This window comes from Leucoraja erinacea, chromosome 22 (genome assembly GCF_028641065.1).
Source record: "Leucoraja erinacea ecotype New England chromosome 22, Leri_hhj_1, whole genome shotgun sequence".
NCBI lineage: Eukaryota > Metazoa > Chordata > Chondrichthyes > Rajiformes > Rajidae > Leucoraja > Leucoraja erinaceus.
Window position 1 is genome coordinate 31205069 of NC_073398.1, and position 121896 is coordinate 31326964.

At 47.1% G+C, this 121896-nt stretch overlaps 1 protein-coding gene across 2 annotated transcripts; it reads left to right on the forward strand.

Moving 5' to 3' along the window:
- Nucleotides 1-42835: 42835 nt before the first annotated feature.
- Nucleotides 42836-121199, forward strand: podxl (podocalyxin-like). 2 transcript variants are annotated; one of them, XM_055653392.1, is made up of 9 exons: nt 42836-43156; nt 91241-91534; nt 93035-93187; nt 94763-95190; nt 96275-96340; nt 109523-109679; nt 111073-111128; nt 112134-112292; nt 116709-121199. In XM_055653392.1, the coding sequence occupies exons 1-9, from the start codon at nt 43126-43128 to the stop codon at nt 116901-116903; spliced, it is 1539 nt and encodes a 512-aa protein (XP_055509367.1). In that variant the 5' UTR covers nt 42836-43125; the 3' UTR covers nt 116904-121199. The 2 variants fall into 2 exon arrangements, with proteins under 2 accessions (XP_055509367.1, XP_055509366.1); XM_055653391.1 differs by having other exon boundaries at nt 91238-91534; nt 116709-121198.
- Nucleotides 121200-121896: the final 697 nt, after the last annotated feature.

The window sequence follows — 121896 nt, forward strand, 5'->3', positions numbered from 1 at the left end:
ACAGTGATATTTTTGTATAATGTCTTTCACACAGAAAGCATCCTGAAGCACTTTGCAAGAGCATTATCAAAGAATGTTTGACACTGAGATGTATCCAGATGATGGCCTGAACCTTGGAGAAATACCACAATGAAAAGGCACTGTTTAAAAGGGGAGTGAGGGGGCTGAGATTTAGTTTAATTTAGAGATACAGCGTGGAAACAGGCCCTTCGGCCCACCGAGTCTGCACCGACCAGCGATCCCCAAACATTGACAATATCCTACACACACTAGGGACAATTTACACTTATACCAAGCCAATTAACCTACAAACCGAAGATAGACACAAAAAGCTGGAGTAACTCAGCGGGTCAGGCAGCATCTCTGGGGAAAAGGGAAGAACAAATGAATGAAAGGTACACAAACGGCCAAATCAAAGTCAGCAACGATGATCATGGAAAAGTAGAGCCCACAATGGTCTATTGTTGGCTGTGGGGCAGGTGATAACCAGTGATATAAACGGTGAAACTCAGCAGGGTGACAGTGAAACTAGCAGGACGACTAGGGTGGGGAGGAGCAGGGAGAGAGGGGATGCAAGCGTTACTAGAGGCGTTACTAGAGGTTAGAGAAATCAAATTCATTCTGCTGTGTTGTAGACCGCCCAAGCAAAATATGAGGTGATGTTCCTCCAAATTTGCGCTGGGCCTCACTCTGACAGTGGAGGAGGCCCAAGACAGAAAGGCCCGTGTGGGAATGGAAGGGGGAGTTAAAGTGTTTAGTTTACTATTGTCACGTGTACCGAGGTACAGTGAAAAGCATTTTGGTTGCATGCTATCCAGTCAGTGAAAAGACTAGACATGATTACAATCAAGCCTTACACAGTGTACAGATACAGGATAAAGGGAATAACATTTAATACCGGGGTACATTGGAAAACATTTGTTGCGTGCTAGCCAGTCAGCGGAAAGACAATACATGATACATGAATACATGATGGTTTGTAAGTATCGGACATCTGCATGAAAATGACTCACATCTTATTAATTCAATCTTGATGCGTTAACAACAGTGATATTTTTGTATAATGTCTTTCACACAGACAGCATCCTGAAGCACTTTGCAAGAGCATTATCAAACAATATTTGACACTGAGATGTATCCAGATGACCTGAACCTTGGGGCAATAATGCAATGATAAGGCACTGTTTAAAAGGGGAGTGAGGGGGGTGAGATTTAGTTTAATTTAGAGATACAGCATGGAAACAGGCCCGTCTGCCCACCGAGTCTGCACCGACCAGCGATCCCCACACATTCACACTATCCGACACACACTAAGTTAATTGGTTTCAGTAAAATTGCCAATGATCTCTAGTGTGTAGGATAGTGTTAGTGTGTGATTGTTGGTCGAAGAGCCTGTTTCCACACTGTATCTCTAAAGTCTAAAGTGGTTTAAAGGGCCTGTCCCACTGGTGATTTTTTCGGCGACTGCCGGAGTCATTGACTGCCGTATCAGAACATTTCAAAATCCAGCGGCCACAAAATAAATGCAGAAACACCGCTCGTTAGTACGTCGATATGCCAAGTTACACCACATCACGCCGCGACCTTTTCAGTGACCAGATACATCAGTCAATGATGCTGGCAGTCGCCGAAAAAAATCACCAGTGGGACAGCCCCTTAACAATTTCACTGACAGCAGAAGACTCCAGGCTGGATATCGTGCAGCTGCTGCTTGTCAGGACAGGCACGGAGGGATCGCACAAAGCCACATTCTGAACCAGAATGAAACACCACCTGGGTGCGGCTAGACTCATTCTCTCAATGTCTGGCTCACTTGTCTGCCTGACCTCCCACCTAGACTTCACGAACTTGCGCGGGCACCACCAGCATATCAAGGAAGCGGGTGCGTTTGTTCACTGGAATGGTTTTAGTTTGTTCCATTCACTTCAAACTCTGACCTTGCCTGCAATGAAGAAAGCTGCCTCATAACCATTCACGGTGTCACCAAGTTTATGCTACTTGCAAAGACACTCACAGTGGTTTTTGCTGTGTGCTTTGCCCTTGACCAGGTGACAACCCTTGCTAAATATTAACACACGCTGCCATACTTATTCTCCAGGGCTACACTCTTGCAGCAAAGGCCAGTCTAATGGCTGTCGTCTGACTGGCCAATGTCACACACAGTAAGGAGTGGGTTCACTGTGTCTCCTGGGCTCTTGAATTGTTACCTCTCCACACCTCATAATCCACGCTCCAGTGCCTTACAGAGGGAATGCTGCAGCATCACGATCAACACTGACGCTCTGCAAGCAGAAACCACCAGCCCGAACCCCTGAACCCCAACTTTAATAACACTCCATACATGGCAGCAGAGTGGTGCAGCTGGTAAAACCAAAGATCCTATTGCAGAGCAAGATAAACCACTCCTTCTAAATGCAATGGGCTGATGTGTAGTACGCAACGATCCATTTCAGTAACCCGACCCGACCCGACCCGACTCGCAGTGTAATCAACGTTGCGGGGGAACAGTTTGTGTTAATAAATTATAATTCTGAAAATGAGGAGAAGATATTTCCCAAATAACTTTTATTTTTACGAGGATGTTTCCGTAACCGGCTTCCATCTCCGCACTAGTTATCTGCTAACCCACTAGTTATTTATAGGCCATTTGGCCTTTAAGTTCATGACAATGAGATTTAAAAATCATGTTTTCGGCCCCATTTCCGTAACCAGCTTCCGTCTCCGCACCAAAGATCCCATAGCGACAGAACTGCAGCGCCGCTGAAGGTAAGTTTTGGAACATACCTGCATTCTACCCAGATGCAAACAGTGGGAGTGCTATGGCTCGGGTGGGGAGAAGGCTGAAGTGATGTCCGGCAGACTCAGGAAGCTGAACCTAATGAGAAAGCGATTGGGTCCATATTCATACAGTCTCTTGCATGTCTTTGACGATATTCCAAAGTTCTTCACAGAAAAATAATTGCATCCAATTAAAAGTATTAGGGCCTTTTTTTAAAAAGTAAATATGACAGAAAATTGATGGCTGGCAAGTGCCCTTAAACAATAAGGATACAAATAGACTGAGTTACTGACTGAGAGCAAATTTGGATCCAGCGTGGGCCTGGCCCTTTCAAATTGCCCGAACCTGTAATCGAATAGAGGCCGGCTTGTAATTATCAAAATGGCGGACACTGTGAGCACCTGCTTCCATTGTGGCGATAATTATGTTCTTGGATGGCCTGAAAGATGCGGAGACGTTACAGATGGGATCTGTGAGAGAGGGACTGCTGAATTAATGTCAGACCGAGCCAAATATTGGTTCTTTCTTATTGTGTCAGATATCACTATTACAGTGACAATGGCAGTGACAAAAACTGGGCCATCACACATCCCCACCGATTGGCATCATCGCACTTAACTCGCTCAAAGGCTTATAAAATTGGATGTGAATGAATTGCTTTTTTTTTCTAAGCAGTCACCGCATGGAGGCTGTCATCCACTTTCCAAAGGGCGCCCAAGAGGAGGGGCAGGAATCCATCAGAGGGTTCTTGATGCTGTCGAAGAAATCCAGGCCCATTAATTATCAACAGTTTGGATTGAGTCCAGGGTGGATGATTGAAAGACTGCCGCCATTTGATGCTGAAAACTGAGGCCTAATTACAGTAATTTACCAGCTGAAAGGGTCCTTGTCCGTGGACATTCATTGAGTTCAGCTGTGTGGCTTCGCCCTCAGCCAAAAGCAATGAGGGGGGAACGTGTACTGTTGGCACAGCGTCACGCCAATGTTGTCCTTTGCATGCGGAGGTCAAAGTTCAGTGAAGAGCTTTCTTTGTCTCCAATACTTTTGTTTGGTGTCGTTTGGAGATGCAGCAAGGAAACAGGCCCTTCGGCCCACCGAGTCTGTTCCGACCCGTGATCCCCGCACACTGGCAGTAACCGACACACACCAGCCACAATTTACAATTATAGCGAGCAAATTGACCGACAAACCTGCATGTCTTTGGAGTGTGGAAGGGAACAGGAGATCCAGGAGAAAAACCACGCAGGTGACGGTGAAAACGTACAAACTCCGTACAGACAGCACCCATAGTCAGGATCGAACCCAGGTCTCTGGCGCTGTAAGGCAGCAACTCAACCGCTGCACCACCATGCCGTGATAGCTTCCCTTGAATATTTGGATCTGGACATCATTGTTAATATGTATCGCGGACCAGATGTATTGCGGACCAGATGTATCGAGGGAATGTACTTGCCAGAGAGGAATCTCTTGAACTTCTACAGGTGTACAGTAGAGAGCATATTGACTGGTTACACCACGGCCTGGTTCAGCAACTCGAACGTCCAGGAGCGAAGAAGACTGCTAAAGGAGGTCAACACGTCTCAATGCATCATGAGTACTGACTCCCCGCTATCAAAGGGATCAACAGGAGGCAGCCAGCATCAGCAGGGGCCCACACCATCCTGGCCACACACTGATTTCACTCTTGCCATCAGGAAGAAGATGTAGGAGAAATAGGACCCTAAAAACTGTAACATCCAGGTGCCCGAAAACCATCAGGCTATTAAACACTACAACCTCCAAATAGGATCTGAACCACACAGATTTGGGGACATTTGTTTTGTCTTTTGCATAACTATATAATATAGATTTGTTTTTATTATATAGTTATGCAAAAGACAAACAAACACATATATCTATATAAATATGTGTGTGCATGTGCATATATATGTGTGTGTATATATGTGTGTGTGTGTGTGTGTGTGTGTGTGTGTGTGTGTGTGTGTGTGTGTGTGTGTGTGTGTGTGTGTGTGTGTGTGTGTGTGTGTGTGTGTGTGTGTGTGTGTGTGTGTGTGTGTGCCTGTGTGTGTGTGTGTGTGTGTGTGTGTGTGTGTGTGTGTGTGTGTGTGTGTGTGTGGGTGTGTGTGTGTGTGTGTGTGTGTGTGTGTGTGTGTGTGTGTGTGTGTGTGTGTGTGTGTGTGTGTGTGTGTGTGTGTGTGTGTGTGTGATTTTGTGTGTGTCCATGTGTGTGTGTGTGTCTTTCTCTGTCTCTGACTCATTCTCTCTCCCTCTCTCTCCCCTTCTCCACTCCATCTCTTACTCAAAATCACCCTTCCCCCCTCCCAGTCCCCCTCACTCCTTCCTCCTCTCCATCTCCTAAGATAAGATAAGATAAGATAAGAAGATACAAATTTATTGTCATTTGGACCCCTTGAGGTCCAAACGAAATGCCGTTTCTGCAGCCATACATACAAACACATAGACCAAGACACAACATTATTTACATAAACATCCTCCCCTCTACCCTCTCCCTCGTGCCTCTCTCTTTCCACGCCACCCCTCCTACCCTCTCCCCATCCATTCCTCCACCCTAACCCCCTCTTTCCCTGCCCCACCTTCAAACCTCAAACGTCCCTCTCCCTTCCTCTCCATGTGTGTGTGTGTGTGTGTGTGTGTGTGTGTGGTGTGTGTGTGTGTGTGTGTGTGTGTGTGTGTGTGTGTGTGTGTACATGTGTGTGTGTGTGTACATATATATGTGTGTTTATATAAATGTATGTGTATATTTATATATGTGTGTGTGTGTTCAAGAGTTCGAGAGTTAAAGAGAGTTTATTGTTATGTATCCCTGAGAGGACAATGAAATTCTTGCTTTGCTTCAGCACATAGAACATAATAGGCATTGACTACAAAACACATGAATAAATAAACTGATAAAGTACAGATAATGGGCTATTAATGTTCAGAGTTTTGTCCGAGCCGGGTTTAATAGCCTGATGGCTGTGGGGAAGTAGCTATTCCTGAACCTGGTCGTTGCAGTCGTCAGGCTCCTGTACCTTCTACCTGAAGGTAGCAGGGAGATGAGTGTGTGGCCAGGATGGTGTGGGTCTTGGATGATACCGCCAGCCTCTTTGAGGCAGCGACTGCGATAAATCCCCTCGATGGAAGGAAGGTCAGAGCCGATGATGGCTCTGTGTATGATGGCTCATATGTGTATGCATATATATATATTGAGGTCAACTGGGCATTTTCTATACCATTTCTCCATTCCTATCATTTGCACTATCCTTTTCCCTTGAGTAGAATTGATAATTCCTCCTAGATAGACACAAAGTGCTGGAGTAACTCAGCGGGACAGGCAGCATCTCTGGAGAGAAGGAATGGGTGACGTTTCGGGTCGAGACCCTTCTTCAGACTGATTACTCCTCCTGTTTTGGTGACTTCTTGCCTCTCTCTCCTCGGGGATTTTGTTATCCAAACCATTGATACCCTCGGTGACCAAGTCAAGTCAAGTCAAGTCTATTCGTCACGTACACATCCGAGATGTGCAGTGAAATGAAAAGTGGCAATGCTCGCGGATTGTGCAAAAAAACTACGAAACAGATTGGAACAGAATCACATTCTACATTTTTGTGGGAGGAAAAAAAGAAAAAAAAGAACAAAAAAAACCCCAAGGTATTTTAAAAAGACACCACACAACAGTAGACTGGTAAAGCAAAGTTAGTCCCTGGTGAGATAGGAGTTTACAGTCCTAATGGCCTCCTTCTCATCCTCTTCAGAAGTGGGCTTTGAAATGATTCCTGGGGTGCCATTATCTCATAGTTGCCATACACAGGTAACAGGAAAGAACATTGTTGAGGACATAGCCTCTTGTCTCTTGTTTGCATTTGCATGGAGAGTCCACCATGAAAATGGACAGAACAACGTTAAAATTTATTAAAAGTTGTGGGGGGGGAGAAAATCAGGCTGTTTTGTTAAAAAAAAACTTGGACGTATCGCTGTAATTTGCATAAATCCTATTTGCATATAATTAGAGTTGGATGTATAATTTGGATTTAAAATTATATACTGTGAGCGCTGTGTTAAAGAGCGGAACGTTCGATGGAGTGAGTGGAGTGAATCTAGATTCACAGCTGAAGCCAAGGCTGCAGAGATCCCACCGAGACTGTTGCCGTATCAGGGAATGTTTATGGTCAGCGCCACATTACAATGGATCACCACTGCCATCTTGAGATGAGATTGGGTTTGGGTTTGGTTTGTGGGGGTCATCGGCAGTGCCTGGCTGCCCCCTACTGAGCACCGGGCAGCACTGCAAGTCTGGAGCGGTACAGTGGTACTCCGGGTTTAACTCCCCTCTCCCAATGAGGTGCACTAAGCATGTTAGGCTTGCTCCAGCCCCTTCTCTCACCCAGCTTTATCCCCCCTCCCCTCCACCACAATCAGTCTGAAGAAGGGTACTGACCCGAAATGTTATCTATCCATGATCTCCAGGGCTACCACCCCGCTGGTACACAAAAAATCTGAGGCCCGAAACGTTGCCTATTTCCTTCGCTCCATAGATGCTGCTGCACCCGCTGAGTTTCTCCAGCATTTTTGTGTACCTTCGATTTTCCAGCATCTGCAGTTCCTCCTTAAACACTACTGTCCCGTTGAGTCACTCCATCACATGCATTTTTTTGTAATCCAGCATCTTCTGCCCAAGGTTGAAATGTCAAAGACTAGAGGACATAGCATTAAGATAAGTGGGTCAAAGTTTAAAGGATATGTGTGGGGCTAGTTTCTTCCATAGAGAGTGGTGGGTGCCTAGATGTGCTGCCAGGGATGGTGGGGGAGGCAGATACAATAGTGGTGTTTAAGAGGCTTTCACACTGGCACATGGATATGCAGGGAACGGTGGGATATGGATTCCGTGCATTATGTGCAGGCAGATAAGATTAGTCTTGGCTTCATGTCCAGCCCAGACATTGTGAACCAAAAGGACCTGTACCTGCTCTGTACCACTTCCTCCATTTCACGGTGGCGCAGCGCTAGAGTTGCTGCCTTACGGCGCCAGAGACCCGAGTTCCATCCTGACTACGGGTGCTGACTGTACGGAGTGTGCACGTTCTCCCCGGGTGACCGGGTTTTCTCTGAGATCTTCGGTTTCCTCCCACACTCCGAAGACGTACAGATTTGCAGGTTAACTGGCTCGGTATAAATGTGCGTAGGATAGTGTTAATGTGCGGGGATCGCTGGCTGGCTTGGACTCGGTGGGCCGAAGGGCCTGTTTCTAAACTAAACTAAACTAAAGTCTAGCAACCGGGCCACAGCAAACAAAGCAAGTTAATCATCCCTCTTCACTGTCGTAACCTGTCAACTTCATCACAGGGAGGGAGAGAACAAATATCCAGTATTTTAAACTCCTCGTCCTGCTCAGAGTGGAAATAAAATGAAGAATAACTTGGTTTGAATGCATCCTGGATTATCAGGCATATAAATATCGTCTGTCTTCGTTCATTTATTCCACTCTTTGTTGTCTGTCTTCACAGGATTGTATTCAGAGCAATATGATATGCGCTTCCATGCACAGCGAGCGTGAGTTATGATCTTGTGATGATAACTATATTCACTGTCCTCCACCGTTTGTATAATTCATTCTCCCTTTATTATTTCATTTTATTCCCTAAGAGCTGAATGTAAAGATAAAATTAACTTGGGGGGTTTGGGGGGGGGGAAGTGGGTCAGAGTAACAGTCTCGGCTGCTCGTTCTCCCGTGGTGAACGCACCACGACGGCTGACCTGGGAAAGGTTGGTGCTGGCAACCAGGGGAAAACCCCGGAGAGAAAAGACGGGCAGCGTTTCGGATCGGAATTCCTGACCCGATCCGACCCGACCCGAAACGCCACCCATCCTTTTCCCCCAGAGATGCTGCCTGGCCCTTTAAGGCGGCACAGTGGCGCAGCGGCAGAGCTGCTGCCTCAAGGGCCTGTCCCACTTACGTGGCCGTTACAGGCGACTGCTGGCACTCGTGATAGGTCGGCAAAATGTTCAACGTGTTGAAAATTCAGCGGCGACCAGAAAGACGCTATTAGAGACCTCTCATGACCGTAGGAGACATGTCGCGGGTGACCATTCACGGCCACAGGAGATATCTCATGACTATACAGCCTGTATGGTCGTGAGAGGCCTCCTGTGGTTTTGTGAGGTCTTCAAAGAGTCGTAGCGTCTTTCCGCTGAATTTTCAACATGTTGAAAATTTCGGCGACCTATCACGGGTGCCTGTAAAGGTTTGCGTAAGTGGGTCAGGCCCTTTACAGCACCAGAGATCACTCTGACTAAAACATCTCACGTGAGTTCCCCCTACTGCAAGTGTCGGTGTGGTCACTGCCGAACCCACCAACATTGGCAATGATACAATAGGCATGTGAATACACAGGGAGCAGACTATTATGGATTACAGAGGTAAGAAGAGGGGTCTTCTGCATCATGTTTGGTTTGGACAATTCTTGCAGAAGGCCCTTTTTTTTAGACTTTAGATTTCAGAGATACAGCGTGGAAACAGGCCCTTCGGCCCACCGAGTCCGTGCCAACTGGCGATCACCCCCCGCACACTAACACACTAGGGACAATTTTCCAACTTACTGAAGCCAAATAAACCCCTGTGCCTCTTTGGAATGTGGGAGGCAACCCGAGTAAAAGCATGCAGTCACAGGGAGAACGTGCAAACTCCTCACAGACAGCACCCCTAGTCAGGATCGAACCCGGGACTCTGGCTCTGTAAGGCAGCAACTCTACCGCTGCACCACCGTGCCACCCCCCGTTCTTGTGCCGTGCTGTTCTATGTTTTGGTGTGCTATTAGCAGGTGACCCTGTGCCCATCGGATGATGGTCTGCTTAGCCCTGGATCCTCTGGTGGGCAGCAGCAACAAGGATATCTAACCACCGAACTGTAGAATCACAAACATTTTGCCATCTCAACATGGCGGAGACCACGATCTCGGGACTGGGCAGTACTGACCATTCAGAGGATGTGGACAATGATTTGTGAAAACATGTTCGCATTGTCTCACGTCAACAGGGGAAATTTAAATTGAGTTAATTAAATGACAATTAATCAACTCTGGAGCAAGAAGCTACCGTGCGTAATGTTGACCATGAAACAACCAGATTGTCGTAGGAACCCATCTGCTTCACTAATTTCCTTTTGGGAGGGAGATTTGTCATCCTTACTTGGTTTGGCACGTACATACGTGACTCCTGGCCACACTGAGGTGGTCACCTCTCAATCCCATGTCTGAAGCGTGCAACCAGCCAGTTTAACGACATTTGGCAGCGGGCAATTCAAGATAGCCCATGGCTGATGAACCCTCTCTAGTTGGAGGTGACCTGCGATCGTTCAGTCAGTCGATACGACAATGAAGATGCAGCCGAGAGAATCACGAAAAGTAGCGTCTAGTTCAGGGGTCGCGCACCTTCACTGTCGGGATCGGGGTTGTCAATAGGCTGGGGACGCGTGAGTGTGAGTATTTGACCCACCGATTTCAGGACAGAGCCAAGACAATGTGCCGTAAGTGCGCCATGTTGGTGAGCACCCGTAACTAGGGACGCCATGTTGGTGAGCGCCCGTGACTAGGGGCCGGTGCTCTGGGTGGCGTCCTCGAATGTGCGGGATCCATGTGTACACGTGATGGATGTGGCCCGCCATCCACTCACCATCATGTGTCCCGGCCCCTGTGCAGAACAAGGTTGCCGACCCCTGGTCTAGTTTGTCCTCAGCACACGTTTTAGTTTAGTTTAGTTTAGTTTAGAGATACAGCGAGACAACAGGCCCTTCGGCCCACCGAGTCCACACGGACCAGCGATCCCTGCACACTGACACAATCCTACACACACCAGGAGCAGTTTACAATTATACCAAGCCAATTAACCTTGCAATGAAGGGCGGCATGGTGGCGCAGTGGTAGAGTTGCTGTCTCAGCGTGCCAGAGACCCGGGTTCAATCCTTATGGCCCTGTCCCACTTAGGAAACCTGAACGCAATCGCCTGGAGACTTTGCGCCCCACCCAAGGTTTCCGTGCGGTTCCCGGAGGTTTTTTGCCAGTCTCCCTACCTGCTTCTACTACCTGCAACCACCTGCAACCTCCGGGAACTGCACGGAAACCTTGGGTGGGGCGCAAAGTCTCCAGAGGTTTCCGTTCAGGTTTCCTAAGTGGGACAGGGGCATAACTCTGTGCGGAGTTTGTGTGTTCTCCACGTGACCATGTGGGTTTTCTCCAGGTGCTCCGGTTTCGTCACACATCCTAAAGAAGTACATGGTTGTAGGTTAATTGGCTTTGGTAAAAATTGTAAATTGCCCCTACTGTGTGGGATTGTGCAAGTACACGGGGTGATCGCTGGTCGGCACGGACTCGGTGGGCCGAAGGGCCTGTTTCTGCGCTGTATCTCTGAAGTCTAAAGTATCTCTACATCTTAAAGACGTGCATGTTTGCAGGTGAACTGGCTTCTGTAAATTGTTCCCGGTGTGTAGGATTGAACTAATGCACGGGTGATCGCTGGTCAGTGTGGACTCAGTGGGCCGAAGGGCCTGTTTCCGTGCTGGATCTCCTAACTAAACTAAAACACAAAACTTAAATGAGGGAGGGGAGCTGCTCGAAGCTGAGGATCAGTCTCAGAGCACAGTAAACGGTTAAAAAACATTTAGACAGGACAAGGATAGGACCGGTTTAGAGGGATATGGGCCAAACGCGGGCAGGTGGGACTAGTGTAGATGGGACATGTGTGGGCAAGTTGGAGCCTGTCTCCATGTTGTACGACTCTATGACCTCTTGTCAGTTTCCCCAAACCTCTCTCTTTTCATGAAACACAGGCCTCAATCATTCTCTACCAGATTGCAGCTTCCAGAAGAACCATGTGGAGCTGGGGCTGGTAGCCTGGTGCTAATAGCATTAGATTGGCAGACCAGAGGTTAAGAGTTCAGATCCCACCGTGCCAAATAATGGGGTTAATGTCAAAGCCGTCAGGGATCGAAACGGCATCCATCCCTCTGTTGCGATCTGACCTACGTGTGACCCCCACCCCAATTTCAACTCGTCCCCCAACACGTTCACAATTCAACATGAAAATGGAGCTGGACCATTGGACATGCTTTACTGATGCGGGTTGTGTTATAGACACAAGACAATAGACAATAGGTGCAGGAGTTGGCCATTCGGCCCTTCGAGCCAACACCGCCATTCACAGTGATCATGGCTGATCATTCACAATCAGTACCCCGTTCCTAACCTCCCTTTATCCCCTGACTCTGCTATCTTCAAGAGCTCTATCTAACTCTCTCTTGGAAGCATCCAGAGAATTGGCCTCCACTGCCTTCTGAGGCAGAGAATTCCACAGTACTCCAGTAGCAATACCGGAATAGTGGAGAGAATGGAAAGATAAGGGGGAACTGATAGGAGTAAAGGGAAGAGGGGGAGGGGGAGGAGTGGGGGGTGTGAGAGAGACAGAAAGAAAGAAAAACAAACAAACAGAGAGAAAATGACACAGAGATAGAAAGAGGGGAAAGAAGGGAAAAGGGTAGTGGCATGGCTGGTGGCGAGACGCTACCTCACAGTTCCAGTGATCTAGGTTCGATCCTGACCTCGGATGCTGTCTGTATGGAACCTGTATTTTCTCCATGAGACTGTATAGGCTTCCACCAGCTGCTCCAATTTCTCCCACATCCCAAAGATATTTCCGCATTGTAGGTCAATTGGCCTCTAATTTGGCCCCTGGTGTGCAATGGAGTTGCGGACAAAGTGAGATAACATAGAACTAGTGTGAACTGGTGATCGAGGCTTGGTGTGGACATGTTGGGTGGAAGGGCCTGTTTCCATGTTGAATCTTTCAATCAATGATGGTGGCATAACGGTAGAGTTGCTGCCTCACAGTGCCAGAGACCCAGGTTCGATCCTGAGCACGGGTGCTGTCTGTACGGAGTTTGTGCTTTCTCCTCGTGATTTCTCCAAGATCTTCAGTTTCCTCCCACACTCCAAAGGCATACAGGTTTATAGAACGATTGGCTTGGTATAAATGTAAAAAAAATGGCCCCAGTGTGAGTAGGATAGTGTTAGTGTGCAGGGATCGCTGGTCGGTTTTCGCAGCGGCCTGTTTTTGCGCTGTATCTCGGAACTAAGCTAAACTAAAGAGAAGAGAGCAAGAGAGAAAAACTTAATTGCACTCATCTTTCCTGTACTTTCCAGCTCAAGTCCTTCCCACCCGTACCTACTTCACACCATCCCCAATCTACCCTGCTGCTGATAGCTTCTTCTCAATGTCAGCATGTAGTCATTGCACTAACACAGTAATAGGTCACACAGTTTGTTAGCAAGCCTCCATGCTGACCAGATTAAATGTATCACGCCAACGCACAACACCATTAGATGAAGTACACACTGAGAACACTGGGGGGACTCAGCAAGTCAAGCAGCATCTATGGGGAGAGAAGCAGAGTTAATATTCCAGATTGGCGGTCTTTCGTCAGAAATTGACCAGATGCTGGTTAACTATGATCCTCTCAGCAAAGATGCCGCCCGACCTGCTGAGCATTCCCATCACCTTCTCTTTTTATTTCAGATTTCCAACATCTGCAGGATTTTGCTTTCAGCTTAACCTGTAAGAATGGTGGTGTGTTGGGAAGTAAATATCGTTGGAATCCTGTGGCCATGTGTACATTGGAGGATCAGCACCCCATACTTCGCTTGAGCATCTTGCAACCCAGTGGTATGAATACTGATTGCTCTAATTACAAGTAAAGGGCCTGTCCCACTTGGCCGTCATTTGCGCCTCATTTATGCGTTATATATAAATTAGGTTGACGCGTGACGCGTGGGGTGTGCATGCGTTGTGCATGGTGAGGCGTGGAATCGTATGCGGTGGCGGGCGGTATCGCGCGGCGCTGCAGGATTTAGTACAGGAACTAAATCCTCGCGCGCCACATGCGTGACGTATCGCGTACGCACGCTGACGCATTGGGTATGAACGCTGATGCATTGGCGTCGTACGCTGGCGCCGTACGCTGGCGTCCTGATGTCTCACGGGTATCGCGTGGTGACGCATGGTTACATCACCGTGCGTCAACATCCTTACATCCTTGCGTCAACGTCCTGCCGCGCGCCGCAGGGTATTCTAATGACGTCACGTGCATCAGACGGCTGTGCTGACACGTGATGATGCGTGATCTGCGCACAACGTCGCGCATCACGACGCGTCGACCTATTTTACATATGACGCGTAAATGAGGCGCAAATGACGGCCAAGTGGGACAGGCCCTTAACCCTTGCGTTGCGCTCTCCCCTCCCACCCTACCACTCTCTCCTCCCTCCCCCACCCCAGTATTCCTACTAGTTCCTACTATCTGCATCCCTGTATACCTTCATTATCATCTCTTTCCCCGCCAACAATAGGCCAGTGTGGGCTCCACCCTTCTTTGGTCATTTGCTGACGGTCCTGCCTTGTTCTCGCATTTTCCTCTCTCCAGTTCCCTCCCCTCTACTTTCAGTCTGAAGAAGGGTCCCGACCCAAAACGTCACCCCATCCTTTTTCTCCAGAGACGCTGCCTGACCTGTTGAGTTTGTGTCCAGCACTTTGTGCCAATCCTATGGAGTTTTGTTCAGTTTGTGTATAACATCTAGTAGTATCCTTTAGTTTAGTTTACAGATACAGTGTGCAAACAGGCACTTCGGCCCATCGAGTCCACACCGACCTGCGGCCCCCGTACACTAACGCTATCCTGCACACTAGGGACGATTTACAGTTTTTCTACCAAGCTGATTAACCTGCAATCCAGTACGCCTTTGGAGTGTGGGAGGAAACCTGAGCACCCGGAGAAAACTCACGCAGTCCCAGGGAGAACGTGCAAACTCCGTACAGACAGGATGGAACCCGGGTCTCTGGCGCTGTAAGGCAGCAACTCTCCCGCTGAGGCACCGTGCACTCTGGATAGATTTCTCACCCATGGATTTCACTGGGATCTTAGAGGTTTAGGGAGTTAAATTAAGAGCACTTTGGCTACTTGTTTGGACATTGCTTGGCAATACCAAAATTTATAGTCCACCCCTAATCTCTGAACTGATGAGGTAGCTCAGACCCAATGAATAACATTGGTGAGTGTGGAGTTATTAACAGTCTAGACTGGGTAAGGATGGCACTCTTCCTTCTCTTAAGTGTATCAGTAAATCACATGGGATTTTGCAACAGTAAAACAGTTAATAAATTTTACTGGTCTCTAGAACGCATATATCTCATGGCTAGTCCGCATTTATCTAGCTACAGTTCCTTGTGCACACAAGACTGAGTGTTGGTTATAGTCTTTAGTTTTAGCTTTTGTTTTGATAGCCCACCAAATCCGCGCCGACCAGCAATCTCCGCACATTAACACTATCCCACACACACTAGGGCCAATTTACATGTGTACCAAGCCAACTAACCCACAAACCTGTACGTCCTTGGAGTGTGGGAGGAAACCGAAGATCTCGGGGAAAACCCACGGGAAGAACGTACAAACTCCGTGCAGACAAGCACCCGCAGTGGGGATTGAACCCGGGCCTCTGGCGCTGTAAGCGATGTAAGGCAGCAACTCTACCACTGCGCCACCGTGACGCCCAAATAATGATTATAAAAAAAAAAAATTGTTGTAGTCGAAACTATAGAATCTGGGCCTGTTTTTTTCATTCAATGGAAATAAATATTTATTATGTTATTATGTTAAAAGGATTTATCTGGGCTGATCCATAGCAACTATCGTGAACCAAGGATGAATTCTAAATTCTAAAATTAGGTCAAACCATTCAGGAGTGAAATTGAAGAAGTTTTTCGTACAAAGCATGGTTAGACATAGAATTCAATGATCTAAAAGACAGAAGGCCATGAAATACTGGGGCTTTCAAAAGTCAAGTGGATTTTATTTTGCAAGGGAAGGAAAAGGGATACATTATTTGAGGAATAACCATCTAAGATTGTATTAAAGTATATTATATATTTACTTTAGTTTAGTTTAGTTTAGAGATACAGCGCGGAAACAGGCCCTTCGGACCAGCGAGTCCGCATTAACCAGCGATCCCTGCACATTAACAATATCCTACACACGCTAGGGACAATTTACACATACACCAAGCAATTAACCTACAAACCTGTACGTCTTTGGAGTGTGGGAGGAAACCGAAGGTCTCGGAGAAAACCCACGCGGCCACGGGGAGAGCGTGCAAACTCCATACAGGCAGTACCCGTAGTCGGGATCGAACCCGGCTCTCTGGCACTGCAAGCGCTGTAAGGCAGCAACTCTACCACTGCGCCACCATGGCCTCCCCTTTGAGAGGGGGAAAATTGCCAGGCTCCTCAGGGGTGACATTTTCACTCAGAGGATAGTCCGTATCAGGAACAAGCTCCCTGAGGAACAATTGTGACCTTGAAAAGTCATTTGGACAGATATATGACTGTCTTAAGGTCAACAGGTCATAAGTGATGGGATCAGAATTAGGCCATTCGGCCCATCAAGTCCACTCCGCCATTCAATCATGGCTGACCTATCCCTCCCTCCCAACCCCATTCTCCTGCCTTCTCCCCATAACCCAACACCCTTACTAATCAAGAATCTATCTATCTCCGCCTTAAATATATCCATTGACTTGGGCCTTCACAGCTGTGTGTGGCAAATAATCCCACAGATTCAGCATTGAAAGGATTTGGAGGGAAATTAGCAAAATTAGGCAAATGGGCCCAATTGGGTTGGCACGGACATGACTGGCCAAAGGGCCTGTTCTAGAAACATTGAAACATAGAAAATAGGTGCAGGAGTAGGCCATTCACCCCTTGGAGCCAGCACCGCCATTCAATATGATGAAGGTTGATCATCCAGGGTCAGTGCCCTTTTCCTGGTTTCTCCCCATATCCCTTGATTCTGCTGCATTGCTCTATGATCCTGACACGTTGTACTTCCCTCAACTGCAACTGTCTCCACTAATCCCATCCGGCACCATATTAGCATTCCTGGGGGAATCCTGAAGAAGAAGAAAGACACAAAAAGTTGGAGTAACTCCGCGAGTCAGGCAGCATCCCTGGAGAACATAGATGGGTGACGTTTCGGGCTGGGACCCTTCATACCGATCCATGTTTTCCAGATGTGCTTCCTGACCCCTTTAGACAATAGACAATAGGTGCAGAAGTAGGCCATTCGGCCCTTCGAGCCAGCACCGCCATTCAATGTGATCATGGCTGATCATTCACAATCAGTACCCCATTCCTGCCTTCTCCCCATATCCCTTGATTCCACTAGCCCCAAGAGCTCTATCTAACTCTCTTTTTGAATGCATCCAGTGAATCGGCCTCTATTGCCTTCTGAGGCAGAGAATTCCGCAGATTCACAACTCTGTTCAAAATGGCCTACCCCTTATTCTTAAACTGTGGCCCCTGGTTCTGGACTCCCCCAACATTGGGAACATGTTTCCTGCATCTAGTGCATCCGATCCCTTAATAATTTTATATGTTTCTATAAGATACCCTCTCATCCTTCTGAATTCCAGTGAATACAAGCCCAGTCGCTCCTTCCATCATCATATGTCAGTCCCGCCATCCCGGGAATTAACCTGGTCAACCTACGCTGCACTCCCTCAATAGCAAGAATGTCCTTCCTCAAGAATGCCTGTTCCGGTGCTGAATGACTCTGTGACTCTGTGATAATCCATACCGACTCAGAGATACACAGGGCAGTCTGCACTGCCATGTCTTCCAGTTCTGCCCATGACATAGTCGACAATCTGTTTCACCATTCAAGCAGAAAATGTAAGCATTCAGTGTTTAAAATAGCAAAAATACCAAATACCCAGACACACAGAAAGACGTGCAGATCAATATTGTCCGTACGTTCAATAATGCCAGTGGAAAATAAAATTCTGTGTCGGGCAAACTTGTAATTTGGAACTAATCAATTGGTAAATGTTTAGCCATTGTTTGAGACAGAAGCATTTCATTTTCACAATAAGACCGGATCCCATTTGAAATATTAATGAGTTTAATTATAGACTTCACGCCGGAGATGTAACAGGGCTTTGAGTTGCATGTCGGTTCTCTATGCAGGGCGCTAGCTAATGGCCCTCATGTGAAGACGCTCATCTCTCAGGAGGAGAAGAAGATCTCCGCTGAGGATTGAGGGCTGCTTCTGGGATTGGCAGCAAGGATCGGGCATGTACAAGACATTGGCGTGACCACATAGAGTCATAGAGTGATACAGCGTGGAAACAGGCACTTCGACCCAACTTGCCCACACCGACCAACATGTCCCATCTACACTAGTCCCACCTGTGTGCGTTTGGCCCATAGACCTCCAAACCTGTCCTATCCCTGTACCTGTCTAAATATTTCTTGAATGTTGCGATAGTCCCTGCCTCAACCATCTCCTCCAGCAGCTCGTTCCATACACCCACCACCCTTTGTGTGAAAAAGGTACTCCTCAGGTTCCTATTAAATCTCTCCCCTTCCCCTCACCTTAAACCCACGTCCTATAGTTCTCAATTCCCCTTCTCTGCGCAGAAGATTCCCTGCATCTACCTGAGCGATTCCTCTCATCATTATGTACACCTCTATGAGATCACCCCTCATCCTCCTGCGCTCCAAGGAATAGAGTCCTAGCCTGCTCAAACTCACCATATAGCTCAGGTCCTTGAACACTGCCGACATCCTCATAACCATTTAGTGCTCAGTTTTGCTCAGCGTGCTAAAGGAAACAGGTTTGTAAGAAGAAACTGCAGATGCTGATTTAAACCGGATATAGACAAAACAAAAATCTGGACAGTAACTGGGTGACGTTTCTGGTCGAGGGGACCCTTCGGGAAGCAATAACCAAGCTCTGACCTCCCCAGAAACATCAGCACTTCAAGAGATCCCCTTCCCACTCAGTCTCTATCCGACCTGGAAAGGGTGCGGAGAGGAATCTGTCCTGGGTCTCCTCCCATGCTGTAAGATTCTATGACTCTATCGACGCAGCACCGGAAATTGTGGATACAACATGCACCTCATATTCCGTTTGGGGGAGTCTGCATCCCGGGGGCATGAACATCGAATTCTCCCAATTTTGTTAGTCCTTGCTGTCTCCTCCCCTTCCTCAGTCCCCCTGCTGTCTCCTCCCATCCCCCAGCCTTCGGGCTCCTCCTCCTTTTTCCTTTCTTGTCCCCGTCCACCCCCGCCCCCGATCAGTCTGAAGAAGGGTTTCGGCCCGAAACGTTGCCTATTTATTTCCTTCGCTCCATAGATGCTGCTGCACCCGCTGAGTTTCTCCAGCATTTTTGTGTACCTAGGATTAGTTTAGTTTAGTTTAGATTTTAGTTTTTAACTTAGTTCAGTGGTTTTTAAAACAGGCTTGGTTCGCGCTGGCCAGTTTAGTTTTGTAGTTAACAGTACGTTTTGATGAAACAGGAAAAAAACCCACGTGCAAACTAGGTCCACCGTGGTCAAGTTCTGGCGCTGGCCAGTGCGTTGTTCCCAGCACAGCCTCCCTGCAATATAGAGATCTCTAGTCAAATCTGTGGTGGGCAGAGTCATGAAAATGATGTTCTGAAAAAATCAATGTCTTATTTCACAATGGGTTACGTCTCACCATGTTGAAAGAAGTGGCAATATACTGCAGCCTTTGTTATTTCCTATCCCTTGAAATGGAAAGGCCATTCACTGCATTCATCACCTGACGTAGTCTATGGTGCATTGTTGCCACCTGGTGGCAGAGCGATGATAATGCAATGTAAAAAAAACATTGGCTTCCTATTTATCTCAATTGAGAATCTTCAATTAAAGTCTGGTGGAAGAGAATCAAAAATTAGCTACAATTCTTGGTAGTTCCAGTTTTTTCTCAGTGCTCGGTGCTGTTCTGATTTTATACACCTTCATAAGAACACCCCTCGGCCACTTGCTCTCCAATGAATAGAGTCCCAGCCTGCTCAAGCTCTCCCTGTAGCTCAGGCCCTCGTGCTGGCAACATCCTTGTAAATCTTCTCTCTACTCTTTCCTTCCTGTAACAAAATACTCGAAACCCAGTGTCACCAACATCTTGTGCAACTGAAACAGGTGATGTAATAAATGTTAAAAATGCTCATCAGGTCAAGAAAATACTTTCAATTTATGTTTAGTTTCGCTTAGTTTAGATTACTTTAGAGATACGGCGCGGAAACAGGCCCTTCAGCCCACCGAGACCCCGCCGACCAGCGATCCCCGCGCACTAACACTATCCTACACACACTAGGGACAATTTTTACATTTACCAAGCCAATTAACCCTACAAACCTGTACGTCTTTGGAGTGTGGGAGGAAACCGAAGATCTCGGAGAAAAACCCACGCAGGTCACGGGGAGAACGTACAAACTCCATACAGACAGCACCCATAGTCGGGAGAAAGTACTGTGGCCAAATTTGCTGGTAATACCACAATGGATGACTTAACAAGTTATACAGAGGCTTCAGAGTGTGTGTAAACAAATATTAAAAGCTCAGTTGAATTGCTAAATGAAATATAGTTTGTGTGAGATTGACCACCAATGCCTGTAAAATTGTATCAGAACCACCTTTCTTTGATACTCTATCCATCTTGCATTAAAGGTTGATGTTCTATCAACTTCTGAATGACGTGCTAACTTTTCTTGTTTCATGTGCCAACATCCTTTGTCACGTTGAAAGGTCATTTGAATCTTTCTCCATTTGTAAGTTAATTGGCCTGGTAAAATTGTAAGTTGTCCCTACGGCATGTAGGATTGTGCTAGTGTGCGGGGATCGTTAATCGACACAGACTCGATGGGCCGATGGGCCTGTTGCAGTGCTGTATCTCTAAACGAAACTAATAAATATATATCTTAATCAATGAAAGCTAAGCAGCAGTTCCGAGCTTCAGTGTTGCTGTTCTCCAGAGCAAGATGTGGGCCAATGTGAATGGGCCAATCAGTCTGAAGAAGGGTTTCGGCCTGAAACGTTGCCTATTTCCTTCGCTCCATAGATGCTGCTGCACCCGCTGAGTTTCTCCAGCATCTGCAGTTCCTTCTTGAACATGTGGGCCAATGAACCAGGTAATGGGTTCAGTCTGAAGAAGGGTCCCGACCCGAAACGTCACCTACCCACAGATCCTGCCTGACCTGCTGAGTTATAGTCACAGTCATAGAGTCATACAACGGGGAGACAGACCCTTCATTCCAACTTGCCCACACCAGCCAACATGCCCCAACTACACTAGTCCCACCTGCCTGCATTTGGCCCATATCCCTCCAAGCCTGCCCTATCCATGTACCTGTCTAAATGTTTCTTCAACGTTGCGATAGTACCTGCCTCAACTACCACCTCCAGCAGCTCGTTCCATACACCACGCCTGTCTGTAAAAAAGTTACCCCACAGATACCTACTAAGTCTTTTCCCCTTCACCTAAAACCTGCGTCCTCTGGTCCTCGATTCCCCTACTCTGGGCAAGAGAATCTGTGCATCTCCCCGATCTATTCCTCTCATGATTTTGGACACCTCTATAAGATCACCCCTCATCCTCCTGCGCTCCAAGGAGTAGAGACCTAACCTGCTCAATCTCTCCCTGTGGCTCAGTCCTGGCAACGTCCTCGTAAATCCTCTCTGCACCCTTTACAGCTTGATCCAGTTACTCCATCATCTTTGCGTCTTTCTCTCTTGCAAACCAGCATCTGCAGCTCCTTGGATCTACAACGGGCCCTTAACGTTGTATCACTGCATGCAGTGACGCGGCATATAGCTGATCAACCTCCAAGAGTTGGCACTGGAGTTCCCGAGATGTTTGTTGGCTCTGAAAGAGAATGTAATTACTGGATCTCTGGTTCATAAATATGCTCATTGCTGTAATTAAGGAAGTGCCAATTAACACTGCACTGATCCAAGGTCTTGAGAAACTTAAAACACGAGGTTTCAACAACAATAAAGGCAAGAATAAGTGCGGGGGATGTGTAGGTCATCGTATAAACTGCAATTACAACTGTAAGTGCTTTCAACCATCACACATTTTACATAACTGGCAATTGTAAGGCTTAAAAAATTCCCATGTAGGCAGGTTAAACTACAAATCCTACCACAACTTCAACACTGGGAGAAAATGATAAGATGATTTATTTTTTTATGAATTGAATTGCTTCCAACCTAGATGAAGGAACATTTACATTTCAAAGGACATATCTGCTGCTTTCGAGAATCTGAAGACCAAAGATTTGTTTTGTTTGGTTTAGTTTCGAGATGCAGTGTGGAAACAGGCCCTTCGGCCCGTCGAGTCTGCACCAACCAGCGATGCCCACACACTAAACACTATCCTACACACACATACACTAGGGACAATTTACGTTTGTACCAAGCCAATTAACCTACAAACTTGTATGTATTTGGAGTGTGGGAGGAAACTGAGAAAACCCACGCAGGTCACGGGGAGAACTCCGTACAGACAGCACCCGTAGCCGGGATCGAACCCGGGTCTCTCGCGCTGTAAGCGCTGTAAGGCAGCAACTCCACCACCGCGCCACCGTGCGGCCCATCCGTTGCTGTCTTCACCCGTGTTGGATTCACAATTGCATCACCAAACGTCAACTCATTCATGACGTCCGAATATTCAACTGGGGCGACGACTGCCTTGATTGCGTGCAGGTATCTATAACTATGTCTCGAGTCGGACTTGAACCCAAAACCCATCAGCTGAGAGACAAACGTATTGGTGCTGGGTGGCACCGTGGCGCAGCTGATGGAGCTGCTGCCTCACCGCACCAGGGACCCAGGTTCGATCCTGACCTTGGCTGCTCTCTGTGTGGAGTTTGCACGTTCTCCCTGCGATCCTGTGGATTCTCTGCAGGTGATCCTGTTTCCTCCCACATCCCAAAGTTTATAGGTTTACAGGTACATTTGCCCTGTGCAAAATTGCCCCCGGTGTGGGGGGGAACAGATGAGAAAGTTGGATAAAAGAGCAGGTGAGGACACGGTGGACTGAATGGACTGTTGCCACACTGCATCAGTAAATTACATTAAACTACACGAGACATAGCTATAGATACCTGCACACTTCCCTTTATGCCCAGCACAAGACCATAAACTATCTGCTACAGTATATTATATTAACACACAAAGTGCTGGAGTAACTGAAGTGGTCAGGCAGCATCTCTAGAGAACATGGGAAAGTGATGTTTGTGGCCAGGACTCTTTTTCAAGTGAAGGGCACCAACCCAACAAAGGGTTCCAGCCCAAAACGTCATCTATCCATGTTCTCCTGAGATGCTGCCTGACCCTGTGTCAGGGGTTATGGGGAGAAGACAGGAGCATGGGGTTGAGAGGGAAAGATAGATCAGCCATGATTGAATGGTGGAGTAGACTTGAAGGGCCGAATGGACTAATTCTGCTCCTATCACTAATGACCCGCTGATTTACTCCAGTACTTTGTGCCATCTTTTTTTTAAACTCATCAGTTTCGATTGAAACCCATTGATTAGAAGGGTTATGGGGAGAAGGCAGGAAGATGGGATGAAGAGGCAGAGATCATAGAAACATAGAAACATAGAAAATAGGTGCAGGAGTAGGCCATTCGGCCCTTCGAGCCTGCACCGCCATTCAATATGATCATGGCTGATCATCCAACTCAGTATCCTGTACCTGCCTTCTCTCCATACCCCCTGATCCCTTTAGCCACAAGGGCCACATCTAATCCCTCTTAAATATAGCCAATGAACAGACCTCAACTACCTTCTGTGGCAGAGAATTCCACAGACTCACCACTCTCTGTGTGAAAAATATCTCTATCATCGCTATATCTCGAAACTAAACTAAACTAAAGGAAGATAGACACCAAATGCTGGAGTAACTCAGCGGGAAAGGCAGCATCACTGGAGAGAAGGAATGGGTGACGTTTCGGGTCGAGACCCTTCTTCAGACCGACTAACTCCAGCATTTTGTGTCTATCTTCGACTTAAACCACAAGGGCCACATCTTACTCCCTCTTAAATATAGCCAATGAACTGGCCTCAACTACCTTCTGAGGCAGAGAATTCCAGAGATTCACCACTCTCTGTGTGAAAAGATCAGCCATAATTGAATGGCAGAGGGGACCTGATGGGCCGAATGGCCTAATTTTACTCCAATAACTTGTGAACTTGTGAACCGGCATCTGCTTTTCCTCGTGTCGGCTTTATTGTTTTGCCTCCAGTCTTCCAGCGAACGTGACCTCAGATGACGGCCTATTCAATGCACAGATACATTGTGGGGGGGAGCTACAAGGCCTCATTGTGGCATCGTGACAGCATCATTGTCAGCCACTCACGCTGTTAAAAATCAATCAAGAAATATGACGGTGCAGCGAGATAATGGCATTGCCGACTGTGTCCCACTTGAGAATTCAGCATGGAGTGTCGATCATGCCTGGCGGCTTCATATCAGTTTATCAAGGGCCCGCATCCTCCGCTTCCCAGTGTGGTGTAGACAGGGCAAGTGGTGAACTTTGAACGCCAATACTTCCTCCATTTAATTCCACAGATGTTTTCAGAAGTTGCTACGATGAGCTGCTGCTAAATCGGGATTTCACGTCCGACGTGAATGATTCACTGATTTGTTTTGTCACATGTACCTAGCTACAGTGACATACATGCCTTGTTTTGTGTACAGCCCGGTAGAATCACCCAGTAGACCACAACTCGGCAGTACACAAGTGTTACTCGGCAACGTTATGAAAGTTCACCAAACCGCAGTAGCCCTTGCAGTCTCCTCCCTTTCTCAGCCCTCCCTCAGCCCTCGGGCTCCTCCTCTTCCTTTCTCAGAGAAATCAAACTCATACCTTTACCCTTTCAGATCCTCGTGGATTTGAATATACCTTCTAGAGAACACAGTCCAAGTTTGTTTCACCTCCCATTGTTAGTTAATTCTTGCTCCCATCTTGGTAAATCCATGTTGGTCATGGAGTCAATATTTCCTTCCTTCGATCCAGTGTTCTGAACTGCTCTTGGCCAATGTTTAGTTCAGAGATACAGCATAGAAATAGGCCCTTCGGCACCGAACAGTGATCACCTGTACATTAGTTCTAATAATGAGTCTGATGAAGGGTCTCGGCCCAAAACGCCCCCCTATTCCTTTTCTCCAGAGATGCTGCCTGACCCGTTGAGTTACTTCAGAATTTTGTGTCAGCATTAGTTCCACCCTACACACTAGGGCTAATTAACTGACTAACCTGCATGTCATAGATAATAGGTGCAGGAGTAGGCCATTTGGTCCTTCAAGTCAGCACCGCCATTCAATGTGATCATAGCTGATCATCCCCAATCAGTACCCCGTTCCTAATAGACTAATAGGAAACCGGAGCACCCGGAGAAAACTCACACAGTCACAGGGAGAACATACAAACACCGTACAGACAGTGCCCATCGTCAGGATCGAACCCGGGACCCTGGCGTTGTGAGGCAGAAACTCTACCGCTGCGCTGCCGTGCCTCCCTGGTAAGGTTTTAGCTATAAGATTAAATCTCTCTTCATCTCCTCAGGTCGACAAGTGGAGGTAGGAATCAATCAAAGCCACTGGATGTAAACACACCTAAACCAATGCAATGACTCCCGGATATTTATTGACAAAATGTTCATTTTATATGCTTAGTAATGTTCCATGCTATCAAACAGTACAATATCCTTCAGTACTGCAAATACCACAGAAGTTGTTTAGTAACTGATCAGTCAAGGTGGCAAATGGAACACTTTGCTAGTGCACATTTTGGAAGTGTGTGTGTTCAATTGCATGGGTGTAGTCTATCAGTGGAATTAATCTTGACATTAAAACGTATTGGGTGTACCTATTATATAACAACACTTCAACACTAGGTAACACAAGTCAGTCACATACGTTTGGCTTTTCCAGGTTGTGAGCCTCTGGATGTGGGCATGGTGAATGAAGAAGCAAGGCAGCTTTATCTGGTGAGTGGTGGACATGATTGATTATGGGACGTCGATAACATCGAGCAGTGGACTTGGTTTAGTTTGGAGATACAGCGCAGAAACAGGCCCATCGGCCCACCAAGCACGCACTGACCAGCGATCACCCCGTTTACACCAACACTATCCTGCGCACAATTGGGACAATCTATGATTACACCAAGCCAATTAGCTGCCACACCTGGACGTCTGTGGAGTGTGGGAGGAAGTCGGTGGAAGAAAACCCACGCAGGTCACGGTCCCGTACAGACAAGCACCCGTAGTCAGGATCGAACCCGGGTCTCTGGCGCTGTCAGGCAGCAACTCTACCGCTGCGCCAATGTCACCTATCCATGTTCTCCAGCGATGCCACCTGACCCGCTGCGTTCCTCCAGCACGTTGTGTTTTTCACTCAGGATTGCAGGATGGATGGTGCATGCCCATTATCTCCAGCGACCCAACTTGGAAGGATGACATACAAGTTGGAAGCAGTGATCAGATGGGTGCAGTCCCAGAGAGCAGGCACAGGTCATCCTCCCATATTGGCATCAGACTCAGTCTCATTGTCCTAGGCTTTGTTGGCCTGGGATACCCGTTCCTCTTTGCCCAGCTTGCACATCTTCTGCTGGATTTTTGATTCTGAAAGAAGGCACAAAACACACAGCAAAAAATGCTGGAGTAACTCAGCGGGGCAGGCAGCATCTCTGGAGAGAAGGAATGGGTGACGTTTCGGGGTCCGGTAGGCGGCGCGGCTCTGGCCAGCAGCGGCCTCTGCAGCCTGTCCGCGTTTTATTATTTTTTGTCTGTGTTTTTATGTAGTTTTTGTTATTTTATGTTGGGGTGTGTGTGTGGGGGGATGGGGGTGGGGTGGGAGGTGGGGGGAAACTTTTGAATCTCTCCCTGCACTGGAGACCCGACCTTTTCTCGTCGGGTCTCAGTTGTCGTTGGGGCCGCAACGAGGAGCGGCCTCCAACGGGAAGAAGCCGGGGACTCTGGTGCCGACTCACCGTTGCCGTCGCGGAGCTGGCCGAGACCGGAGCGGGTGGAGCGGTGGAGGAGCGCTGCCGCTGCTGCTGCTGCTGCTGCTGCTACCGATGCCGCTGCTGCTGCTGATGCGGAGGCTGCTACTGCGGGTCTGCGGACGGCGGCACCGGGAGCCCACGGCTCCCTGGAGGGAGACCGCTTTTCGGGGCTCCTGCAACGGCGAATTCTCCCGCCCGTGTTGCGGGGTTGAAGAGCTCCTGGAGCGGGGCCTAACATCACTGCCCCGCGCGGCTGGAATGGCCGCGGGACTCTGCGAGCGCACACCGGGGGCTCTAACACCAAGACCCGGTGTGCGACCTTGCACCACCCGGCGTGGCTTCAATGGCCGCGGGACAATCGCCATCGCCAGCCGGGGGCTTTGACTTTGACTCTGACATCAGGGGGGGGGGGAGAGTGCAGTGGAGAGATAAGTTTTTTTGGCCTTCCATCACAGCTATGTGATGGATGTTTATGTAAAATGTAATTATGTTGTGTCTGGGGTCTATTTGTGTGTAATGTATGGCTGCAGAAACGGCATTTCGTTTGGACCTCCAGGGGTCCAAATGACAATTAAATTGACTCTTGACTCTTGACCTTTTGGGTTGGGAGTCTTCTTTCGACTGATTGTCCAGTGATGGGTGGATACTGATGAGTGGGGCTTTGGATAGGTATAGATAATGGTTGAAAGACCAAAGATGAAAGGACAGAAGGCTGTGAGATCTTCATCCTCGTGTCCGGCCATCATCTATAGCACGTCTTTCCGGTCGGTCAGTGACGGTCAGTGGTTGCAGAATTGGCTACTGCAGTCAGTCACTGTGGTACAGTTTCTGCCGACAGCCATGAGGAGGCTTCTGCTTGTAACCCGGCAGTGAGATAAGGAGGTAAGGTGAGAAGAGGCGTAAAAATGTGAAGCCGGAGGAGGGAATATAGGTGAAAGGTTGCCACGAGAAGAGGGCAGGGAGAAATAGGACCCAGGGAAGAGAGGGGGGGGGAGGTGGGGGGGAGAGATTGTTTGTATGTAATGCCTCTGTCCGACTTAGGAAACCTGAACGGAAACCTCGGCCGACTTTGCGCCCTACCCAAGGTTTCCGTGCGGTTCCCGGAGGTTGCAGGTGGTTGCCGGAGGTTGCAGGTAGTGGAAGCAGGTAGGGAGACTGACAAAAACCTCCGGGAACCGCACGGAAACCTTGGGTGGGGCTCAAAGTCTCCAGAGGTTTCCGTTCAGGTTTCCTAAGTCGGACAGGGGCATTAGTTACCTAGAATTGAGGAATTCAATGTTCGTAGCTTTGGGTTGCAAGCTTCACAAGCAGAATAAAAAACAGCTTCTCGTCATAAATATTCCCTGATCCGCCATTTGCTTTCTTCCTGCCTTGTCTCCCATCACTGTCTGTAACTAAAGTTGTGCCAAACATTCAAGTGTACCTTAAGTCACACTGTGCCAATATTGATAGAACTCCATCTGCCACTGGAATCTAAGTATTGGCCCTGCCGAACACCCTCTGCAGAGAGAATATTTGACATAAAGAACTCTACAAGGTCGTAGCAAACATATGCTACCAATATTTGTACAGCATCATTTCACGGTCAGAAAATCAGCCAGTCTCCACTTTAGACGTTAGAGGTATAGCGCGGAAACAGGCCCTTCGGCCCACCGAGTCTACGCCATCCAGCCATCACCCCGTACACCAGCACTATCACACACACTGGAGACAACTTACAACTTACAATCAACAACCCTGCATTTCTTTGGCGGTGGGTGGAAACCGGAGCTCCTGGAGCAAACCCACGCTGTCAACAGGAGATTACCGGAAATTGGAGGAACAGCACCTCATATTCCGCTTGGGGCGTCTGCATCCTGGGGGCATGAACATTGAATTCTCCCAATTTTGTTAGTCCTTGCTGTCTCCTCCCCTTCCTCAGCCCTCCTGCTGTCTCCTCCCATCCCCCAGCCTTCGGGCTCCTCCTCTTTCCTTTCTTCTCCCCGCCCCCCCACCCCCCATCAGTCTGAAGAAGGGTTTTGGCCCGAAACGTTGCCTATTTCCTTCGCTCCATAGATGCTGCTGCACCCGCTGAGTTTCTCCAGCACTTTTGTCTACCTGTCACAGGGAGAGTTTTTTACACGCAAGGGACAAATTTACATTTATACATTTATACCAAGCCCATTAACCTACAAAATTGTATTTCTTTGGCGCTTGGGATGAAACCGAAGATCTTGGAGAAAACCCACACAGGTCACAGGGGGAACGTACAAACTCCGTACAGACAGCTCCCGTGCCTAGGATTGAACCTGGGTCTCTGGCGCTGTGAGGCAGCACCTCTACCGCTGCGCCACCGTGCCGCCCACTATGCAGCTGATATGTACCAAGTGAAACCTTGAAACAAAACTCGCTTATTTTAATTGATGTTCTGGCTTGGGATGGATTGGGTCAAAGTGTTGAGGAGTCAGATCCTGGACAACGCTCTAAACGCTCACAGAGAATTGGCTGAAGTCTCAAGAATGACTACAGGACCTTGATCGGCGGGATAAAGAATAGCAAATGGAGAACGTACAAACTTCTTATCATCAGCCATCATGCTCTTGAACCACCCTCCACCAACCTATCCACAGCCCTACATAGAAACATAGAAACATAGAAACATAGAAATTAGGTGCAGGAGTAGGCCATTCGTCCCTTCGAGCCTGCACCGCCATTCAATATGATCATGGCTGATCATCCAACTCAGTATCCCGGACCTGCCTTCTCTCCATACCCCCTGATCCCCTTAGCCACAAGGGCCACATCTAACTCCCTCTGAAATATAGCCAATGAACTGGCCTCAACTACCCTCTGTGGCAGAGAGTTCCAGAGATTCACCACTCTCTGTGTGAAAAAAGTTCTTCTCATCTCGGTTTTAAAGGATTTCCCCCCTGATCCTGAAGCTGTGACCCCTTGTCCTGGAATCTACCTCAGCATCAAACTACTAAAATTCTTGTATGTATATATGGATTGCACTGTATACTTGGACTTCTACTGTTATGGTCTGGTTATTCAGTATGATTCATAATTTATTGTACATTGTTATTGATCGTATATTTACATGTTGAGTGGTTGTGTTTAATATGCCTATAGAGTTGTAGCAAGTAAGAATTTCATTGTTCCATTCTGGTACATTGGAGTGCGGTTGGGCTATCCAGTGCAGTACTGTGGGGCCGCAGTCAATGCCACACTGGTAAAGGTGTCATGCTTTAGCTATCAGGTGAAACACTATAATGCCCCTGTCCCACTTAGGAAACCTGAGCGGAAACCTCTGGAGACTTTGCGCCCCACCCAAGGTTTCCTTACGGTTGCCAGAGGTTTTTGTCAGTCTCCCTGCCTGCTTCCACTACCTGCAACCTCCGGCAACCACCTGCAACCTCCGGGAACCACACGGAAACCTTGGATGGGGCGCAAAGTCTCCAGACGGTTCCGTTCAGGTTTCTAAGTGGGACAGGGGTTTAAAGCCTCGACTGCCTTCTCAGCTGGACACAAACAATCTCATGGCATAGAGTCATAGAGTTATAGAGTCATAGAGTGATACAGTGTAGAAACAGGCCCTTCAGCCCAACTTTCCCACACAGGCCAACATGTCCCAGCTTCACTAGTCCCACCTGCCTCCGTTTGATCCATATACCGTCACGGTGGCGCAGCGGTAGAGTTGCTGCTTTACAGCGAATGCAGCGCCAGAGACCCGGGTTCGATCCCGACTGCGGGTCTGTAGGTTTGTAGGTTAATTGGCTTGGTAAATGTAAACAATTGTCCCTAGTGGGAGTAGGATGATGTAAATGTGCGATCCTGGTCGGCGCATACCCGGTGGGCCGAAGGGCCTGTTTCCGTGCTGTATCTCTAAACTAAACCTCCAAACCTGTCCTATCCATGTACCTGTCGAACTATATCCCATTGGATTCCTATTCCATCTTTTCCCCTTCACCTTAAACCAATGTCTTCTGGTCCTTGATTCACCTACTTTGGGATAGAAACTGTGCATCTACTGTTCCTCGCATGTTCTTATACACCTCTATAAGATCACCCCTCATCCTCCTGCACTCCAAGGAATAGAGTCCCAGCCTACTCAACCTCTCAGGCATAGGTTTGAAGAAGTGTCAAGGTACTCTCCCCAGTGTCCTCATCATGAAATACCAGGGGACATAGCTTTAAGTGGAGATTAAAGAGTCAATGGCACTATTTCAACGCTGAGCAAGAACATTCTAATTGTTCTGGTTAATATTTACCCTTCAATCTGCTGCTTGTTTGGTCAATATCATATTGCTCTGTGTAGGTGTTTGCTGTTTACAAATTGGCTGGCATGTTTTCTACATTTCAAACAATGGCCAAACTCTAAAGTTTAATTTAGTTCAGTTTAGTCACTGTCACGTTGGGAGGAATATACTTTTATCTCTATACAGACAAAAGTTTGGTCTTGAATGTATGTATGTATGTATGTATGTATGTATGTATGTATGTATGTATGTATGTATGTATGTATGTATGTATGTATGTATGTATGTATGTGTATGTATGTATGTATGTATGTATGTATGTATGTATGTATATGTATGTATGTATGTATGTATGTATGTATGTATGTATGTATGTATGTATGTGTGTATGTATGTATGTATGTATGTATGTGTGTATGTATGTATGTGTGTGTATGTATGTATGTATGTGTGTATGTATGTATGTATGTATGTATGTATGTATGTATGTATGTGTGTGTGTGTATGTATGTATGTATGTATGTATGTATGTATGTATGTATGTATGTATGTATGTATGTATGTATGTATGTATGTATGTATGTATGTATGTATGTATGTGTGAATGTATGTACATATGTGTGTATGTATGTACGTATGTATGTATGTATGTATGTATGTATGTATGTATGTGTGTATGTATGTATGTATGTATGTATGTATGTATGTATGTATGTATGTGTGTATGTATGTACATATGTGTGTGTGTATATGTATGTATGTATGTATGTATGTATGTATGTATGTGTTTATGTATGTATGTATGTATGTATGTATGTATGTATGTATGTATGTATGTATGCATGTATGTATGTATGTATGTATGTATGTATGTATGTATGTATGTATGTATGTATGTATGTATGTATGTATGTATGTATGTTTGTATATTTGTATGTATGTTCCCAAAATACAGCCAAAATGGTACATGATAGCGCAACCATTTTATGGGCGCCTTACTCACCATTCGCCTGGGATGTGCAGTAGCTAGTTTCGTTCGATTTAACAAAGTAATTCTCGTTATAAACTTTAATTAACTTTCGATCCCACGGGCCCTGCGTGCCTGCTCAGTGCGCTCCCGGCCCGTCAGCTGCGCCTGCGCAGTTGGGGGAGGGTTGCCCGACCAGGTGTCATTTTGAGATCGCATTTTGATCTCATACTTACGTGTGTACTTGACTGACGTCACAAACTGGACCCAATGGGTCCATGGAGCGTCTAAATTCCCTTTATAAATTTTAATTAATTTTCTACCCCTCGGCGTCGGCGATGGTGGGCTTGCGCAATGCGCTCCCGGCCCTTCAGCCACGTGTGCGCAGTTGGGGGAGGGTTGTCGGGCCATTTCAGATCACCATTTTGAACTGGCATCACAACGGGGATCCAACTGGTCTAGTATACTGTAAAAGGATACAAAAAACATTCTGACCATCTACTCTATCTATGCCTCAAAATGTGATATACTTTTATATGTTATACTCGTATATAAAATTATGAAGCATATATATGGTAGATAGTCAGAACATTATTCCCAGGGTGGGGAAAATCAAATACTAAGAGGGCACAGCTTTCAGATTAGAGGGGCAAAGTTCAAAGGAGATGTGTGGGACAAGTTTAGAGGGGGAAGATTCAATAAGAATCTAAGAGGCAATTATTTCCATACAGTGGATGGTGGGTAGATGGAACGAGCTGCCAGAAGTAGTTAAGGCAGTTACAAATAGAATATTTTACAGACATTTGTACAGGTGCATGGATAGGAATGATTTACGTTAGACTTTAGACATTAGAGATCCAGCACAGAAACAGACCCTTCGACCCACTGAATCGATGTCAGCCAGCAATCCCCCATACACTGACACTATCCTCTACACCAGGAACAATTTACAATTTCACCGACGCCAATGAACTTAGTAACCTACAAACCTGCACATCTTTGGAGTGTGGGAGGAAACCGGAGCACCCGGAGAAAACCCACGCGGTCACAGGGAGAACGTACAGGCAGCACCCGGTCGGAGTTGAACCCAGGTCTCTTACGGCTGCGCCACTGTGCCGCCCAAGAGGGATATTGGCCAAACACAGGCAAATAGGATGAGCTAAGATGGGGCAGTTTGGTTGGCAAGGATGAGTAGGCCCGAAAGGCCTGTTTCTGTGTTGTACGATTCTACAATGCCATGACTGAATGGATGGTCTGGTCATTACTGCATGGTAGATTGCCTGCTGTATTTTCCCAATACCTTGGCAACACTCTTCCAAAAGAAAATAGTTTGTTGGCTGGGGCCGAGCATGGAGGCAGACAGATGGCATCGTACCAATGTAAGTATTTATTCCATCATGCAATGCCCCCAAGTGTAAATAGAGTGTTTCCTGTATTCAGGAAGTTTTGAACGAACAATGTAAACTACTCTTGTGTTCATAGCAGTTTACTAAAATCCTGGTCCAGGAATAAGGGTGTGGATGGTAACTAACTGAAAGGGCTTCAGCAAATGCACACACACAAATCCTCACCCACAGAGGCTACATGGACAGATTATTTCAACGTCATGTCGTGTTCACTAATCACTTACGTTCAACTCCATTTGTGATTCATACACACTAGCAACAAACAGGAACAAGCCTGCTTGTAAAGTTTTAGTTTAGTTTAGTTTAGTTTAGTTTAGTTAAGTTTAGTTTAGTTTAGTTTAGCTTAGTTTAGTTTAGTTTAGTTTAGTTTAGTTTAGTTTAGTTTAGTTTAGTTTAGTTTAGTTTAGTTTAGAGATACAGCACGGAAACAGGCCCTTCAGCCCAATGAATATGGGAAGAATAGATAGTTTAAGTGTGGGAGGGAACTGCAGATGCAAACTGTAGACACAAAGAGCTGGAGTAACTCAGCGGGACAGGCAGCAACTCTGGAGAGAAGGAATGGGTGATGTTTCAGGTCGAGACCCTTCTTCAGTCTGAAACATCACCCATTCCTTCTCTCTAGAGATGCTGCCTGTCCCGCTGAGTTACTCCAGCATTTTGTGCCTACCTTCGATTTAAACCAGCATCTGCAGTTCTTTCCTTCACATTCCCTTATCATGTATCTGTGAACTGTAAAGGGCTTGATTGAAATCACGTATTGTTTTTCCGCTGGCTGGTTAGCACGCAACGAATGCTTTTCACTGTACACGTGACCATAAACTAAACTAAAGTAGACAAGGATGGAAGGATGAAGGAAACAGAGTGGACCATTATAGGGCCTGTCGCACTTGGCGATTTTTTCAGCGACTGTCGGCATCATTGACTTGTTCATCTGCACAGCCCAAAGTTGTTGGACAACTTGTTCTATTTGATCTTCCGTTTGTGCACGTCGAGTTGATTGCATTAGTCGAAACAGGGCGGACCACGTGAAGGGTGTAATCTACCACCCCGGCATCATTGACTGATGTATCAGGACACCGAAAAAGTCGCGGCGTGATGATGTATCGACGCGTGGCGTTTCCTCAAGTGGCGCAACATTTTTTTTTGTCGCCGCTGGATTTTGAAATGTTCAAAATCGTTCGGCGACCCTGATACGTCAGTCAATGATGCCGTAATCGCCAAAAACATCGCCAAGTGGGACAGGCCCTTATCTCTTTGAGTGACGAGCAGCACCAGAGCACCAGTAAGGAATTGCTCTCTGTGCATCAGTAGGTCAACGCTACCAGCTACCTTCTACCTGAGTGAGTGAGTGAGTGAGTGAGTGAGTGAGTGAGTGAGTGAGTGAGTGAGTGAGTGAGTGAGTGAGTGAGTGAGTGAGTGAGTGAGTGAGTGAGTGAGTGAGTGAGTGAGTGAGTGAGTGATTTATTTCCAGTCAACCGCCGTGCCACGCATTCACGGTAATTCTGGCAACTTGTTAGAAGTCTTGAACACCAGCGAATCTCCGCAGCTGTGACAAAGGAATGTGCATTCATTCACACAATGACATTCGTAACCAAGGAAGTGTTGTCATACAATCAAGTGCCATGGGAACAGATCACTTTATCCCACCGTCAAACGCTCACTTCGACTCATAGATACATAGAGTCAGTGGGTCATACAGTGTGGAAATAGGCCCTTCGGCCCAACTTGCCCATGCCGACCAACATGTCCTAGCTACACTAGACCCACCTGCCTGCGCTTGGTCCATATCCCTCCAAACTTGCCCTTTCCATCTACCCTGTCTAACTAGACACAAAATGCTAGAGTAACTCAGTGGGATAGGCAGCATCTCTGGAGAGAAGGAATGGGTGACGTTTCGGGACTCCCTTCCTTATCTCCAGAGATGCTCCCTGGCCCGCTGAGTTACACCAGCATTTTGTGTCTACCTTTGATTTCAACCAGCACCTGCAGTTCTTTCCTATACCTGTCCAACTGTTTCTTAAAGCGTTGGGAAAATCCCAGCCTTAACTACCTCCTCTGGCAGCTTGCACCGTACACCCACCACCCTTTGTGTGAAAAAAATGACCCCTCAGATTAGAAACAGAAACATAGAAATTAGGTGCAGGAGTAGGCCATTCGGCCCTTCGAGCCTGCACCGCCATTCAATATGATCATGGCTGATCATCCAACTCAGTATCCCGTACCTGCCTTCTCTCCATACCCCCTGATCCCCTTAGCCACAAGGGCTACATCTAACTCCCTCTTAAATATAGCCAATGAACTGGCCTCAACTACCCTCGGTGGCAGAGAGTTCCAGAGATTCACCACTCTCTGTGTGAAAAAAGTTATTCTCATCTCGGTTTTAAAGGATTTCCCCTTTATCCTTAAGCTGTGACCCCTTGTCCTGGACTTCCCTAACATCGGGAACAATCTTCCTGCATCTAGCCTGTCCAACCCCTTAAGAATTTTGTAAGTTTCTATAAGATCCCCTCTCAATCTCCTAAATTCTAGAGAGTATAAACCAAGTCTATCCAGTCTTTCTTCATAAGACAGTCCTGACATCCCAGGAATCCCAATTAATTCCTATTAAATCTTTTCCCCTTCACCTTGAACCTATGTCCTCTGGTCCTCAATTCTCCTTGTCAGGGCAAGAGGTTCTGTGCATCTACCTGATCTATTCATCTCATGATTTTATAACTCGTCCCATTTTGTTTTAAACTTCTTCTCACCGATTCCTCCCTGACACTATTATTCACATCTGTATTTAAGGCAGAATGTCGAAACAAAGAGATGCAGATGTTGGTTTACACAAAGGACAGGCAGTATCACTGGAGGACATGGATTGCAGTCCTGGGACCCTACTTCAGCAATTTCTATGTTCTTCTGCATAATTTCGGGGGGGTAACCAGTGTCGTCAGGCATAATGTCGCACAGACCTGGTTCTTTAGATGCATAAATAGGGGAGGCACGGAGGCGCAGCATTAGAGTTACTGCCCTACAACACCAGAGAACCAGGTTCGATCCTGACCACGGGTGCCGTCTGTACAGAGTTTGTACGTTCTCCCTGTGACCACGTGGGTTTTCTCCAGGTGCTCCGGTTTCCTTCTACACTCCAAAGACGTACAGGTTTGTAAGTATAAGCCCTGTCCCACTGTACGAGTTCATTCCAAGAGCTCTCCCGAGTTTAAAAAATATCTAACTCGTGGTAAGCACGGAGAATGAACGTAGCGGGAATGTCAGAGCTCGGGGACGTCTCTTAGCGGCTTGTACAGCTACGGCAGGTACTCAGGAAGACTCACTAACGGCAGGTAAGCACGGGAGGACTTGTAAAGATTTTTCAACATGTTGAAAAATGTCCACGAGAGCCCCGAGTACCGACGAGTGGCCATTACCGTAAATCTCTGAGTTCGAATCAGGGCAAACTCGGGAGAGATCTTGGAATGAACTCGTACCGTGGGACAGGGCTTTTAGTTGGATTCTGTAAATAGTCCCTAGTGTGTAGGATAGAACTAGTGAACAGGGAATTGTCAGTCGGTCCGGACTCGGTGGGCCAAAGGGCCTGTTTCTACGCTGTGTCTCTAAATTAAACTCTAAACTTAACTAAACAAAATATCAAGGGAAACATGGAATATGGAATGCTGCTGGAACAGCTATTGAGGAATGTACCTCTTCTGGGCAGGAGTGCTTTAGCAAATCATCTTATTGACTTGAAGGGTATCACAAAAAAGGAGTTAACTTCTCAAACTTACCCTTCTTTCTGAAGGTGAAATTCCTCACAACTACAAAACTAAACCACATTACTCAGCGCTGAAATGCGATCATACAGAAGGCATTTTGAAATTAACTTGTGACGGTCCATTGAAAGTTTGCTTCATCAACAAGGCGATCGGAGCGCATGATTTCCACAGGCGTTCGTGTCTGGGATGGCAACTAAAAATGAAATAGAAGCATATTTATCATTTAGTGTTTACATTAGTGAAATAGCTACTTGTGTATCGCTGGCTTAAGTGTCAAGAAGGGAGTGGGGGGTGAACTATGCAGAGCAATGCGCCAGGAACCTTGATAAGGAGATAAGTCAAGCCTGTGTATACTCAGTGTGGAATTTGAGGTAAGGATAAAAAGACTCAGTATCTTTGCTGGCTCCATCCCTGTCCTTCACATTCCAAACAACTTCCTTCAATGATAGCAGGTCGCAAGAGACCAGAGCCACTGTATTAATCACAGTTTGTTTTTTTGTTCTATGCCCAGTAACATAGAAACATAGAAAATAGGTGCAGAAGTAGGCCATTCGGCCCTTCGAGCCTGCACCACCATTCAATATGATCATGGCTGATCATCCAACTCAATATCCTGTACCTGCCTTCTCTCCATACCCCCTGATCCCTTTAGCCACAAGGGCCACATCTAACTCCCTCTTAAAGATAACCTCAACTACCTTCTGCGGCAGAGAATTCCACAGATTCACCACCCTCTGTGTAAAAAATAACCATATAACCATATAACCATATAACAATTACAGCACGGAAACAGGCCATCTCGGCCCTACAAGTCCATGCCGAACAAATTTTTTTCCCCTTAGTCCCACCTGCCTGCACTCGTACCACAACCCTCCATTCCCTTCTCATCCATATGCCTATCCAATTTATTTTTAAATGATACTAATGAACCTGCCTCCAACACTTCCACTGGGAGCTCATTCCACACCGCCACCACTCTCTGCGTAAAGAAGTTCCCCCTCATATTACCCCTAAACTTCTGTCCCTTAATTCTGAAGTCATGTCCTCTTGTTTGAATCTTCCCTATTCTCAAAGGGAAAAGCTTGTCCACATCAACTCTGTCTATCCCTCTCATCATTTTAAAGACCTCTATCAGGTCCCCCTTAACCTTCTGCGCTCCAGAGAATAAAGACCTAACTTATTCAACCTATCTCTGTAACTTAGTTGTTGAACCCCAGGCAACATTCTAGTAAATCTCCTCTGTACTCTCTCTATTTTGTTGACATCCCTCCTATAATTGGGCGACCAAAATTGTACACCATACTCCAGATTTGGTCTCACCAATGCCTTGTACAATTTTAACATTACATCCCAGCTTCTATACTCAATGCTCTGATTTATAAAGGCTAGCATACCAAAAGCTTTCTTTACCACCCTATCTATATGAGTTTCCACCTTCAAGGAACTATGCACGGTTATACCCAGATCGCTCTGTTCAACTGTATTCTTCAATTCCTTACCATTTACCATGTAAAATGATTTTCTCATCTCGGTCCTAAAAGACCTCCCTCTTATCCTTAAACTGTGACCCCTTGTTCTGGACTTCCCCAACATCGGGAACAATCTTCCTGCATCTAGCCTGTCCAACCCCTTAAGAATTTTGTAAGTTTCTATAAGATCCCCCCTCAATCTTCTAAATTCTAGCGAGTACAAGCCGAGTCTATCCAGTTTAATTCTAGCGAGTACAAACCGAGCCTATCCAGTATTGTTGGGTTAATAGTTTAACTGAAGCTGGGGCATAAGAGGCGAGAGGTGGCCGAGCAGGACAATGGCACAGCTGTTGGACTGGCACAGTGTCACCGTGGCACAGCTGCTAGTATGGCGCGGTGGCACAGTGGCAAAACTGGTTGAGCTGCTGCCTCACAGTGCCAGAGACCCAGGTTTGAACCTGACCTCAGATGCTGTCTATGTGGAGTTTGCATGTTCTACCTGTAACCACGTGGGGTTTCTTCGAGTGCTCCGGATTGTTAAGGGTTTGGACACGCTAGAGGCAGGAAACATGTTCCCGATGTTGGGGGAGTCCAGAACCAGGGGTCTCAGTTTAAGAATAAAGAGTAAGCCATTTAGAACGGAGACGAGGAAACACTTTTTCTCACAGAGAGTGGTGAGTCTGTGGAATTCTCTGCCTCAGAGGGCGGTGGAGGCAGGTTCTCTGGATTATTTCAAGAGAGAGCTAGATAGGGCTCTTAAGAATAGCGGAGTCAGTGGAGAAGGCAAGAATGGGGAACTGATTGGGGATGATCAGCCATGATCACAGTGAATGGCAGTGCTGTCTCGAAGGGCCGAATGGCCTACTCCTGCACCTATTGTCTATTGTCTATTGTTCTCCCTCATCCCAAAGACATGCGGTGTTTGTACGTGAATCAGCATCTATAAATTGCTCCTAGTGGGTAGGGAGTGGAGGGAAGGTTAACAGAACCACCCCATCGTGAACTAGAGAATGGTCTGACCAACCACCTTCCTCAATGAAGTCAGGACTATCTCAGACTATTTTTAATCGGACTTTATTGGACTTTATCTTGCATAAAAGTTATCTTGCATAAAAATTGTGGACGGCTCGATTGTAATCATGTATAGTCTTTCCGCTGACTGGTTAGCACGCAGTATCGTTTATTGTTCGGCCTGGCATCCACCAACATACATGACTATAAGGCAGAGTCCTACCGACTGCGAAGGGCGGTGAAGGACGCAAAAAGGAGGTACAGGGACAGGATAGAGTCACAGATGGAGCAGCAGGACACCAGATGCCTATGGCAGGGGCTACGGACTACAACTAATTACCAGAGCAGCCCCCCCCCCCCTCAATCGGGAGTGCCGGCACCTCCCTAGCTGGTGACCTGAACTCTTTCTCCGCACGATTCGAGACGGGCAACATCACCCCTAGCTCGCCGGCTAACAACAACACCGCCAGCGCGCTGGCTAGCGAGGCTGGAGTGAGGCACACCCATGCGGATGGGCACACATTCTCACGTCCGAGCAGGGGGGCTCTGACACGTGTGAACACGAGGAAAGCTGTTGGCCCTGACGGCATATCTGGGCGAGTACTGTTTTATTTATAGATGTATTGGTCCGCTTCCAGATCCAATCACCATCTCTATAACATTTCACAGGGATGGATTTGGTGAGTGTCGACTGAACTCCCCTCTCCCCCCTCCCGCCCCCATCCCTCCTTCTCCACTCCCCCACCTCCCCCTTCTCCCCCTCTCCCTCCATTCTCCCATTCTCCAACCCACTTCCCTCGATGCCCCCATTTGTGGACCCAGCCTGTGACAGCTAGATCCCACTAATAGTACAGCACAAAGGCCACATCATCTGCTTTAGTAACATTGGGATAAATGCAGACTTTGGGAACAACACCCCACACATGCCCCCCCCCCCCCCCCCCCCCCCTTGTCTTGCTTCAAAATGGGTGGTGGGTATTTAGACTCAGTGGTCGGAGCAGGTGGGTGGCACTGGTACATTGACAACATCGCCTGAACCCAGTTGAAAAGCCTGCTGCCTCTGGGGGTTTGGAGAGACCATTGGAAGAGAGATCTGCCTCTAGGACAACTCAAGGCCAACAGTTTAGTTCTCATGAGGAGCATGCAGAACATTGTGGGTTGGAGCCCAACCCCTGGGGCCCCTGTGTCACATTTAGTTCAGAGATACAGTGCCCTTCGGCCCACGGAGTCTGCACCGACCAGAGATCTCCCGCACACTATCCCACACACGATAGGGACAATTTAATCTTATACCAAACCTATCAACCTAGAGTTAGGGTTATGGTTAGGGTCACGGTTAGGGCTAGGGCTGGGGTTAGGGCTAGGGCTGGGGTTAGGGTTTGGGCTAGGGCTGGGGTTAGGGTTAGAGTTAGGGATAGGCCTGGGGTTAGGGTTAGAGTTAGGGATAGGGCTGGGGTTAGGGTTAGGGCTAGGGTTAGGGTTAGGGTTAGGGTTAGGGTTAGGGTTAGGGTTAGGGTTAGGGTTAGGGTTAGGGTTAGGGTTAGGGTTAGGGTTAGGGTTAGGGTTAGGGTTAGGGTTAGGGTTAGGGTTAGGGTTAGGGTTAGGGATAGGGCTGGGGTTAGGGTTAGGGCTAATAGGGTTAGGGTTTGGGTTTCCTCCCGCACTCCAAAGGCACACGGGTTTGTATAAATTGTCCCTAGCGAGTGTGGGATAGTGTGCGGGTGATCGCTGGTCACAGGCTGGGTCCACAAATGAGGGGGGCGTCGGGGAAAGTGGGGGGGAGAGGCGAGTGGAGCGGGGAGAAGGGAGGAAAAGGGAGGAAGGGAAGAAGGGGGAGAGAGGAAGGGAGAAGGGTAGGGGGTAGTGGAGAAGGAGGGATGGGGGCAGGAGGGGGGGAAGAGGCGGGTGGAGGGGAGAGGGGAGTTCAGTCTACGCTCACTGAATCCATCTCTGTGAAAAGTTATAGAGATGGTGATTGTGAGTAAGGCACTCGTGAGTAAGGCAAGGCAGCACCTTTACCAGGCAATTGAGGAAATTCAGAGTGTCTCCGAGGATCCTCCAGTGCTTCTACGCAGCGGCGGTGGAAAGCATCTTGTCCGGGAACATTACCATCTGGTTTGGGAATTGCTCTGCCAAGGACAAGAACGCTCTGCAGAGAGTAGTGCGTTCGGCCGAACGCACTATGGGAACTTCACTCACCCCCCTGCAGGAACTATACAACAGGAGGTGCAACTCCAGAGCAAACAAAATCATGGGAGACCTCTTCCACCCCTGCAACGGACTGTTCCAGCTGCTACGGTCAGGCAAACGCCTCCGTTGCCATGCGGTGAGAACGGAGAGGTTGAGAAGGAGTTTCTTCCCAGAGGCAATTCGGACTGTAAACGCCTATCTCACCAGGGACTAACTCTACAGAACGTTTTTCCTTCCACTATTTATTATGTAAAAGAATATGTGTGTTATGATTGTGTTTATAATTTTTTTGGTTGTTTTGTTGTTTGTCTTTTGCACAAAAGTCCGCGAGCATTGCCACTTTCATTTCACTGCACATCTCGTATGTGTATGTGACAAATAAACTGACTTGACTTGACTTGATTGGATCTGGAAGCGGATCAATACATCTATAAATAAAACTGAACGACGCAGACATCTTTTCATTTGAACAATTGATTTGATTGTATTAATTTTAATATATTAATGTTTAAAATCCATGCATTGAAGGAAGAATATTTTGCAGCCCACCTGTGGTCCTTAACCCCAACACTAACCCTAACCCTAAGCGGGCGTCACCCACAGACCAGCATACGTCAGCGTGTGACAGAGCGCACGGCATGATGAGACATCCAAATGTCGCCCCCGGATTTTGTACATTGCAAAACCCTGGGGCGACAGGGAGACACTGCGCATCACCTACGCGTCACCGTGCGTCACTCTATGCGTCACCACGACTCACGCCCCAACCACGACACGACAACCTCTTTCCAGACTGTCGCCGAAAATGTCGCCCAAGTGGGACAGCCCCGTCACCCATTCCTTCTCTCCAGAGATGCTGCCTGTCCCGCTGAGTTACTCCAGCTTTTTTGTGTCTATCTTCAATTTAAACCAGCATCTGCAGTTCCTTCCCACACATAAAGTGTCTATTCTTCCCATATTATGTCCCGTCTCCACACAGCACCACGATTAATATCCGATTGCTCGGTTAAGAAAGTCAATTGCATAGCGTTCGTGTGGGAGACAGGGTTTAGGGGGGATGCTTGTCCCTTTAAGGAGGAGGCTCCACGCTGGAGATGTCTTTGTGTTACAAGCGGGGCTGGCGCTATTGTCATTCCCGTGGCGGCGGCGTGAGCATCAGTGAAGCAGGCAGCAACGGCGGGACTCTTTCACACTCACCACCCTCGGGGAGGAAGAGTAAACCAGGAGAGGAAGGAAGAGAGAAAGAGCAGAATTGGCTGGAGAAAGCGACTCCCGAGCAAACTAAAACCCCAAGTGAAGATTTAACTTGAACTGAACCGAACGAATCCCAGAGGTTGCAATTCCAGTCTCAAGTCCATTCAACTTGGCCAGTCGGGGGGGGTCCCCGTTCGTGAAGATGAGGTTACTGATCCTCTTGAGTTTTCTGGGTGAGTGTGGAGACTTTTCATTGAATATTTGCCGTGTTCAGGATGGGAGTTTTGTGTCAATCTGATCAGTTTCAGATAACGGTGTCAACGCGCCACAAGGCGAGCAGGTTATTGTTGCAACTATTGTGGTTTCTGGTGGGAACTGGTCAAACCACCTTCGCCAGCTATGTAACGGTGTTTGTGTTATCAGAAACTCGCTGGAAAATAACCTAAACAGCAGGCAATCGAACGCAAAATCACACAAGGAGGGGTTATAACGTTTTATGTATGGAGTAAAGTACCAGTCTAAGCACAGGTGTGTGTGTTGCACAAGGACTTGCTTCTTCTGACTGCAATGAAACATAGAAACATGGAAAATAGGTACAGGAGGAGGCCATTCAGCCCTTCGAGCCAGCACCGCCATTCATTGAAAATCATGGCTGATCGTCCCCAATCAATAACAAGTGCCTGCCTTCTCCCCATATCCCTTGATTCCACTAGCCCCTAGAGCTCTACCTAACTCTCTCTTAAATCCAGCAATGCTGCAACTTTGGACAGTCCAACTCGTGGATATGATCACAGAGTCGTACAGCCTTCGACCCAACTTGCCCACACCGACCAACATGTCCCAATAGACAAAAGGCAAATGGTGCAGGAGTAGGCCATTTGGCCCTTCGAGCCAGCACCGCCATTCAATGTGATCGTGGCTGATCATCCCCAATCAGTACCCCGTTCCTGCCTTCTCCCCATATCCCCTGATTCCGCTATTTTTAAGAGCCCTATCTAGCTCTCCCTTGAAAGCATCCAGAGAGCCTGCCTCCACCGCCCTCTGAGGCAGAGAATTCCACAGACTCACAACTCTCTGTGAGAAAAAGTGTTTCCTCGTCTCCGTTCTAAATGGCTTGCTCCTTATTCCTAAACTGTGGCCCCTGGTTCTGGACTCCCCCCAACATCGGGAACATATTTCCCCCCTCTTGCGTGTCCAAGCCCTTAACAATCTTATGTTTCAATGAGATCCCCTCTCTTCCTACTAAACTCCAGAGTGTACTTTGTCCCATCTGCACTAGTCCCACCTACGTTCTCCCCAAGTTCATCAAACCTGTCCAAATTGCTTCTTAAACGTTGTGATAGTCCATGCCTCATACTATCTACTCCGGCAGCTCGTTCCGTACACCCACCATCCTTTTATGTAAAAAAGAAAGTCGCCCCTCTGGTTCCTATTAAACCTTCCACCGTCACCTTAAATCCATGTCCTCTGGTTCTCGATTCCCCTACTCTGGGTAAGAGATCCTGTGCATCTACCTGATCTATTCCTCTCACTATTTTGAGATCACCCCTCATCCTCCTGTGCTCCAAGGAATAAAGTCCTGGGCGATCTTTAGTTTATTTTGGCATCATGTTGGGCGCAGACATCGCTGGCCCAAGGGCCTGTTCATGTGCTGCACTGTTTAGTGTTTAAGAAGGAACTGCAGATGCTGGGAAATGGAAGGTAGGCAAAAATGCTGGAGAAACTCAGCGGGTGCAGCAGCATCCATGGAGCGAAGGAAATAGGCAACGTTTCGGGCCGAAACCCTGAAGAAGAAGGGTTTCGGCCCGAAACGTTGCCTATTTCCTTCGCTCCATAGATGCTGCTGCATCCACTTAGTTTCTCCAATATATTTGTCTACCTGCACTGTTTAGTGTTTAGTTTAGAGTACAGCGCGGAAACAGGCCCTTTGTTCCACGCCGACCAGCGGACCCTGCTCACCATTACTCTCCTACACACACGAGGGACAATTTACAATTATACCAAGCCAATTAACCTATTGGAGTGTGGGGGGAAACCGGAGCTCCTGGAGAAAACCCACGCAGGAGAACGTGCAAACTCCGTACAGGCAGCACCCATAGTCAGGATCGAGCCCGGGTCTCTGGCGCTGTGATGCACCAACTCTACCGCTGCGCCATTTTAAATGCGCCGCTCGTTTAAATGTAATTGTCTCAGAGTCTCCTCTACACTGGCTCCTTGCCAACCCTTGTTGGTGGGACTGGTCCTCACATGAGTGGGTTGCCATCTATCAGGAGCCTTTGCCTATGTGGTTGATGCCACCCACACATTCCCTTGGCACAAGGCTGCCTGTACGTGGCACCGTTCCGATTACTGCCTGGCAGCCATGTGTCATTATTGGGTGGACTCAACCGCCTCCTCCCTCTTCAATAGTCATTAACTCAGGTCGGGCCATTTCCTGAAAACTTCATTGTGCACACCGCCTCACTGCGCCAGAGGTCCAGGTTCGATCCTGACCTCGGGTGCTGTCCGTGTGGAGTTTTCACGTTCGCCCTGTGACGGCGTGGGTTTTCTCTGGGTGCTCCAGTTTCTTCCCACATCCCAAGGACATACAGAGTTGTAGGTTAATTGGCTTCTGCAAATTGGCCCATAGTGTGTAGGGAGTGGATGAGAAAGTGGGATAACATAGAACTAGTCAGTGTGAGTGGGTGATTGGTGGGCGGCGTGGACTCGATGGGCCGAAGGGCCTGTTTCCATGCTGTAATTTTCAATCAATGACGTCCCCTTGTCAGTGCCTTCCTCACCCAACTCCTACCTCCATAAAACAATCCTTCTTCAGTCAAACAACCCCCCCCCACCCCACTTCCTCACCCACCCCCCATTTGCTATCTGTACAAAAACTTTCCGTAACATTGAAGTTTCAAAAAAAGTAAAATAGTAACTTTATCATTTATTTATTCATGGATGTGAACACTAATAAGAGTCCAGGTCATTAGCCAGCGAGGAATTATCCCCTGATTGAGGATGTGGGCAGCACGGAGGTACAGCGGTAGAGTTGCTGCCTTACAGCGCCAGACCTGCGTGGGTTTTCTCTGGTTTCCTCCCACACTCCAAAGGCTCCGCACTGGTTTGCAGGTTAATTGGCTTGGTGTGTGTGCGTGCGTGTGCGTGTGTGTGTGCGTGTGTGTGTGTGCGCGTCTCTCTCTCAGTGGGTCGAGGCACACGCGATCTCGACGCGCTGTCCCCTTGCCCTCTGCAGCCGCCTTTCCACCTCCATGCTCCACCACTGGCGGGCAGCCCACTGTTATATTTAAGAGGGAGTTAGATGTGGCCCTTGCAGCTAAAGGGATCAGGGGGTATGGAGAGAAGGCAGGAACAGGATACTGAGTTGGGTGATCAGCCATGATCATATTGAATGGCGGTGCAGGCTCGAAGGGCCGAATGGCCTACTCCTGCACCTATTTTCTATGTTTCTATGTCACCACCACCACCACCCATCCTCTCCTCCATTCTGCCGCCACTATTCAACATCTTGTTTACAAAGATCGATGAGGGATTTGTGAATTCCATTTGATGCCTCTCTCTGTGAGAAACTAAAAATTGACTTTCTGCTTCTCAAGTCGCGCCTTTACTTCTGAGGTTGCTTCTCTGGTAATATCTCCGAGGTTAGCCAGCCATGGCATCCCGGATTATAAATGGTAGTAAATAACTCCTGAGAGAATTTACAATCCATGGGCAGGAGGGTCGGCAGCCATCTACATCTGGAATATGTCGAGAAGATTACCGCACTGCAGGCTGCCTGATCAGCTCAACTCCTCCCTGTGAGCAAACATCAATTCCTGCAAATCTGGAGGATGATGATGTATAAACAAGCAGCTCCAGTTAATCCCAGGGGTTTTTAAACAAAGTCTTTTGTTGTCACATTTTTTTGGGGACAAAGTTTACATTATGTGAAACAAAATAATTGTCAAAATTCAGCTTTGGTTTAATTTAATGGCACATAAGGTCATAAGTAATGGGAGTAGAATTAGGCCATTCGACCCATCAAGTCTACTCCACCATTCAATCATAGAAACATAGAAATTAGGTGCAGGAGTAGGCCATTCGGCCCTTCGAGCCTGCTCCGCCATTCAATATGATCATGGCTGATCATCCTACTCAGTATCCTGTACCTGCTTTCTCTCCATACCCCCTGATCCCTTTAGCCACAAGGGCCACATCTAACTCCCTCTTAAATATAGCCAATGAACTGGCCTCTGAACTAGTGACATAACCAATGAACTAGTTACCTTCTGTGGCAGAGAGTTCCAGAGATTCACCACTCTCTGTGTGAAAAATGTTTTTCTCATCTCGGTCCTAAAGGATTTCCCCTTTCTCCTTAAATTGTGATCCCCTTGTCCTGGACTTCCCCAACATCGGGAACAATCTTCCTGCATCAATCAAACGTGGCTGATCTATCTCTCCCTCCTAACCCCATTGTCCTGCTTTCTCCCCATAACCTCTGACACCTATACCAATCTATCTAGCTATCTGTCACTGCCCTTAGAATATCCACTGACTTGCCAAAGAATTTCACAGATTCACCACCCTCTGACTGAAGAAATTTCTCCTCGTCTCCTCCTAACAGCAGGGAAATGAGCCCTTCTGCCCAAGAGTCCACACCGGCCATCCGTTCACACTAGTTCTGTGGTCCCACTTTCTCATCCATTCCCGACGCGTTCGGGGCTGTTTAACCCGCACGTCTCTGGGATGTGGGAGGAAACCGGAGCACTCGGTGAGAACACACACGGTCACAGGGAGGACGTGCAAACTCCGCGCAGACAGCATCCGAGGTCTGGATCGATCCTGGGTCTCTGCCGCTGTGAGGTAACAGATCTGCCAGCTACATGTCTGTGCCGTCCATAAAACTATAATATGGGTTGGCACAGCTAATAGAACTGCTTCCTCGCACTTCCAATGACCTACGCACTATGTGACAATTTGCAGAGACATATAGTGTGGAAACTGGGCCTTCAGCCCAGCGAGTCTGCACCGATCAGCAATCCCCGCACATTAACACTAAGGACAATTTACAATTATACCAAGTCATTTAGCCAACAAACCTGTATGTCTTTGGAATGTGGACGAAAACCGAAAAGTTAGGTGAAAACACACAAAGCAGCGGGGAAGAGACAATAACTTAAGACTTTTGCCTCCATCACAGTGAGGAGGTGCCTGGTGAACTCACTGTGGTGGATGTTAAATTTGTGTTTATTGTGTGTTTTGTTATTTATTATTATTATATGTATGACTGCAAGGCAACGAAATTTCGTTCAGACCAAAAGGTCTGAATGACAAATAAAGGAATCTAATCTAGAATGTACAAACTCCGTACAGACTGTACCTGTCATCAGGATCGAACCCGGGTCTCTGGTGCTGTAAATCAGTAGCTCCACCTCTACACCTACTCACACTTGGTCATTGGACTCTGCCTAGCTGATTCCATGTCATCGGGAAAAGTTTCTTGCTGTCTATTTGACCGCTCGACAACTTGTCCAAATTTGTAGATGACTCTATGACTATTACGCCTTTTCTCGTAACTAAAGCACTCCGTCCCAGACAACATCCTGGTGAACTTCCTCTGCACCCTATCCAATGCAATTCATTTCTTCCTGTTCCGTGGTGATTGGAACTGTACACAATACTCTACCTGTGACCTGGTCACATTATCTACGCCCTGAATAAAGAAGGCGTATACAGAGTTGATGTGGACAAGCTTTTCCCTTTGAGAATAGGGAAGATTCAAACAAGAGGACATGACTTCAGAATTAAGGGACAGAAGTTTAGGGGTAATATGAGGGGGAACTTCTTTACGCAGAGAGTGGTGGCGGTGTGGAATGAGCTCCCAGTGGAAGTGGTGGAGGCAGGTTCATTGGTATCATTTAAAAATAAATTGGATAGGCATATGGATGAGGAGGGAATGGAGGGTTATGGTACGAGTGCAGGCAGGTGGGACTAAGGGGAAAAAAATTTGTTCGGCACGGACTTGTAGGGCCGAGGTGGCCTGTTTCCGTGCTGTAATTGTTATATGGTATGATAGTGCTAATGTATGGGGGAGATCGCTAGTCGGCCCGGGCTCGATGGGCCGAAGGGCCTGTTTCCGCATAAAATCAATGTGCAACGGGTCAAAAGATTCAGCCATGTGGCTAAAGCACGTGCAAAATGTCAATACGCAAAAACCCCCTGAATTTCATATGTGAAACCGTGCAGTATTAATGTACTAACAGCACAGATTATTGATGTACATCCATAAGAGACGTGATTAAAAGTTTAATTGTTTCAGCAGTCCAAGAGAAAAGCTGTATACATCGGCTGAAGCATCCTATGCCTCAATTCTTCCTGCAGCGCATCTTGCCGACTCCTTCCAGTCATTGTATAGTTAATTTGAATCAACACAGTAAAAGGCCAACATGCAAGGCACATCAATGCTGAATTGATTTTTAAAAAAGTGGAAATGAGATAAAGGCTAACGGAGGGCAAGTTAGGTGCTTGAGTGAAACCAATCTGCTAACTACCCATGGTTAATAAAAGCTGCTGGACAAAAATGTACTCCTATGAAAACTGAAATGATTCAGGGTCATGGGTTTAGTCTCTGTGAATTTCTTCACTGCTCTGCAAGTACCTTCTATGAACTATGCCAGTGACACTTAATTAAAAGACGTGTAGGCGGCGGAAAGCTAATCCAATGTAAATATTTGATCAACAAGTCGATGCTAGACAATTGTGCGGAGGTTCTGTCGCCTCAGATCATTGAAGATTCAGGTCACGGTGGCGCAGCAGTAGAGTTGCTGCCTCACAGCGTCTGCGACCCAGGTTCGATCCTGACCACGGGTGCTGTCTGTGCGGAGTTTGCACGTTCTCCCCGTGACCTGCGTGGGTTTTCTCCGGGTGCTCCGGTTTCCTCCTCCACTCCAAAGACGTACAGGTCTGTTGGTTAATTAGCTTCAGTAAGAAATTGCAAATTGTCCCTAGTGTGTGTAGGATAGTGTTGGTGTACGGGGATCGCTGGTCACCGTAGACTTGGTGGGCCGAAGGGCCTGTTCCAACACTGTATCTCTAATGTTTAAAGTCCGTCCCCGGAGACTCGAGCACAAAAATCTAGACTTAACAGAATTAATGGACGTCCTTTTAGGAAGGAGAGTGGGATACATGTCTTTAGTCAGAGGCTGGTGAATCTGTGGAATTCTTTGCCACAGAACTGTGGAGGTCAGGTCAATGGATATTTTGAAGGCAGAGATTGATAGAATCTTGATTAGTACGGGTGTCAGAGGTTGTGGGGAGAAGGCAGGGGAATGGGGTTAGGAGGGAGAGATAGATCGGCCATGATTGAATGGCGGAGTAGACTTGATGGCTTAATTCTACTCCTATTCCTTCTGACCTTATGACATCTGACTGCAAGCGTGGCAGCGTTGAGGAGTCTTTTGGGTGCAACATTAAAGTGAGGTCCACCTGGACTCGGAGCTGGATGAATGAGATCGTGTGGCACAGTGTTGAAATTGCACCAGGGGAGCCATCGCTTTCAATGGATACAATCTCACAGAAGCTCCACTGAGAATTCAGCCTGGATTACATGCTTAAGGCTTTGGAACGAGGTGCAAATACACAAACTGCTAATTCAACCTCCACCGAGCGTAGGGTCAGGTCAGGGATTGGAAAGTGGTTGGTGCTGTAATAACAACATCAAGCAGTGCTGAATTTGGGCGAATACAGAAATTGCTTTTAAACAGAGCCACGACTGCGATTTCGGGGACAATTGCAGCGCGTCTCAGAGATTAGCGATTCAGATGTAACTGCACTTCTGCCAAGTACAGGTTAATGAAGACAGGATTGGAGCCAAGTTAATAACGGTGATTTGTGGGTTTCCACACTGTTAAACTCCAAAAACCAAAAGGCAAGCAGGACTATCAAGGAGCAGAGTTAACCCAATGGTGTCAGTGCTGTTCAAGCAAACTACATCAATGAATGAGACACAGACCAAGTGCAGGCTTGGCGATCGATTTCACCGAATGCCGCAAGGGCCGCCTCTCAGGTTCCGATCTCCCGGTTGCTAAATACTCCAACTCTCCTTCCGATTCACATACTGTCTCCTCAGATCCTGGTGAACGTCTACCGCTGCACCATCGAGAGCATCCTTACCAACTGTATCACAGATATGGTATGGCAACTGCTCTGTCTCCGACCTGAAAGCACTGCAGAGGGTGGTGAAAACTGCCCAACGCATCGCCGGTTCCTCACTCCCCTCCATTGAGTCTGTCTAAAGCAAGCGTTGTCTGCGAAGGGCGCTCAGCGTCATCGAGGACTGCTCTCACCCCAACCACAGACTGTTTACCCTCCTACCATCCAGGAGGCGCTACAGGTCACTCCGTTGCCGGACCAGCAGGTCCAGGAACAGCTTCTTCCCTGCGGCTGTTACACTAATCGACACTGTACCTCGGTGACTGCCAATCACCCCCCACCCCCCAGACACTCCTCCCACTAGGAAAAAACTACTATGACTGTATGCATGTAAATAGATTTAGTTATTGCTCATATTTATGTCGCCCTTCTAGGGAGATGCTAACTGCATTCCGTTGCCTCTGTACTGTACACTGCACACTGACATTAAAGTTGAATCTGAATCTGAATCTGACCTTTCTGTCCTGGGCCTCCTCCACTGTCACAGGGAGGCCCAATGCAAATTGGGGGAACAGCACCTCATATTTCACTTGTGTTTAAGAAGGAACTGCAGATGCTGGAAAATCGAAGGTAGACAAAAATGCTGGAGAAACTCAGCAGGTGCAGCAGCATCTATGGAGCAAAGGAAATAGGCAACGTTTCGTCCCGAAACGTTGCCTATTTCCTTCGCTCCATAGATGCTGCTGCACCCGCTGAGTTTCTCCAGCATTTTTGTCTACCTCATATTTCACTTGGGCAGCTTGCACCCCAGCGGCATGAATGTCGACTTCATTAAATTCAAGTAGCCCTAGCTTTTCCTCTTTCGCCGTCCCTCCCCCTACCCCAGTTCTCCGATTGGTTTCACTGTCCTTCCAAATAAATATTAGATTGTGTGCCTCGTTGTCACCTTCCCCTCAGCTACCAATGAACCATTTTACATTTTCCTTGAGCATCATCCCCTTTGATCTCTTGTTTTCACACCTTACCCATCCATATCTCTATGTCTCTCTCTCCCTGACTCTCAGACTGAAGCGGGGTCTCGACCCGAAACGTCATCCATTCCGGTTCTCTGGAGACGCTGCCTGTCCCGCTGAGTTTATCCATTTTGGTGGCAAAAACAGGAAAGCAGACTATTATCTAAATGGTGGCCGACTAGGAAAAGGGGAAATGCAGCGAGACCTGGGTGTCATGGTACACCAGTCATTGAAAGTAGGCATGCAGGTGCAGCAGGCAGTGAAGAAAGCAAATGGTATGTTAGCTTTCATAGCAAAAGGATTTGAGTATAGGAGCAGGGAGGTTCTACTGCAGTTGTACAGGGTCTTGGTGAGACAACACCTGGAGTATTGCGTACAGTTTGGGTCTCCAAATCTGAGGAAGGACATTATTGCCATAGAGGGAGTGCAGAGAAGGTTCACCAGACTGATTCAGGACTGTCTTATGAAGAAAGACTGGATAGACTAGGTTTATACTCTCTAGAATTTAGGAGATTGAGAGGGGATCTTTTAGAAACTTACAAAATTCTTAAGGGGTTGGACAGGCTAGATGCAGGAAGATTGTTCCCGATGTTGGGGAAGTCCAGGACAAGGGGTCACAGCTTAAGGATAAAGGGGAAATCCTTTAAAACCGAGATGAGAAGAACTTTTTTCACACAGAGAGTGGTGAATCTCTGGAACTCTCTGCCACAGAGGGTCGTCGAGGCCAGTTCATTGGCTATATTTAAGAGGGAGTTAGATGTGGCCCTTGTGGCTAAGGGGATCAGAGGGTATGGAGAGAAGGCAGGTACGGGATACTGAGTTGGATGATCAGCCATGATCATATTGAATGGCGGTGCAGGCTCGAAGGACCGAATGGCCTACTCCTGCACCTAATTTCTATGTTTCTATGAGTTACTCCAGCACTATCTTCGGTGTAAACCAGCATCTGCAGTTCCTTCCTATACATCAATGGATTCGGAGCAGGAGCCAAAGCTCTGTGTGTGTCCCGTGGAAAGCAGGCATCTGAAAATAGTACATGGCAAAGCAGAGCGTGATGAGAAGGATCTGTTCGTGTTCAATGTACGTCTTAGAAGTTGGGGTGGGGTTTGGCAACTAGGGCAAGATAACAAAAAAAGATATTTTTCTACTTGCTATTTGTAGAAAAATAAAAACCAGACCTCTAATGTCCCTGCTACAAATTCAGAGGAGAGGATACTGAAGATCAAAGCACTTCCTGCAGTGTGTCCTGTCAAAGGATGTACATAACCACTGGATGTCCTGGATGAGGTTCATCCAACTGCAATTGGTCTTGGACGTGTGAAAATAAAGCGTTATAAGATAGGATGTGCTCATCTATAGCCCGGGATATACCTGACCATGGGATGTTCCAGGGATAGGCATGCTGTATCTACTGAACATTCTTCTATAGTATGTGTCCATCCTCTAGCTACCTCAGAAGAGGATGAGAGACGTTGTCTATCCATGTCCTCCAGAGACTGTAAGATTATGTGATAGGAGCAGAGTTAGGCCGTTCGGCCCATCAAATCTACTCCGCCATTCAACCATGGCTGATCTATCTCTCCCTCCTAACCCCATTCACGTGCCTTCTACCCTGATGCGACTTGACCCACCGAGTTACTCCAGCACTTTGTGTTCTACGCAGATCCCAGCATCTGCAGTTCCCGGTGTTTCCAGTTCATGCAATCTGTCCGTCTTTGCTCTGGTTTACTTTAGAGATACGGCACGGAAAGAGGCCCTTCGGCCCACCGAGTCCATGCCGTCCAATGATCACGCGCACTCTAGTTCTATCCTACACACAAGGGACAAGTTGCAGAAGCCAATTAACCTACAAAACTGCACGTCTTTGGAGTGTGGGAGGAAACCGGAGCACCCGGAGAAAACCCTCGCAGGTCACGGGGCGAACGTACAAACTCCGTACAGACAGCGCCCGTAGTCTGGATCGAACCCGGTTCTCTGGCGCTGTGAGGCAGCAGCTTTTGAACGATTGCTTTGAATCTTATAAAGTTTCCCAAGTTTTGATGGTGTCAGTTGTAATAATAATTATTATATTATTATTATTAATTAATTATTATGATTATTTATTTTAATAATTCCAGTAATTTTTATGTTGCTCTTGAACTGAAATGTAAGCCTCAATCTGGCAGCTTGTGAGAAGGGACAGCAACCTATTCATTAAAGGGGCAGATGGAAAAGAATGTTCCAGAATTCATACATTTCAACTTTTTTTTCTTGGGAGGTGGCGGGAACCGGTGGAAACAATAGATTTCCTTTGCAGGGAATTAAACTGTTTTCCTTTCTGTCTTTATCTGGGCGAAGATTCAAAAAAAGATTCCAAATTTAACTTGTATGTTTAAATTCCTATTTGAAACTCCCCCCCACCCCCCCCCCCCCCCCCCCCCCCCCCCCCCCCCCCCCCCCAAGTAAACCTTGTACTTTCCGTCCGAATTAGGCAGCACAGTGATTAATGAAACAACACCTCTTGTGAAGCACAATGTATTTGCATGATCAAAGTTATTGCCCCCCTTTTTTGTGGGATTGGTGTCAGGAATTCCTGGCCTCCGCTAGCAAAATGTGTCGAGAATAATCCTCCTTTGTTTCTTGTTGTCAGGATATGGGAAGAGGTCTCAACACCCTTGTTGATTGCCCAACCCCAATGGTACTTGCAGGCACCGGCAGGCGTCTGCAATGGCGTAGGCTTTGGGATCATGCTTCGGCCAAACCAGGGAAGGGTGGGATGATCCCCTCTCCGTGAAGTGCATCGACGGACCAGTTTATGTGATGGTGGGAATGGCAGATGCTGGCTTAAACCGGAGATAGGCACCAAAAAAATGAAGTCACCCAGCATGCCTGGGGCAAAGGAATAGGTGACGTTTCGGGTCGAGACCCTTCTTGGTTCTTGGTTGGTTCTTGGTTTCTTGGTCCTCCAATATATTCCAAAAGGAATTTAAATTGGAGGTGGTGAAGGGAGGGCTTAAGCCAGAAAGGGTTATTGGGAAGAAAGAGTTGCATCTGGTTGGGTAACTATAGTTGGGTGGAGATTATTCCATGCTTTAATTGTGCGGGGGAAGAACAAATTGCTGTACACATCTGTCTTTGTAGATGGGATCACAAGTTGGATCGAATGCCCTCGTCTGCTCCTAATTGGTTTGGGTTTGGTGTAGGTCTTGTAGTCTATGTCGAGCTGACCATTTAACATTTTGTAAAAACAGGTCAAACGGTGAGCGTGAATTCACGTCTGTCTTGGAGAGGGTTCCACCCCAGAGAATTCAGAAGTTTGGTGACACTCGCTTCTCTCTCATAGGTGTTAGTAACAAATCGAGCTGCCTGTCTTTCGACACGTTCGATGGAAGATAACCCTTCTTCAGACTGAGAGTCAGGGGAAAGGGAAATGGGAGATATAGACAGTGATGTAGAGAGAGAGAGATATAGAACAATATGCAGATATTGAAAAATATGCCAAAAAGTAATGAGGATAAATGAAACAGGCCATTGTTGGCTGTGGCTTGCTGTGGTAGGTGAAAATGAGTTGAAGACAATGTGACTTAACAAGACTACTTTAAACTAGTACGATGATTTGGGTGGGGGAAGGATAGAGAGAGGGGATGCAAGCGTTACTTGAAGTTAGAGAAGTCAATATTCATGCCGAACATAGACATATAAAGCTGGAGTAACTCAGCGGGACAGGCAGCTTCTCTGGGGAGAAGGAATGGGTGACGTTTTGGGTCGGGACCCTTCTTCAGACTGGTTGCAAACTGCCCAAGTAAAATATGAGGTGCTGTTCCTCCAATTTGCATTTGGCCTCACTCTGACAGTGGAGTCAGGACAGAAGGTCAGTGTGGGAATTGGAAGGGGAATTAAAGTGTTGGCAAATGGGAGATCAGCCTTGTTTAATTCTTGTGCCCATGTGATGTCTCGTCTGGTCAACTGCTCTCGGCTCGTAAGCTACTAAATTTTGAATTCTATTGTGTGTTGTGTTCTTTTTAATTGTATGGCTGCATGGTAACTCGTTTCCCTGTACCTCACTTGGTGCACGTGACAAATAAATGTGAACCTTGAACTTTGAAGAAGGGTCCTGACCCAAATTGTCGCCTGTCAATTTCCTCCGTAAATGTTGAAACAAGGAACTGCAGATGCTGATTGACCACGGAAAGAGCCAAAATGCTGGAGTAACTAAGCAGGCCAGGCAGTATCTCTGGAGAAAAGGAATAGATGACGTTTCAAGTTGAGATCCATCTTCGGTCTGAATGAAACCCACGCAAGTCACGGAGAGAACGTACAAACTGTGTACAGGCAGCACCCGTAGTCAGGATCGAACCCTGGTCTATGGCTCTTTGAGATAACAGCCCCACCACAGCACCACTGTGTTGCCCCAGATATCTTATCTTCATGATTCATGAGTACTTGAAGTCTAGTCAACATTTATCTTCAATCCACCACATTTGCTCTCTTAAGTGACCTCTCCCATGGGTTGCTCCCAACCCCATGAGCCATGTAGGGAGAGGGGGGGGAGGGGTTACAGTCTCCATTAGCCCTTGTTCCTTCAAGAGTTTGATTGCCAGTAATTACAAATTGGCTCTTGGAAACAAATTGATTCTTTTAAAGCAGCCAATAGTCACAAACGCTACAGTTAAATCACTTAATTTCTCCTCTCTAATTAGCTAACTAATGTTTTGGGTTGTTAATGTGTCATTAGTACTTGCGATCTATAATTGCTTATTATTGCTCTATTCCATCGTGCTACAAAAACTGCGTTCTCTGGAACGGAACTAGTATTGTGGCTTGTGTTTCCCAAATGATGGCCAAAAGATAAGGTATTTCTTCCATTTAAAAACATTGAAGTATCGGGCATACGGTTTGTTCCGAATACAATGCCAATTTAAACTGATCTCACCTGCCTACAGGTACATGATCCATAATCCCACTTCTCCATGCGGTTCCATGATGTGCCTATCTAAGAGCCACTATTGCATCGGCCTCCACCACCACCCCTGGCAATGTTTTCCAGGCCCCCACCACATTCTGTGTTTTTAAACATATAACTCACACCCCGCACATCTCCATTAAACCTTCCTCTCTAGTGTTGGGCAATGACACCCTGGGGGAAAAAGGTACTGCCTCCCATATCTTCCTGTTGAGGGGTGGGTGGTCTGCTGTTTGGAAATCCATGAGAGAGGTTATTGGCTCCTCAACCAGTCACTAATCCAGTTACAAATTCCGGTGATATCTGAAGATGTGTTTTATAAACACGTTTGCTGAGATTCAACCTTTATTTTCCAAGTCATCTGCAACCTAATAGTGGCGCAGTGGTAGAGGTTGCTTTACCGTGCCAGAGACCCGGGTTCAATTCTGGCTCCTTTGTACGGTGTTTGGTCCACCTCTCTGTGAACGCATATGTTTTTTCCTGGTGCTGCAGTTTCCTCCAACACTCCCAAGACCTTACGTTTGTCAGCTAATTGGCCTCGGTAAAAATTGTAAATTGTCCCTGAGTGGGATAGTGCTAGTGTACGGGTATCGCTGGTTAGCGCAGACTCAGTGGGCCGAAGGGGCCCGTCTCCACGCTGTATCTCTAAACTAAACTAATGCCAAATCTCTCTAGAATGTATTCATTTGCTGCAGAGAGGTGGAAAAAGCGGGTTATACTCCTAAAATATTGCAACATTCCTTGCATCTGACAAGCAAATCCAGTATGACAAACTAGCATTCTGGAAGGATATGGGTGGGACTGAATTGGATATACGCATTGAAAAAGCAATTGAAGTAGATTTGTACCTCGCCCAGTGTGTCGTAGAGTCACGGAAGCAGGACCTTTGGCCTAAATTGTCCATTTCAACCAAGATGCCTCATCAAAGTTAGTCCCATTTGCCTGCATTCAGCCCGTATCCCTCTAAACCTTAGGGTGGGTCACCCTCCCTTTCTGAACCTATCCATTTAGCATTTCATTCATCTCAATGAATTGAGAGTCGGGGTCATTCCATTCAAGGTAAGCAATTTCCCCTGGAATATCACCGTACCTTTAGCAAGGAGATAAGAAGGAATTGCTTCAGTCAGAGGCTGGTGCATCTGTGGAATTCATTGCCACAGAAGGCTGTGGAGGTCAAGTCAGTGGATATATTTAAGGTGGAGATTCACAGATTCTTGGTTGATATGGGTGTTGGGGTTGTGGGGAGAAGGCAGGAGAATGGGGTTGAAAGGGAGAGATAGATTGAATGGCGGAATAGACTTGATGAATCGAATGGTGGGACTGTCATATGCTGAGAGAATGGAGCGGCAGGGCTTGTATACTCTGGCGTTTAGAAGGATGAGAGGGAATTTTATTGAAACATATAAGATTATTAGGGGTTTGGGCACACTAGAGGCAGGAAACATGGTCCTGATGTTGGGGGAGTCCAGAACCGGGGCCACAGTTTAAGAATAAGTATAAGGGGTAAGCCATTTAGAACAGAGAGAAAGGAAACACTTTTTCTCACAGAGAGTTGTGAGTCTGTGGAATTCTCTGCCTCAGAAGGCGGTGGAGAGCTAGATGGAGCTCTTAAAAATAGTGGAATCAGGGGATATGGGGAGAAGGCAGGAACAGGGTACTGATTGGGGATGATCAGCCATTATCACATTGAATGGCAGTGCTGGCTCGAAGGGCCGAATGGCCCTGCACCTATTCTCTATTGTCTATTGAATGGCCTTACTCCGAGAATTAAAAAAATAATTTCCAATAGATTTACATAGTTATTCAGCACTTGCTTTATACATGAGCATAAGACATAGGAGCATCTAGTGCTTGCACCTTCTCTGCCAATCATCGGATTGTGGCAAATGTTCTACCATGACCTCATCCCCTGGACTATCCCCATATCCTAGGTGTGTTGTGTGTAAGACGTGGGGATCGCTGGTCGAACGAACCCGATGGGCCGAAGGGCCTATTTCCACACTGTATCTCTAAAGTAAATGTCGGAATTAGGTAAAGATGTCAAGCATCTTATGAAAGGAATGAAGAAAATGCCTCAAGGGAACCCATCTTCACACAGGACCGTGTGAGTGAGGGTAGCCTTTGACGCTAGGATTTTTACATTTATGCCAAGCCAATTAACCTACAAACCTGTACGTCTTTTGAGTGGGGGTGGAAACCGCAGATCTCGGAGAAAACCCACTTGGTCCCGGGGAGAACGTACAAATTCCGTACAGACAGCACCTGTAGTCGGGATCGAACTCTGATCTCTGGTGCTGTGAACCACGATTCTACCACTGCGCCACCATGTTGCATAGTGTTGATGTAATTGAAGCTGAAAGCAAAGGAATAGTGAGTTACTACAGTAATATATATATATATAGAGATAGAGAGATAGAGATATAGAGATAGATAGAGAGATAGATAGATAGATAGATAGATAGATAGATAGATAGATAGATATAATATACAGATAGATATATATAGATAGATATAGATACAGATACTATATATATATTTTTTTTTAATATATATTTTATATATATGTTATATATATGTGTATATATATATATATATGTGTATATATATATATATGTGTATATATATATATATATATATATATCTTTATATGTATATATATATATCTTTATATGTATATATATGTATATATATATATATATATATATATATACATATATATCCAATTAGGTCAATTGTAAATCATATATAATGAAAGGTTTCCTGTGGCTGGTCAAAAGAATGTTTGAATACCTTTGGGGTTTAGGATGAAGGGCTGCTCAGGCCCACGACAGGAAGTTCTTCTTGCATCGGATGCAGGAAATGAATTCATTCAGTTCACTCACTTTTTTGGTGTTGAACGATTTAATCAAAAGATCATAAGAGATAATGAGTAGAATTAGACCATCATGTGTACTCTACCATTCAATCGTGGCTGATCGATCTCTCCCTCCTAACCCCCATTCTCCTGCCTTCACCCCATAACCTCTGACACCTGATGCATGAATGGACACACTCAAACAACAGAATTGGATGCTGTTAACACCGGCTGGAACGAACATGGCGAGTTTCAAATACAACGTCTAATAGATATCGCAAGGACCTTTTAAAGTTATAGAGTGGTACAGTGTGGAAACAGACCCTTTTGGCCCAACTTGCCCACACTGGCCAACATGTCCCATCTACACTAGTCCCACCTGCCTGCGTTTGGCCAATATCCATCAAAACTTATCCTATCCATGCACCTGTCTAAATATTTCTTAAACATTGTGATAGTACCTGCCTGAACTACCTCCTCGGGCAGCTCGTTCCATACACCCACCACCCTTTTGGTTACCTCTCAGGTTCATATTAAATCTTTCTCCCCGCACCTTATACCTATGTCCTCCGTTTCTCAATTCCCCCAACTCTGGGCAAGAGACTCTGCAACTGGACCCAATCTAGTCCTTTTCTATAATTTCCTCTTCTTCTTATCTTTCATCTTGACCCACAATTTTAAAAGTAGCAGTTGTATAAGATGTTGGTGGGGCCACATTTAGAGTATTGTGTTCAGTTCTGGACCCTGTGTTTTCGGAAAGATGTTGCCAAGCTGGAAAGGGTACAGAGAAGATTTCCGAGGATGTTGCCAGGACGAGAGGGTCTGAGCTATAGGCAGAGGTTGAGCAGGCTGGGACTCTATTCCTTGGAGCGCAGGAAGTTGAGGGGTGATCTTATCGAGGTGTAAAGATCATGAGAGGAATAGATGTTAGGAATAGGGGTAGGTGCATGAGTCTCTTGCCCAGAGTTGGTGAATCGACGACCAGAGGACATAGGTTTAAGGTGAAGGGGAAAAGATTTAATAGGAATCTGAGGGGTGACTTTTTCACACAAAGGGTAGTGGGTGTATGGAACGAGCTGCCAGAGGAGATAGTTAAGGCTGGGACTATCCAAATATTTAAGAAGCAGTAAGACAGGTACACGGATAGGACGGGTTTGGAGCGATATGGACCAAATGCTGGCAGGTGGGACTAGTGTAGCTGGGACATGTTGGCCGGTGTGGGCAAGTTGGGCCAAAGGGTCTATTTCTACACTGTATCACTCTAGAAGGTGTCTCTAGAAGGTCCTTGCAAATATGTCCCAATATTTATTGAACATTGAGTTTGAAACTAGCTTCCCTTACAGGCCACCCGTTCCAGAGGAGAGCTGCTTGATTCTTACTTTGCACGATTATCCTGTGCTCGGCCTCGTGGGAACAGGTTCTCCTTCTTGAAGCTGTCAAAATTGTTCGTGGTTTCGAGTGGGTCTGTGTGCCCCACTTTAACCTTCCCTGGAATGCTCTATAGTTTGAGATTGGCACTGGAGTATGAGACTGCTGGAGAACTGTGTGTTTATCGGAATGTCAAGGAGGCTCTTAAAGAAAGGCCAATCAAGAGTGTTTATTGTCAACGAACATTGACACAAAAAGCTGGAGTAACTCAGCGGGGACAGGCAGCGTTTCTGGAGAGAAGGAATGGGCGACGTTTCGGGTCGAGACCCTTCCTCAGACCCTACATCACACATACCAGCAACTGAACAATGCTGGTCCCTGCCCGCTGCAGCACAGCAGGCCTGTAGACGTCATATTCATAGATAACATTCAAAAAACAATAATAGTGCAAAGAATGACAGAGGTCCCGAGTGCAAACAAAGACATCCCTTTGAATTAGTCATTCAACAGTTGCCGCAGACAGCCTCAGTCAAATTGACTGGTGGATTAAAAGCTGATGCGTTTTAAATGGGATTGAGAGGAAAAAAAATCGGATGAATAAATGTTGCCATCTGTTTGTGCATTGTAACAGTGTGTTGATGTTGAACTCTCTCCCCAAAGTTGGTGGGATTGATGCCGATGAAAATGCAAAGCGCGGCACGGTGACGCATCGATAGAGCTATGCCCCTGTCCCACTTGGGCGCTTTTTTTGGCGACTAAGCTGTGTCCACATGGTCACCGGGATGTTGCCTGTATGAGTCGTCTCCTCAGTCGCCCAAAGAATCGTGGCGTTTTACTGGTCGCCGCTGGATTTTGAAATGTTTTAAAAATTTTCAGCGCCAGTTTATTTGACGCCAATGAGCGTAGCTTGACCTCCTGCTGTAGGTGCTGTCATAGGTCGTCGCCAGGTGACATAGGTTGTAGCCAGTGCTGATTTTGGTGAATTCCATTGGCGACTACCCACGTCAACCGGCGACGGGTACCGACGACTGAATTATCTTACCCTTGTCGTAGCTTGTCACGGGTGGACGTAGGTTGCCGCCTGTGTGGTCGTAGGTGTGGTCGAAGGTGGACGTCTTAATGGGTCGATGGTTGTCAGTAGCTTGCCGCAGCTTGACGTTGACTAGATGGTAGGTTGTTGTAGACATTGTCGTAGACATGGTCATAGGCGGATCCAGTCACCATTTTGTTTGGCGACCTGCTGCGATTGTGACAGTCGTCGAATAAAATGGAGCAAGTGGGACACGCCCATTACTGCCTCACAGCCGCCAGAGATCTGGGTGCAATCCTGACTGCATGTGCTGTCTCCACGGAGTTTGCACGTTCTTGGTGTGTGTGCTTTAACACCATTCCTTACAATGCTATGCACCACAGCGATCGCAACTACTACTGAAGTGTGGATGGCCGTTGGCTCGCTAGAAGCTCCTCCGCCCTTTGACAGGTCTTGTTTTTGGTCCTGCTGGGGTCCACAGCCCCCTCCTCACCTGGCAAACCAGGCGGGGGAGACCATGTAGTCGTCGACTATCGGACCGTGGAGCAGGGAGCATGGCATTACATGGGACCCCGTGGCGGGGGGGAACTGCTCCTGACCTGACCGACCAGAGTGCTGGTGGCATTGATCATGTTTGACATCCACTTTATAATGTGCTGAGATATCAACTGAAAGGGACCTCACTGTCCTCAGTGGAGTGCTTGCCTCCGATGGCTTGTAAAGTCAGGACCAACTCTCTACAATGGTTTCTACAACCAATGTGGCTGTGAGCAATCTGTCCAAGATGTGGAGTAACCTAATGGCCCAGAAGCTGGATTTTCTCTATCTTGTACAAGGCTCGTGTTTGGTGTAAAAATGTCAAATGGAATCGATTCAAAATGTCATCTTATCCTTATTTACCTAAACTTCTTCTCGAATTACATTCTTGGAAATCCAATGTATTTTGTTGTGGTGGGTGAGCTGGATGCTTTAAAACCTCTATGACCTTTTGTGACTCTAGGATGTTCCAAGTGATTTTCCAACTACTGATGTTGTGAAGGTTAATGAGAAACCTTGTGCTTCTGATAGAGTCTCCTTTCAATCTTTTAATTTACCTTGGGACTGGAGAACATGACACAGATAAGGTAGACCCTGAGTGTTGCTTCAAGTAAAGCCAGAGTCCATGTCCTATTGAATACGTGAAAAGGCTAAACTGAAGCCTAAAGGCTGAAGAGGTTAAACTAAAAACTAAAACCACTCTTTGCTCAAAGTATTCATGACAAATTAGTGGAGGAGTACCTTTTGATTGTTTAGTTTTTTCTCACTCATTTTTGCTTCGCGAGGTGAAGGGAGGCATGATGGCGCAGCAGTAGAGTTGCTGCCTTTCAGCGGCAGGGACCCGAGTTCGATCCTGACCACGGGGAGATAGACACAAAACGCTGGGGTAACTCAGCGGGTCAGGCGGCGTCTCTGGCGAAAAGGAATAGGTGGTGTTTTGGGTCTAGAGCCTTGATCAGACTGAGAGTTGGGGGAGAGGTGAACGAGAGGAATGAAAAGGTGCAAAAAAACAAATGAATGAAAGGACAAAGAGCCGGAGTGCAGGAGGAATTGTGGTGGTGGTGTGGTGGTGGTGGGGGGGCAGCGGGAGAGGTTCTGCAATGCCCCTGTCCCACTTAGGAAACCTCTGGAGACTTTGGGCCCCACCCAAGGTTGCTGTGAGGTTCCCAGAGGTTTTTGTCAGTCTCCCTACCTGCCTCCCACTACCTGCAACTTCCGGGAACCGCACGGAAACCTTGGGTGGGGCCCAAAGTCTCCAGAGGTTTCCGTTCAGGTCTCCTAAGTGGGACAGGGGCATAAGGCTACAGTTGCTGTCTGGGTCCGATGAAGCCCACCCACCATTACACTACAATCGTGGCACTTTTGCAATTGTCTATGATTGCTCTTGTCTGTAGTATGAGTTTACTGGATTGTGCGCAGAGCTAGATAGGGCTCTTAAAGATAGTGGAGTCAGGGGATATGGGGAGGGGGAAGGAACGGGGTACTGATTGGGGATGATCAGCCATGATCACATTGAATGGCAGTGCTGGCTCGAAGGGCCGAATGGCCTACTCCTGCACCTATTGTCTATTGTTCCCCTGAGAGGGAGACCCAGGATTTCAATATCACCCCAATATCCCCGGAGCTCCATTTCTTGTTTTATTGTTTTTGCTTAAAGGCATTTAATTGCAAGTGGACCTGACAAGAAGCGATTAAAAGAGAGACTCGGTGCTCCTCAGACATGTGCATGCTCATAAAATTGGAGTCACCATCCCACAGGCAACCTTCAGCAGGGTGAATCTGCTTTTGATCTAAAGAGCCGAGTGGGTCTGGGGTCTGATTGTGTCGCTGTCTTGACTCACACCCGTGGCTGCGTTTAGTTTAGTATCGTGATACACTTGTGAAACAGGCCCTTCGTCCCACTGAGCCCGCATCGACCAGCGATCCCCGCACACTAACACTATTCTACACCCACTCAGGGCAATTTTACATTTATACCAAGTTGATTGACCTACAATCCCGTGCGACTTTGGAGTGTGGGAGGAAACTGAAGATCTCGGAGAAACCCCACGCAGGTCACGGGGAGAACGTACAGCCAAGCATCCGTAGTACCCGGGTCTCTGGCGCTGTGAATGCTGCAAGGCAGCAACTCTACCGCTGTTGCACCGTGCCGTCCAAGTATCCCTTGTTGTTTGGACAGCAACTTGTGCTGTGGGACTGGACACTCGCAAGCAGATGGACTCTGATAAAGGACCTGAGTCAAAGACTGCTGACGTATACGGGCACTGAATGACTCAAACCACCTTATCATTAAGGCTGAGTTTTATGTTTATTATTGGCATGTGTACTGAGGTACAGTGGCGCAGTGGCGCAGCGGTAAAGCTGCTGCCTCACAACGCCGGAGACCCAGGTTCGATCCTGACTACGGGTGCTTGCCAGTACGGAGCTTGTACGTTCTCCCCAAGACCTGCGTGGGTTTTCTCCGAGATCTTTGGTTTCCTCCAACACTCCCTAGAGTTGTAGGTTAATTTGTGTGTGTGTGTCATTAGACTCGATGGGCCGAAGGGCCTGTTTCCACGCTGTATCTCTAAACTAAACTGGCTTTAAGTTTTTGCTTAAGGAGGCTTATGTTTTTGCTTAAAGGCCAGCAGAGGCAGAACCTGGTCGAGTTTGTTCTTGCTTATTTAACAATCAGGAGGGGAGTGCACCATCTTCATCCCAATCCAACTCTCCCCCCCCCCCTTGTATAACCTCATCCCATTCCTCCTGCGTCCTGTTTCTCAGTCCACTTGTGCTCCCAGCATTAGCACAGTCACATTCTTTCAGCAGAGAAAGAATCCGTGGATTTTTAAAATATTTCTGTGTCTATCCACAATCCACACCAGCAAATGCTGCCCCAACTGTATGAATGAATGAATACGTTTATTGGCCAAGTATTCACATACAAGGAATTTGCCTTGGTGCTTTGCCCGCAAGTGACAACATGATATACAGTGACAGTTAGGAATGACACATAAAACATTAAACATTCATAATAAAACATTATCGATTAAACATGTGAATTAAATAAAATACCAGAGCAAAAGGAGGTTACAGATTTTTGGTTGTTGAGTAGAGCTACTACTCGTGGAAAAAAAGCTCTTTTTATGTCTGGCTGTGGCAGCTTTGACAATCCGGAGTCGCCTTCCAGAGAGAAGTGATTCAAAGAGTTTGTGAACAGTAGTTATAGTGATTATAGCATGGAAACGGGCCCTTCAGCCCAACTTCCCCCTGCCGACCAACATGTCCCATCTACACCCGTCCCACCTGCCTACATGCGGCCCATATCCCTCCAAACCTGTCCTATCCATGTACCTGTCGAAATGAGTCTTAAACGTTGCGATAGTACCTGCCTCACTGACCTCCTCCAGCAGCTCGTTCCATACAACCACTGCCCTTTGTGTTAAAAGTTCCCCCTGAGATTCCTATTAAATCTTTCCCCATCACCTTAAAGTTACATCCTCTGGTTCTCGATTCCCCTACTCTGGGCAAGAGACTCTGTGTGTCTACCTGATCTATTTGGCTCATGGATTTTATACACCACGAAAAGATCATCCGCCATCCTCCTGCACTCCAAGGAATAGTCCCAGCCTGGCAACATCCTCGTAAATCTTCTCTGCTTGACGACACCTTTCCTATAACACGATGCTTGGAACTGAACGCATTGCCTCAAAGACTCTTAAATAGTTATCCACCTAGATGTGAGAAATATTGTCTTTCTTTCCCCGCCCGATGATTTAAGCTACCCTACAGAAGGCTGTGGAGGTCATATCAATGGGTATTTTTAAGATGGAGATACAGTAGATTAGTATGGGTCTGGGGTTATGGGGAGAAGGCAGGAGACTGGGGTTAAGAGGGAAACATAAGTCTCCAGCGCTTAATTACTATTTCTGACCGAGGGGATCTGGCTTGAAACAAGGGCACGACCCTTGAGCTGAGGGCTCAGCTGTCAACCTCGGCTTCAGTGGAAATCACTCCGTGTGGCTTTGCTCCAACTTTGTATTAGACTATAGACAATAGGTGCAGGAGGAGGCCATTCGGCCCTTCGAGCCAGCACCGCCATTCACTGTGATCATGGCTGTTCATTCACAATCAGTACCCCGTTCCTGCCTTCTCCCCATATCCCCTGACTCCGCTATCTTTAAGAGCTCTATCTAACTCTCTCTTGAAAGCATCCAGAGAATCGACCTTCACTGCCTTCTGAGGCAGCGAATTCCACAGATTCACAACTCTCTGGGTGAAGAGGTTTTTCCTCATCTCTGTTCTAAATGGCCTATCCCGTATTCTTAAACCGTGGCCCCTGGTTCTGGACTCCCCCAACCTACAAACCTGTACCTCCTGGGAATGTGGGAGGAAACCGGTGCACCCGGAGAAAACCCACGCAGGTCACAGGGAGGATGTATATACTCCATACAGGCAGCGCCCCCTAGTCAGGATCGAACCCGGGTCTCAGGCACTGTAAGGCAGCAACGCTACCGCTGCACAACTGTGCCACCCTGCCCGCACGTGGTTATGCCAGATTAGAAGGATATGGATCATATGCCGCCCCTTCCGTTCCCCAGTTTGGGCGGTGGTGGTGGTGTTCATGTTCGCGAACATCTAAAGACTAAACGCTAAAGCTGCCCACAACAAAAGCTGGTAAATTGCATTCTAAATTAAAACTGGTGCAAGCATCGTAAAGTTAGCCTAGAGATACAACGCGGAAACGTGCCCTTCGGCCCACCGAGTCCACACCGACCAGCGATCCCCGCACAGTAACGCCATCCTACACACTATGGGACAATTTACATTTTCTACCAATCGAATTAACCAACAAACCCGCGCACCTGAAACCAGAGACCCTGGAGAAAACCCACACAGGTCCCAGGGGGGGGAGGGGGGGAACGTCTAAACTCCGTTCAGACAGCACCCCTAGTCTGGATCAAACCCGGGTCTACTGACACTGTGATGCAGAAAAAATACCGCCCAAATGGGTAAACTAATTTTCTCTAATGGAACCTGCAGAGGCTCAAGGATGAGAGAGGAGGCAGCTCAGTCCAGTCCTGCCTTAGCAACCAAATTAGTTAAAATTTGTGTTTAAAATCCCATGAACAGTTTCTTTTAAGTTTGTAAATGGATGGACATCTGTGCTAATCTTAAAAATTCTGGAGTAACATAAAAATGGCGATTTTTTAAAATTTTCTGCATTTATATATTTTAGATACATTTTTAATGAAAAGAAAAGTTTTTGAAATTAAGAAGTAGCTTACTATCCCGGGCGGCAGGGTGGCGCTGAGGTAGAGTTGCTGCCTCACAGCCCCAGAGAACTGGGTTCAATCCTGACTACGGGTGCTGTCTGTACGGAGTTTGCACGTTCTCCCCGTGACCTGCGTGGGTTTTCTCCAGGATCCCCGGTTTCCTCTCACACTCCAAAGTCGTCCAGGTTTGTAGGTTGATTGGCTTGGTATAATTGTAAATTGTCCCCCAGTGTGTGTAGGATAGTGTTAGTGTGCGGGGATCGGTCGCTGGTCGGTGCGGACTCAGTGGGCCAAAGGGCCTGTTTCTTCACTGTATCTCTAAACTAAACTAAACTAAATCCATGCTATCGAATTCTTGAGCATTTTAAGTATGCCAGTAAGCATGCCAGTATCTTAATCTCCCTTGAAGGTAGTGTATTATCTTGTCAGGAGAGTAAACCCAGCTTCCCTCATCTGCTGAGTAAGGCAATATGAGGGAGTAACTTCAAAGCAGGGATTTGCATCAGAAACGTTACATGAAACATCCATCTGGTTCCTAAGCCTCTCTGGTAGCCCATTGTACGTTGAACCTCCTTGGGAGCTGCATGGTGGGGGATTGCTGTGTGTGTGTTGGGGGGGGGGTCTGTTCGAGGGGAAGGAAAAGTTGCCCTTTCAGAGCGTCCTTTCATATTGTTGTTTGTCTCTTGGTACAGATATTTGGGGAGGGAGGAGAGAGGGGTGGGGAGGGGGGTAGGGAATGCTCAAGCCAGGCAAAACTTTCATTCAGAGGGTGACGTAACGGAGATCAAGGGTTCAGGACAATGAAGGTTCGCGCTTGGATGAAAGGATGGTACTCGTGGAATCTCTTGCTGGGACCGCGGTCTCTGCTGTAAAGTAATTGCACTGAGAGAGGTTTTGTCTCGAACGATTTTTCCGTGACTGACTTCCAGCAGTAAACAGAAGCGTGGTATTGTGTCCACCAGTCCGTGCTTCACTAATTAGAAGGGAAGGATTTCCTGGGTGTGTACCTCCCTCCACTGCTGAATGTATCCATGCCTTGCCCTTGTTCCAGCCCGACAGCAGAGAGGGAATGCTCTGCTCCATACAGAAGGAAAGGGGTGACTGGGGAATTATCCAGTGTTCCTCTGAGATCGTAGTCCAGAGTGTTTTATTGTCATGTCCCAGATAGAACAATGAAATTCTTACTTGCAGACCCACAAGATTCAGATTCAGATTCAATTTTAATTGTCATTGTCAGTGTACAGTACAGAGACAACGAAATGCATTTAGCATCTCCCTTGAAGAGCGACATAGCAAACGTACAACAGAATATGTAAACATGGTGCACTGTAAACAATACAATAAATGAGGAAATCATTCAGTGTATGTATAGGGGTGGGAGATTGCAACCTTCACGTGGTCCGCCATGTTTCGACGAATGCAATCAAATAAGATCAAATAGAACAAGTTGTCCTAAAACTTTAGACTGTGCACACCATACGCAAGAAGAAGAAGTGTATGTATATATACACATACTCACATATACATATATATCTATACATAACTAAAAATCTCATCTTGTATGTATGTATATACGTATGTTCCCAAAATACAGCCAAAATGGTACACGATAGCGCAACTATTTTAAGGGCGCCTCACTCACCATTCGCCTGTGGTGTGCAGTATCAAGTTTTGCTTATTTTAAAAAGTAATTCACTTAATCAACTTAAATGAACTTTATACTGTGAATGGGACAAGTTTCAATGTGGCATTCGGGCCTGCGTAGTGCGCACCCACTTGCCGGGCCCGTCAGCCACGCCTGCGCAGCTGGGGGGAGGGTTGCCGGGTCCAGCGGTGGCGCGCCCAGAAGGAATGAAGAGACGGAATTTGAGGTATGCAGCTTCCATCCGATGTATATACATTGTGTGTATATATATACATACATATACACATACACATACACACATATATATATATATATATATATATATATATATACACATACACATACACACACACATATATATATATATGTGTATATATATATATATATATATATATATATATATATATATATATATATATATATATATATATTTGTGTGTGTGTGTGTGTGTGTGTGTGCGCGCGCACACACACACAAACACACACAAGAGTAAAGGAGCATTCCTTCAGCCCACAATATCTGTGCCAGCCATGATGCCAAGTTAAACTGATCCCCTCTGCCTGCACGTGATCCATTCCCTACATGTCCACATGCCTGTCCAAAAGTCTCTCTCGTGCCACACTCGTATCTGCCTCCAGCACAACACCACACCTAGCAGTGCGTTCCCGGCACCCACCAATCTGTGTAAAACAAAAATTTCCATCGCACATCTCCTTAAACGTGGGACAGTCCAGTATGCAGCGGTAGCGTTGCTGCCTCGCAGCGCCAGAGACCCCGGTTCGATCCTGACTACGGGTGCCGTGTGTACGGAGTGACCTGCGTGGGTTTTCTCCGGGTGCGCCGGTTTCCTTCCCATATCCCAAAGACGTGCAGGTTTGTAGGCTAATTGGCCTCTGTAAATTGTCCCTAGTGTGTAGGACATAGAACTAGTGAACAGGTGATCGCGGGTCGGCGCGGACTTGCTGGGCCGAAGAGCCGATTTGCACGCTGTATCTCTCAAACTAAACTAAAATTTGCCCCTCTTAAAATTGTAGATGCTGGAGGTATGTCTCGAGGCTTCGAATTCTATTTCATGTTGGTGGTGTTGACCACTGTGATGCATTTCCCTGTATCCTTCTCCCTCTGAAAATGCTTTTTTTAGAGAAAGCGTGCGAGAATGTTTGTTTTGTATTCAAAGGAACCCGACCCTTTGTGACAAGGAAGCCACAGAGAGTGCGAGCCAAGCTGGTGCTCAACTTAGTGTGGCCCATTGAAGCACAGGGGACCTTCAGGATATGAAGCTTTAGCACGGCAGGGCTGATTGAAAGGCGTCAGACCTCAGCCCCGATACAGTTCACAGATATTTCAACAACCCGTGCCAATGCCACCATGCTTATGATTGAGAGGATAGACGCAAAACGCTGGAGTAACTCAGCGGAACAGGCAGCATCTCTGGAGAAAAGAAATGGGTGACGTTTCGGGTCGAGACACATCTTCAGACTGGTTGAGAGGAGATCGATAGGGCACATTGGAATTCTGGAGCCATAGAGTGACACAGCAGGCCCTTCGGCCCAACTTGCCCACGCCGGCCAACATGTCCCATCTACACTAGTCCCACCTGCCGGCATTTGGCCCATATCCCTCCAAAGCTGTCCTATCCAAGTACCTGTCTAACTGTTTCTTAAACTTTGCGACAGTCCTGCCTTTTGTGATGAGGATGTGCCGAGATAAGGTTGCAGGTTGTTGGGAAGATGTTTTTCCGGCTGATAGAAGAGGAACAGATGGATGGTGGGGTTCTAGAGGAGATAGGGAACTCCTTAGTTATAAATAACCTGCTTTTGATGATCAGCCATGACCATATTGAATGGCGGTGCAGGCTCGAAGGGCCGAATGGCCTACTCCTGCACCTAATTTCTATGTTTCTATGTTTCTTTACAGGAATCTGCCTTTAAGGAATTCTACCTCACACATTTGATTCTGTGACCCTGTAAATGAATCAGGGTCCAAAGTATGATATGACCTATTTGATGTCTTCCATATCCACACAACAAAAAGATTTCACTGTGCATTGGCTTTCAAATTACTTGTGTGTTACTCTTCAATTTCCCCAGTTTCCTAGGCTTCCTCCAGCTGCTCCAGTTTTCCCCCACATCCCAAAGATGTTTCCGCTTTGAGGGTCAATTGGCCTCTGAATTGGCCCCCTAGTGTGCAATGGAGTCGCGGAGAAAGTGAGATAACACAGAACTAGTGTGAACTGGTGATCGAGGCCTGGTGTGGACATGTTGGGCGGAAGGGCCTGTTTCCATGTTGTCTGTCAATCAATGGTGGTGGCACAGCGGTAGAGTTGCTGCCTCTCAGCGCCAGAGACCCAGGTTCGATCCTGACCACGGGTGCTGACTGTACAGAGTTTGTACGTTCTTCCTGTGACCTGCGTGGGTTTTCTCCGAGATCTTCGGTTTCCTCCCACACTTCAAAGAAGTGCAGGTTTTGTAGGTTAAATGGCTTGGTAAATGTAAAAATGGTCCCCAGTGTGTGTAGGATAGCGTTAATGTGCGGGGATCGCTGGTCGGCGCGGACCCGGTGGGCCGAAGGGCCTGTTTCTGCGCTGTATCTCTAAACTAAACTAAACATTTAGACAGGTACATAGATAGGACAGGTTTAGTGGGATATGGACCAAACACAGGCAGGTGGGACTAGTGTAGATGGGACATTGGTCGTTGTAGGCATTAGGTTGAAGGTAGACAAAAGTGCTGGAGAAACTCAGCGGGTGAGGCAGCATCTATGGAGCGAAGGAAATAGGCAACGTTTTGGGCCGAAACCCTTCTTCAGACTGATATGAGGGTGGGCGGAGGAAGAGGAGGAGCCAGTGGGCTGAGGGGGATCTGAGAAGGGGAGGAGAAAGTAAGGACTACCTGAAATGAGAGAAGTCAATGTTCATACCGCTGGGGTGCAGACTGCCCAAGTGCCTGTTCACACGCTGTATCACTCTCTATGATACAGTTGCGTGCATGCAGACATGGTAATTATCTAGCCTTGTGAAGTGACACGCTGTCTATTTTGAAAACAATATCTGTCTGTTAACCTTGCAGCAAAATCTCCTAATGTGCATTTAGGCAAAATCAAATGTAACCCCTTGCCCCTAAACTCTCTTGGTATTGTTGCTATTGCTTTCACCCATTGACCCGGGGCCTGTGGAATTAAAACCTGCCAGCATTGTAAAGGAAGGGCAATGTGGCAGGTGAGATAAGGTTCTGGGATTTATGGGCTGCCTTATCTTTACTGAGGCTTTCCGATCAGTTCTGTCTTGGCATCTGTACCACATCACTTCCATCTGACCCTTGCAGGGCTGATAGCAGACCACGACCCTTCCCGGGATTGCTTTGTTCCCCAGCTAATTCCCCTAGTGGGAGAGTCCAGGACCAGGGGCCACAGCCTCAGAATAAAAGGACGTATCTTTAGAGAGGAGTTTCTTCGGTCAGAGGGTGGTGAACCTGCGGAATTCATTGCCACAGACGGCTGTGGAGGCCAAGTCAATGGACATTTTTAAGGTGGAGGTTGGTAGATTCTTGATTAGTACGGGTGTCAGGGGTTATGGGGAGAAGGCAGGAGAATGGCTTTGAGAGGGAAAGGTAAATCAGCCATGGTTGAACAGCGGAGTAGACTTCATAAGCTCTGGGCGCAGAATAAGGCCATTCGGCCCATCAAGTCTACGCTGCCATGGGTAATCTAGCTAACCCCATTCTCCTGCCTTCTCCCCGTAACCCTTGACACCCGTATAAAATCAAATGGGCCAAATGGCTCATGTACATTTCCCTCCTTCCCTGTGTGAATGAAGATGTTGGCTGCATCTTGCCCTGCTTTCTCCCCACCAACCAGCCACACCCTCCTCGTACCACCAAGTGCCAGATCTTCGGGGACACTAAACTGGATGAGAACCTTAAGCAATGAGGGGAACATACTGGGGCAAGCAAATGATCAGGGAGGTTGCACCCATCTCCCAATATTAATAGAGAGATAAAGAGCAGCGCAGTAGATTGGCTGCTTTACAACGCCAGAGACCCAGGTTCGATCCTAACTACGGGTGCTGTCTGTACGGAGTTTGTACGTTCTCCCCATGACTTGTGTGTGTTTTCTCCGAGATCTTCGGTTTCCTCCCACACTCCAAAGACGTACAGGCTTGTAGGTTAATAGTCTTGGTATAATTGTAAATTTTCCCTAGCGTGTGTGGGATAGTGTTGGTGTGCGGGGATCGCTGTTCAGTGCAGACTCAGTGGGCCGAAGGGCCTCTTTCTGTGCTGTCTCCCTAAACTAAACTAAATTAAATACTGCACAGAAACAGACCCTTCAGCCCAACAAGTCCATGCTGAACTGAACACCAACTGGCCCGGGGTCCCGACCCAAAACATTGCCTATCCATGTCCTTCGCATGCTGCCTGACCTGCTGAGTTAAATAATGACCTAAACCTCAAGGAAACATTTCAATGTTACACGGAACTCACTAATATCATTTATTGTGTATTTGTCCAAATGATGAACCTTTCCTCAAAGTTATCATACCTGATCCAGCCAGATGGAACAAGCCATGATGAGTTTAGAAGGATGAGGGGAGACCTCATTGAACCGTGCCGAATAATGAAAGGCCTAGATAGAGTGGATGTGGAGAGGATGTTTCCACTAGTGGGAGAATCTATGACCAGTGGTTACAGCCTCAGAATAAAAGGACGTACCTTTAGAATGGAGCTGAGGAGGAATTTCTTTAGCCAGAGGGTTGTGAATCTGTGGAATTCATTGCGACAGACGGCTGTGGAGGTCAGGACGTTAAGTATTTTTAAAGTGGAGATTGGTACATTCATGATTAGTAAGGGCGTCAAAGGTTAGGACTGGACAAGCTAGATGCAGGAAAAAGGTTCCCAATGTTGGGGGAGTCCAGAACCAGGGGCCACAGTCTTAGAATAAAGGGGAGGTCATTTAAGACTGAGGTGAGAAAAAACTTTTTCACACAGAGAGTTGTGAATTTATGGAATTCCCTGCCACAGAGGGCAGTGGAGGCCAAATCACTAGATGGATTTAAGAGAGAGTTAGATAGAGCTCTAGGGGCTAGAGGATATGGGGAGAAGGCAGGCATGGGTTATTGATGGGGGACGATCAGCCATGATCACAATGAATGGCGGTGCTGGCTCGAAGGGCCGAATGGTCTCCTCCTGCACCTATTTTCTATGTTAGGTGAAGAAAGTAGGAGAATGGGGTTGAGAGAAAAATAGATCGGCCAGGATCAAATGGCGGAGCAGACTCGATGGGCCGAATGGCCTGATTCGGCTCCTTTGTCTTATGGAACACTGTGAACTTTAGCAATCATTGCTGGAGAACAGGGAAATTTGGCCCCGGTCCTTTCGAAGTATGATTCACTGCAGTTTACTCACAAACAGGATCTTCTGGCTAATATTACACTTGGGTGGGAACAGCCTGCCTGTTTCCTCCCTGTCTGCAGATTGTGCGGGGCAGATTTCCCAGTGCAGATTGTCCTAGTTAGTTGCGTTTTCCACAGTGTTTAATTGCCATCTAATAGATTTTTGACAGTGGGAGGAAATTCCTGCAATAGGAGGTGTGTGCGACTGGGAATGGTTTAAGCCGCCTTGGCGTTGGGTGGTTTAGTTTAGAGACACAGCATGGAAACAGGCCTTTCGGCCCACTGAGTCCACACCAACCAGCAATCCCCACACACTAGTTCTGTCCTGCAGACTAGGGTCAATTTACCGAAGCCATCTACGCTACAAACCTGTAGTGTGGGAGGAAACCGGACCAGCCGGAGAAGTTAGATAGAGCTCTGGGGGCCTAGCTGAAACAAGGGATATGGGGAGAAGTGCAGGCACGGGGTACTGATTGTGGATGATCAGCCACGATCACAATAATGAATGGCAGTGCAGGCTCAAGGGGCCATATGTCCTCCTCCTGCACCTATAATCTATGGTTCTGAAACCCATATGGTCACAGGGAGAACGTACAAACTCTATACGGACAGTGCCCGCAGTCAGGCTCAAACCCGGGTCTCTGGCGCAGTGAGGCAGCAACTCTACCGCTGCGCCACCGTGCCGCCCCACAGAGCCTTATTTTGTTATGCCCCTGTCCCACTTGGGAAACCTGAACGGAAACCTGTTGAGACTTTGCGCCCCACTCAATGTTTCACAGAGGTTCCCGGAGGTTTTTGTCAGTCTCCCCACCTGCTTCCACTACCTGCAACCTCCGGCAACCACCTGCAACCTCCGGGAACCGCACGGAAACCTTGGGTGGGGCGCAAAGTCTCCAGAGGTTTCTGTTCAGGTTTCCTAAGTGGGACGGGGGCATTATGGAACCCTGAATGCGATATTTCTCCAGAATATACCTCCTGAATCAACAGGGGAGCTGGGATGTCTGCCTACAATTGTTGCTATTATTTTAAGGACAAAAATATAATTGTAATAAACATATCATTGTTCTGACTTTCCTGCCAAGCTCTGAAATAATTATGGGTGGGGCTGGTCTTTCAGCCGGTGATGAATAACAGGAGGTTTTCCTAGCACTGTTTCATCTGTAGATCCAAGACCTCAAGTGTCAAAGAGCCATATAGCGTGGAACCAGGCCCTTCAGCCCATCTTATCTACACTAGTCTTGCCTGCCTGCGTTTGCCCCATATCCCTCTCAACTCTCCGATCCATGCACCTAAATGTTTCTTAAACATTGGGATAGTTCCAGCCTCATCTACCACCTGCGGCAGCTTGTTCCATACACCCACCACCTTTTGTGTAGAAATGTTACCTCTCGGGTTCCTTTTAAATCTTTTTGCCCTCGCCTTAAAGGGCCTGTCCCACGAACATGCGACTCCATGTGACAAGCGCGACCTAACGCGGTCGCTTGAGCCGTACGGCCTCGCGGGGCCAGTCCCACTTCGATCGCCGCAGCCGTATGGAGTTGTGCGGAGCTGGTCCCGACATCGCGCGGGGCTCCGGAAAACTGACAGTGTTCAAAAATTCCGCGCGGCAACGGCCTGCCGGCCCACAGCCGCATTGAGGCCGTACGTACCGACTCGACAGGCGTGCGCAGTGTCTTGACGCTGTACGCAGCGTCTTGGCGCCGTACATCACGTGCAAACTTCCCGCGGACTTCTCTCAAACTTCACGTCACTCAGTCGACCTCCGCGCGGCCCCCGCTTCTGGTTTGGTCGCGCTTGCCGCATACAGTCGCAAGCTCGTGGGACAGGCCCTTTAGCCTCTGGTTCTCGAGTTCCCCAACTCTGGGCAAGAGATCTATTCCTCACAAGGTTTTGTACACCTGTGGAAAACCACCTCCCCCCAGCACTGCCATTCAATATGATCACGGCTGATCATCCAAAATCAGTACCCCGTTCCTGCTTTTCTGCCATATCCCTTGATTCCCTTAGCCCTAAGGGCTAAATCTAACTCTCTCTTGAAAATCTTCCTCCTGAAGGAACGTCCTTTAATTCTGAGACGCTGACGTGTGGTCCGAGACATCTAGAATGTTCTTCCATTGAGCTCAATCGAAGCAGCGTGGATGTTCTGTGTTGACAGCAGACAATAACAGAGCTCTCCATGACACCCTGTGTGTAAACTTGGCCGGTGGGGGGGAGGGGAGAGATGGGGTCAGTTTGAGGGGAGAGGAAAAAGGAGCTAAATGTTGTACTAAAGGGTGCCAGGAATTCAGGAGAATCACAAGAGTCCGTGTGAACAGCTCAGATTAGGGGTGGGCGGGTCACATGAAGAATTATTGCACCAACTCACAAAGAACCGGCCCTTATCTCTCAAGAACCATCCTTGGTAAAACATTATGTTCCCCAGCATAACTGGTGTTTTATTACCAAGCAGAGTGTTTTCTTTGCTCTAAGCCCTGGTAAGCACATTGCCTGTAGCTCAATAACACAGCTGAACTTTCACATTAGACCTTTTTGTTAATCAGTAGCTGTTAACACTATATTTACTGTTGCGGGTCAGGCTATGGTGTTAGCTGACTGCATTTTTCCATCACCCAAGTCGTTCCATGACACTAACTCGCCCTCAACTCCCCCTTGCTACCCTCAAGTTCCTGCAGTCTGCTTAGCCTCAAAGAGAAGATGTTTTGTATTTGATTGAATTATAACCATATAACAATTACAGCACAGATACAGGCCATCTCGGCCCTTCTAGTCCATGCCGATCACTTACTCTCACCTAGTCCCATCTACCTGCACTCAGACCATAACCCTCCATTCCTTTCCCGTCCATATACCTATCCAATTTATTTTTAAATGATAAAATCGAACCTGCCTCCACCACTTCCACTGGAAGCTCATTCCACACGGCTACCACTCTCTGAGTAAAGTTCCCCCTCATGTTACCCCTAAACTTTTGTCCCTGAATTCTCAAATCATGTCCTCTTGTTTGAATCCTACCTACTCTCAATGGAAAAGCTTATCCATGTCAACTCTGTCTATCCCTCTCATAATTTTAAAGACCTCTATCAAGTCCCCCCTTAACCTTCTGCGCTCCAAAGAATAAAGACCTAACTTGTTCAACCTTTCTCTGTAACTTAGTTGCTGAAACCCAGGCAACATTCTAGTAAATCTCCTCTGTACTCTCTCTATTTTGTTGACATCTTTCCTATAATTTGGCGACCAAAATTGTACACCATACTCTAGAATTGGCCTCACCAATGCCTTGTACAATTTTAACATTACATCCCAACTTCTATACTCAATGCTCTGATTTATAAAGGCCAGCACACCAAAAGCTTTCTTTACCACCGTATCTACATGAGATTCCACTTTCAGGGAACTATACACAGTTATTCCTAGATCCCTCTGTTCAACTGCATTCCTCAATTCGCTACCATTTACCATGTACGTCCTATTTTGGCTTGTCCTGCCAAGATGTAGCACCTCACACTTATCAGCATTAAACTCCATCTGCCATCTTTCAGCCCACTCTTCCAAATGACCTAAATCTCTCTGTAGACTTTGAAAATTTACTTCATTATCCACAACCCCACCTATCTTAGTATAATCTGCATATTTACTAATCCAATTTACCACACCATCATCCAGATCATTGATGTATATGGCAAACAACAGTGGACCCAACACTGATCCCTGAGGCACCCCACTAGTCACCGGCCTCCAACCTGACAAACAGTTATCCACCATTACTCTCTGGCATCTCCCATTCAGCCACTGTTGAATCCATCTTGCTACTCCACTATTAATACCCAACAATTGAACCTTCTTAACCACCTTCCATCTAATATGTATTGTAAATAACTGGGGTCCCAGCACTGAGCCTTGCGGCACCCCACTCGTCACTGCCTCTTTTCCATTTCCAAAAAAGATCCCGTCACCCTTTCAAATAATCACTTATTAAAATAAATATCCGTGTTCATAATTCAGTACCAACGTCACCTGGCAAGCTACAATTACCATCCACGCAAGGCCTCAAGAAATTGTGGACGCAGCCCAGACCATCACACACACCGACCTTCCTTCCATCGACTCCGTCTGCACTTCACGCTGCCTCGGCAAGCCCAGCAGCATAATCAAGGACCAGTTGCACCCCATCACTCCCTCTTCTCCCCTCTCCCATCAGGCAAGAGGTATAGAAATGAATAAATGCACAACTCCAGGGTCAGGGATAGTTTCCTCCCAGCTGCTATCAGTCAACTAAACCATCTTGTCAACTACTAGGGAGCAGTTCTGAACTACCCTCTCTGGAGACCCTAGGGCTATCGTTAGTAGGACATTATCTTGCACTAGACGTTATTCCCTTTATCACAAAGAATAGTGGGTGTACGGAGCAAGCTGCCACAGGAGGTAGTTGAGGCAGGCACTTTCGCAACATTTAAAAAACATTTAGACACATACATGGATAGGATAGGTTTAGAAGGAAGATAGACACAAAATGCTGGAGTGACTCAGTAGGACAGAAGGAATGGGTGACATTTCGAGTCGAGACCCTTCTTCACCCAGAGAGTTGTGAATCTTTTTCACCCAGAGAGTTGTGAATCTGTGGAATTCTCTGCTTCAGACGGCAGTGGAGGCCAATTCTCTGGATGCTTTCAAGAGAGAGTTAGATATAGGGCTAGCGGAGTCAAGGGGTATGGGGAGAAGGCAGGAACAGGGTACTGATTGTGGATGATCAGCTATGATCACAGTGAATGGCGGTGCTGCCTCGAAGGGCTGAATGGCCTACTCCTGCACCTATTTTCTATTGTCTATGCGAACTGAGAGTCAGGGGAGAGGGAAACTGGAGATATGGGTGTGAAAATGACAGATCCCTGAAGCGGACAATGGTCAAGGAAATGCGGAATGGTTTATTGTCGGCTGAGGAGAAGGTGACAACGAGGCATGCAAACAGTAAAATTAATCAGGAGGAGAGTGAAACTAGTTGGAGAACTAGGGTGGGGGAAGGGATGGAGGGAGAAGGAAAGCAAGGGTTACTTGAAGTTAGAGAAATCAAAACTCGTACTGCTGGGTTGCAAGCTGCCCAAGCGATCTGCGTGGGTGACACACAAAATAAAACTTTTGTTGTACCTCGGTTCACATAGCAATACTAAACCAACACCAGAAATACTAAACCAACACTGTTGGTGCCTTAGGCTGTGGCCGTCAGAATACATTGAGTTGTCTTCCTCCTTCTATCATTCAGATTCAATTTTAATTGTCATTGTCAGTGTACAGTACAGAGACAACGAAATGCATTTAGCATCTCCCTTGAAGAGCGACATAGCAAACGATTAGAATAAATAATAATAAGTGTCTGGGGGAGGGGGGGTGGTGATTGGCAGTCATCGAGGTACGTTGTTGAGTAGAGTGACAGCCACCGGAAAGAAGCTGTTCCTCGACCTGCTGGTTCGGCAACGGAGAGACCTGTAGCGCCTCCCGGATGGTAGGAGGGTAAACAGTCCATGGTTGGGGTGAGAGCAGTCCTTGGCGATGCTGAGCGCCCTCCGCAGACAACGCTTGCTTTGGACGGACTCAATGGAGGGGAGCGAGGAACCGGTGATGCGTTGGGCAATCATGAGAGGAATAGATCGGGTAGATGCACAGAGTCTTTTACTCAGAGTTGGGGATTCGAGGACCAGAGGACATAGGTTCTCGAATCCTCAATGTGCCGTGGGATGTAACCCTTGCCTAATTATGGAGCTTCCATAATGTCCTTTAGGGGAAGGGAGTGTGCTAGATTAGGTAAAAGAAAGCAATTAGGTAAAATAAGGGAATCAGTAAAACAGCCTGATAATTTTGTGGCCACCATTACTGATACTAACTCCTAAACACAGACCTTGCTGGTGACACCCACATCCTGCTAAATAAAGAAAGAAAACAAACATCAGAACATAAGACTTTAGGGGAATAAACATGCATCACAATTTTAATCTTGTATCCCTTAAGGGCCTGTCCCACTTGGGCGACCTCTACCGCAAAATCTGGCGAGTTTGCCCTCGATTCATACCCGCAGCATGGTCGCCACGAGGTCGTAGGAGGTCTTGGTGACTCTCCTTCATGCTCGAGAGTGGTCTCCGCCTACTCGAGGTCTCAGTTAGGTCGCGACGCTTTCTTCAAAATGTTTAAAAAAATGCCCGCGAGTAAAAAAAGGTCGCCATGGAAAAAATCGATACTTTTTTACTCGTAGGATTAGTCGTAGTAGGTTGGCATGTTAGTCGTGGGTAGTCGGAGCTAGTCGTAGGTGGTCTTCATCAGAATCGAAGGGAGGTGGAAGGGAGGTCGCAAGAGATCGAAGGAAGTCGTCTTTACTCTCCACTATTTGGTGTTCAATTTTCCCGAAGTTAGTCACAGCTAGTCGAACATACTCTTCAACATAGTCGAAGGAGGTCTTCAACATGACATTTTTTCAAACTCTCCTAAGCTCTTCTAAACTCGCCAATTGGGTTGCCCAAGTGGGACAGCCCCTTTAGCTAATCCAATGCCATATTGAAGGTAAAACACACAGTGCTGGAGTAATTCGGAGAGTCAACCAGAATAACTCCCCCGCTGAGTCACTCCAGCACCTTGTTTTTTTGCTCAAAATTGCAGCATCTGCACTTCCTAGCATCGTCATGCTGGAAGCAAATCCAAACTCAAGAAGTTGCCCTGAAACTTGTATTTTCTTGTTTAGTTTAGCGATAGAGCATGGAAACAGGCCCTTCGGCCCTCCCAGTCCATTCCGACCATCGAGCACCCGTTCATACTAGTTCTATGTTATCCCAGTTTTGCACCCACTCGCTACACGCTAGGGGTCAATTAACCTGCAAACACACACGTCCTTGGGATGTGGGAGGAACCCGGAGCACCCGGAGGGAAAACACGCGATCACGGGGAGAATGTGTAAACCACACAGAGCACCTGAGGTCAGGATCGAACCTGCGTCTCTGGCGCTGTGAGGCAGCATCTCCATCAGATGCACCACCGTGTCCCTCTAAATTCCCTCACAACCTTTTGAGTAAGGTCAAGGTGTAGAGACTGGAGGTCATTGTAAAATTGGTAGTTGATGGTCAGTGTGGGCTTGATGGGCCGAAGGGCCTGTTTCGTTGCTGTAGCTCTATGTGACTCTGTGCTCTGCTACCACCGTGATCATTGTGCTGCTCTCCCAGCAAAATGCAAAGCTGGCCACATCTAGAGTGGATCCACTGGTGTAGTGTTTAGTTGCGTTTAGAGATACAGCGCGAAAACAGGACCCACCGAGTCCGCACCGACCAGCGATCCCCGCACATTAACACTATCCTTCACCAGGGACAATTTAAATTTATTCCAAGCCAATTAACCTACAAACCTGCACGTCTTTGGAGTGTGGGAGGAAACCGAAGAGCCCGGAGAAACCGCACGCGAAACGTCCCGTCGTGAGGGTTGAACCTGGGGCTCTGGCTCTGTAAGGCAGCAACTCTACCGTGTTGCCCCTGGCCCTCCAGGGTCTGTCCTGAAGTTACAAGACGGCGTACAAAGAGAACTCCTTTCAAGTCTGTTCTCCCGGTACCTCCCCTCCCTAACCCACCCATGACATCCTCCCTTGAGAACACTTCACCCTATTATGTTCACAGATGCAGCTTAAAACCTACCTCTGGGAGGGGGGGTGTTAAATAGCAATCATTGAAATGGCGCTTTGGTGGGTGTGTCCGTGGGGATGGGTGTGCTGTGTACAGCTTCCTAAGTTATTATTCTAAATTTCCTTTGCACTAAAAATAGCTGGAGCGAATTCAACACATCTCAATCTTCTTTGGTGAGGGGTAAAGCAAAGCACAATACCTACCATCCAGATGTCAAGCTGCCCACTCCTCACTGGCTATCCAAAGTGTTTTGTTTCAGAGTTGCGTACAACGGCGGTGGGAAGCCGCAGCGCCAGAGATTTGCCGATAATGATGGTCTCCAAAGAAATCTTTTGGCTTTTGTTCTCGGCATACCCTTCCCGAGCCACAATTGGAAGGATGAAAGTATTGTGAATCCTGTTTATTTTTAACTGCATGCATCGTACTAGCTTGAGAAAAGGAGGAAGCCACACAGGGCCTTTGTGCCTCTGGTGCCATCTCAAAATGGTCTTGGCTCCTTCCCATGTCACTTAACCCTTGAGGTTCATCGTCCTTAGATATTGAATAGAAACGTAGAACATAGTCAAGTCAAGTCAATTTTATTTCTAATTAATGGCACATTTAAAACAACTCTTGTTGACCAAAGTGCTTTACATCAGTGCAGGTATTAACATGCTACATACAATGGTACATAGATCAAACAATACATACATAAATACATACATACAGCACTCCCTCAGGGGACCAGACTGATTCCTGGGATGGCAGGACTTTCATATGATGAAAGACTGGATAGACTCGACTTGTACACGCTGGAATTCAGAAGATTGTGGGGGGATCTTATAGAAACTTACAAAATTCTTAAGGGGTTGGACAGGCTAGATGCAGGAAGATTGTTCCCAATGTTGGGGAAGTCCAGAACTAGGGGACACAGTTTAAGGATAAGGGGGAAATCTTTTAGGACCGAGATGAGAAAAACATTTTTCACACAGAGAGTGGTGAATCTCTGGAATTCTCTGCCACAGAAGGTAGTTGAGGCTAGTTCATTGGCTATATTTAAGAGGGAGTTAGATGTGGCCCTTGTGGCTAAAGGGATCAGGGGGTATGGAGAGAAGGCAGGTACAGGATACTGAGTTGGATGATCAGCCATGATCATATCGAATGGCGGTGCAGGCTCGAAGGGCCGAATGGCCTACTCCTACACCTATTTTCTATGTTTCTATGACCTCAAGAAACACTTGTGAGTAGTAGTAGGTTTTAAGTCTAGGCTTAAAGGAGTCAAAGGAGGGGGCAGTTCTGAGGAGAAGAGGGATGCTGTTCCACAGTCTAGGTGCTGCAACTGCAAAAGCGCGCACGCCCCTGAGCTTAGGTGCAGGAGGAGGCCATTCGGTGCAGCAGGAGGCCATTCGGCCCTTCAAGCCAACACCGCCATTCATTATGATCATGGCTGATCATCCACAATCAGTAACCCGTACCTGCCTTCTCCCCATATCCCCTGACTCCGCTAGCCCCATAGAGCTGTATTGAACTCTCTTTTAAATTCATTTAGTGAATTCTCTGCCTTGTGTGGCAGAGAATTCCACAAATTCACAACTCTCTGGGTGAAAAGTTTATTCGCATCTCAGTTTTAAATGGCCTCCCCTTTATTCTTAGACTGTGGCCCCTGGTTCTGGACTCGCCCAACATTGGGACCATTTTTCCAGCTTGTCCAGTCCTTTTATAATGTAATATGTTTCTATAAGATCCCTCTCATCCTTCTAAATTCCAGTGAATACAAGCCCAGTCTTTCCAACCTTTCCTCAAATACCAGTCCCGCCATCCCAGGGATTAACTTCGTGAACCTACGCTGCACTGCCTCAATACCAGGGATGTCCTTCCTCAAATTAGGAGACCAAAACTGCACACAATACTCCACATGTGGTCTCACCTGGGCCCTGTACAACTGCAGAAGGACCTCTTTACTCCTACACTCAAATCCTCTCATCATGAAGGCCAACATGCCATTAGCTTTCTTCACTGCAGTCTAATCCACTCTATACTCTTAGTTTAGAGATACAGCATGGAAACAGGCCCTTTGGCCCACCACGTCCACACCGACCAGTAATCCCCGCACATTAACACTATCCCACGATTTGTACATTCATACCAAGCCAATTAACCTACAAACCTGTACGTCTATGGAGTATGGGAGGAAACCGAGGATGCTGGAGAAAGCCCACGCAGGTCACGGAGAGAACGTACAAACTCCGTACAGACAGCACCCGTAGTCAGGATCGAACCCGTGTCTCTGGCGCTGGATGGCGACAATTCTACCGCTACAGCCGCCAGTTCTGCAGTGGGATTTTTTCATCAGTGTTTAGCAAAATCAGAGACTATTTGTTATTTGGCTCTGAAGCGAATTAAGTTGCTGCCTCACTGCATCAGTGATCCAGGTTTGATCCTGACCTCCAGTGGTATCCATGTGGAGTTTGCACGTTCTCCCAATGACTGCATGGGTTTCCTCCGGGTGCTCCGGTTTCCTCCTACATCCCAAAGACGTGCAGCTTCCTTGGTTGGTTACTTGGTCACTATAAATTGAATGTAAGGTGGAGAACTTGGGTAGGTGATGTTTCAGGTTGGGACCCTTCTCCAGACTGATCGTAGGGGAGGGAAACCATCTGCCCAACTACCTCCTCCGGCAGCTCATTCCATACATCCACCACCCTTTGTGTGGAAAAGTTACCCCTTGGGCATGAGGTAAAATTAATGGATATAGGAAAACTTTAGAGGGGTATGGGGCAAGTTGTGGGCAGGTGGGATTAGTGTAAATGGGGCATCATGATTGGGATGGGGAAGTTGGGCCGAAGGGCCTGTTTCCATGCTGTACAACTTGATGGCTCTGTGGCTGACTACTACTGACATTTCACAACTATCAAATTTAATCTGACTTTTTTATCATTTCAACTGCAAGATATAAAATCGCTTACATAAGATGGTTGGAATGTAGGAAGATTAACTCATCCCATGATCTCAGGAATCCAGTTGCCATCGGTCATTGCATTATTTCCTGTATCTCAGTAACCTCTGTGAACAGTTTTACACCCAAACCTTTTGGAATTAATCAAGAATCTGTCAATCTCCGCCTAAAAATATATCCATTGACTTGGCCTCCACTGCTGTCTGTGGCAATGAATTCCACAGATTCACCACCCTCTGACTAAAGGAATTCCTCCTCATCTCTTTGCTGTCTGACTGAAAGATGCTGCCTGTCCCACTGAGTTGCTCCAGCACTTTGTGTCCATCTTCAGTATAAACCAGCATCAGCGGCTCCTTCCTGCACATGAAACGCAGTCAAATGTGAGTGAGATTAACAGATAGGGGAGGGCTAATTGAATGAGCGACTGCGGAGATGAAAGGTTTTGTTTCGTTTAGGGATGCAGCGTGGAAACAGGCCCTTCGGCCCACCGTGTCTGTGCCGACCAGCGATCCCCGCACGGTAACACTATCCTACACACACCAAAGACAATTTACAACTTTACAGATTTTGCCAATTGACCTACAAACCTACACGTCTTTGGAGTGTGGGAGGAGACCGGAACACCCGGAGAAAACCCACGCAGGTCACGGGGAGAATAGAGAGAGCACCCGTAGTCAGGGTCGAACCCGTGTCTCTGGGCTGTAAGGCTGCGTCAAGTGAAAGTAGCAAGCACAAATCTGCGGGGAAGCAGAGTGCGGAGTGTTTCCTTGCATTTCCTCTTAACGGAAACCGTATTGAAATATCTAAAACAAGAAAGTTCTGGCACTTGTGGCCCGCGCACAAGAGCGGTGAAGAGGAAGGGGTTTGGGTGGAGCTTTCTTGGACGACAAATGCCATCTCTGCCGTTGAGAAATCACGGAGGTAATTTTGTAAGAATCTCACCATTGGCTCCAAGCTTTCTCAAAAGACTGTGCCCGAAGGTCCATCATGGACTGAATATCCCAGAGGCAGAAGATAGACACAAAAGGCTGGAGTAACTCAGCGCGACAGGCAGCATCTCTGGATAGAAGGAATGGGTGACGTTTCTGGTCGAGACCCTTCTCCAGACGTCAATCTCGACCCGAAACGTCACCCATTCCATTTCTCCAGAGATCCTGCCCCTTCCCGCTGAGTTACTCCAGCTTTTTGTATCTATCTCCAGTTTAAACCAGCATCTGCAGTTCCTTTTTACACATCCCAGAAGCAGAAACATTTTACCTTGAAAGGTAGAAAAAGGAGAAGGTTTTTAAAAAAAAGTGACGTCTTACAGATTGAAACAGGAACAAGGAGTTTTAGTCTTGTTCAGTTTAGTTTGGAGATACAGCGTTTGGGAAACAAGCACTTCGACCCAGTCAGTCCGCACCGACCAGCGATTCCCACACATTAACACTATCCTACACACACTAGGGACAATTTACAATGATACCAAGCCAATTAACCTACAAACCTGTACGTCTTTGGTGTGAGGGAGGAAACTGTAGATCTCGGAGAAAACCCACGCAGGTGACAGAGAGAACGTACAAACTATGTACAGACAGCGCCCGTAGTCAGGATTGAAATCCGGTCTCTAGCGCTGTAAGGCAGCAACTCTACCATGATTGAATGGCGGAGTAGACCATAGGGCGAACGCCCTAATTGTGCTCCTATCACTTGTGAACTTACAAGAGCCTCCATGGGGAGTAGAAGCGTAGAGAATAGGTGCAGGAGTAGGCCATTCGGCCCTTCGTGCCAGCAACTCCATTCAATATGATCATGGCTGATCATCCAAAATCAGTAGCCCGTTCCTGCATTCTCTCCATATCCCAAAGAGTGTGGCAGCTCGACATGGCCTGAATGGGTTACTACAGAGAGGTTACACGAGGTCACACTGCGCATTATGCCCATTATACACATTGTGTCGTGCAGTCAGACTGATGATGTTCAAATATTTAGATGTTTGAAGAACATTGCACGATTATTATCACAGGTGCATCCTGCTACTTTGACATTTTAGTTCATCCTATTGATAGTGCAAAACCCGTAACTGTGTCAAGCCAAGATTTCATCAAGGACTGAAAATAACAAAGGCACTTTTTTGTTGTTGTTCTTATTAACAACAAGGAATGATCCCAGGATGAGGGGGTGGGGTTAACCTATGATGAGCGTTTGTCGGCACTGGGCCTGTACTTGCCGGAGTTTAGAAGAATGAGGTGGAAACTCATTCAAACGTACAGAATAGTGAAAGGAGTGGATGTGGAGAGGATGTTTCCACCAGTGGGAGAGCCTAGGTCATAGCCTCAGAATTAGACTTTCATTTAGGAAGATGAGGAGAAATATCTTTAGTCAGAGGGTGGTGAATCTGGGGAATTCTTTGCCAAGTCAGTGGATTTTTTAAAAGCAGAACTAGATAGAGTTGTGATTAGTATGGGTGTCAGAAGTTATGGGGGAGAAGGCAGGAGAATGGGGTTAGAAGAGGTAGATAGGTCAGCCATGACTGAATGGCAGAGTGGACTTGATGGGCTGAATGGCCTAAATCTACTCCTATCAATTATGAGCAAGGTTAAAAGAATGTTTGAATATATCTTGTGCTTCTCATTATAGCATCATAGTTATATGGCACTGAAATAGGCCCTTCGGCCCAACTCGTCCATGCCAGCCCGCTGCCCCATGGAAGCTGGTCCCATTTACCCACGTTTGGCTCATATCCCTCTTTCAAAGTCATAGAGTGACACAGTGTGGAAACAGGCCCTTCGGCCCATCTTGCCCGCACTGACCACCACCCTTTGTGTAAAAATGTTACCCCTCAGATTCCTATTAAATCTTTGCCCTTTCACCTTAAGCCGATTTCTCGATTTCCCTACTCTGGGTGAGAGACTGCAATCTAGTCCTCTCAAAAATTTATACTCCCCTAAAAGATCACCTCTCTAAAATATCTAACATCCGGCGAAGTACTTTTGAATCGTAGGCACCATCATAACAAAGGGAGTTGACTTGTACACGAGTCTGACACAAAGTGTGAAACGATAAAAACAAGTGATTTTAGTATTTCAGTGATCGATTGACCTGAGCTCCTTGTGTTTCTGGCCTTGTGGGGAATCACTTTCCTCTCCGTAAGAGGTGGAACAGGCTTTCATTTAACATCTTATCCAAACCCGCTATTCCTTCACCATTGCCTAGAATTCTTCTATGATCTCCACAATGGGAATTTAAACTTTCTGACCTGTCCCACTTACGCGACTTTTTCGGCGACTGCCGGCACCCGTCATAGGTCGTTGCACGACGCCCGAAAAATGTAAACAGGTTGAAAATCCAGGTACGACTCCTTGGGCGACTACTCACGATCATGTAGGATTCACCCCGTGACATGTCGCCAGGGTGTCGCCTGTATGGTCGTAAGTAGTCTCAGCGTCTTTCTGGTCGTCGCTGGATTTACAACATAGAAACATAGAAATTAGGTGCAGGAGTAGGTCATTCGGCCCTTCGAGCCTGCACCGCCATTCAATATGATCATGGCTGATCATCCAACTCAGTATCCTGTACCTGCCTTCTTTCCATACCCTCTGAGTTCCAGAGATTCACCACTCTCTGTGTGAAAAAAAATCTCCTCATCTCGGTCCTAAAAGACTTCCCCCTTATCCTTAAGCTGTGACCGCTTGTCCTGGACTTCCCCAACATCGGGAACAATCTTCCTGCATCTAGCCTGTCCAACCCCTTAAGAATTTTGTAAGTTTCTATAAGATTCCCTCTCAATCTCCTAAATTCTAGAGAGTATAAACCAAGTCTATCCAGTCTTTCTTCATAAGACAGTCCTGACATCCCAGGAATCAGACTGGTGAACCTTCTCTGCACTCCCTCTATGGCAATAATGTCCTTCCTCAGATTTGGAGACCAAAATTGTACGCAATACTCCAGGTGTGGTCTCACCAAGGTGTGGTACACTGCAGTAGAACCTCCCTGCTCCTATACTCAAATCCTTTTGCTATGAAAGCCAACATACCATTCGCTTTCTTTACTGCCTGCAGCACCTGCATGCCTACCTTCAATGACTGGTGTACCACGACACCCAGGTCTCACTGCATCTCCCCCTTTCCCAATCGGCCTCCATTTAGATAATAGTCTGCTTCCCGTTTTTGCCACCAAAATGGATAACCTCACATTTATCCACATTATACTACAACATGTTGAAAGTTTTCGTTTGTGAAGGGTATAGATAAGTTTATCCAGTTTAGTTTAGAGATGCAGCGAGGATACGGGCCCTTCGGCGCACTGGGTCCGTGCCGACCAGCGATCCCTGCACACTAACACTAGCTGACACACGCAAGGGACAATTTAAATTTAAACCAAGCCAATTGACCTACAAACCTGCACGTCTGTGAGAGGAAACCGAAGATCTCGGAGAAAACCCGCCCAGGTCTTCTGGGAAGACGGAGAACGTACAAACTCCATACGGACAGCACCCGTAGACAGGATTGAACCCGGGTCTCTGGCGCTGTAACCGCTGTAAGGCAGCAACTCTACCGCTGCGCCACCGTGCTGCCCTAACAATCTCCCCACTAGAAATATTCAAGCTGGCGAGAAGTGAAAGAAGGGTTGTCTTGGGATATGAGTATATATTTACCGTCACTAAAACAGACTAACTCATGTTTAGTGTCGTTCAGACATACAGCATGGGAACAGGCCCTTCGGCCCTCCACGTTGACTTGCAGTCACCCGTTCACCCGGCCCATCCCTTTGCCGATGGTTAACGTCGCGGAGCTTGCGATCCCTTTGCCGGGGGTCCAAGCTCCAACCGCAGGGGCCCTGAGGACTTTAACATCGCGGTCTCTGGTAGGAAGAGACCGACCCGGGAGCTCCATGCCTCGGAGAGAGTTTCAACCGCCCCGACCCGGGGGTTTCGATCACCCCGAATGGTCGGATGTGAATGGTTCGACTGCCCCGACCACGGGAGAACACAGAGGAAGAAGATTGAACTTTATTGCCTTCCATCGCTGTGAGGAAAATTGAAATCCACTGTGGTGGATGTTGATGTTAACTTTTATTTTATGTGGCTGTGTGTCTTGTTGCTGTTCACTCCGTATGGCTGTATGGTAATTCTAATGTCACTGCTCCTTAACTGGTACATGTGACAATAAACTGATCTTGAAACATTACATTGTTCATGATGCAATTAAATGCAGAACAAGCAAAGGATGTCCCCTGGATGAATGCAACTGGATGTGGGCAGCACGGTGGCGCAGCGGTAGAGTTGCTGCCTCACAGCACCAGGGACCCTGGTTCATTCCTGACTACAGGTGCTGTCTGTACGTTCGAGTTTGTACCTTCTCCCTGTGACCTGCGTGGGTTTTCTCCGGGTGCTCCGGTTTCCTCACACACTCCAAAGACGTGCAGGTTTTTGTAGTTTTATTGGCTTGGTGTGGGCGGGGTTGTGCTAGTGTACGGGGCGACTGGACTCGGTGGGCCGAAGGGCCTGTTTCCGCGCTGCATCCCTGAACCAAACTAAACTACATGTGCTACCCCTGTCCAATAATAATTGCAAACTCTTGTTCCTTCAGCAGGTTCCTGGTCAATCATTGGTTCCGATAACAGTCCAAAGGTGACACCGACAATCGCCACAAAGAATAACGCAACAGAAACCAAACAAACAACTGCTGATCCCGGTATAATTCAGGGCAACGCTAGTACATCAGCGCCGTCTTCAGGAAGCATCCTCACGACTAATCAATTATCAACATCATCGGCAAATCCCAATCAAACTCAAAGTGTAACAAAGTCCACGGTTCCTTCATCCCAAAGTAACCGTACCTCTACAACCGCAACGGCACAAAATAACACAATTAGTCCAACATTAGGTAAGGAGAATGAATCATTAGATACATGACGGAAAATCTGTTTTCTAAGCATTGCGCTGAATATGCATTGTATCACACGTCGGGTCTGATCACTTCACTTTAGACTTCAGAGATACAGCGTGGAAACAGGCCCTTTGGCCTACTATGTCTGCACCGACCAGTGATCACCCCGCACACTAATTCTATCCCACACACACCAGGGATAGTTTATCATTTCATATATAAACCTGTTCGTCTTTGGAGTGTGGGAGGAAACTGGAGAGCCCCAAACAAACCCATGTAGGTCACGGGGAGAATGTTCAAACTCCGTACAGACAGTGCCCATAGTCAGGATCGAACCCGGGTCTCCGGCGTTCCTAAGGTAACACATTTATCCCAGATACTGAAAGTTGTAAGTTCAAGTCCCCCCTCTACAACAATTTATATTAGTCTTCTGAGAGACTGGCATACTTTTGAAGGGGCCAACTTTCAGATGAGGATGTGGACATTGACGGCTGGGCCTTCACACAAAGCAACCTCCCTTCCATCACCTCCATCCACACTTCACTCAGTTCTACCGCTGTGCCACTCTGCCTTTATGTCTACTCATTTTTGAGATTGAGAATGGTCAGGTGTGAGGAAACACCTTGTATTAGGAAAGATGTTTTCAAGTTGGAAAGGCTTCTTCTCCTTCTTCTTGCGTATGGCATGCACAGCCTAAAGTTGTAGGACAACTTGTTCTGTTTGATCTTATTTGATTGTGCATGCCAGGTTGATTGCATTCGTTGAAACAGGGCGGACCACGTGAAGGTTGCAATCTCCCAAAAAGGCTGGAAAGGCTGCAGAGAGCATTTACAAGGATGTTGCTCGGACCCGGTAGTCTGAGTTATAGCGAGCCTTTTCCTCAAGGGACTGTCCAACTGCGGCGACTTAATTGGCGAGTTTAGAAGAGTTTAGGAGAGTTTGAAAAAATGGCATGTTGAAGACCTCCTTCAACTATGCCGAAGACCTCCCTCAACCTCCTTTGACTATGTTGAAGACTATCTACAACTACCTTTGACTACCTTCAATTAACCTACGACTCACATGCCGACCTACTACGGCCTACTTCGACTAAACCTACGAGTAAAAAATATATTGATTTTTTTCCATGGGGACCTTTTGTTACTCGTGGGCAATTTTCAGCATGTTGAAATATACGCCGCAACCTAGCTGAGGCCTCGAGTACACGGGGACCACTCTTGAGCATGAAGGAGAGTTACAAAGACCTCCTAGGACCTCTTGTCGACCATGCTGCGAGTATGAGCTGAAGGCAAACCCGCCAGAACCCGCGGATTAGGTCACCCAAGTGGGACAGCCCCTTCAGCGTGTGCAGGATAGTGCTAGAGCGCGGGGCGATCGCTGGTCGGCGCGGGCTTGCTGGGCCGAAGGGCCTGTTTCCGTGCTGCATCTCTAAACTAAACTAAACTACATGTCCTACCCATGTCAAATAATAATTGCAAACTCTTGTTCCTTCTGCAGGTTCCACGTCACCCACTGTTACCGATCACAATTCAAAACTGACGGCCACCAGTGGAGTAAAGAATAACACAGCAGTAAACATCACTACAACTGCTAAACCTGTTATAGCTCATGCAGTGGGCACACCAATACCACCATCGTCTTCTACAAGAGGTACTGAAACACCTTGTGATAGGAAAGATGGTGTCAAGTTGGAAAGGGTACAGAGAGCATATACAAGGATATTGGTGGGACGAGAGAGTCTGAGTTATAGGGAGAGGTTGAGCAAGCTGGGACTATATTCCCTAGAGTGCAGGAAGATGAGGGGTGATCTTGTAGAGGTATATACATTCATGAGAGGACATGCACAGTCTATTACCCTGAGTATGGGAATTGAGGACCAGAGGGCATAGGTTTAAGGTGAAGGGGAAAAGATTTTTTAGGACTTTGAGGGGTAACATTTGTGGGTGTATGGAACTAGCTGCCAGAGGAGATAGTTGTGGCAGAGACTATCCCAACGTATCAGAAACAGTTAGACAGGTACATGGATAGGACAGGTTTAGAGGGATATGGGCCGGATGCAAGTAGGTGGGACTAGTCTAGCTGGGACATGTTGGCCAGAGTGGGCAAGTTGGGCTGAAGGGTCTGTTTCCATGCTGAATCACTCTATGACGCTTTGACTGTATCTAAGCATTTCTTGTTGGTCGTCTCTTCATTTGCGAGTAAGATATTTGAGATTATAGAAATTGGGATATAGATATTTCAGATTATTGCAGTTGGATAAGACGTTGGTGAGGCCGCATTTAGAGTATTGTGTTCAGTTCTGGGCACCATGTTATAGGAAACATGTTGTCAAGTTCGAAAGGGTGCAGAGAAGATTTATAGGGATGTTGCCAGGACTAGAGGGTGTGAGCTATAAGGAGAGGTAGAGCAGGCTGTGACAATATTCCCTCACTCATAGGAGGATGAGAGATGATGATATGGAGGTGTGTAAAATCATGAGAGGAATAGGTTGGGTAGATGTACAGAGCCTCGTGCTGAGAGTAGGGGAATCCAGAACCAGAGGGCATAGGTTTAAAGTGAGAGGAGAAAGATCGTACAGGAATCTGAGGGCTAACGGTTTCACACATAGGGTGGTGGGTGAATGGAACTAGTTGCCGGAGGTGAGGCAACGTTTAAGTCGCAATTAGACAGGTACATGGATAGGACATGTTTAGAGGGGTATGGGCCAAGTGGGACCAGTGTAGATGGGACATGTTGGCCGGCGTGGGCAAGTTGGGCCGAAGGGCCTGTTCCCACGCTGTATGACTCTATGACTCTAAGACCGTGACATCTGCTCTAGCGTTCAGCGTTTGGTTTAGTTTATTGTCACGGGTGCCGAGCTACAGTGAAGAGCCTTCGTTGCGTGCTAACCAGTCAGCAGAAAGACAATACATGATTACCATCCAGCCATTTACTGTGCATAGACACCTGTGGAGCGAAGGACATAGGCAAAGTTTTGGTCCGAAACCCTTCTTCAGACTGAAGGTGGGGGGAAGAAAGGAAAAAGGAGGAGGAGGAGCCCGAGGGCTGAGGGAGAGATAGGGAGGGGAGGAAACAGCAAGGGAGAATTCAATGTTCATGCCACCAGGATGCAGACTCCCCAAGCGGAATATGAGGTGCTGTTCCTCCAATAAATTTTGCGGTGTTTCTGGAGATGGCTGAATGAAACAAGATGACGTTTAATGTTTTATAAATCTATTTTTGCAGGAAGTGCAAGTGCCTCGGCTTCGTCTAAACCAAAATCAACCATTCCATCTGGAAAGCCCACAGCAACTCCCAACCAGGGTTTACCAACAACAGTACCTACGAGCACACCAACAAGTGTCTCCGTGGCAAAATCAAATGCCCCAACTAAAAGCAAAGGCGTCCCAAAGGCGACCACTGAACGTACGAAAGGGTCAAGTGTTGAAACGGTGACCAGTGCCACGGGGAAAGTAAAGAACATTACAATGAGTAAAGCCCAGGTGAAGGACACAACCGGCATGATGCAGACAAATGCAGTGAGCAGTGCATTCACTGATGGGACCGGGCACTCAGTGAAGAGTACATCAAGTAATGCAACGACAAATGCAACGGATGGGCCCCCTGGTGCTGCATCAACAACGCTCAAACATGAATCAAATATATCGTCAACGGTAAAAGAAAATAGCGCCAGACTGCATCGTCTTTCTCCTCTCTTTCCTCAATATTCCCCTTTTCCCATTTCCTCCTTCCCCCTTTTCCCTCTCTCCCTCCATTCCCTTCTCCTTCTCTCCCTCACCGCCACCTACTCCCTCCCCCTCTCACGGCCTCTTTCTTGCGCTCTCCCATCCACCGTGGTCATGGCGCTGCCCAAGTTCAGGTCTAATCCAGTGGGCCACAGAAAATGTGCATAAATAATTCCGTACGCTTTGGACTGAAAAAACTAAGGTGAAACCCAGCCTTAGAAATTGGTCTTTAATCCATTCACTCCCATGATGGTCCATTGTCCATCCATGACCACACACACTGGGGACAATGGATCGCATCTTAGTGTTGAAGGCAACATGGGTCAAGTTCACTTGCAGCTATAACTCACGGATTCCCACCCGAAAAATCTGCAACAAAAATCCACTGACTTAATGCTTGTAATTATGGATAAAAGCTTATGGAAGAATAGTGGAACCATCCGACCAAAACAAAACAATGCAAATGGCTGCCGTTAATGTTGTGACTGTTAATATTTCCTTACATTTTTAGTAATTGTGTAGCCTCTTGTTATTCGTTATGATTTTTTTGTTTATTTTTTTTTTAAATTTAGTACTAAGTAATTTATACATTACATTCTGGGGTCATTTAGAGGGGCTTGGATTGCCGAATAGTATCGAAACGCTTCCTATAGGCCTATGAACAACCTAACCTTCGGCCTACAAGACGCAGGTAAATTTTCGGGCCTTATTTTAGAGTAAAAAATAGCGTCTTCGACACCGGGAAATATACGGCATATGTCCTATTTACAGAAGGAATTGAATTGGAAAGATTTTGCCTGTAATATTGGGAATTCAAAATAGTAGTAGGGCCCCCTCGGTCATGACTGGCCATGGGTGATGCATACAAGTTGTTGACTGCTTGCTCCACACCTTGGCTAGTTGAATCCAGATTAGTTGAAAGTTGACATTGGAAAATAAACACTATGTCACCACACTCTACTCCTCTCAGCAAGCTCTGCTCTGACCAGTGTGCGTTTATCTCTTTCCCCAGGCATATTGTGTGAAGGAATCCAGCAAGCAGAACTACTACCTCCCAATACAGAAAGACATGAACTGCGTAAGTAGCTGAATGGACAGCTGGGGTACACGGATGTTGGAATTACTGGATGTCATTTGCCTGTTTAGAGAAACAGAATGGAAACAGGCCCTTCGGCCCACCAAGTCCACCAGATTTTAGAGATACAGTGTAGAAACGGGCCCTTCGGCCCACGCCAACCAACTATCCCGCTACATTGACACTATCCTGCACACACTGGGGACTGTTTTACAATTTTTACCAAAGCCAATTAACCTACAAATCTGTACGTCTTTAGGATGTGGGAGGAAACTGGAGCACGCTGAGCAAACCCAGGCGGTCACAGGGAGAATGAACAAACTCTGTACAGACAGCACCCGTTAGTCAGGATCAAACCCAGGTCTCTGCCGCTGTAAGGCAGCAACTCTACCGCTGCGCCACCGTGCCGGCCTATGTTCTAGCAGCATATGATAAATCAAGACTTGGCAGCTGTAATCTCGGAGTGAAGGGTAAAGGGTGGCCTAGGGGTCATGGGTCGGCAGGATTGGAATGCGGAGCTACCTTGGTGCATGGTACAGTGCGGGGCAGCTGTTAGCTGTCAGCCCTGGTGGAACTGCTCCCTGCAACGTCTAAGCTCTCTATGAGTCCCTCCCCCCCCCCCCCCCCCCCCCACTGACCTCCCAGCCGAAGGGCCCCGACGTTAATGAGGAGAATGGAGCAAGACGAAAATAAACCTGATGGATGAACCTACTGCCCCAGCAGCAGAAGCCCCCTCTGATCAATGTCTAGCACCGGAGGTACATTTTAAACAGTGCAGTTAAACACAAAATACCACTCTCCAAAGTGAATGATTTATCTCGTGCGCGGGACATTTCTGCTCGGCCCTTACTTCTAATCAAAGAGCATCAGTCTTCTCCTGAACAGCTGCACTTCTTAATTGTCAGGAACTCCCCTCCTCAACAAGAATAGGATTTTACAGCAAATATTTCACTCGGGCCTTTGAGATTACACGATGCTGTACTGCATTGGATCATGAGGTCATAAGGAATAGTAGAACTAGGCCATTCGCCTCATCAAGTCTGCTCTGCCATTCAATCATGGCTGATCTAACTCTCCCTCCGAACCCCATTCTCCTGCCTTCTCCCCATAACCTCTGACTCCCGTACTAATCAAGAATCTATCTATCTCTGCCTTAAAAATACCCACTGACTTGGCCTCCACAGCCTTCTGTGGCAACGAATTCGACATGCTATTAAGAGTGTGTGAACCCCTTCATTTCTTTCTTCTTCAAGCAACTGGCTGTTAAAACTGAAGAGTAAAGAACAATGTATTAATCTCATAAATTTCCCATTTAGCTTATTGTGAAAAGCTTTTGTTGTGTGCTAATCAGTCAGCGGAAAGACAATACATGATTACAATCGGGCCATTTACATTGTATATACACATGATAAGGGAATACCGTTTAATGCAAGGTAGAGCCAGCTAACTCTGATCAAGGATAGTCCCAGGGTCTCCAATGAGGTAGATAGTAGTTCAGCACTGCTTTCTGGTTGTGGTAGGATGATTCAGTTGCCTGATAACAGCTGGGAGCGGCCCCGGCCTATTGAGTTTCTCCTCATATCGCAGACTCTCCAGTCCTGACAACATATTTGTGAAGACAGACACAAAATGGTGGAGTAACTCAGCGGGTCAGGCAGCATTTCTGGAGAAAAGAAATAGGTGACCTTTCGGGTCGAGACCCTTCTTCAGACTGAGAGTCAAGGGAGTGGGAAACTAGAAACATAGAAACATAGGTGCAGGAGTAGGCCATTCGGCCCTTCGAGCCTGCACCGCCATTCAATATGATCATGGCTGATCATCCAACTCAGTATCCCGTATCTGCTTTCTCTCCATACCCCCTGATCCCTTTAGCCACAAGGGCCACATCTAACTCCCTCTTAAATATAGCCAATGAACTGGCTTCAACTACCTTCTGTGGCAGAGAATTCCACAGATTCACCACTCTCTGTGTGAAAAAAAAATTCACGAACACACAACAAAAGTTTTTCACTGTACCTCGGTACACGTGACAATAAACTAAACTAAACCAAACTCGCTGTAAAAACCCAGGCCGAGGTGTTTGGTAGCAACCGCTTGTTTACTGCCTCCTGTTGCCACTTGCATCAAATTCATGAGAATAAAGGTCGCACATACCCACAGCAAGACTCTGACACCATGCCATGGCAACAAGCAAGAAGCCTCTATGCCTCTCAGGAATCTCAAACACACCACGGCAAACTGACGCATTGTCCCTGCATCTGGTTCATCTCCCCCTCAAAGCTTATCCGTTTATAATCTTCAAGTATTAATTTAGTTTAGAGATACAGCGCGGAAAACACAGAGTCCGCGCCGACCAGCGATCCCCGCACACTAAGGCTATCCTGCACACACTAGAGACAATTTACGATCTTACCAAAGCCAATTAACCTACAAATCTGCACGTCTTTGGAGTGTGGGAGGAAACCGGAGCATTCGGAGAAAACCCACGTGGTCACAGGGAGAACGAACCAACAGCATCCGTAGTCGGGATCGAACCCCGGGTCTCTGGTGCTGCGCCACCGTGCCTCCATTCTCTGGTTGCATTCCTGTCCATCACTTTGTGATATTCCACTTCAACGCTCCTTGTATTAATCATCAGCAGTGCAAGACAACACAATAAATCTGCCTTGCACCAGATCCCAATCCATAGATCTACCATGAATCAACTCTAGATAATGCTGTAGTTATTCTAGTCACACCCCCCAGAAAAATATACATTACTTACACATTATTGAGGATGAGCATACTTTTAAATAGATTTGTCTGCATTACAAGTTTGTATAATTGTATAATAGACATCATACAAATATAAATGTGTATATATTAGATATTGTATACATTCCTTGCAATATTTGGCTCCAACTGTTTCATTAAACGGTTGACAAGTACCAGGTGTTGACAAGTACCAGGTCTTGCTTAGTGCAACAGTACGACAGGAATTAGATTGGGGGGCGCATGGTGGCACAGCGGTAGAGTTGTATGGAAGCTGAAGAAGACTGTGGGAAGAGGGTCTGAACAATCTGGCCCCCAGCCATCTCCACCCACCTTGACCATACATCCCAAATAAAATTGTTCCTTTCTCGGTTTATCAAATAAGATCAAATAGAACAAGTTGTCCTACAACTTTAGGCTGTGCACGCCACACACAAGAAGAAGATCTTATCGTATTTACAATTTTTACTAAAGCCAATTAACCTGCAAACCTGTACATCTATGGCGTGCGGGAGGAAACCAGAGGAAACCCACGAGGTCATGGGGTGAACGTACAAACTCCGCACAGACAGCATCGAACCCGGGTCGTTGTAAGGCAGCAACTCTACCGCTGTGCCACCGCGCCGATTCATTTTACAATGTCTGACATCGCTTGAAAGTAATGTCGTAGACGGCCAAATAAACAGCAGCGAGAGTCCACTGGTTATTTGTCCAGTCTACGTGAAGTGATTGTGAACTCGAGGCGTTTGCGTGATGCTTCCTGTCGGTGTGATAATCTCTGGTGTTATTTTATTATCTGCTGCCTCCAGGCAACACGAACAAATAGAAGGGATGGGAAAAACAGGGAGGGTCAGGTCAACACCGACTGGGCTGCTTTTAACCAATTCCTAGCACTGACCAACCTCCCTTCCATTGGCTCCATTTATACTCATGCTGCCTCGGCAAGGCCAGCATCATAATCAAGGACCAGTCTCACCGTGGCCACTCCCTCTTCTCCCCTCTCCCATCGGGCAAAAGGTACAGAAGTGTGAAAACACACACCTGCAGATTCAGGGACAGTTTCTTCCCAGCTGTTATTAGGCAATGAACCATCCTACCACAACTAGAGAGCAGTGTTGAACTACTATCTACCTCTTTGGTGACCCTCAGATCAGGGGTGGAAATCGCTGACCCGCTGAAATACTCCACCTTTTTTGTGTCCATTTTCGACATTTAATAAAGTTCAATTGCCGTGCTAAGTCTTAGTAATCCACCATTTAGACCTAGAAACACGGAACTGCAGATGCTGGCTTCCACAAAAGGACACAAAAGTGCTGGAGTAACTCAGCAGGTCGAGCAGGACTCGTATCACATCAGGACTCTTCTTGGATCATGACCCGAAATGTCACCTCTTCGCGTACTCCAGAGATGTTGCCTGACCTGGCCCTGTCCCACTTATGTACGAGTTCATTCAAGAGTTCTCCCGAGTTTGCCCTGATTCGAACTCGGAGATTTACGATAATGGCCGCTCGTAGGTACTCGGGGGGGCTCTCGTGGACATTTTTCAACATGTTGAAAAACCTTCACGAGTTTTCCCGGGCTTATCTGCTGTTAGCGCTACGAGCCGCTAAGAGACGTCCCCGAGTTCCGACGGACATTCTACATGCTTCCACGAGTTTTAATTTTTTTTGAAACTCGGGAGAGCTCTTGAATGAACTTGTACAGTGGGACAGGGCTTTTAGACATTTGCTAAAATATCTCAGAGTTGCCCACTTTTAGAAAGTAAGTTTCAGGGCCAATACAATATTTAGGGTTTTCACTGTGAAATGTGAAGTGATCGGATTGCCACTCAGCCTCCGTGTGACTTTAATTATACACCAGATAGCATGCCATAATCAGCCTCTTACTCGAACTCTCTGCGTGGCATTGTCTAGTTAAAGCAAATTATTCCTTTAGCCTCAGTTCTTTTCACTGCAGGAAGTTTGTCTTAGATTTTTGTCGCCGTGGGAAAGAAGTGTTATCAATTTCTGCATGTGTAGCTTCAATCTTATTTTTCCTTATTAAATTACCAGCACATATATCTGGAGCGTTGAAGAGTTCTGGGCAACAATGTTAGATCATTGTTGGAAACAACACCAGTCGGAAATCATACCAATTGTAGCCCAGGTTTTATGTTGACAGGTTAAAGGCTCATTGCATTTTGGGGGGGGGCGGTTGGACATTTATATTAAAATAATAAATATTAAAATATTCCCTCTTTAGCATTTACAGGAACGCCTGCAGAAAATGTAAAAGCTGCAGCAATGTATCTGGCTAGACACAAAATGCTGGAGTAACTCAGCGGGACAGACAGCATCCCTGGAGAGAAGGAATGGGTGTTCCAGTGTTGTTCTAGGATGTTGCAGGAATCTAGTGTTGGACACTAATCACATCAACTTTCTGCTTCGAGTATTCATCGGCCACAGTATCATCCCAGCCCCATGCAAAGCCACACTTTGAGTTTTATTTGAGATCTTTTCTAAACTGGCAAACATTACCATTTACCGTTATTTAGACAGTCGCGAGTCTAATCCACTGAACCTCGTGTTCAGTTCAGTGAGAGCAGGTCTGATGTGTGATCTAGCCATTTATCCCTTAATACAGATGACCAAAATCTCTCTGTCTCCGATTACAAATTAATCTATTGGCCTTGCATAAATTGCTGCTTGAGAAGACCCTAAGATTCAAGAGAGTTTATTGTCACATGTCCCTGATAGGACAATGACATTCTTGCTTTGCTTCAGCACAACAGAACATATTAGGCACGAATACAGAACAGATCAGTGTGTCCAAATACCATTATATAAATATATACACACATGAATAAATAAACTGATAAAGTGCAAATAACAGATAATGGGCTATTAATGTTCAGAATTTTGTCCGAGCCAAGTTTATTAGCCTGATGGCTGTGGGGAAGTAGCTATTCCTGAACCTGGTTGTTGCAGTCTTCAGGCTCCTGTGCCTTCTACCTGAAGGTAGCAGGGAGATGAGTGTGTGGCCAGGATGGTGTGGGTCTTTGATGATGTTGCCAGCCTTTTTGAGGCAGCGACTGCCATAGATCCCCTCGATGGAAGGAAGGTCAGAGCTGATGATGGACTGGGCAGTGTTTACTACTTTTTGTAGTCTTTTCCGCTCCACACCCTGTTATAAATAATAATAATTTTTATTTGTCATTCAAGCATATTAGTAAGTATACATTTGAACGGGATGTCGTTCCTCACGGGGCTAAGATGCAAGGTGCATCGTGGTTGATATCGATGCCCGGAGGAGCCGTTGCGTTCTTGTGCACCAGTGGGAAATGTTTCCTAACTTTGCTCCAGTAAACCATGGCTCAAATGTTACATCAACCCTCAGGTCATAGACACCCCAATCAGAAGAACTGTGCTGGGTGTATGGAAGTTGGTGGGTGCATGGACCAAGTTGCCAGAGGAGGTAGTTGAGCTCAGTACCATGACAGCAAAAGACATTTGGACAGGAAAACGTTTCATGGATAGGAAAGGGTTTGGAGGGTTGTGACCCAAACGCTGGCAATGGGACTAGCTTGGATGGTGTGTTTGGGTCGGCATGGGTGGGCAGAAGGGCCTGTTTCCATGCTGTATGGTGCTGTGGGTCAAACAGAGGTAGGTGGGATGAATGGAGACAGGGCATGTTGGCGGTGTGGCCAAGTTGGACCAAAGACATCTTGGTCGCCGTGGGCAACTTGCTCAATGACTATGAATCTAAGAGCTTTGTGATGAAAGGCACTATGTGAAAGCAACTTATTTTGCAGAAGAGGCATTATAAGTAAACGTTGGCAACATTCTAGGTTGGTTAGGCGGCACGGTGGCGCAGCAGAAGAGTCGCTGCCTGAGACCAGGATTCAATCCTGACTACGGGCGCTGTCTGTACGAGGTTTGCACGTTGTCCCCGTGACCGCGTGGGCTTTCTCCAGTATCTCTGGTTTCCTCCCACACTCCAAAGACGTAGAGGTTTGTAGTCCGTCTGGCTTTGGTAAAAACTGTGCGCAGGATAGTGTTGGTGTAATGGGAATCGCTGGTCGGCGCGGACTAGGTGGGCCGAATGGCCTGTTTCAGAAACATAGAAAATAGGTGCAGGAGTAGGCCATCCGGCCCTTCGAGCCTGCACCGCCATTCAATATGATCATGGCTGATCATCCAACTCAGTATCCTGTACCCGCCTTCTCTCCATACCCCCTGATACCTTTAGCCACAAGGGCCACATCTAACTCCCTCTTAAATATAGCCAATGAACTGGCCTCAACTACTTTCTGTGGCAGAGAATTCCAGAGATTCACCACTCTCTGTGTGAAAAATATTTCTATCATCGCTATATCTCTAAACTAAACTAAACTAAAGGAAGATAGACACAAAATGCTGGAGTAACTCAGCGGGACAGGCAGCATCACTGGAGAGAAGGAATGGGTGATGTTTCGTGTCGAGACCCTTCTTCAGACCGACTAACTCCAGCATTTTGTGTCTATCTTCGATTTAAACCACCATCTGCAGTTGTTTCCGAAACTAAAGGAATCCGCTTTGCTTATCGGAGTAAGGGGGAATCCTGGGTGAGGATCAGTGTGGTTTGGCAATGTTCCTTGGCACAACGGTGGGTGGAGCAGATATAACCTGCTGCTTTATCACAGGAACCAGCAGACCCCTCTCAGTGTTATCTGTGCCTGTCAGAGGGGAGCCGTTTCTCAGCTCCAGGCATTCCTACGCGACCTGCTCTGCCTCACATTTACTGACGTAGACAGCTACCTCAGACCCAACAAGCTGACGGCTCGAATTGAAATTATTTAACAATCACGGGGAAAAAAAAATCCTTTCATCTGCCTTTATATGTGTTTTTTTCAAACCCACTTATTAATTTCCCAGGCCATTTCTCAAGAGTGTCGTCAAAATAAAACTTAACACCAAGCTGTGAGATTTCGCAGGTGACCGAGAATTGAATTAAAGAATTAGGAGTTAAGGAAGGGGGGGGATTAAAGGAGGGAGGAGTGGAGAGAGGAAAAATAGACACAGAATGCTGCAGTAACTCTGAGGGCCAGGCAGCCTAGAAACATAGAAACATAGAAAATAGGTGCAGGAGTAGGCCATTCGGCCCTTCGAGCCTGCACTGCCATTCAATATGATCCTGGCTGATCATCCAACTCAGTATCCCGTACCTGCCTTCTCTCCATACCCCCTGATCCCTTTAGCCACAAGGGCCACATCTAACTCCCTCTTAAATATAGCCAATGAACTGGCCTCAACTACTTTCTGTGGCAGAGAATTCCAGAGATTCACCACTCTCCGTGTGAAAAATGATTTTCTCATCTCGGTCCTAAAGGATTTCCCCTTTATCTTTAAACTGTGACCCCTTGTCCTGGACTCCCCCAACATTGGGAACAATTTTCATGCATCTAGCCTGTCCAACCGCTTAAGAATTTTGTAAGTTTCTATAAGATACCCCCTCAATCTCCTAAATTCCAGCGAGTACAAGCCGAGTCTATCCAATCTTTCTTCATATGAAAGTCCTGACATCCCAGGAATCAGTCTGGTGAACCTTCTCTGTACTCCCTCTATGGCAAGAATGTCTTTCCTCAGATTTGGAGACCAAAACTGTACGCAATACTCCAGGTGTGATCTCACCAAGACCCTGTACAACTGCAGTAGAACCTTCCCGCTCCTCTACTCTGTCACACCTCCAGATTCAGGGACAGCTTCTTCCCAGCTGTTAACAAGCAACTGAACCATCCTACCAACAACTAGAGAGCGGTCCTGAACTGCTACGCACCCTATTGGAGACCCTCAGACTATCTTTAATCGGACTTTACCTTGCACTAAACGTTATTCCGTCTATCATGTTTCTATACTCTGTGGCCAGCTCAATTGTAATCATGTACATACAGTCTTCCCATTGACTGGTCAGCATTCAACAAAAACATTGAAAATAGGTGAAGGAGTAAGCAATTTGGCCCTTCGAACCAGCACCGCCATTCAATATGATTATGGCTGATCATCTAAAACCTGCTTTTTCCCCATATCCCTTGATTCTTTTAGCCCCAAGAGCTAAATGTAACTTTTCACTGTAGCTTTTCCCTGTACCTCTTTACATGTGACAATTAACTAGACAAATCTAAACGAGGTGAGGTTTTGGGTGGGGGCCCTTCATCAGACTCTGAGGTGGAGGATGTTATGAATGTGAGTGGAAACGAGTTTGGGGAGGAGGGTGTAATATAATGCTTGTTCGTATGTTATAGGAGCAGAAATAGGCCATTCGGCCCCATCAGGTCTACTCCGCCATTCTATCATGGCTGATCTATCTTTCCTTCTCAACCCCATTCTCCTGCCTTCTCCCCATAACCTCTGACACCCAAACTAATCAAGAATCTATTAATCCCCAACTCAGAGTCGTCTGTGGCAACGAATTCCACAGATTCACCACCCCTTGATTAAAGAGTCTTAGGCATTTAAGTTTAATTTAAATGATCAAAGACTAGAGATTATAGCTTATAAGATCCAAAACGGGGAAAGTTTAACGGAGTTATAAGGGGCGTTTTTTTTTTAAACACAGAGAGTGGTGGGTGTCTGGAATGTGCTGCCAGGGGTGGGTGGTGGAAGCATTTAAGAGGCTTTCAAATAGATGCATGGGCATGCAGGGAGTGAGGGGTTAGAATCACGGCAGGCAGAGGAGTTTTGGTTAACTTGGCGTCGTGTTCGACACGGACATTGTGGGCTGAAGGGTCTGTTCCTTGCAGCGTGGACTGATGAAACAGGCCCTTTGGTGAGTCCACACCCACCAGCGATCCATTGCGTTATCCTCCCGCACACTGGGGACAATTTACATTCACACCAAGCCAATTAACCTACAAACCTGTACGTCTTTGGAGTGTGGGAAGAAACTGGTGAAAACCCCACACAGAAAACCCCATACAAACAAACCCCGTACAGACAGCACCCGTAGTCAGGATGGAACCTGGGTCTCTGGCGCTGTAAGGCAGCAACTCTAACACTGCACCACCATGCCGCCCTGCACAGATAGGTAATGCAAAAGTACTGAAAATTACCTCTTTCATTGCTTCCTGCACCTTCTGCAGAACTCCATTCATTCAAAAATCGGGAACTGTTAAAACAAAATGAAAACTTCGGGAGGACTAACTTTGAAAGGGCCACCCTTGAAGCAGCGATTGCTTTAAGCCTTTAATCAAAGTTTAGTGTTTATGTCTATTAGTGTCATGAAAAATCCGGAGCTTTTATATACTGCATAAACAGCCAAGGAAAAGTATCAGTTGGAGTTGATCTTCTGTGTAGAGAGACGGAGAGGGAGGTGTCAAAGTGAGGGAGGATGTCAGAGATGGGACAATCTTCAGACAGTGCTATGTGTAGGAAGGAACTGCAGATGCTGGTTTAAACCAAAGATAGACACAAAAAGCTGGAGTAACTCAGCGGGACAGGCAGCATCTCTGGAGAGAAGGAATGGGTGATATTTCGGGTCGGGACCCTTCTTCAAACTGTTTGGCCCAGAGATGCTGCCTGTCCGGCTGAGTTACTCCAGACAGTACCAGTACTTGAAGTCTCTGGTCTGGTGAGATGATCTACCCCACCATGTGGCCAGCACTGGAACTGCGACATGTAATTGGGAGTGAAAATGCTTCAGTGGAAAAATAAAACCTAACCTTCGCCTGGGCCCGCTTACAACCCAGCAGCATGAATGTCAAATTCTCTAACTTTAAGTAACTCCTGCATTCCTCAACGCAGGCGGTCACGGTGGCACAGCGGTAGAGTTGCTGCCTTCAAGCGAATGTAGCCCCAGAGACCCGGGTTCTATCCCGACTACGGGTGCTGTCTGCACGGAGTTTGTACGTTCTCCCCATGATCTGTGGGGGTTTTCTCCTAGATGTTAATTTTCCTCCCACACTCCAAAGATGTACAGGTTTGTAGGTTAATTGGCCTGGTAAATGTAAAAATTGTCCCTAGTGGGTGTAGGAAAGCGTTAATGTGTGGGGATCGCTGGTCGGCACGGACACGGTGGGCCGAAGGGCCTGTTTCAGCTCTCTATCTCTAAAACTAAACTCTAAGCTAAAATATCGTGGGTCGAAGGGCCTGCTCCTTTACTATCCTGTTGTCTGTTCCAGTACATTGGTGATTACTCCCATGTGGTACTCAACCTTCCATAGGATCTATCACGTCCACCTTAGTTTAAAGAGTATCCTTAGTCCAGAGAGAAGGTCCCCACCCAAAACAGCGCCTGTCCATTCCCCTTCACCAGAGTTGCCTGAGGTATTTTTTCCTCCAGATTCCAGTATCTGCAGCCTTACAGCACCAGAGATCCAGGTTATCCTGGCTACAGTTGCTGTCCGTACGGAGTTTGTACATTCTCTCTCTGTGTGACCTGCATGCATTTTCTCCGGGTTCTCCGGTTTCCTCCCACACTCCAAAAGGTTAACTGGCTTGATATAAGCGTAAATTGTCCCTATAGGGTGTAGGGTAGTGTTAATGTACAGGTGATCGCTGGTCAACGCAGACTCAATGGGGTGAAGGGCCTGTTTCCATACTGTATCTCTAAAGTCAAATGTAATTTGAGCCATGCCGAATGTCCTGAGCCTTCTGCAGGTTGCAGAGAGCTAATATGACAGAAAGATGTAATGGTGTAACTATGTGAAAGCCTTAGATAGGCACAAAAAGCGCGAATAACTCAGCGGACAGACAGCATCTCTGGAGAGAGGGAATGGGCGGCGTTTCGGGTCGAGACCCTCCCTCAGACAGCAGCATAAACTGGAAAAAAGAAAATAATCCTGTTACCCCCCCCCCCACCCACCCTCCCCTTCTGAAATCAACCAGCAATGATACGAGCACCCCTGACGACATATCATCCACCCACCATAGATTAGCTTCTCCCACAGCCCAAACTGGTGGTAAGTCCAGTACAGCTCCTTCTGGTCACAGTGATGGCTTTATGGCAATACCACCTACAGCTGCCAGAGAGAGATAAGCAGTCAGTGTTTACTGGAGAAGCAAGCAGTCGGCAGCTCCTGGGTGATAAGTGCTGACAATTGAAGCTTCACCGCTCCCTTCAAAGCAAAGTCTCCACCTGTAGCTTCTTGACAAAGCATTTTATTTAATCAAAAATATTTATTCAAATATTAAAATAATATATAGAGTAAATAGAAAACGGACCTCACCACCATAATACATGACCAACGATAAACTGCGATACAACTATGTTACAATCCTTGTCACGGATGCATGCAACCTCCCCGCGGTGCCCAGTGGTCCCAGAAATCCCGCAGGGCCCCTGTGGACAGCGCGCAGTCCGTCTCTACCACCCGGGCACAGACGGAACCCCCGGAAAAGGGGCAGAGCCCCCTCTCCCACCTGGCGTTGTGACTCGCGGATGGCCACCTGGGCCAGGCCCAGGAACAACCCAAACCAGGACATCCTCGGCCCCAAACCCTCTCCCCTACGCACAGGGTGTCCGGAGGTGAGGATGGTGGGTGACAAGTGCAGCCAGGAGCGGCCCCTTTAGATATTGGAACAGGCTGCAGCCTCACACACTCCATGTACATGTGGCACACGGACAGCATCTGTAGTCAGAATTGATGCTGAGTCTCTGGCACTGTGGGGCAGCAACTCTACCGCTGCACCACCGAACCGCTCTCGTGGATTCTTCATGAGAGAATCCTCATTTGTGCAATGAGACACGTTTGCTGACGATGGCTTCCGCTGTCGTATCCATCTTCCACTTGACCTCGCTGTCATCGTCCGTCCTCAAAAGGACAATCAGTGGGAGCCGTCACTTGTGGACATAGATGATGGTGGTGGCAGAATTAGCCCGGGATACTCCCAGTTTCCAGCGTGGTCGCTCGGCCGCTGATGATGGCTGGGGACCGTGGATTCCACCCCTGCTAGGGCCCCATGAATCCTGAAGAGCAAGGGGTGGTGGAACACCACGTCAAACTGCCCATCTAAACCGCAGCACCATGCACCTTAGCGAGACTGCAGGGTCGATCACAAAGTCCAGGCAGCATTGAGACAGGCACATGGAGAGGAGAGGTTTGGAGGGATGCGGGGCAAACCTGTCGGGCAGGTTCAATGGTTCTATATTGTCACGTATGCACAGCACTGGGAAATTCTTTTGCACAACCCACAAATGCACAGTCGCCACAGTTTAAAAACGGTTCAAGGTCCAGTCCACATGTTGGAAGTCCAGGAGTGCCCCTGATCCAGGAAGCCTGCAGGCCTGCGACCCTCCACACCTCTCCTCTGCCCAACGCCAGTGTCCTGGGTAGTCCGTCAACGTGTAGATGGGACATGTTGGTCGGCGCGGGTAAGTTGGGCCGAAGGGCCTGTGTGCGAGCTGTGTGGCTCAGAGGCTCGATTTCCGTTCATTTTGTCAACCTAATGTTTCTCCCCTTCTGCGGTTGAATAATTCCAGGAAACCTTTCTGACCAAGAAAGGAAATGATGTGGCCAATGACATCTGCTCCACGCTGGTGAAGACAGCTGATCTCAGAGGGCTCAATAAATGCGAGGTCCAATTCAGCCCCGAGAAGGAGCATCCAGACCAGCTGAACATCGAAGTCTCTTTTAAAGGTCGGAGCTGGCAGCCTTTACCCCCCAACATGGCCCCCCCCCCCCCCCCCATTGCACCCCCTCCATGGCAACCCCCCCCCAACCCCCCCACCCCCCCGAACTCCCATCACGTTCATTCCTTGACCCACCACCCCCTCTCAGCAACCTCCCCACTGTTCAATGATACTTTATTGTAATGGCCCTGTCCCACGGTACAAGTTCATTCCCAAGAGTTCTCCCGAGTTTAAAAAAAAAATCAAACTCGTGGTAAGCACGGAGAATCAACGTAGCGGGTACGTCAGAACTCTGGGACATCTCTTAGTGGCTCGTTAACGCTAATGGCAGGTACTCAGGAAGACTCGCTAACGGCAGGATAGCACGGGAAGACTCGTGAAGATTTTCCAACACGTTGAAAAATGTCCACGAGAGCCCCGAGTACCGACGAGTGGCCATTACCGTAAATCTCCGAGTTTGAATCAGGGCAAACTCGGGAGAGCTCTTGGAATGAACTCGTACCGAGGGACAGGGGTTTCACTTGTACCCAGGTACAATGAAATGCTTCGTTTCACACACAACCCGGTAAAACCACGTGGCAGACTGCGCCTGGGCAGTACACAAGAGTCGCCATGTTTCTGGTGCCAACAAGGTTCGCCCAGCAGTGCTGCCTGCTGCCTGCCGCCAACTCCACTCATCCAAGCAAACAGAGAGATACCTCACACTCCAGCCCCGTGACTCACAGGCAGAGTATTAGAGTCACACGGCACACAGTCATAATCAGAATCATCATAATCGTCATTTATTGCCCAAGTATGTTTCGCGACATGCAAGGAATTTGGTTTGCCATACAGTCATTTCAAAAAAGCAACAAGACACGCAACTAAATAAAAATTTGACATAAACATCCACCACAGCGGCTTCTCCAACGTTCCCCACTCTGACAGAAGGCAATAAAGTCTTATCTTCTTTCCTCCTTTTCTCCCGCGGTCGGGGGAGTCGAACCATCTGCAGTCGAGGCGATTGAGGCTCCCGCAGCCGACGATCGAAGCCCCCGCAATCGGGGGGTCGAAGTTCCCGCGTGGAGGCGATCGAAGCTCCTGCATCGGGACGGTCAAAGCTCCCGTGGCTTGGAGCTCCCGAAGTCGGTCGCTAACCAGGGACCGCGAGTTCCACGATGTCAAAGTCCGCAGGCTCTCGCGATTGGAGCTCCAAGGTCCCAGCCTGGTTGAATGGCGGAGTTAACTTGACTAGGGCTGAGTGCCCTAATTCTGTTTCTATGACTTATGTACTTATGAAGTGAATAGAGTGAAGAGTAGAAAGAGGTGCAGGTCACAACACACGTGGCAGCTGCGACCTGATGCTGTGGACGGACACTTTCAAAGTTAGTCATCTCAAAGTTTTCATTTTGTTTTAACAGTTTCCGATAATCAAATGAAAGACGTTCTGCAGAAGATGCAGAAAGCAATGAAACAGGTAATCTTCAGTATTCTTGCACTTCCTATTCGTGCAGGGGCAATGGTAGAGTTGCTGCCTCACAGCGCCAGAGACGTGGGTTCGATCCTGACTAAGGGTGCTATCTGTACGGAGTTTTTACCTTCTCCCCGTGACCTGCGGGGGTTTTCCCTGGAATCCCCGGATTCCTCCCACACTTCAAAGACGTGCGGGTTTGTAGGTTAATTGGCTTAGGTAAAATTGTAAATTGTCCCTAGTGTGTGGGATTGTGTTAGTGTACGGGGATCGCTGGTCGGCACGGACTCGGTGGGCCGAAGGGCCTGTTTCTCTAAACTAAACTAAACTGAACATGCTGACTGCTGCATTATCAGCAGATCACAACAGTACATTCTCGCTGTGAACTCGTTTCTCCTCAAGCCCTGAATCCTTCAATGCTGCCTGGCCTGCACAGAATTTCCTGGTTTTCTCTCTATTGACTGCAGAATTTCACATCCGCTTTGTTCCTCACAAGATGCAGACTAAACATTTACAACATTACCTATTTGCAATTATGACCAAAAGGATTAACTCGCTGTGTCAAACTAAATTGGAACCCAATGGCATTGCTGCTTGGTTTAGCTTAGAGATACAGCGCAGAAACAAGCCCTTCGGCCCACCGAGTCTGCGCCAACTAGGGATCCCCGCACATTAACACAATCTACACACACTAGGGACAATTTAACCAAGCCAATTAACCTACAAACTTGTACGTCTTTGGTATTTGGGAGGAAACCCGAGCTCCCAGAGAAAACCCACGGGGGAGAACATCCAAACTCCTTATAGACGAGCACCCGTGGTCGGGATCGAACCCAGTTCTCTGGTCCTGTGAGGCAGCAATTCTAACGTAACGCCACCGTGCCGCACAACTGTAAGAGCCTGGATTTCCCAATCTCCACATAGGTCTGTTTTTGTTTTCCCATCGGATTCAGACTGAGTAGTGATCGCTATTGACGGTTTGTTCCCTCCCCTTTTTACCTCGGCATTCAGGAGCTCCATCGGGAGTATGAAGAAAATCAGCAGCGGGAGAAAGCAACAGAGCTGAAGAAGCTGATTGCGATGGTGGTCACGGGCTCACTGCTGCTGCTCGTGTTCCTGGCTGCCATTGTGTACCGGTGTTCCCAACGCAAGTCCAAACACAAGGATCCAGTGAGTATGCGCAGGGTAGAATGTGGTGGATAAGTTGTGAGAAGGAACTGCAGATGCCAGTTTAAACCAAAGATATGCTGGAGTAACTCAGCATATCTGGAGTAACTCAGCATATCTGAGAGGCAGCATCTCTGGAGAGAAGGAATGGGTGACTTTTTAGTTCTAAACCATTCTTCAGACTGAAGAAGATTATGTCTGAAGAAGAGTCTTGACCCGAAACGTCAACCATTCCTTCTATCCAGAGATGCTGCCTGTCCGGCTGAGTTACTCCAGCATTTTGTATCTATTTGTGGTGGATATGGCCTGGACCAGCATAGAATTGCCGTTAATTTAGTATCACAGTAGCATCAAATCTCACAGATGTTGTCAAGCTGGAAAGGCTACAGAGGAGGTTTACGAGGATGTTGCCAGGACTTGGGGGGTCCGAGCTATATTGGGTGTCTGAGTAGTCTGGGACTCTATTCCTTGGAGCACAGGAGGGATGAGGGGTGGTCTTATTGAGGTGTATAAAATCATGAGAGGAATAGATTGGGTAGATGCACAGAGTCCCTTGCCCAGAGTAGGTGAATTGAGGACCAGAGGACATAGGTTTAAGGTGAAGGGGAAAAGATTTAATAGGAATCTAAGGGGTAACTTTTGCACCCACAAAGGGAGGTGTGTGTATGGAACAAGCTGCCAGAGGAGGTAGTTGAGGCTGTTGGGACTATCCCAACGTTTAAAAATTAGACAGGTACATGGATAGGATAGATTGGGCCAAATGCAGTCAGGTGAGACTAGTGTAGATGGGACATGTTGGCCCTTGTGGGCAAGTTGGTCCTGTTTCCATGCTGTATTTCTCCATGACTGTAGTGTGGAGATTCTGCTCTTGGTTTATCATAAGCCTGCATCAAAGCTTTGGTGTCACGAGAGAATGATGCCAAAACCCTTGATACCATTCAACAAGCCATTTAGCAGCGGCAGAACCAGGAAAATGTGCCAGGGCACAAGAATAAAAATCTTACTGGCAACACAAGCTCTCTGAATAGTGGGGAGTTGTTAAAGGGGCATTAGTCTAAGGACTTATGTGGTGACTAGTTTGGAGATACAGCGCCTTTCTGCCCACTGAGTCCACGTCGACCAGCGATCCCCAATACTCCAACACTATCCTACACTCTAGGGACATAGACATAGAAAATAGGTGCAGGAGTAGGCCATTCAGCCCTTCGAGCCTGTACCGCCATTCAATATCATCATGGCTGATCATCCAACTCAGTATCCCATCCCTGCCTTCTCTCCATACCCCCTGATTGCTTTAGCCACAAGGGCCACATCTTAACTCCCTCTTAAATATAGCCAATGAACTGGCCTCAACTACCTTCTGTGACAGAGAATTCCACAGATTCACCACCAATTTCTAATTTTTACCAAAGCCAATTAACCTACAAACCTGTCCATCTTTGGAATGTGGGAGGAAACCGGAGCACCCGGAGGGAACCCACGAGGTCAGAGGGAGGACGCACAAACTTTGTACAGACAGCACCCGTAGTCAGGATTGAACCGGGGCCTCTGGCGCTGTAAAGCGGCAACTCTGTTGCTGCGCCACCGTGCCGCCCTAAAGTAGTAGTTAGAAGGTTGGGAGTTGTTTCAGGACAATTTATTTTTGTACCCCAGAACACTGGTCGGCACGGACCCAGTGGGCCAAAGGGCCTGTTCCCACGCTGTTTCTCTAAAGTCTAAACTGCATGAAGATATGAGGAAGTTATAGACGGGATGTTTTCCACTTAGGGGCATCGGATATTTGTGAAAACGTAGATTTTTTTCAACCGAAGCCAGAGTCTGAGTCTTTGCACTGAAAAAGTACAGAAAGCTGTAGTAACTTAGCGGGTCAGGCAGCATCACCAGAGTCTCGACATTTCGGGTCGAGACTCTTCTTCAGACGGAGACTCAGGGCAAAGGGGAACGAGAGACATAAATGGTACTTACGGACAAATTAATGGAAAACTTGCAGAAAGCAACGATAATCAAGGAAATTATTGGAGCTCACAATGGTCCATTGTTGGTTGCGGGGTAGGTGATCACAAGTTAGTACAGACAATGGAACTCAACAGGACAACAGTAAAACCAGTACGATGACTAGGCTGGGGGAGGGCGGGAGAGAAAGGGGATGCCCCAAGTATCGATGGGATATTGATTTGGCTGATCAGCCATGATCATATTGAATGGTGGTGCAGGCTTAAAGGGCAGAATGGCCTACTCCTGCACCTATTTTCTATGTTTCTACCGGTACAAGTGTTGATGCCTTTCCTATCAATCTGTAGCTGCAGGGTCTGGCCAGCAGGTGGGGCTGTCCACATTTAACATGAGTTCTGGGCTTGTTCAAGGCCCAAGAATTATTAACCAGAGAAGCTTGGATTTCTTTAAATGCCTGGTAGTCAGTTTAAGTATAATCACGCTTGATGTGCAAAGAGTGAACTTGTTCCAATTTTTGCATAGCAAGTTCCTAGCGATAGTTAACAAGATGCTGAGAATTTTTAATAACCTGCATTCTAGTTTGTGTTTCATGGTCGGAAACAATAGTTAAAGAGTCTATCAGATCCGACCCATCTATCCTGCTGTTAGACTACCCTGCATCAACCCCACCTAGACTGGGAAGATCAAAAGAAGAGATGGGCAAAGAAGCACTCAGTGTGTTTCCATAATAGAAAAACATAGAAACATAGAAAATAGGTGCAGGAGTAGGCCATTCGGCCCTTCGAGCCTGCACCGCCATTCAATATGATCATGGCTGATCATCCAACTCAGTATCCCATCCCTGCCTTCTCTCCATACCCCCTGATCCCTTTAGCCACAAGGGCCACATCTAACTCCCTCTTAAATATAGCCAATGAACTGGCCTCAACTACCTTCTGTGGCAGAGAATTCCACAGATTCACCACTCTCTCTGTGTAAAAAATGATCTTCTCATCTCGGTCCTAAAAGACTTCCCTCTTATCCTTAAACTGTGACCCCTTGTTCTGGACTTCCCCAACATCGGGAATAATCTTCCTGAATCTAGTCTGTCCAACCCCTTAAGAATTTTGTAAGTTTCTATAAGATCCCCCCTCAATCTTCTAAATTCTAGCGTGTACAAGCCGAGTCTATCCAGTCTTTCTTCATATGAAAGTCCTGCCATCCCAGGAATCAGTCTGGTGAACCTTCTCTGTACTCCCTCTATGGCTAGAATGTCTTTCCTCAGATTAGGAGACCAAAACTGTACGCAACATGATCTTATATGAGGTGTATTAATCTTGTGGAGGTGTATAATATCGTGAAATAGATCGGGTGGACGCACAGAGTCTCTTGCCTAGAGTAGGGCAATCGAGGACCACATAGGTTTAAGGTGAGGGGGGGAAGATTTAATAGGAATCTGAGGGTTAACTTTTTCATGCAAAGGGTGGTGGGTGTATGGAACGAGCTGCCAGTGGAGGTAGTTGGGGCAGGGACAATCCCAACATTTAAGAAACGTTTAGACAGGTGTGGAGGGATAAGGGCCAAATGCAGGCAGGTGGGACTAGTATTGCTGGGATATGTTGGTCAGCATGGGCAAGTTGGGTTGAAGGGCCTGTTTCCACGAGGTATAACTCTCTGACCATAAAGCATGGGAGCAGAATTAGGCCATTCGGCCCATCATGTCTGCTTCCGCCATTTGATCATGGCTGACCTATTCTTCTCTCTCAAGCCTATTAAGAGTCACACAGCGTGGAGATCAGGCCCTCTGGCTCAACCTGCCCACACCGACCAACATGCCCTATGGGTGTACCTGTCAAAACCTTGTGATAGTGGCTATTCTCCTGCCCTCACCCTGGAACCTTCGACGCCCGCACTAAACAAGATGCTATCAATCTCCGTAGAAACATTCCCACTGACTAGGCCTGCACGGCCGTCTGTGGCGATGAGTAGGATTCCACCACCCTCGGGCCCCCCTCCTCTCCATTCCTGCACCGCCATTCTTTAAAATGATGATGGGATAGACAGAGTTGATCATTCCAAGAATAGGGAAGATTCAAACAAGAGGACATGACTCTCCGGGACAGTTAAAATATGAGGGGGAACCTTTACGCACTGACTGGCCTGGCAGTGTGGAGAGCTCCCAGTGTCTGTGGAGGCGATTGATCATTCCAAAGATTCAAATTGGATAGGCATATGGATGAGAAGGGAATGGAGGGTTATGGTACGAGTGCAGGCAGGTGGGACTAAGGGGAAAAACCGGCATCTTGTAGGGCCGAGATGGCTGTTTCGTAATTGTTATATGGTCTTTATGGTTATTCTATATCTTTTTTATTCTGAGGCCTCTGGTCCGAGACTCCCCTCACGAGTGGAAACATCCTCTCTCTCCAGGCCTTTCATTATTTTCTGCCCTTCCCCCCCACCCCCCCCCCCCCCCCCTCCATTTTGCAGTACCTGACGGAAGAGCTACGTACAGTGGACAACGGTTGCCACGACAACCCGGGCATGGACATTACTGAGAGGGAGTCCGAGATGGAGGAGAAGAACAATTCGAAAGCAACTTACTTGGAAAACAACGATGGCTGGATCGTGCCTATGGACACCCACATCAAGAACGATGTAGAGGAAGAAGATACCCATTTATAAAGCGGCAGAAACATAATCATCTTGTTATCTACAGCTCTCTGCACATCTGTACAATTGCTTCAAATATGTATCCATATATACTGCCAGCAAAGGACTGAAATCAAACTGTTGACTTTACAATCCATCTCCTTTAAAGCCATATTCTCTCCAGATTATATTTGGAAATGTTATGATTAATCTTTGATTAGCACGGGCGTCAGGGGATATGGGGCAAAGGGAGGAGAATGGGGTTGAGATAGATCAGCCATGATTGAATGGCGGGGTAGACTTCATGGGCCGAATGGCCTAATTCTGCTCCTAGAACCTATGAAGTTATGTAATAAGGTCCATAGAAGGCGGCACTGAGAAATGGGAAGAGATGCCATTCACGCTCCTGTTCCTGCAGTTAATGATATTCTGGGCAATCCTCTGCCTCTATGCAGATGGGGCACCTTGGTCAGCATCAGCAAGTTGGGCCGAAGGGCCTGTTTCCATGCTGTACGCCCTTATGACTCATCCACCCGTCCCCTTTACCATGCCATCCAAGTAACAATCCACCTCAGAGCTGAATATCATCCACAACTGAGAGCTCATCAGGCTCGGTGGCTGATAATTCCAAAGGCTCTCAAACCTGAGTGAAGAGATCTTTGAGACCAAAATGGCCAAGCCCTTATGCCGAGACTTTAGCCCCTGGTTCTAGAGGACACAACTACTCATCAACGCAACTCGTAAGTGTTTGTAGGGCAATTCTATTACATTTCCACAGATATCTTTCCTGAAAACAAAGCATTAAAGAATTGAATAAACTACTCTTGGGGGCAAATTTCCAAAAGAGTCAAGAGTGTTTTATTGTCAAATGTCCCGAAACAGAGCAATGAAATTCTTCCTCCACCTGCATTTTCTGTGAACTACCATGAAGGAAGCACAAACAGTCAACAATCACCTTTAATGCCAATGCGGCTTTGTTTGGAGAGGGATGTCTTTCTGCCATGGAGATGCCAGCCAAGGTCTAGATGCCATGTTGGGGAAATGTGGCTGGATAACCTTTTCTCCAAGACAGGTTGGCAAGGTGACGCAGCAGTAGAACTACTGCCTTACAGCGCCAGAAACCCGGGTTGGACCCCGGCCATGGGTGTCCTGCGGAGTTTGCACGTTTTCTCCAAGGAATACGTGGGTATTCCCCAGGTTTCTTCCCACACACCAAAGACGTACAGGTCTGTAGGTAAATTGGCTTGGGTAAAATTGTAAATCGTTCCCAGTGTTAGTGTGCGGGGATCTTTGGGTGGCGTGGACTTGGTGGGATGAAGTGCCTGTTTCCGCGCTGTATCTCTAAAGTCCATAAAGTATAAAGACTAAAAGTATCCTAACTAGAACATATAGTTTTAAGGTGAAAACTAAGTGTTTGTGAATGATCCACAACAACACACATACTGAAAGATCAGTCTTTATTCCATAAGCAATCAAGAACATTTAAACTGTCAGCCATTCACTTCCAGCCCTTGCTAGTGTTAAACTGTATAGTACCGTAATACCTTGTAAAGGGTAGCATGCATATATGTGTAGTGGAGATTATAAATGGCATGGAATAATAAGGGTTAATCTACACTAAGGAGCGTTATTTTTTATACACACAGAGCGGTTGGTCTCTGGAACGCACTGCCAGGGGAGGTGGTGGGATCAGGTGAAGTTAATATGTTGTAAGAGACATTTAAACAGATACTTAAACAGACATGACGTGGAAGTATATAGTCCTGATGTGGGCAAATGGGATTAATATAGATGGGCGATAAGGTTGGCAGGAAGATAATGGACTGAAGATCCCATTCCAATGCCGTGCAATCGTGATGCACTGAGAATGGAGTCACCAGTAATTAGAAACTATCTCTCATCTGGGTTTAGGGCCAGAAGCAATGCTTGGGGTAAATCGACAAGAATAAGGCACGATATGTGAACAAATAATTGCAAAAAGTTCATCAGTGAGTGCGAAGGATTATTTAGTCTCCCTTTGATGAATTTAGGAAGGTGAGGCCAGGACAGGCCAGACAGGCAGAGCTGGAGACCAATATGTTGGAAGGAACTGTAGATGCTGGTTTACACCAAAGATAGGAGACACAAAATGCTGGAGTAAGTCAGCGGGTCAGACATCATCTCCAGAGAGAAGGAACGGGTGACGTTTCGGGTCAAGACCTTTTGTGAAGAACCCTTGCATTCCTGCTCTCCAGAGATGCTGCCTGTCCCGCTGAGTTACTCCAGCATTTTGTGTCTATCTCTGGTGATCAATAGCTGGGGAGTGCGGATGAGGCAACTGCAGGAGGCAAGGCACACGATGAATCCATGGTTAGCGTTACCGATGGGGGAGCTCAGAGCCATCACCCACGTCAATGAGAATGGTTGGCCATCATAACCACAGAGGAGGTGGCAAAATAGACCTCACAGTCTCATCCCTTATTTTACTTCTGCACGTTGAAAATGAGACAGATTTGGACTGAGTTCCTGTGGAGCACTGGGCCACTTTCTGTCCCTTTGCATCCCTTCATATATAACACGCATCTGAGCAGATGAAAAAACGGATGGGGTTTCATTAACAGAGAGAATATGGCTTTAACACTTCAAAGTGCACTTTCAGTGGTTGCTTATTTCAGGCAAACCACCTGCACGTCAATGAGATGGAGAGATAGATGACAACTTTGCTGCCATCCACGGTAAGTGATGTTTGCAACTGGGCGTTCCTTGCTAATGTAAATAATCAGGGCCATTCTTTGAGGCCTTGGCAGCCATTGCATTGGGCTGTTGTGTTCAAGCAAGACAGTTGGCACATGCAACTTGGTATGGAATGGAATTGACCAAATTGGGAAAAATTGGAAAGACGCCTAATGTTGGATAATTAACATTTCAACACATTTCAATACAGCAGTCAGTCAGGGGTGACCATCAAAGCATTGTTGGAGATTTCCAAGTGGCACCTTGTTCTTCTTGGGTAGCTAACAACAACCCAGCCATATGACACATCACGTTCTCCATCTTTTGGTAACCACGAACCTCTGCTTTGGGCAGCTCAGTGACAAAGTGGCAGGGTTGCTGCCCTACAGTGCCAGAGGCCTGGCTTCAGGCACACACACACACAGCAGTTGGAGTGGGCAGAGCTCTCCTGACTGACCTCAGCAATGTCAGAGAGAAACAGATTTTAGAAACATAGAAACATAGAAATTAGGTGCAGGAGTAGGCCATTCGGCCCTTCGAGCCTGCACCGCCATTCAATATGATCATGGCTGATCATCCAACTCAGTATCCCGTACCTGCCTTCTCTCCATACCCCCTGATCCCCTTAGCCACAAGGGCCACATCTAACTCCCTCTTGAAACAGATTTTCAACTGCCTGCCACAGTTGACAATGAACCCAAGGCACTATCTCCAGAGAGAGCAGGCATTGAGTATTCCTCTCTCAGCACCATCACTGAGCTTGGTGGACTTGCTTGTGTCTTGCAGTGCTGGCTCGAAGGGCCGAATGGCCTACTCCTGCACCTATTGTCTATTGTCATGGCATTCACTGCAAAGGGGATTGCAGTCAGTCAAAGAACTAGAAGCTTTTGGATTCTAAAGGTAATTCCCGAAGCAGGAAGGTTCTGCACTATAATTGCATAATTGGGACTGCCAAATGCCAACTCATAGTCTTACAGCATGGAAATAGGCCCTTCTGGACTCTAATAGGATTGAGAGGGAAAAATAGATCATCCATGGACCATGTTCGAATGGCAGAAGCAGACTAGATGGGCCAAATGGCCTAATTCTGCTTGCATGCTTAGTCATACAGCGTGTATACAGGCCGTTTTGCCCAACGTGCCCACATCGGCCAACATATCTTATCTATAGACCCACCCGCCTGCATTTGGCCCATATCCCTCTAAACCTGTCCTATCCATGTACTTGTCTAAATTTTTTTTAAACGTTGCCATAGTCCCAGCCTCAACTACCTCCTCCTGCAGCTAATTCCATGCACCCACCACCCTTTGTGTGCAAAAGGCCTGAGGCCTAATGGACGTAAAACCAGATAATTTTCAAACCATTGCATGAAATGGTTCTTTTTGAATCCACAGAACACTTGGCCCAGCTGGTGTCTGGCAGAATTTAAAATACTCCCTCAGTGATAATGAAATTCAATTACTGTCTGACAACTTACTAGAGTGGGTAAAATAACAAATTATTACTTTCCTGGCAAATAGAATAGAATAGCCTTTTATTTGCCAAATACGGAACTATTGTCATATTTTAAGTGAAGAAATAAATTACCATTGTTTGGTCTGATGAGTCTGTGTGTGCGCTTTTCTCTAATGGGGAAGTTGGCAGGCGCCCTGGAAGGCTCACAAATAATGCGGGCTTCAGGTTCAATGGCTGCTCTGCGCTGGTTTGCTGCGTAATTTACTACTCATCCAGCTGAGCATGAAGTGAGTACATAGAAACATAGAAAATAGGTGCAAGAGGAGGCCATTCGGTCCTACGAGCCAGCACCGCCATTCATCTTGATCATGGCTGATCGTTCCCTATCAATAACCCGTGCCTGCCTTCTCCCCATATCCCTTGACTCCACTAGCCCCTAGAGCTCTATCTAACTCTCTCTTAAATCCATCCAGTGACTTGGCCTCCACTGCCCTCGGTGGCAGGGAATTCCATAAATTCACAACTCTCTGTGTGAAAATATTTTTTCTCACCTCAGTCTTAAATGACCACCCCTTTATTCTAAGACTGTGGCCCCTGGTTCTGGACTCGCCCAACATTGGGAACATTTTTCCTGCATCTAGCTTGTCCAGTCCTTTTATAATTGTATATGTTTCTATAAGATCCCCCCTGATCCTTCTAAACTCCAGTGACTACAAGCCTAGTCTTTTCAATCTTTCCTCATATGACAGTCCCGCCATCCCGGGGATCAATCTCGTGAACCTACGCTGCACTGCCTCAATCACAAGAAAGTCCTTCCTCAAATTAGGAGACCAAAACTGTACACAATACTCCAGATGTG

Excerpts from the sequence above, each read along its gene's own strand:
- podxl (XM_055653391.1), top strand. The coding sequence starts at position 43,126 with ATGAGGTTACTGATCCTCTTGAGTTTTCTGG. Across the intron at positions 96,341-109,522 it reads TACAGAAAGACATGAACTGC|GAAACCTTTCTGACCAAGAA; the intron begins GTAAGTAGCTGA and ends GAATAATTCCAG. Across the intron at positions 109,680-111,072 it reads CATCGAAGTCTCTTTTAAAG|TTTCCGATAATCAAATGAAA; the intron begins GTCGGAGCTGGC and ends TTGTTTTAACAG.